General features: G+C 60.2%; 3 protein-coding genes and 3 long non-coding RNA genes across 12 annotated transcripts; 4 read left to right on the plus strand and 2 right to left on the minus strand.

Moving 5' to 3' along the window:
- Positions 1-41,640: 41,640 nt before the first annotated feature.
- On the plus strand, positions 41,641-44,366 carry LOC138920538 (uncharacterized). The gene is made up of 4 exons (XR_011431905.1): positions 41,641-41,806; positions 42,769-43,031; positions 43,212-43,359; positions 43,468-44,366. It is a non-coding gene; the product is annotated as an uncharacterized lncRNA (long non-coding RNA).
- A 2,603-nt stretch (positions 44,367-46,969) lies between these two features.
- On the plus strand, positions 46,970-77,511 carry INF2 (inverted formin 2). 6 transcript variants are annotated; one of them, XM_070249358.1, is made up of 23 exons: positions 46,970-47,634; positions 60,219-60,618; positions 62,012-62,127; positions 62,198-62,357; positions 62,860-62,893; positions 63,940-64,081; positions 64,843-64,984; positions 65,167-66,081; positions 66,560-66,705; positions 66,792-66,853; positions 67,516-67,618; positions 67,853-67,938; positions 68,512-68,612; positions 69,422-69,492; positions 69,563-69,670; positions 70,029-70,099; positions 70,750-70,870; positions 71,212-71,376; positions 71,501-71,603; positions 71,803-71,964; positions 72,544-73,215; positions 73,668-73,724; positions 76,729-77,511. In XM_070249358.1, exons 1-22 carry the CDS (start codon positions 47,269-47,271, stop codon positions 73,721-73,723), a joined length of 4,302 nt encoding a protein of 1,433 aa, XP_070105459.1. In that variant the 5' UTR covers positions 46,970-47,268; the 3' UTR covers position 73,724; positions 76,729-77,511. The 6 variants fall into 6 exon arrangements, with proteins under 6 accessions (XP_070105459.1, XP_070105460.1, XP_070105463.1 ...); XM_070249362.1 differs by lacking the exon at positions 46,970-47,634 and adding an exon at positions 48,735-48,872; XM_070249360.1 differs by lacking the exon at positions 46,970-47,634 and adding an exon at positions 58,114-58,343.
- Positions 77,311-82,761, minus strand: LOC111770462 (uncharacterized). The gene is made up of 2 exons (XR_002803748.2): positions 82,539-82,761; positions 77,311-78,549 (listed from the first exon to the last, which is right to left on the minus strand). It is a non-coding gene; the product is annotated as an uncharacterized lncRNA (long non-coding RNA).
- Positions 80,845-99,155, plus strand: ADSS1 (adenylosuccinate synthase 1). 2 transcript variants are annotated; one of them, XM_023628570.2, is made up of 13 exons: positions 80,845-81,142; positions 87,373-87,475; positions 90,313-90,375; positions 91,265-91,315; positions 91,651-91,717; positions 92,598-92,705; positions 92,804-92,885; positions 94,264-94,390; positions 94,907-95,061; positions 95,925-96,049; positions 97,187-97,284; positions 98,543-98,692; positions 98,770-99,155. In XM_023628570.2, the coding sequence occupies exons 1-13, from the start codon at positions 80,885-80,887 to the stop codon at positions 98,820-98,822; spliced, it is 1,440 nt and encodes a 479-aa protein (XP_023484338.2). In that variant the 5' UTR covers positions 80,845-80,884; the 3' UTR covers positions 98,823-99,155. The 2 variants fall into 2 exon arrangements, with proteins under 2 accessions (XP_023484338.2, XP_070105465.1); XM_070249364.1 differs by having other exon boundaries at positions 80,869-81,142; positions 98,490-98,692.
- A 3,109-nt stretch (positions 99,156-102,264) lies between these two features.
- LOC138920539 (uncharacterized) lies at positions 102,265-105,808 on the minus strand. Its single transcript, XR_011431906.1, has 3 exons — positions 105,306-105,808; positions 103,235-103,327; positions 102,265-102,967 (listed from the first exon to the last, which is right to left on the minus strand). It is a non-coding gene; the product is annotated as an uncharacterized lncRNA (long non-coding RNA).
- Positions 105,809-106,494: 686 nt separating this feature from the next.
- On the plus strand, positions 106,495-111,939 carry SIVA1 (SIVA1 apoptosis inducing factor). Its single transcript, XM_023628592.2, has 4 exons — positions 106,495-106,848; positions 108,864-109,058; positions 109,848-110,004; positions 111,746-111,939. Exons 1-4 carry the CDS (start codon positions 106,731-106,733, stop codon positions 111,801-111,803), a joined length of 528 nt encoding a protein of 175 aa, XP_023484360.1. The 5' UTR covers positions 106,495-106,730; the 3' UTR covers positions 111,804-111,939.
- The last annotated feature ends 4,174 nt before the right edge of the window (positions 111,940-116,113 follow it).

The raw sequence follows: 116,113 nt of genomic DNA on the forward strand, positions 1-116,113 counted from the left end.
CGTCTTCCCTCTCTGGTCAGAGGTGCTGGGAAACTGGCGCTGATTAAGCACCTGTAACAGAGAGCATCCATCTGTCCGCCAGGTGAAAGGTCACTGTTGTGTATTGTCCCCATCAGGCTCTGCGGGTAGCAGAGGGTAGCAGACCGGGATGTCCGCCTGACTAGCCAAGACCCAAAACCCCCGGCCGCCCCTGGTCTGAGGTCTCCACAACAGGCCAGGAGGTGGGGACGAAGGAGCAGGGCCACCTCTGAGCCGGGCCAGTGAGGACCGGGGCTAAGTCCACACAGGGCCGCACTGAGGCTCGTGGCTGGGCCCTGCGGGTGCGTGGGGACCCTCCCTTCATCTCCTCCCCATGTCTCACCCCACACAATCCTCAAGACCTGGGCCAGGACTGGGGCCTGCCCCGTTCTCAGAGCAGCTGACCAGCGCCCTGCTGTGAGGGGACCTCCTTTAACCCTAATTACTTCCTGTCTCCAAATACAGCGGCAGCTTGGGCTTCAGCATATGAAGTGGAGGGACATGATTCAGTCCACAGCATCATCCCAGCCGCCTGGCCCCAGTGGTGCTCAGCCACCCAGCACCCTATGGCAGGGGAGTAGGGTGGGCGCACGGCCTATGCCATGATCAGGCCCCCCAGGGGCAGCTCGCAGTCCCAGAGCCGGTGGCAGGGAGGAAAGCGACGCACACAGGTCTACAGCACCCCAGGATTCTTGCACGAGATCAGCTGGGTAGAAGCAGCAGGGGCAGCATGGCAGAGGCAGCCTGATGCTTCAGGGCTTCTCCCCCTGGGGCACTGAGGGAGGAGGTGGCAGGTTCTAGGTGGTGCCTGCCAGGGTTGGGGAGCCCCTGCTGGCATGAGCCACTGGGTCCCCACATAGGGGACGCCCAGCACCACAGCAGGAAACAGCCCTGTGTGGGGTTAAGCCACCATGACACAGGGATGCCTGTCACTGCAGCATAACTCTGCCCACCCCGACCAAGACAGGAGGCCTGGCCGGTGGCTTCTCTTGCTCACTCACCTCCCCCGCTGCAGGGAAATGCTGGGAGCGGTATGACATTGGGGCCCCTTGGAGCGGATGGTAACTCCTGGCACTTCTCTCGTGGGGCATGTCTGTGGGTTCCCAGAGACCCCCACTAGGGACCTCTAGCTGTGCTCCCACGGCAGCCACATGGAGCCTCCCTCCCACATGGCACGCCCCCAGGCCCCCTCCTGAGGTTGCCCCACCACACGCAACAGGAGCTCTCTTTGGGGGTCCTTCCCCACCCAACTCACAGCTGCCACTTTCTGGGGTGCACGGCCTCCTGAGCCAGGTCCAAGTCAGCTCGCCGGGCCCAGAGCCCGTGGTCCAGATGCACGGGATGGGAGAACTGAGGACACGTGTGATGTTCAACCCTTGCTTCGGGGGGGCCGCCCCGGTGCCTCCTTCTCACCCACCGCCAGGCCCGCCAATGCGTCCCACGGCACTTTGAATTTAACGGTTCACATGGCTCCTCTCTGAGCTACTGCTTTTTATTTTATGGCCAAATTAATATTATATACACAAGAGCACTTTTAAGACACCCACCAGAGGAGCCACAGTGATGGAGTTCGGGAAAGCGCAGGTTTTACGCACACACCCACTCTGGCGGCCGCAGTTGCAGGCAGCACAGCATGGCCATCCGTCTCCGCCGACCTCCGCTCCCAGCCTTGCGCTCTCGGACTGTTGCCAGCTGCTCCAGCTTTTATGGCCACTAATGTGCCCGTGCTCAGGACAGATTGGGCTTCGCAACTTTTGTATGCAAATCAATAAAAAGCCTTTTGCTAGTTCATTTAAATCATTGAATAACTAAGCAGGCTGGGCCCCAATTCTCAGCAAAGCCCTGGAATGGAGGGGGCAGGGGCTGGGGGGGACCCGCGGCGTGGACCCAGACTGGCCGGCCCTGCTGCCTGGGGCCCGCCCGGGTGGGGAAGCGCTCTGCTGGGCCCACCCAGTGACCCAGAAGATTCCGTCTCCTCGCCCAGCAACCCGGGACCACTCTCGTCTGGAATGTGGTCTAAATAATGACCTGAGCCAGCCCCATTATGACCCCTGACCCTGACCCCAGAGTGCCCTCCCCTTGGTCTCAGAATGAACAGCACAGGAGGCGGTTCACAGGGGACAGGCTCCCAGGAAAGGAGGAGGTGGGGGCAGAGAGCCTGTCTGGTGAGGCGGGAACCCCGAAGGACCATTGAAGCGCCACCTCTCCACCCCTCCACCCCACCGCCCAGCACCCCTCCTAACTCCACTCTCCACCCCACCTCCCTCCATCTTTCTATGCCTCTGTCCTTCCATGCCTTCATCCTCCATCCATCCCTGAATCCCTCCACCCACCTCCCTGCACCCTCCACCCCCACCCCTCCACCCTCCATCCCCCACCCCTCCACCCTCCACCTCCCACTCCTCCACCCTCCACCTCCCACCCCTCCACCCTCCACCTCCCACCCCTCCACCCTCCATCCCCCAGCCCTCCACCCTCCACCCCCAGCCCTCCACCCTGCATCCCCCAGCCCTCCACCCCCAGCCCTCCACCCTCCACCCCCACCCCTCCACCCTCCACCCCCAGCCCTCCACCCTCCACCTCCCACCCCTCCACCCTCCACCTCCCACCCCTCCACCCTCCACCCCAGCCCTCCATCCCTCCACCTCCCACCCCTCCATCCGTCTATGCCTCTGTCCTCCCACCCCTCCACCCTCCATCCCCCACCCCTCCACCCTCCACCCCCCACCCCTCCACCCTCCACCCCCAGCCCTCCATCCCTCTATGCCTCTGTCCTTCCATCCCTCCATCCTCCATCGCCCATCCCTCCGTCCGTCCCTCCATCCGTTCACTCACCCAGCCATTCCTGATGCCCACCGTGTGCCAGGCCCATTGCACAACAGGGGAGACGTGCAGGCAGCCCCAGACAGCACGCGTCCAGCTGAGGGAGCCAGTTGCTCCACAGGCATCTGCCTCCACGCGCACTTCCCGCCATCCCCCATGAGGCCGTCAGGGTGACTGGGATGCAGAGTGGCTCCGTCATGACCCCAGCTCCACTCCGGAGGGCAGCAGCACCTTCCTGGTCAGGCATCTTCCGAGCCCTTCTGGGACTTTTCACATTCCCTCCCCTCTCAGCCTGGGCAGAGGTTCTAGCATCTTCCTGCTTTGCACATGAGGCTTGAAGTAGCAAGCGGATGAGCAAACTGCAAGAGGCCTCGGGGCCTCAGCTCAGAGCCCGCTCTGCACAGGCACCCGCGAAGGAGGGAGGCCAGGGGCGAGGGCTGTGGCCCGGGTGTGACCAGCTTCCCCAGGCAGAGGGACAGCAGAAGCAGCAGCAGAGGCACGGATCACACGGCCTGTCCCATGTGTGGCAGAGAGGGACCCGGAGGCTGATCCACGGTGTTGGGGGGTCTGGGGAGAGGAGGACGGAAGGGCGTCAGGGACCAGAAGGGTCTTGTCTGAGCGCAGGCGCCATGAGGAACCCCCGGACCAGGGCTCAAACAGACATTCGCATCTCACAGGCCTGGGGCTGGAAGAGCAAGGTCAAGGTGCAGGCAGATCCCTGGCTTCCTCTTCTGATAGGGCACCAACCCCATCACGGGGCCCCACCCTCATGACCTCACCTAACGGTAATCACCCCCAAAGACCCCTCCTAACACCGTCACATGGGGGTAGGGCCTCAACATCTGAATCTGGGGGACACAAACCCTCACCTATGACAGGCCTTGAATGCCAGCTAAGGGATCACCCCGACTGTCGGCTCTCCACGCAGAGACGAGGGCCAGGCCCCTCAGAAATCCCCTCTCCAGAAAAGACAAGGGGTGCCGCGGGCTCTGGTCAAGCCCCTCAGGCCGCTCAGCACCCCCTTCCTGCCGCCTCCCCACCACGACCAGCTTCGGGGACACAGCCTGACGGTGTACCTGGGGGGACCTGGCACCTCCCACCTCCCACCCCCTCCCGGCACGGGGCCTGGGCACGAGGCTGCGCACATGGTTCCCTCTCGCCCCACAGACGTGACTCTGGGCCTCGTGCAGCGACCTGCAGGGCGGGGCCCCCCCGAAGGTCCCTGGACCACCTCCCGGCTCAACGCACCTCCCCAGGCCCCTCCGGCCTCCCCGCTGGCCCTGGATCGCGCCCCCAGGAAAGCGATGGCACGGAACTCGGCTTTCAGGGCTCGCTCATGAGGCCGTATAAACCTGTCCAAAACCAAAGAGCAGGAAAACGCAGCCATCAGCTCATCTGACTGAACAGAGACGGGGAATCCTGAGTAAAGGGGAAGCGGCTGAACCCCGAGCTGCGGCCGTGGGGGGCCGTGAAGGAGTCCTCTGCTCTCAGTCCTGGCCCGTCCCCCACAGGGAGCTTCTAAACCCCCAGAACCCCCTGGGGGCCACACCTCAGTTTATGCTAACAAGGCGGCTGGGGCGGGGCAGGCCACTGAGGCTCTGCCGCACCACGGAGGGAGGGGGCTGGGGACCGAGTTCCACCTCGCAGCCAACAATCCCATCCATCACGCCCACAAAATAAAACCCACGGAGAGCTAGACACTGGGGCTCGGATGAACACAAGGATGTGCCCGGAGGGAAATGTCCCTGAGTGCACAGGGACACAGCGTGGACGCCCTGGCCTTGCCCACATGGCCCCTCGCCTGGCTGATCCCGGTCTGTCCCCTTCATCAGGAACCTGCCATCACAGGGCCAGCGCCTCCTGGGCTCTGTGGGTCGGTCTAGTGAGTTACCGACTGGGGGGCCGTGGGGACCCCTGGGTTTGCAGCGGTTGGTCAGAAGTGCAGCAGCGTGGGGCCCCCTAACTCGTGGCAGGCGTCTGAGGCAGGGGCAGTGTTGTTGGGGGTCGCACCCCTTCACCCCTCGGGGTCTGTGCCCCTGCAGCTGGTCCCTGAAGGACTGAGCTCAGTGCCCCGGCTGGGGTGGGACAGACACAGGACAGTCTGCACCCCCAACAGGGCGGCTCCCCGTCCCAGGCGCTCGGCAGCAGCGTGGTGCGGCCATGTCACCTGCACGCACAGCCCGCACATTCCCCAGGGACAGCCTGGGCGGTCTGTGAACAAAACACCGAGGGGCCGTGTGAGGAAGGAGGAGACCCCAGTCACCGGTCGCCTCCCCTGACGAACTCTGGAAAGATCAAGGAAGCCCCAGCGTCAAACTTCCAGACGGCCAGCCGTCAGCAGCTGGAAGGGAACGCCCGTGCAATGGTGGCGTATCTTCCCAGAAGTGCAACGTTGTGCACCATCCTGGTGGCACAGGGGACAATTCCATGCGGAAAACAAGGACGTCGATGACTCTGAGTCTGAGGGATTCAGAGAAGTCCTGGCTGAGCATGAGGGCGTCTCAGGGCCACCCGAACTCGCTGTCTTGCTCTCGTCGTCCTCGTCACGTGCGCGTGGAGGCAGCGAGACAAACCCCAGGACGACAGAGTCCAGAGAGCTCCTGGGTGAATGGACGGTGGGGCTGACACAGGACGAGCTCCATGCCACCCTTCACAGGCAGGTTTCCTCTCTTAGAGGAACATAAGCAACAGCGCCCTAATGATCAATGACATCTGACAAAATGTGCTTAAAAACAATCCTTGCACACGGTCCAGCGGAGTCTGCCCACCGGGCGGGAGCGGCTGGGCGCCAGACCAGCCCATCGCTGTGGCTCACTGAGGGCCCTAAAAGGACTAAACACACACGAAAAACCCACACGAATTATCTCAACAGGCGCAGAGGAGGACCTGCACGCAGTTCAACACCCACCTACAAGTCCTAAAAACTGTCGGAAGGCTGCAAATACCAGAGAACATCCTTAACTTAACTTTAAAAAAAGACAGGAAATATCAGCGTTAGAGAAATCTAAAACACAATCTCCTCAAGATCAGACATCAGTCAAAGATGTCCCCTGACACCACAGTTTAACATCATCCTGAAAGTCCCAGGACACAGGAGGGGAGCAGTGTGGGGAACAGAGGGAAGAGAACGCTGTCACCGCTGCTGGGCACGGGACCGTCCTCACGGAAAATGTAACTGAATCCACAAACCACTAGAACTAATAGGAGTCACAAGATACACCTTCGGAAGCCAGTAAAACGACACTGTGCCAGCAAGACCGGCTCACACCGTCCCCCACCCCCAGCCTCCCCACAGGGTGCGAACCTGCGGGAGGACTGGCAGGTGGAGCTCAGGGCAGGGCCAAGAAGGAGACGGAGCGGAGGGGGAGTGCTGCATGGACAGGCGGGCGGAGCGCGGGTCTGAGGGTCACCAGCTACCACCCCTCCCCACAGACACTCAAAACCAACAAAGGAGGACGCCCCGGCCACAGAGCGGAGGACGACAGAGGGCAGCCTGGAGACCCCTGAGGCTGTCCCCTGGAGTCCTCGGCAAGCCGGCTGGAGGGCGTTGCCAGCCTGGGCCTGAGAAGGCAGCCCGCGTGACCCCTTCTGACAGACCCTCACCCCTCCCCTCTGCCAACTAAATCTTACTGAAGTGTGCATGACTGATACGTCTCATGGGTCAATCACTCAAGACATTGACTTTGCAGCCAGACACAGGAGCCCTGACCACCAGGACTTTGCCGTGTCATGGCCGGTCAGCAGAGGCCACTCTGTGTACCTTGGTGGTGGAGAGCAGGGACAGGCCACGTGCCGGCTGGGGCCCAGGCCGCAGAGGGGAGTCCCTCCAATGCAAGCCCAGAGGACTGCCTCCAGCCCCCCAGTCCTTCCCTGGACACCCACTCCAGGCGGGGATGCTGCCTGCCCAGCTTGAAACGGTCCTTTGAGGGGGAGGAGAAGCAAACGCCTTTGTATAAACGTTTAATTGGGAATTAATATTTATGAGGCCCTTGAGTGACGGGGCAGGGCGTTAATAAATATTAACAAGGACTGAGTCTCCCCCACCGCGAGCCCCGCGTGAACACCGTTTGTGCAGTGTCCATTACACACGGTGCCCCGCAACTCCAGCCCCGGGGAAGCAGGCGGGACCTGCCCCCCATTCCTGGGGCTTCTGGGAGGAGGCGGCTGAGGATTCCACCAGATGGACCACCTCCCTGCGGTGGGGGTGCGCTCTGAACACAAGGCCGCCCACGCGCCGCCCCTCATGAGCACGGACCACCCGCGGCCCACGGAGACCCACATTCCAGCCCCGTCCCAGCCCCATGCGGCTCCTGCCAGAGATGCCGCCTCTCCCAGGAAGCCCTCCCGTCCTGCGCGAGGGAGCAGCGCCCGTCCTCTCCCTCGGGCCGTCTGCGCTCCTCCCTGCTCATCATCCACGAGCTGGGGGCGCCAGGCCCCCTGACCACCGACCCTGCCCAGCTAGGCGACCCGGTCCAAACTCTGCGACCCCGGCCTGGCCCGGCGTGGGCAGGCCGCTCCGGGACCGAGGGGCGGCGGCCCCAGCAGGTCGGAGCCCCCACCCCACCATGCCCCCACCCCCGAGAGGCCCCGGGTCTCCTGCTGAAGCCCCACGGGGAGGGGTCCCGGCGCCTCAGAGCCGCGGGTGGAGCTCGGGCGCCCTCGCGTGGCCGGCGCGGGCATGACCTGCAGCGAGGACGCGATCCGGGATTAGGGGCTGGGGGGGCGCCGGTGCCTCCGCCCCCACGCCCCAGAGGCAGCCCCAGCCCGCCCCGGGCCGGCAGGGTCCCCGGGCTCCTGTGCCCACCCACCCCTCCACCTGCCCCCTCTTCCCCTGGGCGCCCCCAGCGCCCCCAGGGGTCTCTGAGCCGGGCGCCAGCAGACCACCCGCAGCCCTCCTTTCCAGGCGGGGTCAGCGCTCCCCCGGGGTCGGTACCACGTGCTGCGCTCTCTGCCCGGCGCTGCCGCCTCCCTGGTCCACCCCGTCCTCTCTCCCCGGGGTGCTCCGTCCACATCTGCCTTCCCACTACACAGGTAGCCAGAGGGATCCTCTTGCATGCCAGCTAGAGCCTGGCGCCCCCCTGCTAAAAACTCTGGAGAGACCAAGGCCCACCCTGCCCTGCCCAGCCTGACCCCGCTGACCCCTCCGCCGCCCTGGCAGCTCCTCAAGGCAAGCTCTGCTCTGGCCTCAGAGCATCCTGACTCGCTGTTCCCCACCCGGAACAGTCTTCTTCCTCCCTTTGCCTAGGTTTCACTTGCTGTGACTCGAGGGTGGAGTCATTTCCTCCAGGAGGGCTTCCCGGAGGTCCCAGGCGAGAGCCCTTTGTCCTCCGCGTGCTCATCAGCTGAGCCCAGTGAGACCTGGACATCTGGCCGCAAAACCGAAGGAGGAGGGGGCTGTGGACCACCGGGCGGCCGCTCTGCTCCGGGCGTGGAGCCAGGCACCGGCGTGCGAGGCCCACAGGCCCCCGCTGTGCGAATGGGGACGGGACCACCAGCACACAACGAGCCATCGGCGGCCATCCCAGCCCCACAGGCAGCCAAGGGCCGGCTCGCGGTCCAGGGGGGACAGAAGAGACCCCACGTGGCAGCACACTCGGCTCGCGGCGGTCGCACTGTGCGGGGTAACTCTGATCCATCTGGTCCTTCATTTGCAAATGTAAACGCACAGCCGAGACCTGCAGACAGCGAGGAAAAGCGACCGGGAACAGAAACACCCAGATGACAGAGCGACGGGCTCGTGGGACAGAGGGAAGTTCAGGACGGGCCTTGGGCTCCCGAGAAGCAGAGGCGGCCGGGGGGCAAGGAAGGAAGGAAGGACGGCGGCCAGCTCCTGGAAGTCAGAGACAAGGGCAGGAGAAGGGCCTTGAAGGACCGGCCAGCCTAACAGACGAGTCGTCTGGGAACACAGTCACTGAAGTCTCCCTGGGACCTAATTGTGAAGACGAAGACACAGAGAGCAGGAGGCGTGGCCGGCATCGTCAGTCACAGTCACCAGTTCTCCTCTCCTTGCCCGACTCCCGCTCCAGGACCTGAAAAAGTCAATTCATTTTTCCAGTCTCCCTCGAAGTGAGGGTTGCCACACGACATGCAACTGGAGATCTGCTGAGAGGCTTCTGGGCAACGACTTTCCTCTCGTACAGAAGAAGAAAGGCTTGTGAGGAAACTCTCTCATGCCACACTGGTGTCCCCGCTTCTTGCCTTCATACAGTGCTTGTGAACCTGATGCCTGGAGCTCTGGCAGCCAACTTGTGACCAAGAGGCAACAAGTCTACACACTGAGGATGGCAGAGCAGGAGGATACAAAAGCCTCGGTCCCAGCAGAGGTTGTCCAGCCACTGAGCACCCTGGGACCGCCACCCTTCAGCTCCTTGATAAGTTAAGTGGTAAATGCCCATGAGGTAATACGGCAAATGTGCATATGGCTTAAACCACTTATACTTGGTGCTTGTTACTTGCAGCTGAACAGACCTTTCTAGAAAAAGGTAACAGAAGACATAGTAAGAAAATTCCAGTAACTGATAATAGATGCCTAGGAGGATAAAATGGGGGGGATGAGAAGATGAAGAAATGGGGAAAAATATTTTGAAAGAAGATTTTCCCTGTAGGATGAATAGTCGAGAGATGAAGCTACAGCCTGGCGGTTAGCGTTGATGATGCTGTGCCGACGCTGGAAACTGGTGGAGAGAGTGGACACCAGGTGCTCTCAATGGGGCCTGTGTGAGAGACGGGTGCTAACCAGCCCAACTGTCGGAATCATTTCACTGCGTGTACAAGTCCGCGTGTTGGACGCCTTAAACACGTACAACCTTTATTTTAAAGATAAAATACATTTAAAAATTTAAAAATAAAAACTTTTTTAATTAAAAAAAAATAAAGATAGTTTTTCTGATCTAGACCAAGACTTGAGGTCTTGCTTGGCCAACGGAACACCAGGCAGAAGTGATAATTTTTTAAAAGGACACACGCCCAGCACAGGCAGCTGGAGACTCGCAAGTCCAGGGCTGGACAAGAGGGGCGGGCAGCGTGGAGAAGCGGCTAACCCGGGAGCGGCGCCCCAGGGGGCACGACGACCCCAAAGGCTGACGGGCAACGAAGCACCATCGCCTGGCGGAGGACGGCTCAGAGGAGGACACGGGACCCAGAGCCCTGCACCCAGGGGACTGCATCCCGACGGTGCTGTCAGACGCGCACGGACTGTCAGAGTAACTCCTGTGTCCCCTCCCCGGGAAGACAGAGCACACGCACCAGCAAAATTAAAGCATTCAAGAAAGAGGGAAAAATGAAAATCGAGGAATTATGAAGGACAAAGAAACTATAAAACATAGTTATTCTTAATAATGATCAACGGAGTCATAAAGTTTGACGTGATTATTAAGAAAGGATTCCTGGGCTGGCCCAGTGGCACAGCGGTTAAGTGCACACGTTCCGCTTCGGCGGCCCGGGGTTCGCCGGTTCGGATCTCGGGTGCGGACATGGCACCGCTTGGCAGCCATGCTGTGGTAGGCGTCTCACATATAAAGTAGAGGAAGATGGGCACGGATGTTCACTCAGGGCCAATCTTCCTCAGCAAAAAGAGGATTGGCAGCAGATGTTAGCTCAGGGCTAATCTTCCTCAAAAAAAAAAAAAAAGAAAGAAAGGATTCCTCAGGGGCTGGCCCAGTGGTGTAGTGGTTAAATTGATGTGCTCCACTTCGGCGTCCCAGGTTCCCCAATCCACAGCGCTCATAAGCGACGCTGTGGTGATGTCCCAGGTACACAAGAGAGGAAGACTGGCACAGATGTTAGCTCACAGACAGTCTTCCTCACCGAAAAAAAAAAAAAGAAAAGAAAGAAAGGATTCCTCAAATGGTTAGTATTTAAGGTAAAAAGTATTAATAACAGCTAGAAACTAAAATTCTGAAAGAAATCAACCAAACCAAAGAGATGAGGATGAAAAACTACAGGATTAGATGGGTGCCGACTACCGTGTCTTGTTCACAGGGAGGAGTAGACCCGACTAACGGGCAGTGTGGATGGAGAACACACTTCAGTGCTTTCATTTTAAAATGTTCAGGCTAACCAGTGATAAATGCAAACAGAATGTGAAACCTCAAACAGGCCTGGTGTCCGTCCCTCCAGCCCTGCCACCCACCGGCTCGGTGACCGGGGACGTTGCCTCATTTCTCTGAGGCTGGATGACAACCGTCATCTGAAAGACGGTCACGAGGACTAGACGGCTCCCAGCGGGCCGTCTCTGAAGAGCGCCTGAAGCACGGTGGCTGATGGCCACGGGCACAGAAGACAGGCCGGGCCGGTGCACGGTCAGCACAGTAAGCAGAAACGCGGTCAACTCTCCAGGAAAGGCCAAAGGCTGTCTCGTTGGTTTTCCTTTAAATCCAGTCGTGCTGTTTACAAGAGCTGCACCAAAAACGGCACAGCACGGGTCGACCGTCTAAGGATGAGCAAAGATGCAGCTGGTGAGTATTGGAAAAGAAGGAAGGACTGGTGGCAATATTCGTATCCGACACAGTCGATCCCAAGGCAGGTGTTCAGTGGGAGACGGGGGGCGATCGACTGAGACAAAGGGTGCCGCCCACCCTGGTGTCAGCCCTGGAGCTGGTGGCCTGTAAGGAAGGAAGCAGCCCTGGGACCCTTCCAACTGAGCGCAGTGCCCCACACATGCACACCCACCTCCTGCACGGACCCCGACGCTCCTTCGTCCCCCAGTGCCACTGAGGAGGGAGGGGTCTGCACGCAGGAATGCCAGTCCAGCATCTCGGGACATACGGACAAGCCAAGGGGGTCCAGAATGTAAGCAAGACATTCGTCAGGGCTCTCCAGAGAGACAGAACCAACAACCGATAGGGTGTGAGTGAGTGTGTCTTCATAAAGAGATTAATTACGTACGAGGAGCTGGCTCATGCAATTCTGGAAGCTGACAAGTCCCCACATTTGCAGTCTGCAAGCTGGAGACCCAGGAGTGCCGATGCTGTAAGCTCCAGTCCGAGTCTGGGTCCAAAGGGAGGAGGAGACTGCTGTCCCAGCTCCAACAGTCAGGCAGGAGGAGCCCCCTCTTACTCAGCCTTTGTGTTCTAGTCAGGTCTTCAACTGATTGGGTGAGGCCCACCTGCATTGGGGAGGGCAGTCTGCTCAGTCTACCAATCCAAATGTGTATCTCATCCAGACACACCCTCACAGACACACCCAGAATACTGTTTGGCCAAATATCTGGGCACCACACGCCCAGTCAAGTTCACACATAAAATGAATCATCACACGTAGCCAGCCTGCCATCCATCCCAGGACACAAATGAGGGCAGGTCCTGAGTTCGGGGTATCTCGTCCCTGTGGCTGTGACCTCTCTGAGTGATGAGGAGGCAGAGCTGCCCATCACAGCCGTGGTCGACTGCTCTGCCGGCCATGACGTCAGAGCCACTGATGGCAAACACTGCCCAGCCTGTGAGCCCCCAGGACCCAGCCAACCTGGGGCCACGGTAGGTCCCCTCAGGGACGCCCCCCAGCCACCCGTGCAGTCTCAGTGGGGACACATGCAACCTGGACTTGGCAGCAACAAGCACTGGGGTCATCAAACCAAAAGTCCCAGCCCCCAGGGGCTTTGGGACCCGAGCCCCAGAAGCAGTCCTGGCTGATTATTTTTGAGACCTGAGCCCTCCTCCCTGCCAGTCCCGGCTCCCGGGCAGGGCCGAGGACAGCAGGCCTCGGAGCCAGAGGACGCCCAGCCCAGCTCAGGCATCGCTCTGTGCTTTATGGCTTCCTGGGGTTCAAATTTCCTGTTACTGATATGAGAGGCTGGGATGGTGGGTTTTGTTTTCTGAAATCCTTAAGGAGGAAAATCCCACACAGTCTTTCAGGAAATTAAATTTGGAAATCAGACGCGAGACTTGGCAGGAACCACAGTGGAGCTCCCACCGGGGCCGGACTGACACATCCACCGAGACCACATCACAGTTATTAACCTTTTGCTCCAAAACAGATGGAGAAAATCTGCTCGAAACCCAGGGAGCATTTGCCTAAATAACAGTCGCGGTGGGAGAGCCACGCACCTCGAGCAGCAAGAGCCAGATCAGAAAATGAGTGAAGGAAGAGAGAATATTAATAGAACCACTAACCACCACCCAGGCCTTTACAGTCCACAAAGCAAGAAAGCGCATTCCTTTCTTTCAAACACAGAAAACACACAGAAAAAGAGCATTTGTGAGAATCCCAGAAAATCTCAGTGGGTTCCTAAGAGGGGAAACTGTGCAGGCAGCGAGCGGCCCCTGAACACATGCGGTGAAACCCGGAACTAACGACGGATAATATTTGTCAAAGTGCGAGCCTCCTGCCGGCTCATCAGAGCAGGGGACGTACGACTCGCTCTGCCACTCAAGGGCTGGATGATTCCGCTTCCTCGTCTGCAGGAGGAGGGCCGCGCTGCTGCCTGCACATCTGGATTCTGAAGATTAAACACAAGGAAGCACTTGATAAATGCAGCACACAGGTGGCGCTCAATAAATGTCAGCTGCCATCGCTGGTGTAAGAGGATATGTGTACAGTCTTCTGAGCTAAAGAGAAAATGAAACATCAAATTGCAGACTCTATAAATGTGATGATGGGGGCACTGCCTGCGTGTCAAAACCACAGATGCAGCCAAAGCAGCTCTCTAAGGACAATGGATAGCTGTAAGTAATTGTGATAGGAGGTAAGAAAGAAACTGTGCTTTCCTTTAAGAAGCTGGAGTAGAAAGAAAACTAGGTCCAGAACCAGGCCTGCTCCCTCCCTCTCACCCCCACCCCCACCCCTTGACTGACATCTGAGAGATGCACGTGTTACCGTATTGTCTGGGTCTCTATGAGGAACACGTGTTACTTCTAAACTATAAAAGAGCAGAGGTGTGCATGGAGTTGACCCAGGGCCCCGCGGCCTGTGTTCAACCACTTTGCTGCCACCTTCACGTGAGCAGGGGCCTTGGGCCTCAAGGTCAGGGGTGTGGGAGGGGCAGCCAGCCTGGGGCCAGGTCCTGGGACCATGCCAGCGCCCGCAGCCCAAGGCTCCTTCCACAGGACTCTTCAAACACTTCCTCATCCTCGTGTGATGAAAAACTTCAAACACACAGCAAAGTGGAGGGAATTGCCCAGTGTACCCCTCCAGGGTCCACCGCTCACACGGTGCCCCAGATCACCCCCTCTCCCCGCCTGCTATCCATCCCTCGGCCGCCTTATTTTTTAACACATGGCAAAATAAGTGGCAGACACCTGCCCACTCCCCTCGGGCTCTTCAGCAGGCAGGCCATCAACTACCCAGAGCTCCATATTTGTTTACCATTCTCTTTTTTCTTTCGAGGAAAAATTTGCATATAGTGAATAGCATTTGACCATAAAAGGGAATGAGGTACCGATACACACTGCACGAATAAACCTCAAAAACAAACTGCGAAGTGAAGCAAGCGGGTCACAAAAGGCCTCCTGCCGTGTGACCCCATCCACATGAGTGTCTGGAACGGGACGGAGGTCTGCAGAGACCCTGGGGGCACAGCCAGTAGGGAGGGAACATTTATCTAAGGGTACCCACCAATGAGTTCTGACAAAAGCACACACCTGGGGAAGCCACCCCCTACCAAGGTTCAGAACATCCCCATCACTCCAGAACATTCCTCATGCCCCCTCCTGGTAAATCCCTGCCACCACCTCACCCCCAGGGGCAACTGCTAATGGGGTCGTTTGCCCCCAAGGGCTGGTTTCCCCAGGCCGGAACGCCGCGTGGACGGAACTACGCGGCATCCACTCGAGTGTAAGCTTTCTCCTACTCAGCACAGTGTTTTTGAGATCCATCCACGTAGTTGGACACATCAGTAGTTAATACTGACGTTTTGAAAATAAGTGTTGGATCAGTCTTTTAAATATATCCAACAAAATCTAAATATTATGGCGATTTAAAACCCACTGTCAACAATTTAAAAAAGACATTTCTTTAACAGGCATAAATTTTTTCTCCTTTACCTGTATTTTCATTCCACGTTGCCCAAAGGGTTTTATCCTAATGTAGTATATTTTGTACTTAAAAGACTTTCATTGATCACCCACCACACTTTCCTGCAATTAAAATATGTGTATAAAGTGAAATGTCACGTTTTATTCTTCAGAAGACTTTTAATCATCTTCAAATTTTTTTCCTGGATTTAGTTATTTTTACAGTTATTAGTTCACCACTCATCAAAAGCCAGATTGAGATATAAATAACATACATTTTGATTAAAAGTTGTTAGACAGAAAAAGTAAATTTTCATTGAAAATGCATCTCTTGATGAAATAGATGGGGCTTTTTTCCTTTTGTTTCCACGGATGAGTATCACTTACTGTTAAAAAGACAGCGTCAAGCATCAAACTTACCCCTAGTTTGGGGGGTTTTAAAGATGTTAGCAGGAAGTAGCTCTGCTCACCTACTGAGTACATGGGGACAAAAGCTTTGTGACAGCGATTCCCAAACTCACATACGGGCATTACCAAAAAGGACCGTGGTGGTCGGCTGACCTTCAGAGCCTTCTGCCGCGCCCCCTCCCCCTGCTGGCGCCCCTCGCGTGGGCAAAGGCGGGCGGGGTCGATGCTGCGGGTGGGGGAGGCCTCCCCTCCATCACTGGCATCACTGGAAGTCGAGGTGCTGGACCTCACGCCCCCAAAACTGCGTGCGTCCGCCCAGCCCTGGGAGGTCTTCCTGGGCATCCCCGATGCGGAGACCCCGGCCCACCCAGCCTGATTCCGGTCCACCCGTCGGCGCCGACGGGCAGGGTTTTGCCTCCTCTCGCCACCAGAGGGCGCGCCTGGCCCCCAGAAGGACCTGCACCTGCCGGGACCACCCAGCCAACGCCCGGCCCCCACATCTTAGTTGAGGGGCTCGGCTGGAGATGCTGGCCAGCCCCCTCCTCTCACGGGCCCCCACCCTGGGGCAGGGCCGCCGGGTCTGGGAGGACTGGGGACATCACGAAGTCTTGGAGCTATGGCCCACAATGGGGGCTCCCCAGAGCTGGGTGGGCCCCAACCCCCACAAAGGCAGGAGCACTCCTGCTGGAACCTAGGCTTGACCAAGAAGGCCCTGGGGGTGGCCGAGGGTCACGGACACCTGTGCTCCCTTCGGGCATTCTGCAAAGCACCCACCCCAAGCTCCAGGGAAGGGCTCCTGTGCCCCTTCAGGGAACGGCCTGGCTGCCCAGAGTGGTGGACAGAGGGAGGGCTGAGACCTGGGGGTCACCTGGAGCAAGCCCCGATGCGGCCAGCTAGGAGCTGTGTGACCCGGCCGTGGTCACCGCCCAGCCTCTGATGGCCTGTCACAGCTGCCTGTGGATCATAGAAGCTGGGCAGGGGTCAAGGGTGGCCCGAGGCCTGCCAGCCAGCACTAACCCACTCCTCGGCTGGGGCAGGTAGGGGAGTACTTGGAACGTCCTGAGTCCCCTCTGGTCCCCACCCCTTCCACCCCAGTTGACAGATGAGGCTTCAGCCACGAAGTCCGGAAAGAGGAGGGCACTGGTGGGCATCTTGGAGCCCATGGCCAAGGCCCAGTCCCCCTCTCAGGCCAGGGCAGGGCACCCCCACCCAGAGGGCCTGGGCGCCGGCCTCCCCGAGGCACAGTAGGTCTGGCCTCCACAACCCTCACTACCAAGGCCCTCTCCATCACAGCCCAGCTCCTCCTGGAACCACCTCACCTCCCCAGGCCTCAGTTTCCCCCTCTGCAGAGGGAGGGTGTTGATGGCTTCTGGTTGGAAGACCGATGAGCCCATGTGCTCAGAGTGTCCTTGGGCTGCCAGCACGCAGGAGGTACCTGGGACAGGGTGTTTCTCCTGCATCGCCTCGCCCAGCCCAGGACGCCGTCCAGGGAGGGCCACCAGCACCGTTGGTTGCCCTTGTCAGTAACGTCACTCCCAGAGGCTGCTGACCACCTTTTGACCAGACCAACTCCACACACCAGGCCAGTTTGGAGTGCCCCCAGCCCTGGGAGCAAGGGGCTCGCTCAGGGGTCTGCCGGGCCCACCCTGAGGACACTCTCCAGCCCCTGAGCTTGTTCTGTGCAAAATGGGCCGAGTCCTCTCCATCCCAGTCAGTGGGGGACCTGGCAAAGCAGCGTTTCTACCAGGACCGCGGGCCCCTCGGAAAAGGCCCAGGATGGAAATGTTGACTCCCACCAGCGACCTGATCTGCTGTCAGCAGCCCCAGGCCCACCCCTCCTCTGGAAGTACGCTGAGGCACGCAGAGCCCCGGAAAGAGCCAGCCAAGGCCTCGGGGACTGATTGGCCGGGGCAAGTCGAGCTTTCGCAAGTGTCCCCCACCCTACTGTTTGTGGCAGAAGATCCCGGAGGCCCTTGGAGAGAGGCCCAGCTGTGGGCCTGGCCCGGCCAGGGAGGGCCAGGTCTGGGGGAGCCGATGGATGCAGGAAGGGCAGGGCCCCCAGCCCTCCCGGCCCGTCATTCTCACTGAGCCCCCCCAGGTGAGAAGGGAGGCCCCCGGCTGGGAGGCGGAAGGCCAGGGTTCCCATCCAGCCCTTCCTAGCCTCGTGCACCTGTCTGTAAGATGGAAAGGAAGGCAGCCTTGCTGCCGTCGGAAAGCTTCCAGAAGGTTCCAGGAGCCCAGCACGTAGGAGACGCTCATCCAGATTCACTGCTCCCAGGACGATGGTGCTAGCTAAAGGCGGGGCCCCGGACACCAGACTCCCAGGTTCCAAAACACCGTCCTCCGAACGATGCTCAGCTCCGTGCAAATGCACGTGCTCTTCACACACCTGTGCAAAGATTCACACATGGTCTCCACATTTCTGCCTGTAGATACTTGGTGTTTCAGCCAATCTTGTCACTACAGTGAGGATGCTTGTGCCTTGCAGGGGGTGCCCATCTGCTCTCCAGGGCGGTCAGCGAGGGATGCTCGCCTCCCCAACCGTTGCCCTCCCCCACTCCCCCCACCATGTGAACTGCCACACCCAGCCCGGTGGGGGGGGGGGGGTAGCGGGGGGGGGGCGGTACGTTTGGGTCGTGGAAGCTGAGGTCATTTAAGGGTCAGCACCACTCCCTGCCCCGCCCTGGGCAGTCAGGGCTGCCACCTCGGGCTCCTTGTCGGGGGCCCCTTTTCTCCCACATGCCCACCTTGCACGGCCAATGTTTCCAGGTCCACCTGCCTCCCACTCCACCTCCTGGGAGCCCGTCCTCAGAGGGGCCCAGCCCTTGAGGGGTCAGAAGCTCTGGCGTCAGTGTCCCTTGCCAGTGGCTTTAGGTGACTCGGAGACCCAGGAGCCAGGAAGTTGGCTGGAAGCTCTCCACCTCCAGCCGAGGGAGACCGTTGTGCCGTGCTGTGCTGTGCTGTGTTGTGTTGCACTGTGCTGTGCTGGGCTGTGCTGTGTTGGGCTGGGCTGGGCTGGGCTGGGCTGTGCTGGGCTGGGCTGGGCTGTGCTGGGCTGGGCTGGGCTGGGCTGGGCTGGGCTCTGCTGCACTGGGCTGTGTTGCACTGGGCTGTGTTGCACTGGGCTGTGTTGCACTGTGCTCGCTGGGCAGACCGGTGGTCAGGGGCAGCCATGAGGCCGCCTCTCGGGTCGCCCCAGCAGCTCCACTCGCTCTGCGGCGTGTGGGGCCCCCGTGTGGTGGGCGCCGTCTCCCGCAGGCACTGCAGCTCCAACGGCCGGGCCGGGCGCCTTCCAGGATTTCCCTTCAATGTGTTTGGGCCTCCAGGGACCAGGATCCCCCAGGGGAGGCCACCGTTTGGGCAATTTGGAGCAGGCCTTGCAGACAGGGGACCCTAACGGTCCAGAGTCAGGGAGCAGGGGAGGAGGCCCGCGCCTGGAACGGGGCGCCCCTGTGGCAGGTCATTCCAGGCTGGAGGCTTGGCGGGAAAGACTCAGGAGGTGGGGAGGGCAAGCTGGAGGTGACAGACAGGCTCAGGGCCAGGCCAGCTGAGACCTCAAAGCTATCTCAGGGGACAGCGGCTCGGGCGACCCGAGGGCAAGGGGGAGGAGAATGGGTGACAAGGGACCGAGGCCCAGAGGCTCATGTCCTTATGTCCTGGCCTTTCCCCACCCCCTGCACTGTGCTCTGGATCCTGCTGACTGCGCCGGATTATCTGGAAATAAAGGCCACAGACCCTGAAACGAAAGGGAAAAGGCAGCCACCTTGCGCGGCTAGCATGCAGGAAGGAGAGAAGAAAGCGTAGGTCGTCCTACACGCGGGCAGAAGCCAGGCAGCCGCGGCCTCCTCCTGCGGTGGGGCACCCCCTGCCGTGAGAACAAGTTTTTCCTTCATTTTCCCAGGTAAGGAGCTTGGAAAGAGGGCAGGGGACTCTGAATGCTTCTGATGATCCGGGCCTCCCCAGACGATAGGAGGGAAAGGAGGCCTGGAGCCCACAGTCCTTCGTTACCCCATCTCTTTACAGCCGCGCCGTGTCCCCACTGCCGGAGCACGACGGGCCCCCGCCACGCTGTCCTCACACTGCTTCTTCCGTCTTCGTTCCACAGGGAGGCCCCTGTTTACGTCCCCGCCTCCCCCCAGCAGCTGTCTGGAGGGTCCCCCGTGGAGTCCCGTGGAGAGATGGCGGGAACAGCAGCCCAAGCTCTCGCATGCTGATGCCGGAGAAAAGTGAGCCTGAGTGTCGGTCATTCCGGGTCAGTTTCCCCAGGTGTGGGCTGCGTGCGTCCTTTGCACACGTGAGCCTCAGATCTCTTCTGGCCAGGTAGGCTGTCTTGGCGTCTTACCTTCGGTATCTGTTCTGTTCCAATGCTTTCTTTTGTTTTTCCAGGAACTCCTATTAGAGGTATGGCGGTTCCTTTTCTTTCTTTTTTAAACACCTTGATTGAAATATAGTTCACCTGTCATAAAATTCACCCATTTCAAATGTACAGTTCAATGGTTTTTAGTGTATTTACAAGGTTGTGCAACCAAAGCATCACCGTCATCTTCTCTTAGAACATTGTCATCACCCCTAAAAGGAACCCATTAGCGCCCCCCGCCCCTGGCAAACACCTGTCTACTCTCTGTGTCTGTGGATTTCCCTGTTCTGGACACCTCATGTTGTTAACCGAAATGAGCAGCTTTCTGAGACAAAGATGAGTTTTAAAGAAAAGAGAGGCTTTATTAAAAGTTTGCAAACCGGGAAAGTACACCTCAGCCCACAAGTTGAAAGGTGAGCCCCTCCCCCGGCCTAGGGGTGGCTGGGTTTTATGTGCAAAAAGGGCAGAGTGTGCAAGGTCCAGGCTGAGTCCTGTTCTGACGAGTCACCCCTCGCAGCTACGGCGTGTCGTGTGCCCGGGGCTTTCCAAACGACATCCCTGCAGGGAGAGACTGCCGCGTTGTTCTCCGGCTGTCTGGTGACGGTCAAGGTTAAAATGGAATTCTTTATTTCCACCCACAGTTCAGCCTTGAGGCGGTCACAGTAACTGTCACGTCGACTCTGGCCTTGTTCTTATCTCTTTCTCTTATCGATATAAATAGAATCATACAGTATGCGGCCTTCTGTGACTGGCTTCTGTCACTTAGCCTCGTGTCTTCAAGGCTCTTTCGTGTTATGCTTCACTCCTTTATACAGCTGAATAATATGCCATTGTGTGACTACACCACATTTTGTTGATCAGTTGAGAACATTTGGGTTGTTTCCACTTCTGGGCTATTATGAATAATGCTGCTGGGAGCGTTCCTGTATGGGTTTTGTGTGGACGTGTCTTCACTCCCCTTGGGCAGGTCCCTGGGAGTGGAAAGCCTGGGTCATACAGGAACTGTGTTCAACCTCTGAGGAACTGCCAAGCTGCCTTCCAGACCGGCTGCCCCCTCCTACATTCCCACCAGGAGTGTACGAGGGGTCCGCCTTCCCCGCCTCCTCGCCAACACTCGTTACCGCAGCCGTTTTTATCAGCACCATCCTGGTGCGTGTGAAGTGCGCCTCCCATAGCAGCTCTGATTTGCGCTCTGCTGAGCGTGTTTTCATGTGCATGTCGGCGTTCAGACCTCTTGTTTTGGAGAAATTTCCTCCGGATCTTCATTGCCTGTTTTCTGTACTTGCCCTTTTCTCTTGAATTCTTTTCATGTCTTTCTCACAAGGTTTTCTTTTGTGTTTATCCGTTCTCATATTCCCTCTGGTTTAATCTCAATTCTGAAATAATTTTCGTTTCATTGCTAATTCTTTTCTAAGTTCCATCACTTCTCTGAGTCTTTCTAATGCTGATGCACACTATTTTTTCATATACTGTATCGTTTTCTTACTGTCTTTAAGCTCCTTTTGAAGCATTAGGTTGTGTCTTCGTCTGGGTGACAGCCAGCCTCCAACAGGCCCGTGAGTCCTGGCTCCCAGCATTCCTGCTCTGTGCGGTCCCACCCACGTTAAAATCAGCCTGACTGGTGTGTTCAGTAGCAAAGGGGGGACGACACACTGGCGACTGCTGGCGCCAGGTCATCGAAGGCCCTGGGGCTTCCCACGGCGTCTGGGGGCACTCCCACTGGGGAAAGCGGCCGCCACATTGTGCAAGGACACTCAAGCAGCGTCACAGAGAAGCCCACCCAGACCAGACCCAGCGCGCCCACCGTGTCATCAGTCCCCTCGGACAGAGGCCCTTGAGCCCCAGTCAAGCCTTCAGATGACAGCAAACCTCTGCTCACCCGAGAGCCAAGGCCGAGCTCCTCGAATGAGCCGCCCCAACGCCAGCCCCCCGCAGCTCGTCACTGGTCGTAGCTGTTCTAACCCTCAGCATTGGGGGCTGTCACGCAGCAGCAGGTAACCACACAAGCGAGTTTGTGGGCTTCTCTCCCAGCATGCCGTCGTCTGCAGGGGTGTGGTCCTCCTCAGTGTCCTGTTTGTCTCTGACAGCGTCTCTGTGCAGGATCTGCCTATGATTCACTTCCACTGCTCATTTTCACACAAAATCGCGTTTCCTGGGCTTTGGAAGGGAGGCGTGGTCCAGCGGACTCTCTAGTCCCCGGCCTGGAGCTCCCTCTTGTGCTGCTCTCAGGAAGCGCTCCCCGACCCTGGGGCTCCCCATTCCCTTCCTGCCCCCTCCTGGCCTGGACCCCTTTCTCCTCCGTCTGTGTCATCTCTCTGCTGCCCACTTTGGGCCTATTCCCGGCACTTTCTCCTCTGAGGGCCCACGGGGCCGGGCCTGACCCTGCTGATGCTCCCACGCACCCCTGAGTGTATCCACACCCCGCGTCAGCTGCTGCGGCTCAGATTAGCTCCTGAGCGTTTGAGGAAGTCCTTGCCGTGACTTTGGAGCCCTCTGGCCCACTAGATGCCCCCTGCTTCCTTCAGGTTCCTCCTACTCAAAGGTCACAGACGTCACAGCTGTCAGTGGTGTCCTCCTGCCCGCCCAGCCTTGGTTTCCCGCGTAGAGCTGGACTGTGGGACCTGGCATTCTGAGGCCTGTCCCTGACCTTGCTGGGCCCCCCGCAGACATTGACACATCCACAACCCACGTGGAGACCAGCAGGCCCGGCACGCCCTGAGCATTGTTAGCTGAGGTCACGTGTGTTAGAAACGGCAGGATCTGCTCGTTTCCTTCAGGACGAGACAAGAACTTCTGCTTTTATGGGCTGCCGTCTGGGAAGCCAGGGCGGAACCCGAGGCCCGGGGCTTCCTGCCCAGCTGTGGCTTTGATGGCTCACGGGCAGACCCGCCAGTCCCCCGGCCCCCACTCTGAAGTCAGCTGACCCGGGGACCTCCCCCCCCCACCTCCCCCAGACGCACAGGGGCGCCATCCTGGCCACTGCTAAGTTCCATCACCTCCACATCACCCCATGGCCACAGCACCCACTCCATCACCAGCCAGGGAGGCCCCCCACTCCCAGTGACCCTCAGCTGTCCCCTGTCTCATGTCATGAACTTTGAGGGCCTGCCCTACCTCCCACCAAACCGGGCGTCCCTGGAGGACACCTCGCAGGGAGGGCAACGAGCACAGGCTCCAGGTTCGCAGGGCCCTGGGTTCAAACCCTGGCCTATGTGCCCTCAGAAAGCTGCCACCCTCCCAGCACCTGCGCCCCTCTGTGAAGTAGGAGGAATGCCCCCCTCGGGGGGCCCTCCAGGACCAGTTCAACGGACCCCATCTCTTGTCAAAGAAAATGTGCAAAGTCACATAGCCAGAGCATGTGCAGAACAGGAAATCTTGACCTGAAGTGACCATGGAACCACAGATCCTCCTGCCCACGGAACCCGACACGACCGGAACTTGAAAGTCGGACTCTCATCCGAAGCAGGGGGTCCCTCGTTCAGAAGATCCGGTGTTAAAACTCCTTCCCCAGCTCATCAAAAATGTTTAGAACCCTGTCGTAAATGTTAAAACCTTACCATAAAAGTTTAGAACCTTACCATAAAAGCCTGAAGCCCAGCAATCAAAGCCGGCCCGCCAGCATTTCCGCGTCCAGCCTGTCCTCGCCGATCTCTTCAGCTTCACCCCAAATCCTGAAGTGGGGAGACAGACCTGAGGACACACACCCCCTGTCCCCCTGCAGATCCATCTCGCAGCATAAAGCTGATCTCTTTTCCCAAAGGCTGATGCTGTGATTAACTGGCTGTTTATCGGCATCGGGCAGAGAACCCCAATTTTGTGCAGTAACCTTGTGACTGACGTGAGCGCAGAGGCCCCTGCAGAACAGAGAGAACTCCAGAAGGCGGCCATCCGTGCCGAGCTTCCCACGGTGCCAGGAACACGACCGCAGCGGGAAGCATCCTGGTGGCACTGGAAGGGCCCTCCCGATCAAATGGGGGACACTGAGGCCCGCCGGGCCACGACAGGACTTGCCGTGTGGGTTCTGCAGTCCCAGCAGATGGTGGCAGTGGCCCCTTGTGGCCTCTCACCCTCCACTCTGGCATCCTCCCAAAGGTGGGTATCAGCTAGTCAACCTCAGCACCCCAGCACCCGGGAGGAAGGGCCTGTGGGGGCCTCGGTCCCCGCCCCACTCCGCCCAATGCCCTGGGTCTTCCTCTGGCACCCTGACCTCTCCCACTGCCTGCTCTCCAGCTAAGGACCTGCTCCTCCAACGCCTGGTGTTTATGTACCTTAAAATCTGGGAGGAGCAAGCCCCCTTCACTTTTCTTTCCCAAAGCCGTCCTAGCTGGCTGCAAATAATGACAGCTGACCATGTGGGTCACCTTGGGAACGTCCTGGCTCCTCTCCAGGTGTCCCTCTGTCCACAACACCCTCCTTTCAGTTCAGAAAGCTCTCTCCCCCATCTCGCTGCCAGCCCCGGGGGGGCACTACCCCGTGGGGGTCCCCTGCACTCTGCCCACACCTTTATAAAGCACCCCTTTATTGAGCCCCTCTGTGAGTCACCCAATCTGAGTGTGAATCGCTTTCCTGCAGGACCCAGATAGATCTCAGGGTTTCTCCCAGGGCTTCACATCCGAAACCAATCAGCGCAAATCCCATATGAAGAGATTACAGGACAAAAGGCATATAATTTTCCCAGGTGATGCAGAGAGAGCATTTCATGCAACTTAACACCTATTTGCGACTTTTTAAAAAAAATCTCTCAGTGGGGGCCGACCCGGTGGCATAGTGTTTAAGTTTGCGTGCTCCATTTTGTGGGCCCAAGGTTCCTGGGTTCAGATCCTGGGCACAGACCTGCACACCGCTCATCAAACCACGCTGCGGTGGCATCCCACGTACATAATAGAGAAAGATTGGCAACAGATGTTAGCTCAGGGCTAATCTTCCTCACCAAAAAAAAAAAAAGAGCCATCAATGCCTTTAAAAAAATAAATAAGTAAACAAAAACCATTTAAGAGGTCAGAGCATGGACGGAATGCAGACTATGCGGAGAGAATCTGACCATATCGCTGACGTATGAAACCACCTCACGGAAGCGGGTGGAGGGGAGGGATGCTGACCTCAATAACTTTGGAGACGAGTGGAAACCAGACTATCAACCAAAGACTGAAGACTGCAAAACTAAAAGAAAAAGAGTCCACAGCACGGTGGTTTCCCGCGGGGACACAGGTTCACGGCTCTGAAGCCACGATCCACGTACACTGGAGTTTGACCACTGAGTGAGGACGGGGTCGGGTGGAGCCAGGTTTCCACTGCTGGAGACTAGAATGGCCGTGCGGCGAGGGGTTCGAGTGGAGACATCAGCGTGAACTCGTGTTCAGCTAAACATAGACAGATGGTCACGTATAGAAATACGCATAGCGGTGTGTCTGCACGAGTTAGTCCACACACACACACACACACTTCCTTCTCTGCCAGCTGAGGAGAGTGGAAGCAACAACACCGCAGCAGCAACAGGCACGGCTAGTGCCCAGATTTCGGTTCTAGAGGATTTTCCAATAAAAGGAACCAGGGATCCCCGGAGAAATGGCTGATCCAGAGCTGGGGCAGGAAATACACAGGAGGAGCCCGGAGCTTCTTGTAGGGCCAGAAAGTAACAAAGCGCTCAACAAACACCCACAACGATGGGGCACATCAGAGGACATGGGGGCGAAGGGAAGGGGCTCCCCTTGGCCAAGGCTGGGACAACCTGAACAACAAAATAACATGGTATTGGGTTATAACTCAAAGTGTAAAATAATTAGCCATGGTCCATAAGGATATAAATAAACGATTGAATAAATAAATAATGGGGGCAGAGAGACAAATCTCCCTGAAGAAGAAACCAAATAAGTTATGCTGATGCTCCGCCCTCGCTCGAGGAGGTGGGCACAACTCCCGACTCCTTAGGTGTGGGCTGGGCAGCGACTTCCCTCCAAAGGGACAGTGTGGAAATGAGTCCCTTTACAGAGGGGGAACTTGACAGCACAAGGCAGCCAGGTGATCCAGGGCAACGTCCACAGTGATAGGTCAAGAGGATACGACGAGCAGGTGATGAAATGGCACGTCACCTCTGTGGTCTTCCTCCCCAAAACCTGTGACCCCAGTGTAATCACGAGGAAAACAAGGACAAACCCCAACTGTGGGACATTCTCCCAACACCTGAGCCGTCCTCCTCGGAACCATCGAGGTCGAGCCAGGTCTGAGAAAGAGTGTCCGCGTGAGAACCCTAGGGTGGCGTGGCATACTGGACGGGTCCTGACTCAGGCTCCCGGCCGGGGGACAGGGCAGAGGGGCGCAGAGAAGGACAGGGAAGCCGGCAGCCTGGCCCCGCTCACCTAATAGGGTCTCTAGGGTTTAGTCTAAGCTCACAAAGGAAACGGACGCTTCATTCCAGGTCACACTTGCCTGGTTTCAGAGTCCAGATTCATTCTGGCCTCAGGAAATGAGCTGGGCAAACTGTTGGCGGCTGTTTTGCCTTCCATGTTCAGAAACAATTTGTGTAAGAAAAGACTTCACTATTCCTTTAAAGTTTGGCAGCGTCACCAGTGAACGCGGCCGGGCCTGGCTGGGTCTTTTGGGCGGGGTCTGACTGCCTTTTCCATTTCTTCACTACTTGTTGGTCTATTCAAGGTCCCTGTTTGTTCTTGAGCCAATTTTAGTATTTTATATTTTGCAAGGAATTTACCCATTTCATCTAGGTTTTCAGGTTTATCCCATGAAATAGTAGTATTGTGCATTGTCCTCCCATGATTTTTAATCTAGTGTATTTGCAAAGGGGTTCCTGGACCCAACTCCAGCATGTGTGTGTGAAGGTTTCTCCACACCAGCAAGCTCTTCTCAGGTGACAACAGAGTGGCCGAGGCTTCAGCTCAGTTCTGACACTCTCAGTCCCACAAGACCGCCCTCCACTTTAGATACCAGTCCAGGTGGTTTCCTGTGCTTCTGACCTCCTGGGGACAAACTGAGGTTCTGATGACTCCCTCTGACTCAGGGAGCCGTTCGCAAGTCCAGGCTGCTGCCTGTCCTTCTGACCAACTGCCCGTAAATCAGAAGTTCCCAGGACCCCCTCCTCGGGTTGTGTTGATTGGCTCACAAAACTCAAGAAAACCCGTCTACTCACTAGATTACCTATTTATTACAAAGGATATTAAAGGATAGGGATCAACAGCCGGATGGAGAGACACATAGGGCAAGGTCCAGAACAAAGGAGCGTCTGCCTCGTGGAGCCTGGGGCCTGGCATGGTGGCACCTGGAAGCTTTCTGGTTCCTCTGAAAAGAAGGACCAACGGAGGTTTTTATGGAGGCTTCCAGATTGACGAAGTCGTTGGACATTGGCAGTTGACTCAGCCTCGAGTCCCCCTCCTTCTCTGGAAATCAGGGAGTAGGACTGAAAGTTCCGATCCTCTGATCACATGGCTGGTTCTGCTGGCAACTGGCCCCCACCCTTGGATGGAGTCCGAAAGTCACCTTCATTAACGAAAACAAGAAATTTCAAGGATTTTGGGAGCTGTGAGGCAGGAACTGTGGATGAAGACCACACTTATGTGAGAAATATATTTTAGTCACCTAAATGACTAAATATATGTATTTCTTTTTTTTTAATAAATGACTCTTATTTATTTATTTATTTATTTATTTTGGTGAGGAAGATTGGCTCTGAGCTAACATCTACTGCCAATCTTCCTCTATTTTGTATGTGAGATGCTGCTACGGCATGGCTTGATGAGCGGTGTGTAGGTCCACACCCAGGATCCGAACCTGCGAACTCCAGGTTGCCAAAGCAGAGCGCTAACTTAACCACTGTGCCACTCGGCCGGTCCCTATATTTCCTATAAATCATAATATCACAGTATTTTATAAATTTCTCTCTAAGTTCCACACAAGCTGGATCTTACAAATCTTGGCACTTGGTGTGTCCATTACCTAATTCAAAGAACGTCTTATTTCCCCGTCTGGCTTCCTGTTGAAGCCAGTGGTCACGCAGCGGCAGTCAGTCCTGCTGTGTGCGGAGGGCTTACCACACGGCGGGCACTTCCCCAAACTCGGGGTGTGCAGGCACTAAGCTCCCCCAACCAACTCTAGGAAGGGAGGTCTAATGTCACCCACGGTGTCGAAGCAGCAACGAAAGTCTTGCTCAAGATGCCACGGCGGGAGTCACGGGTCCCGCCCATGCTGCCCGGCTCCTCGGCTGCATTCACAACTGGGGAACTAACCTTAGGGCAGGGGGTAGTGAAAATAACGATGTGACTTTTTTCCATCCAAGTTCACAGACGCCCTGGATTCCGTCATCAGTCCGTCTGGGTGTAGAGTTGACACCTGAGCGGATGAGTCCTCGCCTCCTTTCCCTTTGGTCCTCGACTTTCTCAGACCCCTGACACCTGAAGGAGGCATCTGATCGCCTCCCGCCCACCCGCCCCGTGAGCGCGCCTCCTGGATGCATTTCTCCCGGCCGAGTCTTTCCTCCCGGCAGGTTTTCCGCGGGCCCGTGGAGCCGACTTCCCGGGCTCTGAGGACATTTCTGCTGCTCCCTCGGATGTGAGTGGGGACGGAGCAGACACGCACCTCTAGGTCACGGCGCTTCTCCTCAACACTGTGAAAATACTGCTCCCCTCTCTCTCACATCCAGCATTGCTGTTGGGACACTGGGCATCAACCTGTTTTTGTCCTTTTGTAAGGAGTCCTCTCTCTCTTTTTGGAAGCCTTTAGAATTTTCCTTTAGTCTTCAATATTCGGCAACAAAAACATGCCTGGCTGTCCTCGCTTCTCCCACCGCACAGGCTGAGCCCTGTGGGCTCTCCCGACACCGATCCTGGAAGACATGTCTTCCTGATTTTCTCAAACGCTTCCTCCCTCCCCTCTGGGACCCGATGTCCAGCCACCGGCACCTGCACTTTCGTCCCCTGTCCTTCAGCTGTCCTTCCACCTGTCAGTCTCACCCCACATGGCTTCCTGCTGTCCTTACCACTGCCCAAGTGCTCGCCAGCACCCATCCTGCTCTTTAATTCACCCACTGGGCTCTTTATGTCAACAGTTAAGGTTGTCAATCTTCACATATCCACTAGATTCTTTCTTTCATGAATTTCTTCTTGCTTCTTCTTCTTTTTTTTTTTTTTGAGGAAGATTAGCCCTGAGCTAACTACTGTCAATCCTCCTCTTTTTGCTGAGGAAGACTGGCCCTGAGCTAACATCTGTGCCCATCTTCCTCTGCTTTATACGTGGGACGCCTACCACAGCATGGCTTGACAAGCGGTGCCATGTCCACACCCGGGATCCGAACCGGCGAACCCTGGGCCACAGAGAAGCAGAACGTGCAAACTTAACCACTGCGCCACTGGGCTGGCCCCTCTTCTTGCTTCTTATTGATCACATCCTCCTTTGTCTGCTTCCATAGATCCACCCCATTCGCTTCATTTTGGTTGATGTCTCCATGCTTATTTATATTCTTGGTCCACCCATCCCAGTGGTAGTGGGGGTCCTTCAGGAGTTGTCTTTCTTTCTTCCCTGGTGTCGTGCACCTGGCCTGAGAACCCGTGTTCTGGTCCTGGTTCTGGTTCTTGTGGGGCTGCCCTGCCTCCTCAGAGCCCAAGCAAGACGAGTGATGTGCCCCCTGGGAGCCGGTGACTTACAATAATACATATTTGGTCTTTGTCCCCTTTCTGGAGCAGAGCCCCTTAAACCCTTGGAATGTTTTAAGTGAGGAGAGGGACAAAGGTGTGTTTTGTTATGCTAACAAGGTGACTCCTGGAAAGCCCCTAAGTCCCCACGGGATGGGGCTGGTTGCCTTGTGATCAGAGGGTTGGACAGTTCAGTCCCATCCTCTGACTTCAGGGAGGAGAGAGCCTGGAGGTTGCATCCATCACCAACCGCCAGTGACTTCATCAATCACGCCTATGAAGCCTCCTGAAAACCCCCAGGACTGTTCCGAGAACTTGCGGGCTGGGGCCACGTGGGGATTTGGGGGAGTGGTGCCCCGGGATGGGGCATGGAAGCTCGTTCCCCACACCTGGCCCTGTGCAGCTTTTCATCTGGCTGTTCCTGAGTAATAGTGTTTTATAGTAAACCTGTGATCTAGTAAGAAACATGTTCTCCAAGTTCCGTGCGCAGCTCTCGCAAATTAATCGAACCCAGGGAGGGGGTCGTGGGAACCTCGGAACTATAGCCGGCTGGTCAGAAGCACAGGGGACGACCTGGACTTGGGACTGGCATCTGAATTGGAGGGGGCAGTCTTGTGCGACTGAGCCCTTAGCCTGTGGGGTCTGACGCCGCCTCCAGATGCATGGTGTCAACACTGAGTTGACTTGTACAAGGACACCCAGTGCAGGGGAATTGCTCGGCGTGGGAGAAACCCCACATGGGAACTGGTGTCAGAATCACCCTTCCCCTGTACCCGCCATTCCAGCAAGCCCTCGGGTCAGGGCCTCACCTCTAACCTCCGCCCCCGACCCCACCGGAGGGCTCGCCCACCCCCCACAGCAGCAGGGTCAGTGCAGCCGCCACACGCACCCCTGCAGCCTGGCTGTGGCACCCGCGTCCCGGGAAGAGTGGGAGCAGGGCATCACAGCACCCTCCCTCCTCTCCCTGTGCCCACCCCGTGGGGGCGCCCTCCACCCCAGGGGTCTCCCCAGGGTCTCGCTTGTTTTCACGGTCCCCTGAATCCCTCCTCGCCTGCCTTCCGCGGTTTCTCCGGGTTGATCGGGGAGCAGCCCTATCAGCCACGAATCCGGACAGGACAGGAGGACAGGCCCTGGGCCTGCCCCCGAGGGGGAAGCCTGCAGCCCCCCAGGAGCTTTGCTCTCCCTCTTCTGACGTCTCAAATGTCACCTTGTAGTGGTGTCTTGGCCTCAGCAGAGTAGGCACCTGTGTCTGGTTATGGGGGGACCTGCCCGGATATGTGGTTGGGGTTATCCCCCCATCCCAAGGCAGGGCGTGGGGAGAGAGAGAAGGTGGCGAGGGCGGCCTGCTGAGGGGGCCTGATGCCACCCCCTCTCGACACACACACACATGCACGCACAACCTTCCCCACTTTCCCGGCACCACCACGCACCACCCCCCCCCCAGTGGCATTTTTCCAAGGCAGGATTCAGGCCCGGAGATCTGGGCTGGAATCCAGGGCAGGGAGAGGCAGACACTCGCCCTGAGGCTTTCGTAGCCCAGATGAATAAATGAGAGTGTGAGAGCGGGAGGTGCTTACAGAAGGCGTTTTCAGGGTTCACTTGGAGCAGAGAAGTCATCCTCCTGCGGCCGGCGTATTTGCTCTCAGGGTCTCTAGCGGGGCACACGTCCCAGTGCCAGTGGACACTCCGCTTCCGGCCAGCTTGGGCCCTCCCCTCTCCTCAGGCGCGCACCCCCCCCCAGGCCAGCCCGTCCGTCCTGGGCTGAGTCATGTCCCCCTACGTTCACCTGTGGAGGGCCTAACCTCCAACATGACTGCACCTGGAGATGGGGCCTATGGGGGTGATAACGGTTCACTGAGGCCGTCCGGGTGGGCCCTGATGCCACAGACTGGTGTCCTTCTAAGAAGAGGAGCAAAACTAATTCGGGCTGACCTTGTTTTTCCAAAAGGGCCTGACGTGATGTGGCCTGTGGAGCATGCATTGTACATCCGCAAACACTGAGAATGCCTCAAAGGCAAGAACGAGGCCCTGAAAGACACGGATGGACCTCCCCCCCATCAGAATTCCCTTAGGATGCGCATCTCTCCCTAAAAACTAAGGATTAATTACCAACCTGCTGTGCCCACCTTGTGGCCACTGACCTGCTGACCGCTGACCTGCTGTACCAGCAAAGCATCCCATGACCGTTGTAACACAGACATTCCTGTCATACGTGATGTACGCTCTCTGAGGGTACAGAACCACTCTGCACACCCCACTTCTTTGGTGCCCTTCCTGCCTTAGGGAAGGAAGGCCCCGGGCTAGTCCCCAGACCTGGCTCGTAATAAACTCACCCCAATTTTGATTTATAGACCGATTATGAATTACTTGCATCAACAGTTGTTTCAGTCGCTGGGTCTGTGGGATTTTGTCACAGCTGCCCAAGCAGACTGAGACACGGTCCCTGAGGCCAACGGCAGGCCCAGGGGCCCGGGCACTGCGCTTTCCCCAGACTGAGCTCCTCTCTCTGGCCCTGCAGCCAGAGTCGGCCCCACCCTCACTGGCCACTGCCCATGAGGCTGGTTACAAGTGCTCCCGGAGGCCACTGAGGCCCTAGCCGGGTCCTGAGAACTGGCTGACACGCCACCAGCAGCTCAGAAAGAAAGGCTTTGTGTCCTGGTGCCCCTCCCCCGCAGAAATGCAGACCGTTCTCCCCTCCCACCCATTACAGGGCAGATGACGACCCAGCACAAAGAAAGGCCTTCTGTCCCTCTGGCCAGGTGGCCCAGAGCTGACACGAGAGCTGGAGGAGTGGCAGCCTCGAGCTGCCACGTGGCTCCCTACACCCCTCCCGCTGCAGGGCCCTGCCCCCACCCTCGCTGGAGGGCACCTGGTGCAGGGAGGGGATCTGCGTGCTTTCCCACACCCACCCGGCCGCAGGGCCTCGCTGAGGAGAACCATCCAGGCACGCCTCTCGGAGGCCCCAGGCTGTCCACACAGCTTCTCTCTTCTAGCCTCGACGGACGTTTCCCTGATTCATTTGCTGTCCACAGTACCCTGTAGAGCAGAAGGAGGCACGGAGGGACCTCCTGAGGCGGCGGAAATGCTCCCCATCCTGCTCCGGAGGTGGGTTACACGGGTCCATTTATTCGTCAAACTGCACACTTTAGGTCTATGCATTCTGTTTATAAATCATACCTCAAAGAGACAAAGTCAAAAATAGTCCCTGTTAAAAATCAGAAAATACAGCAGCGATCACCCCCCGAGTCAACGGCTGTAGGATCAAGGACACCTCTCGGCGCAGACGCCCCGCCCCGCCCGCCATGTGCCCACAAAGGTGGCCACACAACATGTCTGCTCCAGATCCTGCCACCTTCTGTCAACAACAAAACACAGCCGTGTTTCCATTCACGCCCCCGCAATATTTTTAATGCGTACATGACTTTATATGGTGCGAATAAACCAAATTTTTTTTTTAACAAATTACCTGTTATTGGAAATTCACTCCTTCTCGGGTTTTCCTTTCAATGTTCTAAATAGCACTGCCATCAACGTCCTGGCAGCCTGAGCTTCGAGCACATTCTAAATTCTCGTCTCAAGATGAAGTCTCAGGATTGGTATTGCTGGGGCAAAAGGCAATTGCATTTTAAAGGTTTGGGTTTTTCTTTTCTTTTGCTTTTTCTTAGTTCCAGCTGTAAAGCAGAGATTTCAACAGCTTCCCGTCTGGTCTCTCATTTGTTCTTTAAAACCCCAAGGAGGCTGGCGGATGCTAAGCCTGGAGGGCAGCATCAGCACCATTCTACTTTGGAAATAAGGCCGAACGACGGGGTGCAGACCAGAATGCAAAGAGCAATCAGTGCAGTGATACTTCTACGACCCACGAGGGAAGAGGGATCCCACACAGAGGCCATCACTCCTGCTGACAACAACTGGAGGGACCGGGTGCATTACGAAAATCTGACTGCTGAGGATCAGAGAGCCCCAGGCGGCCGTGGGGCCATGAGGACTTAATGGCTGAAATTCCAGAAAGAGGAGAACCATCCAGGTGGCTGGTGATTCACAGCCGTCTGTTCCCTGGGGCTATTTCTCAGTTCTGGGTGCTGGGCTGGGATTGGGCTTGGCCCCGGCAGGGAGCAGCTGAGGGGCAGAGCCCTTTCCACAGTCACGGGGACAAAAGCGGCAAAACAGGAGACTTCAGGTGTACCCTGGGTCCCAGAACGCTTGTAAAATCTCGGTGCTGTGTGTGGCAGGAGACTATGGCCGGCCAGCCTCTCAGTCAGATCTCCGAAGAGACCAGGCCCCACACCGAGGCAAGCCAGAGCAAGACAGTCTCCCCAACTCCGCCCTGTCCTGCCCCGGGTCAGTCCAGGCCGGCTGGCCGGCTGAGGCACCTGCCCCTCCTCCTTCCCTAATTGCCTGAGGGTTTGCTCCCAGGAACGGCCAAGTGGCTCCAGTTGGACCAACTCTTGTGCAGATAACAACTAGGTTGCTGGACTTGAAGACAACTGTCCAATGGCACTGGAGAGCAGCCCACAGCAGAGACCGCAGAGGATGAACACTGGGGACAAGGGGAGGACCGGGGCGGGTTCCCATGTCTGTGGTTTTCCGTCTGAGGACAGGCCCCACCTGGGCCCTGCAGGGCGGCTAAAACCCTAATGGAACCCCCAGTATTGCTGACTTGAAAGACCAGAGGGTAGAATTTGGAGAGGCCACAGCAGCTGGAAAGTGAGGGGGAAGTCCCAGAACAGAGAGAGTCACAGAGAGGGAGCCCCTAACCCTGCTCAAACCTCTGGCTGATGTGTGAGCTGTGATTGCCCAGGACGGATTCCAAGAAGCTCAGCTAAGAGAACAGAGATTTCACCTGCCAGCCACCACAGAGAAGACAGCGCCTACAGTGTGAGTTCAGTAATCACTTAACAAAACGAAAAACAAACAGAAAACAAATTAATACTCTTAAACATGGGGCCAGCCCCGTGACCAAGTGGTTATGTTGGTGCACTCTACTTCAGCGTCCCAGGGTTTCGCCAGTTCAGATCCTGGGCGCGGACCTGGTACCTCTCATCAGGCCACGCTGAGGTGGCGTCCTACATGCCACAACTAGAAGGACCCCCAACTAGAATATACAACTATGTACTGGGGGGCTTCAGGGAGATAGAAAAAAAAAATTGGCAACAGGTGTTAGCTCAGGTGCCAATCTTTAAAAAAAAATCTTAAAGAGAACATAACAGAATCCTGCCTGCCTACAACATACCACCACAATGTACAGAGTACAACCCAAAATTGGTAGACATGCAAAGAAGCAGGAAAGGGTGACCAACACTCAAGAAAAGAAATGGATGGAAGCCAGAAGACAAAGGAACATATCTTTAATGTGCTGGAAGAAAAACACAGACAAACTAAAATCCCATACCCAGCAAAAATATCCTTCTGAGATGACAGTGAAATAAAGACTTCAGGAAAACACATGCTGCGGTCCCCTTTGAGGAAGGCTAAAACCAAACCAACAAACAACGGGGGCAAATAACACACGGCTGTGTTTGGGTAGGGCTGTTGATGTGAGGGGTGTTTGGGGCAGGGCTGGGGATGGTTTTCTTGACCTGCGTGTTGGTTACAGGGTGGGTTCAGTTTACCAAAAGCCATCGAGCCCTCTGCGTACATCAGAGGCACTTTTCTTTATGTCTATTACACCTCAATAAAAGTGTGCTAAGCATAAGCATTTAACCAGCACATTTGGAGACAGGAGGAGGGGAGGGGAGGAAGCCTGGGAGGGTGCCCCTCCTCGTATTTGCACAGGACTCGGTGGACCTCAACCACTGTAACATATGTGATTACATAAGCATCATGACCCCGAGAGTTTTTAAAACGACTATGGAAAACATACAGATCTTTAGGAATCAGTATCTTTTGTTGTGATAAACATATTTATCTGAAATTCAGCACTTCCTCCCATTTAAATCCAAATGAAATAAAACTTTATATTTTAGAGTAAAGCATTACAGTGTCATCCCATTCTGTTGTTCAATTATTTCCAGCCCCCTTCTCTCTACATAGCTGCAAAGCAAGACGTCTGGAATAAGGTCGAGAAATTTAACAACGGTTTTCTCTTAGTGGTTGGGTTTACAGTGACTTTTACAGACTTTCTTTTCTGAAATTTTTAGCATTAATTGATTAATAACAAGTATTTTTCAAAAATATTAAAACTATTCTTTTGTGCTCCTGGTTTAGCCATCACTAGCTGGGTAAACTTGAGCAAGTTTCTTAAACTCTCTGAGCCTCAGTATTTACAACTTTAAAATGGAGAAAATATTACCAAGTTCATAGATTTTTACAGGATTGAATTAAATCATTTTCCAAAGTATAAATGGGTTCCCCATCATTCCCAAGATGGGTTGAATCAAAGGATGCGGAGCCTGCGGGTACAGAGGGCCACCTGGGGACTGGAGCATCCATTGATCTTTCATCCTCCAGGGGTCCTGAAACCAATCCCCCACAGATACGAGGGACGACTGTGCAAGTCCCAAAAAACACAGTAGCTGTTATCATTGTGGCCAGGCACGAATGGTATAAAACAACGAGAAGACAAGAAGACGTCGCCCTACTCTTGGGAGATTACGCTCCAGCAGAAGGAGATGCGGCCAAACCCCAAACACAGTCCGACAAACCGCCTGTGCCCCAGGGGGGTGGCCACAAGGGGTGGAGGGCAGGGATAGCAGGGCCAGGAGGCCACGGAGGGATGGGCCAGAGGAAGTGGCTGCCCCAGACCTCCTGAGGACCCTGTGACCACTCAGGCTTAGTGGGATCTGAGTTGGTGTCTTGTCCTGGGGGCGTGGAGGGCTCAGGGCTGGGCAGGACCCAAAGACCAGAAAGTCAGGAACTCCTGGACCCAGATTCCCCCAGCCTTAAAGAGAGGTGACAGGACCCCAGGCTGGCTTGATCAGCGGAGTGTCCTCGGTGGGCCTGGCTGAAGGAGGGTGAAGGATTGGAAGGCTCCCGTGTCCCCAGAGACTTGAATATTGCAAATGAGTGCCTTTGACCTGTGGCCACGCTCTGGTGCCATAGACAACATTCCAGAGAGACTTGAATTCATTTCCTTGCTATTGGAAGAGATTCTATTGGGGAAAGATATGGAAGGTGCAGACAAGAGGTGGCAGGATCGATGGATTAAGACCTGTGAGAAGACAGAAGATGTTCAGTGCACAGGTGGTTCCCTCAGCCAGGTGTGCCCCAACTCTCAGAGGCAGGAAGGGCTGCACCCTCAGAGCGACTGCGGAAGCGAATAGCACCCAGCATCATTTTACCAGCTGACAGTCAGCGCCTCAGGGTGCAGCTACCACAGAAAACACAGAACGCCCAGTTAAATCTGAATTTCAGATAAACAACAAAGTTTCAGTGTAAGTGTGTCCCATGCAATATTTGGGACATACTTATACCAAATATTGCACAGGACATACTCATCTAAAACAGTAGTCATTGTTTACCTGAAATTCAGATTTAACTGGGTGTCCTGTATTTTTATTTACTAAAGCCGGCACCCCTACTCAAAGGTGAGGCTGGGCCTTTGCTTCCCGGGTATAACCAGTGCCAACCCTATGCCCAGCACATGACAGGCTTTCAATAAATGTTGGATGGACAGTTGAATGGAGGGATGGATGGACAGTTAGATGGATGGATGGATGGATGGATGGACAGCTGGATGGATAGAGGAACGGAAAGATGGACAGTTGGATGGATGGATGGATGGATGAATGGATAGACAGCCAAATGGATGGATGGATGGATGGCTAGATGTTGGAGTCTGTAAGGGTTTTAACACTAAGTAGCCTTAAGAATCCCATGATAGACCCAGGATGGGAGTAAAGGAAGTGCCTGCTGATGGGAAGGCCCCCAGCTCTAACACATCTCACCATCTCTGAGACTATCCTGCTCAGATTCTGTATCTGTAAAAGGGAATGCTCTGTTGTACCCAGGACACAAGGAAGCCCAGTGTGCTGGGGCATGGGTTATGCGTCCCTGACGTGGGAAGGGGGGACTTGCCTGCAGGCTTCAAAGCCCTGCTGGGGTCCAACTTCCCGGCCCCCACCCAACTTCATACAAAAGGTGACCTCTCCATTCCCAGCCCCAAGGAGCCGTTCCCAGACAGCTGACCACCCCCATGGCCAAGGCCAAGCTGGCCAGCACGCCCTCAGCAGCCCTTCAGAGGCCTCCTCAGTCCTAGTGTCCAGTTGGATATACCTCTCCCACCTGGGGGCTGGGAGCCACGGGAACCGCGCCTTTCCAGCGAGGCCCACCTCTACCTGCAGGGAAGGGCCTCGTCCCAGGGAGGCCCAGCTCTACCTGCAGGGAAGGGCCATGTCCCAGGGAGGCCCAGCTCTACCTGCAGGGAAGGGCCACGTCCCAGGGAGGCCCACCTCTACCTGCAGGGAAGGGCCACGTCCCAGGGAGGCCCAGCTCTACCTGCAGGGAAGGGCCACGTCCCAGGGAGGCCCACCTCTACCTGCAGGGAAGGGCCACGTCCCAGGGAGGCCCACCTCTACCTGCAGGGAAGGGCCACGTCCCAGCGAGGCCCACCTCTACCCGCAGGGAAGGGCCACGTCCCAGCGAGGCCTACCTCTACCTGCAGGGAAGGGCCACGTCCCAGGGAGGCCCAGCTCTACCTGCAGGGAAGGGCCACGTCCCAGGGAGGCCCAGCTCTACCTGCAGGGAAGGCCAACAGCACCTGTGGACGTCCTGCTAACCCGCTCCCGCCTGGCCCCTTTCGGGGAACCGCCCCGTTTGTTGAACCGAGGCATTGTGGAGAAGGTCTTCTGTTCACAGCACCTCTCTCCTAGCCCTCCCACCACAGACACTGGCCAAGCTGGGGTGTGGGGCCCAGACTGTCCGCGAGAGTCGGTCCCCAGGATCCTTCCCAGGTGGGGCGTCTTATCATCACCATCGCCCCTCCTCTGAGGGCCCCCAGGCCAGGAGCAGGGAGCGGCAGCTGTGGGTAGACATGGCGCCAGCCTTGGGGAAGACACGCTGACTGCGCAGAGCTGCGACAGGAGACCTGAAGGGGCTGTCCTGACGCTGGCCGCCTCCTGGTGACCTCAGCCATTCAATTCCTCTTTCTCTCCTTGCCTCCACCAGATGGGGTTTCGGATCCTCAGAGCCAAAGGCTCCTGAATGCTTCCCGGTCCCTGCAAGGAAGACCCCACGCTGCCCTCGCCAGGACTGGGCCCAGCCCTGGCGCATCGCCACGGCCCGCAGGGGCGCCATCCCCTGACGTCTGGCAGCTGCCTGCTGGTTCTGACATGTGTCAGGCATGGCACAGGGTCACCTTGCACACCCTCTGCCCCTCCAGTCCTATTTTACAATAGGAGCCCAAAGCCCAGAGAGATGGATACACCAAGGAACAGAGGGGACCCCGCCACAAGTCCGCTCCAGGGAGGTGGGCCAGGGAGGGCAGCCGAAAGCTCAGCTCCCAGGGGTTTGCATCTGCATGAGCTTTCACCTGAACAGAAGTTTCCACCACTGACAGGCCTATCATCCACCCCCTGGAACCCACTGATCCAGCCCGGCCCCTGTTTTCACTGCTGGGATGCGTTTTCACTGCTGGGATGCGACTTGAGGCAAGACATGGGGGTCCGGGAGGCCCTTCCCCTCTCAGGCCTCAGAGCCCCATTCGCACTAACGTGATGGGGGAGACTGTCATGATTCCAGAAGGGCAGGAAGGCAGTGCAGCCTAGGGGGTTGCCCCAGCTACAGAGGGCATCCCCTCCACCCTCCACCCAGCCCCGTGGAGGGGGAAGGGCTGACACAGAGGCAAGAGGAGGGGCACCCTGCAGAGTCACCCCACGCACACGGGGCCCCCACCTCCACAGCTGCCCAGAGGGGCAGTTCTCAGGAATGTGGGAACTCAAGGCTCAAGGCTGCTCAAAGGGGCTCTGAGCTGAGGTTCCCACAACCCCAGGGGACAGGGACATCGTCACTACAACATATCAGGGGAGAGGGGGACCTGGTACTTGGTGCCCTGCATTGTGCTGAACTCAGGAGACCCTGCAGGTTCTGGGGTCTCTGCCCTTGGGCGAGGGAGTCCCCAGGGGGGTCCCCAAAAAGCCCCTTAGCTGGAGCCCCTGGTGTGGCCCAGCTTTGCTATGCAGAGCATTGCACACCCTCCCTGCTGATTCGTGGGACCCCTCTGGGGCCTGAGGCCTCCCACCCCCACCCCAGTTAAGCCCAGGGACGGGCAGGAAGAACCAGCCTGAGGTGTCCCCCTCAACCCCCCCCAGCCCTGCCCTCCTCCCCCTCCCCCAGCTCCTCCTTCTCCTCCTCTCTCTTCCCAAGGAGACAGATGGTGGTGGAAACGGCCTCCTCCATTTTCCGGAGCATGACTCAGACAGCAGCTGCCTCCTCAGCCCCACACAGCAGCCCGCAGCCTGCCCTCCCCCACCCGGGGCCCCCCCGAAACTCCACCCCGGGGAGCTGGAAAATCTCGGCCAGGACCCCCACCAGGCCTGGCTGACCCTGAGGGGGCCCAGCTAGACTCGTTCGGCCCACTGCCCTCCCCCAGCTCCACTTGACAGCTCCAGAAACTGAAGCTTGAGGAGGTCAAGTCCCGTTGCCCAGGGCACAGAGCCAGGGATGGTCTGGGACCCTAGACCCCAGACCTCAGCATAGTTCCCTCCATGGGAACAACCACTCCTGTCGGGCCTGTGCAGGTGCCCAGGACCCAGGATGGGCCAGGCAAGGCCAGGCCTCCTGGTGGGAGGGCTGAGGCTGACCTGAGGGCGACGTTCCAGCCGGGAACACCAATGCTCACATGTCCAGGTAGGTCCCTGGTCCTCCTGTGCCCCCAAGAAGTCCCCATGACAGCTGCACAGAGCCCTGTCTCCCCCCAGCTGGCACGCAGACTCCAGCATCAGCCCACAGCTCCTTCCAGGTTCCCCTGGCCAAGCACGGCTCCCACTCTGAGCCTCAGTTTCTGCAACTGTAGGGTGGGGATAACCAGACCAACCAACCCCAGCCCTCCAGGCCCCCCACCCCCCACAGCTGGTTTTCTCCAAGATGGGAAACGCTTGGCCCTGCCCCATCCCTGCTCACACCCTTTCCATGCCTTGCCCCATCTCGAGTGAAACGCACTCTTCTGGCCCAGCAGGACCTCCTCTGCTCTTCTGCCTCTCTCTCCCCATGGCGTGTCCTGACACCACCCCTCCGTCTAAAGTGGTTGCCCCCATCCCTGGACTTCAGCCAGTGACTGAAGGGCTGCTTTCCGGCTGCCCCACCTCCTGCCCACACCTGGACGCCACTGCGCTCATTTTTACAGACAACGCGGGCACCGCTCAGAGGGCCTCATACACCTCACCCCATCACCCCTCCAGGAGCACTAGGTGGGACCACCATCTCCATGCCCACTTTATGGGGCCCCGGCTCAGAGCAGCCAAGGCGCCTGCCCCAGGCCAGGCAGCACATCAGCACAGAACCAGGCTCTGGGCCCAGGCTGTCCAGCTACGGTGCCCCTGGGCTGGACCCTGGGGCCACACTGCCCACTGTCCACGGGGCATAACCCGCCTGCAGTGGGGCCTCCCCAGGCAAGCCAGGCCCTGCCAGGTCCACAGCTGTGGAATGAGGCCTGTGGGCGGCACTCCCTGTCTGCACAGGGCCCTGAGGGGAGTGGTCAGACCGCATCCATTCCCCGCACCTCCCATCCCCGAGCCTGCCCATCCCCCCACTAGCCACTCCCCCCTCAGCCGGGCTCCAGGGAGGTGGAGGATGACTCAGGCCTGAGTCGGCAGCTTGGGGAGGACGAGCCCACCTCTAAGCCAACTCAAGAGGGGTGTTTGCCAGAAGGGCCCCCTGGCCAGGACTGACCCAGCCACCCCCATGCCGGGTACTGGAGCCCTCCTTTGGGGAAAATTTACACACACACACCCCGCCCTCCAGGGGGTGGGTCTGGACCAACCCAGCCCATGGGAGAGGAACCAGACAGTGAGGTGGGGTCTCCTGGCTGGAGGAGCTTCCCTCAGCTCAAACAGCAGCCCACCCAGCACCGCCCCCCCCACCGGAAACTGAGCAACCGCTGACTCACTCGCTCACTCACTCACTCAGCAAACATCACTCTTTCCCTCCGCAGCCAGGCCGGGATAACAAACAGCTTGAGGGGTGTGGGGGGCGGGGCACAGCCGGCGCATCCACAGACTGGAGCGCGCCAAGAAATAGCAGACGCACGCTCTGGAGAAGCTAAAGCAGGGAGGGACGTCTCGCTCCCCGCGCCCCTCTGCACAGGCCTTGAATCCGGATCTCAGGAATGCATTCTGTGTTCAATAAATACATGCATCCAAGTTAGACTGCACCAAAGAGAAAAGAACGTCCTCTTGATAGCCATCGACAGAAAGCCTGGCGCCGCGCGCCTCCCTCCCCTCCGTGGCTCCAGCCATGGCGTTGGTTACAGCCCAGCTGGGCTCACGTGGGCAGGAGATGCGTCCGGGAAGGACGCAGTGTAGAGGACTCAGTTCAGCACCCCTCGCGGCCTCCCTAACTTGGCGAGAGGCCCAGCCGGGCGCGAGCGCGCGGTCCAGTTAGCACGAGCTAGCGGTCGCGCTCCGGCGCCGCTCGGCTCATCGGACCAGAACCTGATTTCTAGTTAATTACAAACTACGGCCAAGGTAATAAGGAATAGATGGATGAAAGGAAACAGTGAAAAGGAAATGGAGCGCCTCTCTGGGGAGGGGACAGACGCATAGCGGCTAGGAGAGTCCCAGGGTCCTAACTGAGCGTAGAGGGGGACAGTCTGGGGTTCATTCCGAGGCACCCCCTTGGAGGTTGGGTGGGCCGAGCAGGGGGTGGGGTGGGGGCTGGCGCTCACTGGTGCCCCCGCCTGCAACCTCCACACCCCCACACCCCTGCGGTGGCTCCCACACTGACCCTTGGCCACACCCGTGGGGAACTCAGTCTGATCAGGGAGACTAAGCATACACAGGCCTGGGCAAGGTCAACGTTCAGCGGGAGAGAGGGGAGCACATGTCCCAGAGCCAGGAAGGGCTCTGTGAAGGGGGGGACTTGGGGGAGAGAGAGTCCCTGGGGTGGATGGACACCCAGGCAGAGCCAACAGACCGTGCAAAGGCGTACGAAAGATGCTGAGGTCTTAGGCCAGGAATCAACAGGGCCAGTGTATGTAGAACCATATTTGGGTTTTGGTTTTTTGGTTATTTTTAACCCTCAAACCTCCTGGCTGCTCTACAATAGAAAAGGAGAACTGTGAAGGGCGAGCAGGAAGATGCTGGGGAGACAGCTGGAGGGGGCGCAGGTGACGCTGGGGACAGAGACCTGTCCCAGGGGCTTTGGGAGCCGAGGGTGCCCATGGGAGCTCAAGGAACCCCCTCCTCCGCCTCTGAGTGAGCTGAGGTGCGAGTGGAGTCTTTTCCACGAGGGTGATGAGGCTCAGAGCCTCCTTCAGGGATGGCTGGGGCAAAACGGAGCCAGACAGGAACACGGGTTATCCTGGGAGGAGCAGGTGGCTGCAGCGTGGGGGGGTCTGGAGTCGGGGCTGGAGGCCGGAGACAGGAGGAGTGGAAGGATTGAATGAGGCAGGGGGCAGCCACCAGCAGCATCCTCATTCCATTCACAGATGCTCCTGTGACCCACTCAGACCTACGCCGCATCCCTAAGAAACAGGCCAGTGGCCAAAACCCCCAGCGACGGATTGCAGCCCTGATTGCCTAAGAACACCAGGGAGGGCCCAATTCTTCAGGCTAAAGGCGCCCCCCCGCCCTGCAATTGCATCTCTGCCCCTCAGCCCCCAGGTCCTTCTCCCCTGCCCCCAGCTGTGCCTCTCCAGAGGGGAGAGGGAGACCCACCCTCACAGTCTGCGGCTTCAAGGCCAAGGGCAGGGTGAGTATGGTGCTGCTGCAGGAGTGCGGACACCAGGTTGGGGCACGGGGGGCTCAGCACCTCCTCACTCCCAGAACTCTAAGGAGCCCCCGAGGGTTCCATCTGGTGTGCCCCCCACACACAGTCCGCCCACATTCCCAAAGCCAGGCCGCAAGGCCCAGTGTTTTCTTGCCTCTTCAGCTACAGAAACTTTCTTCGAGCAAACGATGCGCAGCGCCCAATATATGAAACCCTCACAGCTGAGCTGCTCTCCACCCCAGCGTGCCTAGTCTGTGCAGAACCAAGCAGAAAACCACCCATCCGTCTAGAACTTCACTGGGCAACAGAGGTAACAGGGGAGGCTGAGAAGGCGAGGGACAGCCCAAGCCTCTCTATGGGTCAGCAGAGGCCCCAGGCCACTGGCTCCCACCTAGCCAGGCTCCTCTCTGCTCTGCAGGCTGCATCTCCACCTGTGGTCCCCGGCACTCCCCAGGGCCGGGCGCTAACTGCCTGCAAGAACGCTGGCCCAGCCGGCTCAGAGACGTGCCAGAGGGGAGGCAGGCCACAGACACGGGGACCCAGAGCCTGCACAGCAGCCAGCTTTGCCACCACCCCAGCCTCTGTGCAGTGCAGTTTCCTGAGCTGGCCAGGCCATACTGCCCACAGGAAGGCCATGGCTGGACTGGCCTGCAGACACAGGGAGAACAGAAGGAGCAGGTGCCCGTGTGCCGTGCACCCAGCTGCGGGATCCACCTCCGACCTCAGCCAGCCCCAGGGCACGATGGTTATGGTCTGTAGTCACTGCTAACACTGAATTAGTGAGTATAGAGCCATCCATCACTCCTGGGGAAACAGGGTCAGGTCCTGCCAGCCTCTGGGCACGACACTTCCATCAGCCCATCAAGACTGCCTCATTCAGTGCTTCTGTTCAGACACCTTAGTCAGTACAGATGCATCCACATCCAATTCACAGCCAGCAGCCTCCAACTCACGCTGAGGGAGGCTCGCCCGACACAGGTGTTTTCCCATGAGGCCCAGCCTGGACTTCCTGGGCTCGAGAACGCTGGCCGGCATTGCAGCACCAGGCCTGGGGCCATTTTAAACAGCGAAATCTCCAACAGAAAGCACCAAAGTGCAGAAAATATGGTACTAAATAGACCAGGAGGACACGTTTATAGTGTGAGATGAAACAAGAAGGCAGAGTGTCCCCTCGTTCCCCTCAGCTGGGGACTCAAAGTTTGTGCTGCTCTGCTCGTGTTGGCAAATCACTGTACAAGCAAGGAGTGACTTCAGGGTTACAAACACATTTTCAAGAGAAGGCTAGTTTCCAAATAAAGAATCTGCACATGATGAGAATCTTCTGTGAGTGTGTGTGGTATGCAAATGAAGAGGGTAGAGATTACTGCCTGATACTGCCTGACTGATTGAGCTGCCCACTGTCCCTTCTCAGAGCATTTATCTGGTTCTGGCTCCTGCCTCCCTGACCCCAGACCAGGGATGGGCCCTCACTGAGGTCCACCTCCCACAGCCAGGCAGGCACACATAGGCTGGCACTCAGATGCTCTCTGGAGTTTCAACTGAGAAATGCAGGAGAAATTTGGGGAACTCTGAGAGGCTGCCTGTAGGGTGTTGAGAACACAGTGGCCAAAGCTGCAGGCTACAGAGCAAGGGTGCTGAGGGAGAGGCAGGTGTGTCATGAGGCCCAGAGTGGATGGGTGGATGGATGGATGGTGGATGGGTGAATGGAGGATGGATGAGTGGGTGGCTGGGTGGATAGGTAGATGGGTGGATGGTGGATGGGTGGGTGGGTGCGTGGACGGATGGTGGATGGGAGAATGGAGGATGGATGAGTGGGTGGCTGGGTGGATAGGTAGATGGGTGGATGATGGATGGGTGGATGGGTAGGTGGGTGCGTGGGTGGATGGATAGATGGTGGATGGATGGATGGTGGATTGGCAGATAGGTGGATGGGTGGATGGATGATGGATGGTGGATAGGTGGGTGGGTAGATATGTGGGTGAGTAGGTAGATGGATGGTGGACGAGTGGATGGATGGATGATGGTAGATAGGTGGATAGGTGGGCAGGTGGATGAATGGATGAATGGGTGGGTGGGTAGATGTGTGGGTGAGCAGGTGGGTAGATGGATGGTGGATAGGTGGGTGAGTGGGTGGATAGATGGCGGAGAGGTGGATGGGTTGGTGGGTGGGTGGATAGGTAGATGGGTGGATGATGGATGGGTGGATGGGTAGGTGGGTGTGTGGATAGATAGATAGATGGTGGAGAGGTGGATGGGTGGGTGGATGAATGGAAGGAGTGTGAATGGATGGGAGGGTGGATTCACTGACTTCATTCTGTAGCAGCATCACAGGTCATCTCAGGGCACCCCAGTAGGATACAAAAGAAAGAACACTTCAGAAGCAAAAAGATGAAAAGCATCCTGGGCGCTGAACTGACAGAGGAAATGAAACCCAGGGCCAGGCTGCTGCTGGCTGGGACCTGAGTGGCCCCTCCCGCCCAGAAAGTGCCGGCCCACCCACTCAGGCTGTCCGGGCTTTGACCTCTGCATCAGACGCTGGGCTGGGAAGGCTTCTCTCTGAGAAGTGCGCACACCTGCCTGCCTGCTGCTAGCCAAGCTCACGCTGGTGGCACCGAAGCCTGCTCCCCCTCATCCCAGTCCCCATTGTCTGCTTCCCAGCAGGAGGCAGGGGGCTCTCCCAGGCTCACCAAGTCTCGAGCCTGTCGAGGTGGGGGCACACTCTCTGCGGGTCAGTCTCAGGCCAGCACGTGGGCTTCTGCCGGAGTGTTGGAGGTGGCTGGGGGTGGCCATGTGTTGGACCTCCAGCATGTACCTTGTCCTCGCACATCTGGGCGTCCAGAGCTGTGGTGGGTATGTGTGCACCCCCAGCTCCAAGGACAGACCCAGGCCCCTGGATGGGACCCGCCAGGTGGGCGATGGCTTCCTGAAAGAACTTCCGGAAGCCAGATGGGGCCCCATGTGCTGGGCAGTGGCTGCAGGAGGCATTTCTGAGGCCGAATGGGTCCTCCCCTCACCCTCAGGGACAGGAAACCCGCTCAGAATGGGGCTGGGATGGTGGGCTGCCTGGCAGTGCAGAGGGTCAGCAGTAGAGCTCATAAAAGAAATGGGGCCAGGAAGGCAGGTGGCTCTGTAGGTCTCAGAAATGAGTGGTTAGAGTAGGATGAGCTGCGCAAAGCTGAGACCCTGGGCATGGTGGGTCGGAGCCAGAGGCCTGAGGGAAAGCCCCTCTGAGACCAGTGTCCATGCCCACAGCCTGCCAGACCTCTGACTCCAGCCGCCCTCCACACGTGGACACACCCCACACAGACACACACACAGACATACATACACACACATCCTCACACACACACATGCACCTGCCCAGTCACACACACTGACGAACACACGCCCTATCAGAGGCCCCCTGCCGTCTTCGCCCTGCTCCAGCCTGTCACCTATTGGCCTGTGGTGACCTCACTCACCCTCGGGGTCCAGCGTAGGTGTGCCTCCTCCCTGGCACCTTCCCAGGGCACCAGTCGGACCTAGAGAGCCTGGACTGGGGCCTCTGTCCCTGAGCCCCCACACACACCTAGCAGGTGCACAGGGAAGAAAACCCTGGGCAGGAGCCTGCCGAGGGGGCACTGGCCTCCCTCCAGCCTCCCTCTCCTCCAGCCGGGCAGGGGTCCTCATGCCCGAGTGGGCCCCAGAAGGCTGGCAAGATGCCTGAGACACAGACCCTGGCCCACACCAGGCCCGGCTGATGGCTGGAAGGTCACTCCTCACCCTCATCCCTTGCATTTCTCCATCACCGGCTCAAAAACACACCCACTGACCATAGCCAGCTGCAACCAGGCGCCAGCTCGGGACAGTGATGAGTCAGCCACCCGTGCCTCCCACCCCCACCCCAGGTGGTGCCAGCACAGAGAGGCCTGAACCCCAGCTCTGGGGGGAGGGCAGGAAGGCTTCCAGGAGGAGCCAGGTGGGGAAGGCCTGGCCAGCCTTCCAGGCCGAGGCACGCCCCGCCCTTCAAGGACTCGGCGCATTCCAAGAATGGCGGGCAAGTCCTTGCGCAGGAGCAGCCGCCACACTCACACATCCCCAGGCTGCCCAGGCTGGAGGGTGCCCAAGAGTCAGCAGGCACCCTCCTCGGCCGTGCTCTGGGGCACGCCCGGCACTCAGGGGCCCTCACTGGGCACTGGCCTGTTACCAGAAGCCGCTCCCAAACTGGGGCTGAGCCAAGATGATTTCCGAGGGCTGCTGGGCTGGGCAGGGGCTGCACTCGCTGGGAGTGGACATTTACAGGCCAAGAGTTCCGGGCCTCACCCCCACCCGACAGAGTGGCACACTGAGCAGCAAGATTGGCCACAGGACTGAAGCTGGAGCGAGCCTGGGAAGCCACCTGGACCCTGGTCTGAAGCATCTGCATCCCGAGTCCTTCCCTCTGCCCAAGGCCCTCCCACCCTCCCCAGCCAGAGCCCTACCCACCCACCAGCCTGCCTGCAATCTGCATGCCGCAGGTCTCCGGAGAGATCCATCCAGACAGAACCAACCAACGGCCACACTGCATCCACATCGGCTCATCTCACCCTCCTTACAACCCTCAGAGGTACTTGTCATCCTTTCACAGATGGGGAAACTGAGGCTTAGCAGTTCACGTCACGACTGAGCCCAAGGTCACACACTCAGAGGGCCGGGCCAGGGCCCTCGGGGCAGAGGTTTGTCCCCTTCATCCGCCTGGGGCTGGACCCACCCCCTCACGCACCCATGGCCCCCTGGCCCCCAGGCCTGCTCCCTCTGAGCTCCAAGGGAGGGTTAGATGTCAGAAGGGACTTCCAGAGCTGAGGGCCTGGCTCTCTCCAGCCAGCCAGCCCGGCTTCCAGAGCCAGCTACAGGCAGACCCCACGCTGGGCAGTGTGGAAGTCACGGGTGGGTGGGGCCCTGGCCTGGCAGGATCGTCAAGGCAGGCAGTGAGAGGGGGCGGCCAAGAACTGGTCACAGCATTCAGGCCTCCTGGGGCACGAGCAGCTTCCTCAGGCCTCTCAGGCCTGCTGCCTGCACTGGCCGGCCGCCCAGAGACCCCCAGACCCCATCGGGGGGAGGGTGTCAAGGAGGGCTGCAGGGAGGGGGCGTCCAGGGACGCTCCCCATCCCACAAGCCCAGGAAGAGCAATCTCCCACAACCAAACCTCGAACCCCAAGGTGGGACGGTGGAATCAGCTGGTCCCTGCAGGGGTCCCATGCAGGTGGCAGAGGGAGAGGAGTTACCACGCCTGGGAAGCCGGTCCCACCCGCCGGACTTTGTCCGGGAGCCTCCGTGGGCGAGCCGGTCAGAAGGCTCATTGCCAGTGGGCGGTGGACGCGGAGGAGGTAGGGTGGGGAGAGCAGTGTAGACCAGAGATGGAGGCAGCAGTTAGGTCAGAGGTGAGGAGACGGCTTCCAAATGTTTCCCAGGCCCCCGCTCCATGTGTGCCACCCCCAGCGCCACCCCGCCCACCAGGAGCCAGGCCGCCAAGGCGGGGAGGGGCGGACCTCCGGAGGAGGCGGCGGGGGGGTTTACAGGCGTGGGGAGAGCCCCCAAAGGCGCCCTGCGGCCCCAGCCGGAGTGGGCGGGGCCTCCCCAGCAACCCCCCCCCCAACTCCGCCCCCGGCCCGCTCCCCACGTGGCCGCCGGCGGGCGGGCGGGCGGGGCGGGGCCGGGCGGCGCCTCCCCTTCCTCCCGCGTGCCCCGCCCGAGCCCGAGCCGAGCGGGAGCCGTGCGGAGCCCGCGGTGGCCGGCTGCCCGCGGCCCTGACCCACAGCACGGAGTGCTGGCCGCGCCCCCGCCCTCGGCCGCCGCCCCCGCCCGGTAAGTCCGCGCCCTCTGGACTCTCCAGGAGCCCCTGGGGAAACTGAGTCCAGGCGGGGGGGGAGGGCGTCTGAGGCTGGGGAGCGGGGAGGAGCAGCGGCGTATGCGCCCCGGTGGCGGCGAGCAGCCCCGCGGCGCAGGGCGGCGGGCTCCCGGCTCCCGGGCGGGGACTCGCGGTGGTCGGCCCGGCTTCCGCCCCACCCGGCAGAATTTCCCCGCCTCGCGGCTGCCACATCCTAACCGCGCATCAGCCACAGTTGAGAAAATAAACTTCAACTTCGGGTCTGCTGCCCAGGTGACACCGCAAGGCGCGCGCCGGCCTGGGGTTCTACCTGTGCTATTGGGTCTGTAGCTGCCCACGCGCAGGTGGGTGCACACCGGGTCCTGCCACCCTCCACAGGCAGGGCTTGCCGGAGCAAACTTCCACCCTGCTCTCTGTCCCTCCTAGGTGGGGCTGGTCGGCCTGGGAGTGGGAGAGGCTGGCCCTGTGCTCCTCCACTCCCACCTCCGGACCCCATTTTAGGGAGGGACCCGAAGAGTGACCATGACCTCAGGAGGGAAGCTCCTGGGGAGCACAGGCAGGGAGATCTGTCTGCCTGGCCTCCTGAGGTCCGGCCACCCAGGGCCCCAGGCTGCATAGTGGCTGGCCTCAGTGGTGACCACAGCATTAGTGCCCCGCCCTAGCTGGACACAGGAAGAGTTGGAGGGAAGATGGCCAGCCCTGCCCCACAGGCACATCCCGCAGGAGCTGGAGGTGGGAAGTTCCCTCCAGCCTGGCCTGCTGCTCCCTCTGGCCCTGCGACTAGACAGGACATTTGCCTTCTCTGGCTTCACTTTCCCCATCTGCACTCCGAAGGGTGGGGACAGTCACCTAGGCTTGGGCCTCCCACTAGTCACCCTGCAGCAGAGAAGGCAGAGACCCAGGGCAAACGCCCCAAACCCCTTCACGGTGCTGCCCACGGCAGGGGCCCTTGGTGGGGGGGAATGCTGCAGCCCTAGTGAGCCCATATCCGCATTTGGGTTTGGGTCTGGGGTCTGAGACCCCCACACTGTTCCCAGGTGTCACTAGGTCAGTGTCACCTGTCTGTTAAAGAAGCCAAGTTGACGCGGCAGGCCCCTCCTGACCACTGCCCAGACGCTGCGCCCCCATCCCTTCCTCAAGTGCTCGTGGCTCTGGGTCGATGAACAGGTCATCACGGGCTGGCCAGCAGACAAGGGGACGCCACCGGGGAGAGTGGACTGAGGTGGTCAAGGGGGGCTGCCCTCCCATGACCCACCCAGGCGGCCTGTCTGTCAAGAGTTCTGCTCGTTCACAGCAAATGGTTAACCGCAGGTGAGGCCCCCCACTTTGTGGAGGTGCTGACGGGCTGTCGGAGCTAATTGCTCCCCCTCACGTTCCGGGACCTGGCAGCTCCTGCCTTAAATAGACTGTGCTCCCCTTCCATCAGACTGCGGTGGTTTTCCCGTTCGGAAGAGTCAGTGGGTCCGTGAGGGCTGCGGCAGGGAGGGATAGCAACTGGATGGTGACGGGGTGCTGCCTGTGGGTGCAGGGCCTGCCGCAGCTGATGTGGGCCAGCGGGCCTGGCTCTGGATGGGGCAGTGGGCAATCTCAGAGGAGAGCTCAGGCCCCTGGCTTTTGAGGGTGCCCAGAGGAGGACCAGGAGCCAAGTTCCTTCTCACCTGAGGGGCAAGGCCTGACTCAGCCGCTTCCCTCCGGGCTTGCACACAGCAGGTATCTAATGGTTGCGTGGTTCACAGCCCAGTAGACACAGTGGATTGGGGAAGGCATGCCTATCTGTTTCAGGAAAGTGGACAGGAGTGTGTCTAGGGGAGACAGGCCAGGGGGGCTGGGAGGTCGAGGCCAGGCAGGAGCCAGTCTCTGCAGGGCTGTCCTCAGGGGACAGAGCCAGACCTGGGGGACCCCGGATGTCTAAGGTGAAGAGGCTGGTTTCAACCCGTTATGAAGACGTGAATGCATGGGAGAGGGTGAACTCCCTGTCACTGGAGGTGTGAGAGCAGGGTCTGACGGTGTGGCCTCCTGTTAGGGAGGCCCCCACCCCTGCCGGCCTCACCCTAGTAAGGGGGTGTCGTGCCCAGTCCCCCTCTGAACCCCAGAAGGCCTCAGTCCCCGGGCACTGTGGAGTCGGTTCACACAGCTGTCCCACCTGCCCAGCACAGGGAGGCCTCCGTGGTGACTGCGCGCAGCCTCCAGAGCCAGGCAGGCTGGGCCTCTCCTCCCGGGAGAGCCTCTCCTCGTCCTCTCTCAGCACCCTCCCGAAGTGTGATTCAATAGGAGCCGGGGTGGGGAGCTGCCCAGGGCCCCCTCTGCCAGGTGCCCGTCAGCTTCCCGGTGCCCTGCGCAGGGTCTGTGTGCTGAGTGAGTGAAGGAATGAGTGAGCCAGCCTGCCGCGGTCCACCCCATGGAACTCACCCAGTGAGGTGTGGGTACCGCCGTTATCCTTGGCTTCACAGACAGGAAACTGAGGCACCGGGTGGTCGGGTTGTAGAATCAGTGCCGCCGTTCTGGCCAGAGGTGTTTATAAAGCCCCTGCTGCGTCAGCCTTTGTGCCCACCTGGCTGCTCCTGGGGGCCAGAGCCTGGAGCCTGCTGTACCTGTACCATGCTGGCCGTACACAAGCGCTTCCCTGCGGTCAGATGAGGACTGGCCGGGCCTGGGGCAGCACCTGGAGGCCCACGCCGTCCCCCTGCCCCTCGTCACCACCACACTGCCTGCGGGAGCGGCAAACACGGGGGCGCAGCGGCCTCGGGGTCCTGGCATGGCTGCTCTGGGAGGAGAACTTTGTCCTGGCCAAGTAGCCGCCCACCCTACCCCGGCCTCCAAATAGGGGAGGGGTTAGGCGCCCACCTGTGTGGCTCCTGAGGAACCCACGCAGACATACAGACACACAGGCAGCTGCCACGGGCCTGCTGCCCTGGATCTCTGGACCCCTGGAGCCGCTGGTCCATTGACAGTGGGCTCTCTTAGCCGGGGTGGGGGGTCACAGGCAGGTGGGATGCGTGACGCAAAGGCCCCCCTCCCAGAGCTGTCTGAGGACAGAATGGCCCAGGACGAGGGCCCAGTCGGGGGGGGGGGAGGGGCCCGGTGCCCGTGCCACCCATATGCACAGCCCTGGGTGGTGGTTTCTCTTTATTGCCTCTGAGCTCCCACTTGGCTGCTGTGGGCAGAGGCCAGCCCAGTCGCTCGCTGTGCCCAGTGTACCCGCCCCCTGCACACACATACAGGGAGTCTCAGCAGACCCGGCTGATGGGGCAGAGTCTCTCCCTCCGTGAGCCCCCCTTGGCCCTTGCCGAGCACTGGTGGACGTAGACGTGGATGCCAGCGTGGACCCTGGCCAGCTGTGTGAGAGGCGCTCAGTCTGCCCGCCTGTGCCTGGTCCCCTCAGGCCCTGGGATGTGGCCTTGGTGTGCAGCCTGCCTCCCCTGCCATCCATGTCCCCATGTCCCCGTTCCTGCTCTGAGTACAGCTTGGCACTGCCACCTGCGCACGTCAGCAGGGAGGCAGGGTCTGGCTCTCCACCCGCCCGGGGTGGAGTGGGGGTGCAGCCTGCCCCCACCTGGCTCTGTCTCCTCACATGCACAGACATGAGTGGCCTGAGAATGGGAGCCCTGGCTGCCCAGATCAGATCCTGCCCACTTTGGGGGCCCCTAAGGCCCCCACTGGGTGCTTCCAGGCTGTCTCCCCGCAGGTACTGGGCCAGGTCGTGGAGGTGGGGGCAGCAGAGTGAGGGGGCTGCCTGCAGGATGTGGCAGAGCAACGGAGGGACAGCCAAGACCAAGGCCCAGGGGTGGGACCCAGGTGGTCACCTTTGAGAGGAGACGAGGGGGCAGCCGGAGAGTGGTTTTGTGGACCAGGCAGGCCCAGTGGCCATGCGAGTGGTACGGGCTCAGCCAACCCAGGGTCCCCGGGGAACATCCTGGCCATTTTATAGATGAGAAAATCAGGTTTGAATGGGCCCCGGCCCCTTGGCACCCAGCAGAAAATGCTACACAGCATCTTGCGCCAGACGCTGAGGATCTCGCTCGCCCGGTCAGGCCGGGCTCTTGGCCCTGCCTGTCTGGGGCCAGTGGCCCCGGGATGCTGAGCGGGGGCTGGGGAGGCGTGTCTGCGTCCCAGCTCCATGCTGGCCCCGGCTCGGGGAGACAGTGGCGTGGACAGGCGTGGTAGTCAGGCACAGCACTTTCCTGCCCTTCTGGGGCCTGCTTGACAGATCTGTCAGAAGGCTGGGCGGGTGGCATTGCAGGCTTCTCTCCATTTGAGGATGGGAACCGGGGCCTGGGTGGTGTTGTCCAGGGGACATGGCCAGTCAGATGCAAGGGCTGGTCTCACCCAGCACCTGAGCTGTCCCCTGCCCTTTGGGCCCTGGCCACAGCCCGTGGCTGTGCCGGGTTGTGCAAGCTGTGGCCCCTCCTCCCCCCTCAATCTGCCGCTTTGTTCTCCCTCTCCCAGCAGGCAGCCTTGAGCTAGGCCATGGGATGCAGGCCGGGGGTGAGGACCGCCTGGACAGGCAGTGGGCAGCCTCATGTCCTGCCTGGACGCCCAAGGCCTGAAGCCAGAGCCTGTCTCCAGCCTCCCTTTCCCCTCCCAGGCTGGGAGAGGCCTCTCCTGAGGGCAGCAGGGGGACAGGGGAAGGACACGTGGCCTCCTGAATTGCTTCTGGCCAACAGGGAGAGACTCAGGCACAGGGGATTCTGGTGGCCAGCCCAGTGGAGCCCCACATGTGGAAGCTGTGGCCAGGTGCAAGGGCCTGCGGTAGAGCAGTGCCAGGTTCAGAGGCCGCCCTGCCGCCTGCGGGACCCACCACGGTCCTTGCCCTCCCTCACCCTCTAACCACAGGTCTACGCACGTCACACCCCTCAAGCATTTGCTGTCGGAACTAACCCAGCCACAGAAGGCAGAGGTGGCTGCTGTCATCCTTAACCCCCCAGGTCGCTCCCCTGTGCTGCCCTCCCAGCCTTGGGCCCCCAGACTCTGGACCCGAACCCCAAGAATGTCAGAGGTAGCCAGGCTCTCCAGGAACTCCACACTGGCCCTGCTGTTTGTGCAGCTGGGAGACCGAGGCCCAGAGACGGGCCCCTGGGGTGGCCGGGGCCCAGTGCACATCCTCTCCCTGTGAGCCCTCAGTGCAGGTGGAAGCGAAAGCCTGGCTTCCTGGTACAGGCACCTCCACCCTTCCTGTCCTCCCCTCACAGAGCCTGCCAGTCCACGGGGGAGAGGCCCACGCCACCCCAGCACATTCCCAGAAACCCAAACACACGCAGAGCCTGGCTCAGGGCTGCCCTGCGCGGACGCTCCTCCCAGGGGGCTCAGGGCAGGGGCAGCACCGTCCCCCTTCTGGCAGGCATTTCCTGTGTGCGAGTCTGTCCTCGCAACCAGGGCCGCCCTCTCTGTGGCTTCCTCAGCTTCTATTCCTAACCCAGGGGGCGGGGTCTGGAGGATGCTGTTGTGCTGGGCCTGGGCATGGCACATCTGACATCATCCGACCTGCCCCCAGATCCTGGGAACACAGTGGGCCGAGCCTGGCTCCCTGACCAGTGGTGCCCCAGCTCTTGGCACTGACCAGCCGAGCCCGGCCCCTCTCCCCTGTTGGGGCCTCCACCATCACTTTGCTGCAGAGCCTCCGAGGAGTCCTGCACCCCGCTCTGCCCTTCCCTCCCTGGGGACCCGAGCAGGGACGGCTGCTCTGGGCCCAGACTCCCTCTGCGAGAAGCTGTGGGTCCTTCTTCATTCATTTGGCTCTCTCTCTTTTTCATGTTAGTATTGGGGTGTGTGTCCTGTGTGACACGTCACGTCTTAGGTGGTTGAAACCCACACCAGTGCAACTTGGTGTCCTGCTTCTCGCCTGTCCTTTAGCTTGACGCTGCCATCAGGGGCTTGGTGCCCACCCTCCTCCGAAGGTCCCTCTGTCCTGCTGTCGGATGCCACGTGGCCCGCCGACCCCGTCCACACAGCAGGAACAAATTCAGGCGAGGGTGTGCGGGGCAGGGGCCTTGCACTGCATGCTGGGACTGAGGGCTGCAGGAGGCGGGAGTGCTCCTTGGACCTGAGACAGCCGGGGGACAGTGAGGACACTGCCTACCCAAGGTCTGTGCCTGTGGGCGGGGCGATGGGGGGACACTCAGTTCTGCCTCCTTCCCTGAGGCCTGCTGGGCACGGGGCACCGTACCTGGGATGAGCCCGTGCTAGGCAACCCACAGAGGTCCGTCAGGGTCCCTCGAGGACTCGAGGCCTGGAGGGGAAGATGACACATGTACTGGAGGTTCAGGAGGAGCTGAGATTCTGGGCGGGAGGTCATGGGGCATCACAGTTGAGCAGCCCCGGCTCCAGACCTCCCCACTCTGCGGGGCCTGGGCTGCCCCTGAGCTCCAGGATCTGCCAGGAATGCCGTGCAAGGGCTGCCAGGCAGTGGAAAAATTTGGTTTCTTGGAGGAGCTAAAAATACAGTGTGGCAGCCCCTGCCTCCGGGTTCCGGAATCCCGCTCCTGCCATCTCGCCCGCCCACCCCGTGGAAGGCGAGCTCACTCTGCACCCCGCCTGCGCCCTCGCTGGCTCTGGGCCCAGAAGCACCCCAGCCCTGAGCTGATGCTGGCAGGGCCCCCTGCAGCTGTCTCCCCCTGGCCCCCCCCAGGCAGCTGCCCTTCTCACAGGTACCCACACCTTCCCTAACCTTCGCCCCCACCCCTGGGTGCCCCTGCAAGGGTCGAGGAACAGAAGGCAATGCCAGCTCCCCAACGGGCACCAAGCCCTAGCACCCAGCCTGGGCTCCTCACCCCCCAACACTGCTCAAAGCCCCTGGCAGCCACACCCGGGACACCACTCAGTGCCCAGTGTCCACCTCGAGAGGCTCACCCTCTGACCCAGTTTCTCCACCTGGACAGCAGGGCCTGAGTAGCTGGTCTCTGAGGTCTGGGGGCCAGCCTTGACCCTGCCCACCCCCACCCCCCACCCACACAGCTTGACAGATGACTGTCAGGCAGGGGCAGTGGCATTTCGCAAGTCAGCATAGCTGCCCCGGGCGTGTGGGCGCCCAGGTGGAGGTGCTGGCATCGCCATGCCAGGCTGGCCAGGCACAGGCAGGGAGGCAGATGGGTGTCTGAGGAGGTGCCAAGAGTCCTGGACCAATGTCCCCGTTGCCTCCAGGTCCTCGAGGCAGCCCCTGTGTGGGCTGGGTGAGCACCCATGAGCAGGACACCCCGATCGGTGGGTGGACCCCGGGAAAGCCCCGAGGGAGACACCCCCTTCAGGAGTCCCAGTCTGCCCGGGAGGCGTGACCCCGATCTAGTGGAAACCCCCACATTATGGATAGAAAAAAGTGACACTGAAGAACCGTGGGTGACATCCCACTAATGTCAGAGCCTCAGGGTCTTCCATTGATGCAGGGGGAGGGTCGGGCTGCCTGGGGGACATACGGGGGTTCCGAAGCACCCCTGACCCTTCAGTTGCCCGAGGGATGGGGTCTGGCCTGAGCCAGCTGTTGCTTGGACCCTAGGAACCGCAGATGGTCTTGCTTTTCTCCAGCCAGTCGTGCTGGCTGCAAAAAAGCTCTGTAAATGCAGATTCCTGTGCAGGCCCCACCCGGGGATGGGAGCACCGAGCCTGGGAAGGTCTCTGCAGTCCCCGCCCGGTCTAGGCGCCAGGCCTAGCTGCCAGCCGGACGCTCAGCCTGTGGGCTGGGCGGGGCTGGGCAAGGGCAGAGGGCCAGGCGTCCTTGGACAGGATTAAAACAGCCATGAGCATTCCTGAGCGCACGCTCCCTGCCCACAAGGTCCAGTTTATCCACGGGGAGCCCCACTGCAGCCTCTAAGACATGTGCTATCACTTTGCAGATGGGGAACAGAGGGGCAGAGTAACTTCCCCCGGGGGCACACAGCCAGTAAGCCCAGGAATGAGGCTCCCACCTCCCACACGGGTCCGTGTCCTCAGGAAGGGGCGTTCCCTGCGCTCCTGAGAGCAGTAAGCACACGATCCCCTCCGGTGCTTCCTGCAGAAATACTCAACCACTGCCCAGATGGGAACAAGCAAAGGCTGAGTGTTTGGGGCTGCTGCAGCCAGGGAGTCACCAGCACACTTGTGTTTGGCAGAGACTCAGGGCAGGCGGGAGCGTGGGCGCCTTTGTAGTCTTATTACATGTACACATGTGAGTCCTTACTGTGTGCATGTATCATATATCCCTAGACGTGTCTATATGTATACGTGATACAAGTTATGTGATGTATATATTGATATGTTAAAATGTTTCCTATGTATAGAAAGCTTCTTTATAGGGAAAAGGGGGCTCAGGGGCACCTGATGGGGAAGCGGGGTGTCCATGATTGCTGGGAGAGCATAGGGCTCTTGCCAGTCCATCCTAAATCCGTAGTGGGAATGAAATCAGTGAAGCCGGCAGTCACTGACCAGGCCCGGAGGTTTGGGGCGATGCACGGGTGGCTGTTCACTCCTGGACTGTCCTGGAGACCGAGGCCTGACGTCCTGCAGGTCTGAGCACAGAGAGCAGGCTGCTGCCCCCTGGTTCGCGTGGCGATGGCTTGGCTGCCTGGGCGGCGGCTGCAGGTGGTGGTCATGGCTCTGTGCTCGTGAGCGGTCTGGCCACTGTCCATTCGAGTGTTCAGTCTCATCCCAAGAAGAAATTGAAACATTCCTCAGGAGGCGTCCTTGGCCCCGGACCTGACCGGGTGGGCCTCCCAGAGGGAGAAAAGCTGCCCGCCCCCCCTCAGCCTCTGGGTCCCCAGCTGAGCTCGCCATCCTGGCCAGATGCCCCATCCACACTGGGCCACAGCCAGCTGAGCCCTGCACACACCCGCTGCCCCACACGGCGCTGGTGGGCACGGCCGGCTTGTGCCGCTCAGCTCCAGAGAGCATGGCGCCGGGGCACCCAGCACAGGATCCTTCATGGACGCATGGAGGCGGGCAGATGGCCCGTCACCTCCTGCTGGGGTCCCACCCCATAGCCCAGGGGCACCCTGCAGGTGGGGTCTTTCGGGGGATTGAGCCCATGACCCCGGGGACGGAAGATGCACAGGGAGGCCTGGGCTGTGCTGGGCGATGCTGGTTGTCATCTCTAAGGGGTGGTTGGTCTGCGTTTAGGGCTCCCCGGGGCTCTTGGCTGGAGACAACACTTGGGATGCTAGCGGCGGCCTGGGAGAGTTCACGCTCTCTCCACTCAGCCTGTGCCAGGAAACAGGGACTCGGGCCAGTGGAGGCGGGGCCGGGACGTGAGGGTCAGTTCTGGGCGCCGCTTCAAGCAGCAGCTCCCAGGTGGGCGGCAGAGGGTGCGGAGCCAGCTGCCTGCTCTTGGGGGTGGTGTGAGCAACCCCCTGCCAGCCACGGCGAGGCTGCAGCAGCAGGCAGCTCGGTGTGCAGCAGCCATGAGGAGCCAGGAGACTGTGAGGGGCAGCCCGAGGCAGGGCCTGGAATGGGTGGGCAGAGGCGGCCGGAAGGTCTTGCGCATCTGGGTGAGTGGACGGTGGGGGGCCGAGAGGCTGGGCCTGGGAGGGTGGGGGAAACCATGGGGTCGAACGGAGGGCTCCGGGCTCTCCACCGACGAGGGCTGCACAGGACCTGGGCTGCGGGGCCCCCAAGGGAGGGCTGATGAGCACCCCGACACACCCCCCACCCACTGCTCTCAGGATGCTCCCGGCAGGCTCATGCTGGAGGTCCAGGTGGCAACGCTGAGGCTCAGGCAGGTGCGTGACTTGACCAGAGTCTGCTGGGGCAGACCAGAGCTGGGTGTTCATGCAGGTCGGAGCCTCTTCCCCTCAACCAGGCTCTTCCCAGGAGGACCCCCCAGCCCCGCAGGGCAGTTGACTAGGCAGGAGGATGGGGGCTGGGTGGGGGCCGGGCTCCTGGCATGGACTCACTGCAGGCAGAGGAGGCAACCAAGGCTGTTGTCTGTGCTCCCAGCAGGCTAGGGGGTGGGCCCAGGGGAGGGAGGGTGCCCAAGACCCTGACCAAGGCAAAGCGGGAACAGGCGCTCCAGGAGTGAGGACAGCAAGGGGACCCAAATCCAGGCCAGGGACAGGCAGCAGGGCTGTTGCCCCCACTCAGTCTGTGTCTCCTGCATGACCTCGAGTGGCCCCTGGGGTCCCCCTCCCAACTGACCAGGCCTGGCCCTTAGAGTGAAGCTGAGCTGGACACCCAGCATCTCGTGGGCTCAAGGCCACCCTCTGGGGTCCAGTCTCGCTCGGCTCTGCCGTTTCTAACTCTGGGGCTGTGGGCTCGTGACCTGGCTTCCCTGGTGCCACCTCTGCTTCCTTTCCCGGAGAGTGGGGCTATTCAGGGCCTGCGTTGGGTGGTGGGGGGCTGAGGGTCAGGGGTGGGCAATGCCAGGCACAGGCCCTGGGGGTGAGGCACAGTGGTGTCACCATGCCCTGCCTCTCAGGCCTCCCAGCAGCTCCACGCTGCCTTCTCAGACGCTAAATAAAGACCCGAGCCATACATGGTTGCAGGAGAGCCTGGGCTGCCCCAGGCCTTTGAGGCCAGTCCCCAGGGGCTGTAGTTAGGGACACTGTCACAGCTGAGGGCCCCAGGGAGCTGTGGCCATGATACAGGCCCAGCCATCCTGTCCAGCTGTTCTGTTTTGGGGAAAGGAACGTGTTGGGGGGACGTTCTGGGTGGGGTCACTCCTGTTGCAGCTGAATCTGGGTAGATCTCCATATCCCGAGGGTCTGGGGGGGACACCCGGTCCTCCGCCCACACACAGATTGACAAAACTGAGGTCCAGGGAAGTGGGGGCCCAGCAGGGCTGCTCCCCCATGCAGCCCTGGTCTTGCTGGAATTGGGCGGATGTCGGGCATGACCCTCAAGTTGGCCGCCTTCCCCAGCCACGCTCCTGATGCTGTGGGCAGCCTGGAGGGCCCGGGGCCTGGAATTGCCCCCACTCTATGTCCCTATCTGACCCTGTCTGCTGGGCAGGGGAAATGCCCTGGGGGCAAGATAAGGGAGCCTCAGAGATGCTGTTTTTGTTGCATCATTGCCACTGGGTCAGTGGTGTTCCTGCCAGTGTAGCCGCCTCGAGGTCTTGGTGCTGCTGCCTCCTCGGTTGCTATGGTGATTTGGTCAAGGGCGGTTACGAGGAGCGCCTGGCAGGGGGAAGCTGTGGGCAGCGGCAGCCCTGGTGGGACAGGGTTTGCCAGCACAGTGTGTCTTCCAGGCAGGCCCAGGTGTCATCAGGAAGCACCTGTTTGGCAGGTGGAGAAACTGAGGCAGAGAACACTGCCTCCACTCACCAACTGGGGCCCGAGCTGGGCGCTGGCCTTGCAGCCCGAGGGCCCCCTCCGTCCCGGGGGTCAGGCTCTGGGCTGACACTCCGTCTCCCTCCGGCCCCACAGTTTGGCAAGATGTCAGTGAAGGAGGGAGCTCAGCGCAAGTGGGCAGCGCTCAAGGAGAAGCTGGGGCCGCAGGACTCGGACCCCACGGAGGCCAACCTGGAGAACGCCGACCCCGAGCTGTGCATCCGGCTGCTCCAGATGCCCTCCGTGGTCAACTACTCCGGCCTGCGCAAGCGCCTGGAGAGCAGCGACGGCAGCTGGATGGTGCAGTTCCTGGAGCAGAATGGCCTGGACCTGCTGCTGGAGGCGCTGGCGCGGCTATCAGGCCGCGGCGTGGCCCGCATCGCCGACGCCCTGCTGCAGCTCACCTGCGTCAGCTGCGTGCGCGCCGTCATGAACTCGCAGCAGGGTATCCAGTACATCCTCAGCACCCAGGCCTACGTGCGCCAGCTCTCCCTGGGTGAGCCGTGGCTGCAGGCTGGCCCGCCCACCCCCACCCCCACCTCCACCTCCACCTTAGCAACTCAGTAGGAGGCTCCCGGCCATGGGAGGCCGTGGGCAGGCTGGGGGCACAGGAAGAGAGAGCTCCGCCGGGCGGCCAGGGAGGGCTTCCTGGAGGAGGGACCAGTTTCCCAGAGTTAGGGAGGGCACCACTGTCTGCCCCAGGTCTGAGATCTCCGAGTCTCCTTGGAGCCACCAGCTGCACCTGGTTGTCCCCTCTGTTCTGTGACTTTGCTCTGCCTTTCCACCCACCCCTGTGCTGGTTCTGGTCCTGCCCCAACCACGGCCTCTAGACCCCATCCCCACCTGGGCAGCTAGAGTCACCTGGGTCAAAAACACAAGTCAACCTGAGTGGCCCCACTCACACTTGGCCTGGCTCCAAGCCCCTCCCCCTTAGCCCAGAGCCAGCCCTCTGGTCTGACCCGCCTTGCTGATGGCATCCTCCACCTGCCCCCCATTGCCCTGTCCCCTGCTCCACCAGCTGGGGACTTCTCCTTCCCGAGCTCCTGGCCCCCACCTCCTGCTCTGGCTGCTCTCTACATTTGTGTGCCGGCAAAGTTCTGCTCACCCTTTAAGTTCCGCTTCAATCACCCCCTCCAGGAAGTCTCCCCAGGCTGTACCCAGAGTTAGTCTTCAACCCTCAGGAGAGACCCTAGGTGGCCTTTGGTCACCGTGTGTCCCTTGCCCTCCAGGCTGTGCTGCTCCATGGCAGCGACCAGTCCCACCAATACTTGGGGCCCTGGGGGTGGGCAGTGACGGGTGGGCTGGCCCATGGGGGCGGGCGAGGGCAGCCTCATTCCTCTCCAGCCCAGCCCAGGCCTGGCTGTGCCCCCCATAGAGTCCCTTGTGACTTGCTCTCAGCAGGGCCAGCCAAGGGACACCCCAGAACTTCCCCAGCTCAGGGAATGAGGTGGGAGGCCGGGGTTCATGGGGACAAGGAGGCATTGTGGCTGTCTGTCATAAACACAGTTGGTGCCAAGTTTGGTGAAAACATGGGCTCAGCCCAGGGAGGTGTGCCGAGGTGGGCCAAGGGCCCAGAGCCAGCGGGGACCCCCTCAGAACTAAGAGGCAGCCCAAGCAGACCTGGGTGACTGGGCTGCCCCTGCCTCCATGGCCCTCCGTGCAGGGTCTGCCCCTGTGGTCCGGAGACCAGTCAGCACCCTGGAGAGGCCGGCACCTAATGTGGGTGGTGGCCAGTGCACAGTGCCCCCTGGCGTCGGCCCACTTTTCCAGCCAAAGTGTGGGAGTTCAGGCCATAGGCAGGCACAGGTCGGGGAGCAGCTGGTGGGGAGGAGAGGGAGCCCCATTCTGGGGACGCTGGGCCCCACTGAGACACCCTTGGCCCTTGGCAGCTCTGGACACATCCAACGTGATGGTCAAGAAGCAAGTGTTTGAGCTGCTGGCTGCCCTGTGCATCTACTCGCCCGAGGGCCACGCCCTGGCCCTGGACGCCCTGGACCATTACAAGGTGAGTGGCGGGGTGGCCGGGGCCCCTGGCCATGGCCTGGGGCGCACGCTGACCCCTGGCCTCCCCACAGATGGTGTGCAGCCGCCAGTACCGCTTCAGCGTCATCATGAGTGAGCTCTCCGACAGCAGCAACGTGCCGTATGTGGTCACTCTGCTCAGCGTGATTAACGCCATCATCCTGGGCCCCGAGGACCTCCGCGCCCGCACCCAGCTGCGGAGCGAGTTCATCGGTAACTGCGCCCCTGGCCTCTGCTGTGGGGCCCCTCGGCCAGCTTGGCCCACACTGCCCTCTCTGGGGGGGTGCCCCATGCCCCCAGCCCCCCAAGACCCCAGAGAAAGGCTCTGCCATGGGCCTGGGAAGCCTCCTGCCTTCACCTCTCCATTCCGTGGACTCGGGGCCTTCAGGACCTCTGGACCTCAGGCCTGGAGGGCTCTCAGTGTGAGGCTAGCCGAACAGTGGAGGGAGGTGGGCGACCTGACCCCCGGTTCCAGCAGCGACCGCCTAATGAGCACCACTGTGTGTCCAGTGTGATGTCTCTCCTCTGGAGCCTCGTGTCCCTGGTGTCCCCTGGGAATGGCAGGTTCCCATCCCACTCCACGGCCCGGTGCTCCAGGTGGTGAGAGTGAGCCCAGGGAGAGGGCAGAGGGGTCGGCGTCAGAAGATGTAGGAGACCCAGGGGTCTTGGCCAGAGCGGCCTCCGAGGCCCGCTGACCCCGTCTGTCCATTCCCAGGGCTGCAGCTGCTGGACGTTTTGACGCGGCTGCGGTGAGTTCCCACTGGCTGCTGCCCAGAGCCAGGCCCGCCTTCCCCTTGGGTCCCAAGCAGCGCCCCCCGATGGGCAGGGAGGTAGCCCCAGCAGGTCACCCCTCCTGGGGCCAGGTCCCAGCAAGGACCCAGCTGGCTGTCCCCAGCAGTGCTGGACAGGCTGCTCCGTGGAATTTCCCTGCCCAGGGTCTTGGCAGCTGCCCCTGGAAACGGGGATGGCCAGATACAGTACGGGACACCCACTTAATCAGGTTGTAGATAGACAAGGGGTCACTTTTGTAGTGTAAGTATATCCCAGATACTGTGTGGGGTATACTTAGACTAAAAGTCACTCATGGATTATCTGAAATTCAGATTTTCTTGGGTACCTGGGAACCCATGTGGCTGAGATGCCCCATCTCCGGCCTCATCAGGACCACTCTTAGGGTGGGGAAATCACCCCCTGCGTGTCAGGGAAGTCAGCTTGAGCAGTTGCACCCCAGGAGGAGGAGCCGAGGCTGGTGGGACTGGGGCTGAAGTGGTCTAGGACAAAGGTCTGCTGGGTGCTGAGGGGCCCACCCTGCCGCTGAGGGCGCGGCTCATTGGCCAGGCTGAGATGACTGGCAGGTCCTGGGCCCAGTGAACCTCCAAGCTGCTGACGCTCAGACCAGATGCCCTGCCCTCCTGGTGGAAGCCATGCAGACCCCCTCAGGTGTGGTCTTGGTGCCGTCCTCGCAGCACCCAGAGGAGGGCCTTCCCCCCATCCTGTGCCACTTCTAGCACGTCCTCCCCATCTCTGGGCCACATCTCTCCCTGTGCGTGTGAGAGCTTGCTCTTCTCCTTCCCAAGGGGCGTGGAGCTGCCAGGTGACCTGGGGCAGCCCAGCAGGGTACCAGGCTCAGAACTGTGAGCCCGCCACCCCCAGCCAGAGAGGCCAGCCCCAACAGACCATGGCGGCCCCTGGCTGCAGCAGCCACTGGCCCAGCTCAGGGTGTCTGTATCTGCCCGGGGTGGGGGAGCCTGGTGGGAGCAGCAGGCTCAGCCCGCCTGGGGCCCCCACTCCTCAGAGATCTGGAAGATGCCGACCTGCTGATCCAGCTTGAGGCCTTCGAGGAGGCCAAGGCCGAGGATGAGGAGGAGCTGTTGCGTGTCTGTGGCGGCATTGACATGAACAGCCACCAGGAGGTCTTTGCCTCCCTGTTCCACAAGGTGGGCTGGGGGCAGGGGAGCCCCTCTAGGGACTGTCTCTGGGAGGAGGGGCTGTGTGGGCTGTGGCCCAAGTCCAGGGCTCGGAAACAGCCACTTTCCCTGCCCTGGTCAGACCACCCCATGACCTGGGCAGTAGGGCCAGATCTGGAGCTGCACTCGGGGAGCCGTGAGGGCTCAGGGCGCTGGAGCAGGCAGCCTGGGGCTGGTCTGGGCTATCCCAGGGAGAGAGCCAGGGCCACAGGGCCCGGAAGGACAGGATTCCAAAGGCCTGGCTGTCCAGAGGGGGCTGTGCCATCCTGGGCCCCAGCGGAGTGGCCACCATCAGGTAGACTGAGAGGGGCTTCGGGACCAATGAGAGTCCAGGAGGCCAAGTTCAGTCCAGTTCAGACCCTCCATGGGTGGACCTCCCATCCTTCATTGAACCCAGTGGCTCTTAGCCCAGGCGAGTGTCCCCAGGGGCATCCAGAAATGTCTGGAGACGTTGTGTTGAGCAAGGGTGCTACTGGCTTCAAGTGGTTGGAGACCAGGGATGTTGCTAAACATCTCACAGTGCACAGGGCAGCCCCCAGCACCAAGAGTGACCCGGCCCTGGATGTCACCAGTGCGGCTGTCAGGGTACCCTGACTCAGGACCTCCTAGGACCCCTTTGAGGCGTAGAATGGTGATGAGTGGACGCTCCTGGCAAACTGAGGCTGGTGGTTGTCAGCCCGCCCCAGGGAGGGGGTGGCTGCTGACTGGCGCTCCTCGTCCGCCTCACCCAGGTGAGCTGCTCCCCGGCATCCGCCCATCTGCTGTCGGTGCTGCAGGGCCTCCTGCACCTGGAGCCCACCCTCCGCTCCAGCCAGCTGCTCTGGGAGGCCCTGGAGAGCCTGGTGAACCGGGCTGTGCTCCTGGCCAGTGACGGTGAGCAGGCAGGACGGGGCAGGGGAGGGGGCACCCCGCCCACATCCCCCTCCTTGACCTCAGCCTGGTGGGCAGACACTGGGGTCTCGAACCATGGGGGGAGAATGCCTGTCCTTGGCCCCAACCCTCCCCTGCCTGCCTCCTCTGGCTCTCTGTCCTGACCCTGGACACCCCCACCACAGCCCAGGAATGCTCCCTGGAGGAGATGGTCGAGCGGCTCCTGTCCGTCAAGGGGCGGCCCCGCCCGAGCTCGCTGGACAAGGCCCACAAGGGCATCCAGGCCGACCTAGGCCAGAGTCGGAGGGGCAGCTTTCCCCAGAACACGGGTGCCCCAAAGGCGTGGGTGGAGGACCAGCAGCCGGCAGGGGCCCTCAGCAGCCTGCTCGCTGTCAGCACGCAGGACACCGGCCACATCATGGCTTCACAGCTGACAGCCTTAGAGCAGCGGGTGCCCACCCCACTCCCGCCTGCACCGCCCCTCCCCGGCGCCACCACTGGGCCTCCTCCCCCTCCTCTTCCCCCCCCACCCCCACCACCGCCACTGCTAGGACCAGCCGTGTGCCCCCCACCCCCTCCACCACCCCCATTGCCAGGACCAACCGTGTGCCTCCCACCCCCTCCACCACCCCCATTGCCAGGACCAACCGTGTGCCTCCCACCCCCTCCACCACCCCCATTGCCAGGACCAACCGTGTGCCTCCCACCCCCTCCACCACCCCCATTGCCAGGACCAACCGTGTGTCCCCCACCCCCTCCACCACCCCCACTGCCAGGACCAACCGTGTGCCTCCTACCCCCTCCACCACCCCCATTGCCTAACTCTAGTGGGACCGCACCTCCCCCACCCCCTCCACTGCCAAGCGTGGGATGCCCACCCCCACCCCCACCGCTGCCCGGCACGGGATGCCCCCCTCCACCCCCACCCCTGCCCGGCACCTCTGGGCCCCCTGCGGCGGGTGGCATGGAGGAGGTCATCGTGGCTCAGGTGGACCACCGCCTGGGCTCCGCCTGGGTGCCAAGCCACCGACGGGTGAACCCGCCCACGCTGCGCATGAAGAAGCTGAACTGGCAGAAGCTGCCATCCAACGTGGCACGAGGTGAGGACACCCAGGTCCCCGCAGGTGGCTTCTCTGCAGGTGGCTTCCCCTGGGGGGCAGGGTTGGACCCTGTTGAGGAGAGTGGCAGGCGGTTCCTGAAGTGTGTGTACTCACATCTGAGCCCAGGGCCCCCAGGCATGAGCCCCCCGAGCTCAGCTCTCGCGTGGTCTGGGGCAGGGACGCTCAGAGGTCACCTCTGAGGGCTCTCTCCTCCTGCACGCAACCCTGCAGGCTGGTGTGTTTCTCTGATGCCGCAGCCCCTGTGCTGCCCAGGCCCCTGGGGGCTGGGGGTGCTGATGCTGAGGTCAAGGGCAAGGCTGGCTGGAGGCCGGATCGCCAGCCAGCCTGGACACGTGCGTGCATGCATCCCCGTGCATGCACCCGGCATGACAGCAGCTGGAGGGCTTCCTTTGTGAGGCCCACCTGCTCCTCGGGCCCCTAGGTGGGCATGAGCCTCACAGGGGCGCCTCGTCCACAGAGGGCAACTCCATGTGGGCCTCGCTGAGCAGCCTGGGCGCTGAGGTGGTGGAGCCAGACTTCTCCAGCATCGAGCAGCTCTTCTCCTTCCCTGTGGCCAAGCCCAAGGAGCCAGCTGCAGCCCCGGCCAGGAAGGAGCCCAAGGAGGTGGGGAAGGGGCTGAGGCTTGGACCATGGAGGGGCTCTGTGCCCACCCTCCAGGTAGCAGCCCAATGGACGGGGGTGTTTTCCAGATCACTTTTCTGGACTCCAAGAAGAGCCTGAACCTCAACATCTTCCTGAAGCAGTTTAAATGGTGAGCAGCTAGGATGGGTGAGGCGACCCTGTCTCAGGGCCAGCCCCTCCCACCAACGGCCCCCCATCTTGGGCTCGGCAGTGCCCTCTGCAGGCCGTCCCTGGGAAGTGCACATCCTGTCCCTCGGACCGGAGACAAGTGGTGGGTGTACCATCCACAGACAGCCCCAACCTGGGGCCCCGGAGACCGCCAGTGCAGACTCTCTGGGGAAACTGAGACCCAAAGAGCACCTGGGAGCCCCCTAAGGCCACAGAGAGGTGGCGGACAAGCCACAGTGAGGACCTGGCTCTGCCTCTCAGCCCCGGAGGCCTTCCCTGCAGGTGTTGGGCACTGGCCCCAGCCAGGGAGCTCACTTGGTGTCACCGAGCCATCCTGCCAGTGTCCTGAGCAGCCCCCTCAAATGGGGAGGCAGAGGGTGCTCTGGCAGATGCCGAGTGTGTTATTCACCCCCAGCCTCATTACTGTGTGACCCTAAGCAGGCGGCTTGCCTTTTCTGTGCTTCTGGCAACCTCATGGGTGTGGGAGGGGACCCTGATTTGACCAGCAGAAGTGTCCTGGGCCGAGGGCCCTCCCTGGTGGGCAGGGTCCCGAGGAGGCCAAGGGGGTCAGCTCATGCCTCCGTCTACCACTCCTTCCCACCCGTCCGTCCTCTCACCCTCCAGCTCCAACGAGGAGGTCACCGCTATGATCCAGGCGGGAGACACCACCAAGTTCGACGTGGAGGTGCTCAAACAGCTCCTCAAGCTCCTTCCTGAGAAGCACGAGGTGAGCGGGGATGGGAGACTGAGGTTGCGGGCTGCCCTGAGGGCTACCAGCAGGGAGAGGGGAGTGGCGGGGTCCCAACTCTGCCCCCCGCCCCTCCCTGGGGCCTCACGGGCTCTGCCCGGATGTGAGGTGCTGGAGTGAGCAGTGGAGGCCGCTGGGCATCTGGGTCTTCCTGTGGGGCTTCTTGGGGGGGGCCAGAAGCTGGAATCCCACGTGTGGGCCTCCCCTCCACAGATCGAGAACCTGCGCTCCTTCACCGAGGATCGAACCAAGCTGGCCAGTGCCGACCAGTTTTACCTCCTCCTGTTGGGCATTCCCTGGTGAGCTCGGCTGCCCTTGGACCCCAGGGCCCGCCCGTGGGGAGGGGGCAGGGGGTGATGGTGGGATCTGGTCCAGACCTGGAGGGGCGAGCGGGGCTGTGCAGACAGTTCCCCCACGGCTCTGTGAGGAAGGTGGCAAAATCACTGGTGCATCTGCACCCGTGGGGCCTCTTGAGGGGACCGTGTGGGGCTAGGGTCTTCATCCAGGCCAGCGGTGGTGAGGGTGGGGCTGGCCAGGGCCCCTGTGGCCTCCTGAGGCTGCCCCAGGCCCTCCTGGGAGACCCCAGCCCAGACTCCCACCTGTTCTAAGAGGGAAGGTGCCCCCCAGGGAGCCTCTGCACGTCCATGGCCACTAGGGGCTTGTCTGAAACACCCCGTCCTGGGCCCCACCCCAGTCCTGCCAAAACCACTTCTGGGGTCCGGCCAGGGATGTGCATGTTGAACAGGGAGAGGCCATGGGATCCCCCACCCCCCAGCTCTGTGCTAAGTCGACCCTCGGCCTCGCCCCTGAGCTGCAGGCCCAGGGCTGGTGTGTGTGGAGGGCCCAGCCCCTGACCTGCTGTGCTGTCCCAGCTACCAGCTGCGGGTCGAGTGCATGCTGCTGTGTGAGGGCACGGCCGTCGTGCTGGACATGGTGCAGCCCAAGGCCCAGCTGGTGCTCGCCGCCTGCGAGAGTGAGTGAGGCTGCAAAGCCCTGGGGTGGGGGGGTGCCAGGAGGGGCGCCCATTGGCCCCTGCTCACCCAGCATCAGAACAGCCACCGAGAATGCCCCTGGGTGCTGACCTTCCCCACCTCACTGTGGACTGCCGCCCCTGGCTCTGAGGCACACACCATGCATGCACACTCATGCATGCACATGCAGACACACTGCACGCACATGGTATACTCATGCCTACAGACACACTGCACACACATGCACATTCATGCATGCACACACACAAACTGAACACACACGTGCCCACATAGGACACACATATACACAGATCTTTTTCTCCGAGCAGGGAGTCAGCAGGGTCTTACCGCAGCCATGGGGCAGGGACACAGACAGGCCTGACCGCCGAGGCGCAGCTCATTTCTCCTGGGGGCACACACAGTGGACGTCTCCTCCTGCCTTGGCCACAGAGCCAGGAGGACCGCCCTCCCCAAAGCCCCAGGGATGGTTAGCTGAGAACCAGGGTGGCCACAGCTTCTGGAAGGTTCCTCTCAGCATCCTCAGCCACAGAACAGGGCGGCAGTCGTCTGCCCCAGGGCTGGGAGGGTTCGGTGAACGCTGATGTTGGGGAGACCTGCTGCCGGGGCACCTGCTTCCGGGGCTTCAAGCTTGTGGCAGGGGGTTCCAGCCGCCCTGCCCACCTCTAGGCTGAGCCTGGGAGGGATCCTGGGGGAGGGGTGTGACGACCGCTGGAGGTGGGCCCAGACCCCACGCCAGGCCCTGCAGGCCCCGTGCCGCCAGCCCTGCCCTCAGCCCTGGCGCCCTCCGCAGGCCTGCTCACCGGCCACCAGCTGCCCATCTTCTGCCAGCTGATCCTGAAAATCGGAAACTTCCTCAACTACGTAAGTGGGCTGTGCCCGAGCCCACCCCCACCCTCCGGGAGGCAGGGACACTCACCCCTGTCCCTCTCAGGGCAGCCACACCGGTGATGCCGACGGCTTCAAGATCAGCACGCTGCTGAAGCTCACAGAGACCAAGTCCCAGCAGAGCCGCGTGACGCTGCTGCACCACGTGCTGGAGGTGGGCGCGGAGGGGCCCGGGGCAGCCTGGGGGGCCCCGCTGCTCCAGTCCTCCTCGGGCCTCCGTGGAGTCCATGCCCTTCTCGTCCCACAGACCCCTCGTGGCCCCACCCCCTCCTCACCCTGCCTTCCCCCTGTAGAGCTCACTTGCTCCCCCCGCTTCTGTTCCCCCCCACCACCAGTCCCCCCAAAAAGCCAAATGTCCCAGAATCACACCAGGCCCAAGGGAGGGATTGAGGGGCCCAGAGCACTGAGGCCATCCGAGGGGCGTGGACCTGAACTGCCGAGGTGGGGCAGGCTCGGGCATGCCCGGGGCCAGGGTGTGGCCGCAGCCGCTCACTGGACACGTGCCTGTGCAGGAGGTGGAGAAGAGCCACCCGGACCTCCTGCAGCTGCCCCAGGACCTGGAGAAGCCCTCCCAGGCAGCCGGGTAGGCGCCCCTGCCCCCCGCCAACACCCCCCCACCCCGCCTCACCTGCAGGTGGCAGAACCAGGCTGGGTCTCACAGCTGCAGCGCAACCCGGGCCCCCAGGAACTGCTTGAAAGAACTCCGACTTTCACTCTGGGACGGGACCTCGTGTCCACCGTGGTCTGTCCCTGTGTGATTCAAAGGAAGCCTAGAAGGGGCAGCGAGTGACCTGGCCACAGTCATGCCAGGGGCGGGTCTAACATAGCCTCTCTGCAAGGTTGACCCCTGAGCAAGGCTGTGCCACCCCGTGGTACAGATGGGGAAACTGAGGCCTAGGGAAGCAGGGCCACATCCCTAGGCTCACACAGACTGGAGAGGGCAGCTCCGGGAGGTCTGACTCCAGGGTCCACACCGCCACGGAAGGTGCTCTGGTCCCAGAGCTGCTGCACCTCAAGGGTCAGGCGCAGACGGGCTGAGCCGCTGGGTCGCAGTCTTCACCCTGCAGACCCAGCATCGGCCGTGGCGGGCCCTTCTCCCTGACACCGCTCGGCCTGCCCCACAGCTCTGATAGGATTCTGGCAACCTGCAGTGTGCAGTCCAGGGCCCCCACTGTCCTAGCAGTCTGGATGCTAGCTGTCACCTGATCCCACCCAGCCCTCTGCGCCTTTCAGGATCAACCTTGAGATCATCCACTCGGAGTCCAGCACCAACCTGCAGAAGCTTCTGGAGATGGAGCGGAAGGTGTCCTCTTCCATCCCAGAGGTGCAGGAGCAGTATGCCCAGCGCCTCCAGGCAAGTGCCCGGCAGGCTGGCCCTGGGCAAGGGCAGCACTGCCCAGGGTCTCTAGGGGGGCAGGCCCCTGCAGGGTCCAGGGGTCTGCCAGGGGTCGGAAGGGAGGAGTGAGCCAGGCGGGGGCAGGCAAGCGTGAGGAAGGAGAGAGCCCGAGTGAGGGGCCCCTGCAGGAGAGCGGCTCGTCGTTCCTGCCCCAAGTTGATTCCTGCGGGTGAGGGGCCTCCTCTGCTCCTGGGGGCCGAGGTGCCCAGACTCCTGGTCCTGCACAGACACCACTGCTGCAGGGCCTGTGCCGGCGGCTGTGGGCCCTCACAGGGCTGTGACTGCCCCTGTGTTCCCAGGCCAGCATCGCAGCCTCCCGGGCACTGGAGGAGGTGTTCCAGGCGATTGAGCAGAAGAAGCTGGAGCTGGCCAGCTACCTGTGTGAGGACGCCCAGCAGCTGTCCCTGGAGGACACCTTCAGCACCATGAAGACCTTCCGCGACCTCTTCATCCGTGCCCTGAAGGTGGGCCGGCAGGATGGGGCTGGTCCCATGGCCTCTCGCAGGGCAGGTGGAATCTCCTCTTAGGGCCAGGCCTGCACAGTCATTCGAGGACCCAGGCTCACGGGGCTGTGTCTGCCCTCTGCAGGAGAACAAGGACAGGAAGGAGCAGGCGGCAAAGGCCGAGAGGAGGAAGCAGCAGCTGGCAGAGGAGGAGGCACGGAGGCCACGGGACGAGGACGGGAAGCCTGGTGAGGCTGGGCCCCGGGACGGGGTGGGCAGGGGCCGGCTGTGGTGGGGCTGCCACATCCGTGCTTTGGCCATTCTCCTCTCTTCTCAAAAGTCTTGGAGCATCACCCACCCTCTCTGGGTCGTCTCCTCTCGAGGCCCCCCGGGTGGGCTCCAGGAACCCCATGAGCACCGTCTCTGAGGGTCTCTGGGGCTTCTCAGTCAGGAAGGGAGGCAGGAAGCAGGAGGAAGTGTGTGTCATCGATGCCCTGCTGGCCGACATCAGGAAAGGCTTCCAGCTGCGGAAGACAGCCCGAGGCCGAGGGGACGCAGAGGGGGGCGGCAGGGCGGCCGCTGCTGAGCCCCGGAGGGACAGGGCGCCTGGTGAGACCCTCTTGCTTCATTTCCTGCCCACCATCCCCGCCCTTGGGCCTTCCTTTCGGTCCAGTGCCTCCCTTCCTCCAGGAAGCCCTCCCTGATGGTCTCCCTGCTGCCCTGAGATGTGGGACAGCTCTGAGACGGGGCCAGACGGTGCTCCTGCGTGTCTGCTGCAACAGAGGGCTCCTCACTGGAGTTACAGCTGCATCCAGCCTCCAGGCTGATAGGAGAGTTGGGCCAGTGGGCCCACTGACAGATGCGCTGGGGCTCAGAGGGGGCCTGAGGTGGTGGGAGAGGCAGGCCTTGGGGCACTGGGGACAGGATGGCCTTGGGGCTCAGCGTCCCCTGCTCTTCCACACTGTGGACAGACTGTGGATGCTGAGGCCCAGGCCTGCCCTGTGGGAACGCATGCTTGGAGGCCACCTGGGGAGGGTCCTGAGGGTGGGAGGCTTTCCAGGGCTGGTGGCATTCGGGTAGAAGCTGAGGCGGCGGGAGGGCACCCGTTGGGGTGTGTGCTGAGCAGGGTGCTATGGGGACAGCTCCAGGCGGGCCCCTGCCCTCCGCTGACACGTCCTCCATCCACAGTGACTACCAGTGACCCCATGGGAGGTCCCAGGGCAGGCACCAGCTGCCCACCCTCTGAGCCTGGTCTTGACACTGCGGTGGCCACAGAGCCCCGTGGCTGGGACCTTGTGGATGCCACTGTGCCCAGCCCGCAGCCCACGGTAGACCCACCGGAGGAGGGCGGCCCCAGGCCCCTGGAGAGGCGTTCTTCCTGGTACGTCGATGCCAGCGACTTCCTGACCCTGGAGGAGCCCGCAGGCTCCGAGCCCCCGGGCTCCGAGCCCTCTGCGGGGGCCTGGCCAGTAGGACTGGGAGACGCTCAAGCCCTGAAGCCCCTCCAGTTCGCCAGTGACAAGCCCCCCGGGGCCATGGGTTCAAGCCAAGACACTGAGGACCCCACAGTTTCGCGGGGCACCGACCAGGCCGAGGCTGACAGCACAGGCGAAGGGCCAGAGGACGCGGCTGCCCATGGCCACAGTGCTGGCCTCCCCGCGATTGTCCCCGGGGGGGATGGGGACGAGGACGAGGAGGACACAGCCCCAGATTCCGCGCTGGACACATCCCTGGACAAGTCCTTCTCAGAGGATGTGGTGACTGACTCCTCAGGGTCTGGCACCCTCCCCAGGGCCCGGGGCCGGGCCTCAAAGGGGCCAGGCAAGAGGAGGAAGAAGCGGCCCACCAGGGGCCAGGACGGTAAGTCTGGGCTCTGCAGCCTCCTCGGCCCCAAAGCAGAGGGCCCAGTGGGCAACCCATGTAAGGCTTGGGGACATCAGGGTGTGGTCAAAGCTTGTCCTTCCTATGCCAGAGCCCTGGACCCCTCCCTGCAGTCGGCCAATCCCCACCCCCCCAAGAGTGGGTGGTTCCCAGGGCATCCCTGTGTCCCGCAGGAGAGGAGGCACCCAGGAGGGGCAGCTTTGGGGGGCCACCACCTGGATCACTGTGCCCCTAACCTGCTAACTCCTGCCCATGCTGGCTGCCTCCAGCAGGGACTGGCAGGTGGCCGCTGCAGTGTTGGGAGTGGCGCATGGCTGTGCTTTTGGCGCAGCTGCCTTTTGGTTCAGCATCCTCCTCGCGGCGCCGGCTCTGAGTTCAGGGTTGCTCACTAGCGATCAGCTGTTGAGTGCATTTCTTTTATTTGAAAGCAGAGGTTGCCCCTGACTCTGACGATAATAAAACAAAAAGGCTGTGTGCGATCCAGTAAGGTACGTACACGGCCTGGCTCGGCACTAACGGGGCGCGGAGGTGCGCCTGCACCCAGCCTCTCCTGGACACTAACCCAGCTTCCCACCAGCCCGCCCTGGCGCAGCAGCAGGCGTGCCCTCCCCCGTACCTCTGGTGGTGGGTTCTCCTGGCGCCCTCTCCTCGCTCTGTCCCCCGGAAGGGCGGCCCTGCCTCGCTTCTCTTGCTCTCCGCTCTCCTCGCTGTGGCAAGGTGCAACCTCAGAGCTGCCCGCCAGGCAGGCAGGCCTGGAGAGCTCAGGGAGGGCAAGCTGCCCTCCAGGAGTGCGGCTCCGGGGCTTCTGAGGATGAGGGTGCTCTGGCCTCTGGGGTCTGGCAGGACAGGCTGAGCTTGCCTGGCTCTAATCCAGGCCAACCCTGGGCTTCTGTGACACCCGGCAGCCCCCGGGGCATACACCTTTACTCTGCATCTGTCCACAGGGCACACTCCAGCCCCTCACCAGCCCTGGTGCTGGCCACATGTGTCCCCAGAGAGGCAGTGAGGGACAGGGATGGTCCCAAGGGCCACTACCAGGAGCAGGCAGGCCACCATCCCCTGCAGTGGGGTGCACACGCCGCCTCTTCCTGGAGGCCAGGTCCTGGAGACAGTGGGGGTCTGTTCAGATGCAGGCGCCTCCCAGGGAGCGGCACCGGGCCATGCGAGGGACTATCAGGGTCTTTGATGTGGCCCCAAGAGGCCAACAGATGCACCAGACAGACAGGCCTGGGTCCCTGCCGCACTCCAGCCTGTGCTGGGTGGAAGGGGCTCCAGGGCAGGGATCCACCGCCCCACCCTGCCCAAAGGTGAGCCCCGTGGGCACAGGCTGTCTGGGTCTCCATGCACCTGCAGCCTGGCCCAGGGTGGGCCCGGCCTCTGCCTTGGGCTGCAGCGCTGTGCTGACCGACTGGGCCTGGGGCCTAGGACCAAAGGTGCAGAGGGGAGTTCTGGCCGGTGCCCAGACGGGGCCGGAGTGGCAGTGAAGTCAAAGGTGCCCTCTCTTCATGGTTTAGCTTCACTGTGGGCTCAGCTTTCCCTTCGGGTCCGGGGTGTCCTCGTGGAGTTACTTTCTGCGTTTGGTTGTGTCTGTTAGAATGATGCTGGCACGTCCCTTAGGGGCTGCGATTTGGCCTTGCGGCCCCGGCCCCAACTGCTGGCCCAGGTGTGGGAGACAATGTGCCGTGTGGTCTTTGGGTTTGGGGGGCTGGCAGCCACCTGTGGCCACTGTCCCGTGAAAGATCAATGTGCCCAGTGCGGTTCTGTGCCCCCAGGTCACTCCCCACCAGGCGTGTCCCTCCTGATCTGCAGCCAACGGGTCTGCTGGGCTCGCTCGCTCCGCCCTCCCTGGGCCCCACCATCCTGGTAGCTGAGGGCAGGAGGACCGAATCGCACCCTCCTAGTCTCCTCAACTTTTTATTTCTAAAAACTTCAGCCCAGCAGGACATTTGCAGAGAGATCATGATGAGCGCCACCTACCCTTCACCCCAAAATGGCAGGCACTTGCAAAACAGAGCAAAATGGTTAACATTGTTACATTGCCCGCCCCCCCCCTCCCCACGACTTTACTGAATGATTTGAAAGTGACCCACAGACATCAGGGCACTTGGTCCCTGAATCTGTGCCCAGGAGTCTCCTGAGAGTAGGCCGTTCCCCCCGACACCCAGCATGTTTCACGGTTCCCCACGCAGCCCGGCAGACGTGCCCAGCTGTCCCCACCACATTGTGTCACAGTCATTGCTTTGGGTTTTTACAAACGAGACCCTGCCCAGGACCACACCAGTGTGTGACACTGACATCAGGGGAGACACCTTCACCTGGAGTGTGTCCCGCTGCTCCCCGGCTTGGTCCAGGCTGCATTTGGGGCAGGAATTCCACACCCGTGATGCGTCCTCCCAGAGCATCGTGGGAGGGCTTCAGGGGCCCATTTGCCCTGTGGTGGTGGCCTTGATGATAGCGTGGTTGAGGTGTGGTTGCGAAGACCCCAGCTGCACGGTTCTGGTCGGCTCAGTGGGTAGTGAGCGGCCTGCGGGATGCCCAGGAGCTACCCCAGTTTCCGTGGCAGTTGCCACATGGAGATTTCTGTTCTGTTCCCTGCACTAACTTCCCTTCTTCCCCCTTTTTGACCTGTGTCTTGAGTGTGTGGTGACCCATTATCCTTGTCCGTCGTGATGTCCCTGTGGCCAGTGGGACGAGTGGGGCCGCCACTCTGGCTCCTCTTGTCCCCTTCTGTTCCTGAGGCTTCTTTTCTCTGGCTCAGCCCACCGTCCCGGCTCCCCCGGCCGTTCCCCCCAGCCCTACGGTGGGAGGGGCACTGAAGCCCTGCCATGAGGGTCCTAGTGACCACCCTTTTCTGCCCCACTTGTTTTCATGCCCAAGACTCACAGGGCCTGGGTCAGTGCCTGGCTCTGGGGTGGTTGGGGGCCGGGGTATTTGGGGGCACCAGCCGAGCGAGGGCCTGTGGACTGGTGAGCACAGAGGGCGTTGGGTGGGCATGGGCCTACAGGGCCAGCCGGGGGCTGTGCAGGTGGCAGGAGCCATTGGGGCAGGACCCTGGTGCCCTCAGGACCAAGCTGGAGAGAAGACAAGGCAGGAGGGTCAGCATGGGGGGCGTGGGAAGCGATTGAGGGAGCTCCAGGGAGAGGCAGTGACAGGGGGATGGGAGACAAAGAGCAGCCAGGTCTGAGACGGGGGAGAGTGAGCTGCAGAGACCCCGCCTGTCTCAGAGATGGTGAAACACGCCCTGCCGGACCTAGCCTGGACAGGTGGACCAGGGCCAGCTTGCTGGGGTCACCCCAGCACCTTCTGCCTGGATGAGCTTTGCTGTTCCGGAGGAAGGGCCTGGGGTCAGAGTGGGCTCAGGGGCACCTGGTACAGCCCACTGGGCACTGGTGACAGGGGATACCAGGAGCCTGGGGACCCAGATGCGGGCACCCTGGCACTGCACGCAGCAAAGCTGCTCCTGACCATGTCATTTCATCTCCCTCCCCACAGGCCTCAGGCCCAAGCCCAAAGCCAAGTGAGAGAGCCTGCAGGCCGCCAGCCTCCGCGCCACCATGGGCCGCTGGATATGCTGCTGAGCGGGGCTTCTCTGGGGCCAGGCTGGGACGGGGCCCCTGGGAACCCAAAACTCCGTGCCTTACCCAGCCAGGGGCGGGGCCTCCCAGCCTTCCTGGGGTGTTGTGGCTGGGACCCCAACAGGCACTGGGGCCTGGCCAGCCTGGCACCCTCCTAGACCACCTGCACGCCCCCGGCCCCTCATGGTCTACTTCCTAAATGCCGATGCCCGAGCCGACCCCGCATGCACCGAGGCACCCGCCCACGCAGGGAGGGGTCGGGTAGCTGCATCCCCTGGGGGTCCCTCTGAGCTTGCACCCCACTCTCCAGTGACCCGGCATCCAGGTTCTTCTGGGGACATCCCCTTGCAGACCCCTCCCCATGAAGCCATGGGAGCCAGGCAGAGCTGAAACCCCCACTGCCCCGTGAACAGGCCCCAGCTCTGCCCCCCAACCTGCTCAGCTGGGCAGGTGCCAAGCGTGGTTTTTAACCAAAATATGATTACTTATGCATTTCTCCTGTTCTGTGGTGGCTGGTTGGGGGTAGGAGGGTGGGTCAGAGAACCCTAGGGCCTTGGGTAGAGGCCGACTGGCCAGCAGTGCCATGGGCAGGCCAGGGTCCTCCTACTCAGCATGTGGGTGCCCACCCACCCCCAGGTGTGTGCTCCCAAGCCTGGAGCTGGAGAGACTTGAACTAATAAAGAACAAAGCTGGCCCAGCACGTGGCTGTGTGGTGTTCAGAAGCTGTGGGTGGACGTGGGGGCTGGACGGTGCCTTGAGGGGTCTGACCCTCACAACAGCTGTGATGATGTGGGTGGATGGATGGATGGATGGCGGAGGGAGGGAGAGGTGGGTGGATGAATGTACAGGTGGATGGATGGAAAGGTGGATGGATGGCTGGATGAGCGAGCTGGTGGGTGGGTGGAGAGAGGGAGGGGTGGGCCTGACAAGATGGTGGTGTGAAGATAGGCCCCGCCACACAGAGCACGCAGAACAGGGCCAGAGCAGATGATGAACAGCCCCCAGAACAGTGTTGAGGTGAGCTCCGCTCTATGGGATGTAATTTAGATACATAAAACTCACCCATCCTAAGCATGTGACTCTGATTTTTTTCTTCTCCCCAAAGCCCCTCAGTACACAGTTGTACATTCTAATTGTGGGTCCTTCTAGTTGTGCTATGTGAGACGCCGCCTCAGCATGGCCTGATGAGCGGTGCTAGGTCCACAGCCAGGATTCGAACTGGTGAAACCCTGGGCCATCAAAGCGGAATGTGTGAAGTTAACTACTCAGCCATGGGGCCGGCCCCAGTGACTCAGTGATTTTTTTCAGATTTACAAAGTTGTGCAATTATCACCATGAGCTGGTTTTAGAATATTTCCATCATCCCAACAGCCGTCTCGTACCCAGTAGCACTCACGCCCCATTCCTCCTTTCCCAGCCCTGGCAGCCACTACTCTGCTTTCTGTCTGTGGATTCACTTTTTGTGGACATTTCATATAAATGGAATCATACAGTATGTGACCCTTTGTGACGGGCTTATTTCATTTAGCATGCTTTCAAGATTCATCCGGGCTGGAGCATGTGTCGGTCCTCCATTCCCTTTCATTCTGTGTGTGGACAGGCCACATTTTGTCATCCATTCATCTGTTGACAGACACTTGGGTCATTTCCAGCGGGAGGCCTTTGTGACTAGTGCCGCTGTGAACACCTGCATGCTGGTCTGTGTGGATGTCTGTTTTCATTTCTCAGGAACAGATTCCTAGGAGGGAAATGGCCAGGTCATATGCTAAGTGTATGTTTAACTTTTTAAGAAACTGCCAAAGTGTTTTCCAAAGCAGCTGCACCATTTTTCATTCCTGCCATGCAGTCTTTCATGTTCAATGATGTGAGGGTATGTGCAGCCTGTGTGGTGTCTGTATCCTGGGTCACTGTGCACGATGTGGCCCCAAAGGGAAGTGCGACCCCCAGAGAGTGGAAACCCCAGGTGGCTGAGCCCATCCCTCCCTGAGTGCTTGCCCGAGGTCATACAGAGGGCCCCCAAACTTGGTGACTTGTATTGCCATGGCCCTGGTGACAGGCCCACTGCACAGGGCCACTGCAGGGGGCAGGGGTGTTCTAATTCGGGCTGGGCGTGTGACTGGCAGGGCCCCAGCTGTTGGGCCTGGACAGGCTGTTTATAGAAAAGCCCGGCTCCCCCAGGCCTGCCGGCTATTTATAGGCTCAGGCCTGGGGGAGGTGGTGCCCCGGCCAGCATTTGGCCTTGCAGAGTTTGTCAATCTCCATGGCGTCCCTCAGGTCCCCTTGTGTCCCCACCGCACACCTGCTGGCCCAGAGCCCCGGGTTTCCCCCAGGAAGGGCTCAGAGCCAGCGCCCCCTCTTTGGGTCTTCAGCACTGCCCCAGGGGTGGACAGAGGGAAGCACCCACTCATCGGAGCTGACTGCAGCAAACTCTCTGTGGCTCCTGGGGGGCATTCAAAAGACTCGATTTCTTTTACCCGGAATCGAGCAAAGAAAGAAACCTCCATAACCCTCTTGGTGCCTCCCACTACAATCTCGCCTTTTCTTCATCTACAGTCAGCTGCTGTGCCCCACATTCCCTCCCTGAGACCCCCAGGACCCCTAGCCACCACCCCCTCCTGGCTGCCAGCTCACGGTGCGCCCCATCCTCAGCCTGCTCAGCCTTGATGGCATTCAGAGCCCAGAGTCGGCCCGCTTTCCCCTGCTCCAGCCACTTCCCAGGGGCTGGTAGCTGGGGGGCTCCTCCCTCTCCCCCCGCCCCACTGGCTGTCACCACCACGCTTTCCAGCTGAGGATGTTAGCTTACACAGGACACCTGCATCTCCTTCCTAGGGACAATGACGGACAACTTGAGATGTCCCGTGACTGCTGGTAACTCACATTATGGCGTTTATCCCACAACAATGCTGATGCTGATGTCCCGGTGTGAGAGAAGACGGACTGGGACACAGAGGGGCCAAGCGATCTGCCGAGGGCACAGCCAGGGCTCCCATCGGGGGGTGCTGGGGCCAGGAGGGTGGCTGGGAGAGGGAGAGGAGAGTCCAAGGGGGAAGATGGGCCAGTGCAGTAGTCCTCTGTGGCTGCTTGAATTGTTAACTCTCCATGAGTGACCCTTGGGTGACAATCCCTCCTGCCCCCAGGGCACCATCCCTGGCTCCTTATCCTAGCCATGGTGCTAGCCATGCCCAAGCCCAGTCCACTTGGTGGGTGGTGGGCAGGCAGTGCACCCAGCTGGGAACACAGGAGCCCGGCAGACAGACCATCATGCACCCTCTCAGCACCCAGTCCCTCCACGGGCTGGGGCAGGAAGGAGGTCTGGTGTGGGGCTTCTTGGAGCCCCTGGTCCTGGGCTGCTGAGCATCCCTGGCTGCTCCCCTGCCTGGGCCAGGTGACCCAGACAACACGAGTCCGTCCGCCCTGGACTTAGGGCCCTGGGGACTGAGGGCAGCCCAGCTCCCGGATGGAGCCCACCTGCTGGTACCAGCAGGCAAGGCTCCACAGCGTGCCCTGCGCTGGACACCAGGCCCCTGCGCATGTGGGAGGTTGGGGGTCCGGGTGCCGAGTGTGGGGGAGCGGGGGAGGGGGGACACAACACGCTGTCTTCTCTCTGCGGCCACCAGAGGGCGCGCACGCCCGTCCAGGTGGCGGGGCTTCACCGCAGGGCAGGTGCGCACCCCGAGGGTGCGGACCCTCCAGGTGGGGCGCAGAGACGCAGCTCCCCTTTTGCAAACCGCACTCCCGCCCCGGAGGGGACCCCCCGCAGTTTCTGGAACCCCGTGGTCCTGGACCTGGCGGGGCCGGGGCAGGGTGGGTGCGCAGCACCCAGGCCCTGCTTCGGGGCAATCGAGAGCAAAAGCCCCGCACTAGCATTCATGGGGCGCACCCGGCCAGGTCCGCTGGAGGCACCCCGGAGCGCGCCGTCTGTCCGCGCGCCCCCCAGAAGTGCCCGCGGCCCAACTCGGCTTCCAGGGGGCGGCGCGGGGCGGGGACCGGGCGCCCGGAGGTCACCGAGGCGCGTCACGGCGCCCGCCGGGCCCGCCCCCGGCCCGCCCCCCGCCCCCCGCCGGCTCCTTTTAATGGCGCGGGCGCGCGGGCCGCGGCGGGCTCTCGGGCGGCCCGGCGCAGCGGACGAGCGAGCCAGCATGTCGGGGACCCGAGCCTCCAACGACCGGCCCCCCGGCGCGGGCGGCGTCAAGCGGGGGCGGCTGCAGCAGGAGGCGGCGGCGACCGGCTCCCGGGTGACCGTGGTGCTGGGCGCTCAGTGGGGGGACGAGGGCAAAGGCAAGGTGGTGGACCTGCTGGCCACGGACGCCGACATCATCAGCCGCTGCCAGGTGCGGGCCAGGGCTCCGGGTCCCCCCCTCCCCTTCGACCCAGACAGACCCTGTTCCTGCTCTCCCGCGTCCCGACCCAGACATGCCTCTTGGATACCTTCCTTCCTGGGGACACCTTTCCCAGGGGCCACCCCCACCCACTCACACACGCACGCACCACCCACGCACACAACCCCCCTGCCACTCAGACCCGCACACCCTTCCCTCCCGGCACCTGACACCCCTCGCCCACTCCCTCCCCCAGGGACCGCCTTCCCCACCCAGCCCCACCCTCCAGGGCTGTGGGCCAGCGGCAGAGCTATAAATACAAGTCGCTGAGTTGGGGACACCCGATCCTCATGGGGTGGAGTGTGCCATGAGTGTGACGCTGGCTCTCCAGCGTGTTGGGGTGGGGTGGGGCAAGGACCACCCAGACATCCCCCTTCCTCATTCTGTTTGGGTCTGGGTCAGGGCTGGCTGACTCCACATGGGGATCGGTGCACACTGGTGAGGGGCTGGAGGGTGAGCTGGGGAGTCAGCCAGGAGGAGGCAGAGGCCAGGGCAGGACAGGGGCCAGGACCTGAAGGAAGGCAGGGCAGGGACAAGGAGGGTCCTGGCCAGACACAGGGAGAGGGAGGAGCCACAGACTTCTGGCCAGAGTGACCCGGTGGCTGGCAGTGGCACTGAGGAGGCCGGACACAGACTTTGTCCCCTGAGGGCCCAGGGTGGGGCCCTGTCTGTTCTGACCGACACAGGGCACTCCCTCCTGCCAGGGCCAGGGAGCCACGCTTGCTGCTGTGGGCTGACTTACAGCTCGGGGGGCAAAGGGGTCAGCTTTGGGGTGCACGCTTTGGCGCTGCTGGGGTTTGGAGCCATGCCCCGAGATGCTGCGAAAAATGGGGAAGGGGCATCTGTGAGCCCCTTCTCCCATATTCTGTGACCTCCTTCCTGACCTGCAGCCAGGACGGACGGCTGGGGCTCGGCGCATGCCCCCAAGAAGGGCATGGTCCCAAGGCGTTTGGCTCGGGAACATGAGCCTCAACAGCTGTCTGGACCACTCCTGCCTGATGCGGACAGTGATTCCTGGAAGGTGCTTCCTGGGATCGCGGGAAGTCTCCCACCCTCTCTCTGCCCTGAGCCACAGCACCCAAGCCCACTCCTCTCCTAGGGCCCCCAGGTGCCAGAGGTAGCCTCCAGAGCCCTGCTGCATGAGCAAGGGCCCTCGTCCCCCTGCAGCTGGGCGCCTGGCCGGGGGGCTGCCACTCCTCTCCCCCACAGCACGAGGCATCCCCTCCTCGGGCCCGTCTGCTGCAGTGCTGCCCAGGGCCCTCCATGTAAACGGCTGGCTCTGCTCAGCCTTGCACGCCCATCTTGGCTCGTCTCCCCTCCTGAAGTGACCGGGGGACTTTGCACTTACCCTTAGCCCTCATCTTGAGGCTGCCCAGCCCTCCTTCCAGCTGTGGAGATGGTTCTGGAACCGGGCCCTCCCTGTTCTGCCGCCCGAGTCAGCAGGCCAGGCCCTGCCCACTCTCTGTGCGCTCTGTGCATAGCCATTCGGCTGGGAGCTCTGCCCACCCCTCCTAGAAGTCCCCACATGTCCACCGGGCTCCCTCTTTCTGTGTCTGCCCAGTGTCCTTCCTGCTGCTTGACCCCCACCCCCTCCCGATAGGAGCCTCTGGGCTGCTTGCCTGGACTGGCCGTTGTGGCCTTGGTCTCCCCTGCAGCGCCCTGCCCCAGGCCCCAGGTCACCAGCCCTTCACTCCCAACCCTCCCTCCGCTTCCCAATCACCTTCGTCAGAGGTGCTGGGCCCCCCGACCGGGCCGGCCAGGTCTCAGCGCTCGCTGGCTGGGATTGAAAATTCCCCTCCTTCCAACGGCAGAGCAGGCAGTGCTGGGCTCTGGGTGCTGACCACTCTCAGCACAAGGGTACCGGGGTGGGTTTCTCTTGGTTTCCACTGTGAGCTCACATGCCACCACCTCGTCTAGCCAGGGCTGTCTCCCACCAGGGTGGCCCCCCAGGAAGGGCCAGCCAGCCTCAAGCTGCTGCTGGAGAGCTGTGGCGATGCACACAGTGGCCTCACTCATTGGGGGCCTCATCTTGCAGCTTGTCAGTGCTCTGGGACCTCCCTCCACGGGGGTATTAGGAAATGCCCCACTGCAGACCCCGGGCCGGTCCAGGGGCCTCCTGGGGGAAGCGGGGCGGCTGCCTTGGGCTGGAAATGCCGGGTGTTGCTTCTAGAAGCAGCCTCCCCTCCACGTCTGTGCCCTCTGATGGCTCTGGTCACCCAGCGGTGGCTGCAGGGGAGGCCGGCTCCAGGGCTGCACAGCGGCTCCTGGCTGCAGGGACATCTGCCAGGGCAGACCACCAGGGGCCCAGGACCCCTGCCTCCCAGGCCGTGCCCCACCGCCTCACGGGGCAGAGAGCAGCTCTGTTTGGGTTGGATGAATGAATGAATGAGTGATAGGAGCCTGCCAGCAGGTACCAAAAGAAGGTGAGGCACTGCATGGGTGGGTGAACTTTGGGGTCCCACTCAGACGAGTGAGTCATAAGTGTTTCCCCACCCTGAGAGCAGCCCCTTGCTGTGTGATGTGCATGGTCCTGATAAACATGCAGCAGCTGCTGCCAAGAGGCCTCCTCCCCCAACCCGGCCACAGCCACAGCCCCCGAGCAGCCTGCCCCACCCCCAGTTCACCTCTCTGCTCCCTCAGTCACGTTGTCCGGCCCACAGACCAGGGCTGGAGATGGACACAGAGGCAGAGGAGGTGGTCCCTCTCCCAAGTGAGCTGGCCGGGGGAGGCGGGCAGGCTCTGTGCTCTGGGGGAGACACGGGAACAGCCCAGGAGTGTGGGGTGCAGCGCTGTCAGAGACAGTCAGGGAACGTGAGGGAGAGGGGTCTGGGGCTCAGAGGCCTGGGGCTCTGCCAAGGAGATAACTCTCCTCGGCCCCCCAGTGCCGCCGATGGCAGAGGCAGGGAGGGTTGTGTCACAGGGATGAAAGGCCAGGCTAGGTGCCTCCCTGGGAACCCAAGGCCAAAGGAGCTGTTCAGAGCAGAGTGGGGACCGTGTGGTGGGGGTCAGAGGAGGAACAGAGGGGGTGGTGGCTGAGCGGGTCGTGAGGGACGGGGGCCCGGGCAGATCAGAGGAGGTCAGCGGAAGGCCTCCCAAGCAGATGGCAGGGTACACGGGCCAGGGGTGGTGGAAGGGGCAGGAATGGGCAGATGCAGGAGATTGAGGCAGGGGACATGCATGGGGATGAGGCTTGCAGAATGTGCTCCATCGGGAGCAACACGGAGCCCTGTCGGAGTCCCACATGGAGGCGAGGAGGGTGTGATGAGGCCTTTGGTGGAGAGAGGCCCTTACAGATGCTGCAGAGCAGGCTGGGCTGGGGGCGACAGTGGCATCCGCATCCCTGGGAGGCTCAGAGCTGTGCCTGAGCGCAGGCTCCATCAGAGGGGAGACCCTGGAGGCAGGCAGAGCTCCGAGGGGCCGATGCATGGCCTGCCTCTGTGCCCAGCTCCCAGCCTGACTCAGCCTGTCCTCCAGGGCAATGGAAGGGATGAGCAAGTGTGGAGCAGACGGTGAGACAGCCCAGGAATCCCCCAGCCACCCTGGGTTCAGGACGATCCTCACTTACTCTTGCAGGGCACCAGGCACGTGGGCCAGGGAGGCTGAGAGCAGCCCAGAGGCAGAGGCCCCACGGGGGCAGCCAGACTGGGCTGCGGACAGGCATTCTCCCCCATGCTCCCATGGGGACCCTGGACAAGCTCCCCCCTCCAAGTGGCTTTCCAAACCAGGCCTCAGCCCCGAGCAGACTGCGGGCAGAGCTGCAAGTCTAAGGAGGGCAGCTGGGGTGCTTCTGCCCCGACCCCACTGCCTGCTGGCATGTACCTGGGGGAGGACATGGGGTCTCTGGGACAGGCAAGCTGGACCTCTGCAGAGCGGCTGGGAGGTGTGTCTGCAGGTCAGCAGGCCCTGGGCTAGGCCTCCAGGGCTGGCTCCTGTCCCTGGGAGTGGCCTGTGGCCTGACGCCTGGTCCCTGCAACTGGAGGGGTCATCTGACACCCACTGGCCCATGACACCTGCCCCTGTCCCCAGGCGCCCGTGTTTACCCCAAACAAAGGGGGGATGTGCTGGGCGGCGCTCCTCGTCTGTGTGTGTGTCCTCGGCCAGCTGACGCTGGCACTGGGCACTCGGAGCGCAGGGGGTGGGAGGCGGGTGTCTGGGCTCATCTGGCGGCCAGCCGTGCCGGCCATGGCAGACAGGATGCGGCCTTGGGGGGGCTGTCTGGCACATAGGAGAGAGCGTCTGCAGGGAGGCAGTCAGCCTGCCATCAGGTCTAGCCTGGGTTCTGCTACAGACCCCTTCTCCCAGGGCCTCAGTTTCCCTATCTGTCATGGAGCCACACCCCCCGGGTGCAAATGTGGTTGTGGGTGTGAATGTGCGCAGAGAACCTCGAGTGGGGGGATCCCCTCAGGTGTGCTGAGGCGAGGGCAGAGCAAGCACAGGGTGTGGGAGGGTGCCATGACCCCAAGCCCGGGGCCTGTCAGTCACCGTGGGCATTTCTGAATTACTGGCCGTCCCACCCTGACCGTCAGATGGGCTGAAGCAGCATCCAGGGGCAGACTTGGGGTCTGCAGGAAGCGCCCAGCCCTTCTGACGGTCAGGGCTGGGGTCAGCTGCTGCCCCTCCTCCCCCACCTCATCAGCATCAGCTCCCTTCATCGCCCTTCCCACCCGAAGCCCCTGTGGTCCCCTCCTGTCTAGTGTGCTGTGGGGCACCCCTCCTTGGCTCCCAGACCCACGCCGCCTTGTCCTTCCTGCCTCCCCCATCATTTGCTCAGAGCCTGCCGTCAGCTCCCGCAGCCAACCACCCGGAAGTCCCAGGGCCGGCTGGGCCCCGCCGGGGAGGGGGCAGGACCGCCTGCCGGACACAGTCGAGCTGTGTGGCAGGGCGAGGAATGCAGACCTGGATCACGGAGACCCCAGGAGTCTGTTAGAGACGGCAGACCTGCCGCGAAGTCCTCCAGCTGACCTCTGAATGACCATGTGTCAGAGGCGTGGGGAGCAGACCCAGACGGCCTCGCACACCCATTCCCCAAGCAGACGGCTCGGATGTCTAGGGACCTCGTGGAGCTGGTTTCTGGCAAGGCCATCTCGGGAAGCTGGTGCCCATCGTAGGGCCTGAGCCCGGGTGACGGGCGCACCGGAGAGGTTGCAGAATGTACTAGGGCTCCAGCCCCACCTCTTAATTTACTGATGCATGAAGTGGGGTCCAGGAGGGGGAGCCCCTGGCCTGGGGTCTCCTGGCATCTGCACCTCGCTGCCCCCAGCACCCCACCTGCCCCCACCTGGGGCTGGGAGACTTGTAAATCTCCCCCAGACCATTGAACAGGTGGAGGGGAGGGGAGGGACCAACAGCCTGGGGGGCCACAGCACCCTCTCGTGGCGGGAACCTTCCCAGGCTCCCCCACCAGGGAGCTCCCCCCACCCCCCAGCCCACCTCAGCCATGGTCAGCAGGAGTTCCAAAAAGAAGCGAGCCTGTTGCCCAGGTGTCCTCAGATCCCAGCTGGCGTCAGAATTGTTTTTTCGTTTTTGTTCTTAGTGGGAGGCGTGGGCCCAAAGGGAGGGGTCCCTCCTAGGGGGGTGAGGGGCGCTGGCCCTGCTGGCCTGGGATGGCACCTGTTCCCCTCACCCGGCCCCAGAGGGGCGGTGCTGCCTCGCCCGCCTTGGCCACCGCAGAGTTCGGGCTGTGTGGCACATGGCAGCTCAGGCCATGGGCACCTGAGTTTGTACCTCCCAAAAGGGCGGCCCCCTCATTCCTGCATCAGGGGGCCTCATGGGCGGGCGGGGCTCCGAGTGTGTCCCGGCTTCAGAACCTGTGCTGAGCCAGCCTCCTTGGGGCATCAGCACATGCCTGCGAGATGGTCCCGGATGTTGGGACCAGCCTGGGCCAGCCCCTCTCCTGCCAGTCCCCTGGCCAGGCCCTGTACCCCATCCAAGGGGCAGGGCACTAACCCAGCACGGCCCAGACACACATCAGAGCCGACCACTTAACCAGACTTCCCGAGTTCAAGCATGGACGGTATCTCACGCACCCTGGGGGACAGAACCGCCACCCCAGGCAGCACAGAGGCGGCTCCTGAGTGCCTGCATTTAGAGCTGGCCTGGAGAGGCTGGGCGCCCTGCAGGCCCATCCAGGGTGGGTCCAAGTTCCGGGGCTCCTGGACACTCAGCCGGGTTTCTATCCCCAGGGGGGCAACAATGCTGGCCACACCGTGGTGGTGGATGGCAAGGAGTACGACTTCCACCTGCTGCCCAGCGGCATCATCAACACCAAGGCTGTGTCCTTCATTGGTGAGTGCCCCGCCCACCCACACTGGGACTGGGCACAGACACCCAGATTCCAAGCATGTGAGCGGGAAGGCCTGGGACGTTGTCCAGGTCAGGGGCCCCATGTGCAGGGCTGCACGCAGGGGGAGAGCTGGGCTGGACCTCAGCCTGCCTGGCCTGCCCAGAAGCTTGTGCAGGAATAACCTGCTCGGCCTGGGGGTGGGGGTGGGGAGGGATTTGAGGTCTCAGCTCCTATGTGGGAGCCCTCGCAGAGGCATCTGATCTGGGGGCCTCTCCTCAGAGCCCAGAGCCCAGGATGCCTGCCCAGCCTGGGCAAAAGGGAGAGAGGACGCAGGAGCCTCCCCTGAACTCTCAGACCTCAAGTGTGTGCACGTGCCTGTGTGCACGTGCGTGAGTGAGTGTGGTGTGTAGGGGGCTGTGTACACACGTGTGTGTGTGCACAAGTGTGAGCACATGAGTGCGTTGCATGAGTGGGTGAGTGTGCGTGTGTTTAAGTTTCTATGCATGTGTGTATGCAGGCATTGTGTGAGTGTGCTTGTGTGTAAATGTGTGTGCTTAGGGGACTGATTGTGTGCGTGTGCATGCCTGTGAGTGAGCATGCCTGTGCACGTGTGAGCAAGTGTGCATGTCTGTGTGTGTGTGTGCAGGCGACAGGCCCGGCTTCCTGCTGCGTGGATGGAGGCCGAGCCTGGGTGGGGGAGCTGAGCGCTTCCTGGCCGCTCCCAGGGCCGGCTTCCCACAGGCCTCCCTCAGCCAGGCCAGGCCCACTCTGCAGAGGGGCCACCTCACTCCCTGCTCCCAGCCCTTCCCCATTGCCCTCACGGCAGCCACCCTCTCTCTCTCTCTCTCTCTCTCTCTCTCTCTCTCTCTCTCTCTCGCTCTCTCGCTCTCTCGCTCTCTCTCTCTCTCTCTCTGTCTCTTTGTCTCTCTCTCTTTCTGTCTCTCTCTCTCTCAGTCACAAGGCCCGAATGATTGTCCTGGCCTCAGCTCATGGCCTCCTTGCTCAGGAGCCTTTCCTGGTCCCCTAGGCCAGGCCAGGCCCAGGGTTGCCCTCTCAAAGCTTCCAGTACTTCTCCTTCCAGCTCTTTCCACAACTTAGCAAGACCTCCCTGAGACGTATCTATGCCCACCCCTCCCAGGTCGGGACGCAGGGGCTGCAGCTGCTGGGGTGCGCCCAGCGATACACAGTGTCCGGCCCACTCCCTGGGAGCACAGGAAGGACAATGTCGGCGAGGGCTGCGGGCTGCGTGCAGTCAGGCTGAGCAGGAGGAGGGCCGCCCAGGGCCTTCTCCACGGGGTGCAGACTCGGCCCGGCAGTGGCTGAGGACAGTGCACGACGACCCTGGTTCATGTGAGGGGCCCTAGCCTGCACCCCCGGCCTGGAGCCCAGGAAGGCTTCTCCAGCATCAGCCCCATCGGCTGGGCCCTGGGCCCACTTGGCAGGAAATGAGGCCAGGGAGGCACCGCTGGCCCAGGAGGGCACTCTGCCCAGCCTCCAAGGAGCTGGGGATGGGTCAGGGCTGGTGGCTGGAGCCCCCGCTGGGTGGTCCCCAGGGAGCATCAGCAGAGGGTCGGCTCAGCCGTCCGTGCGACAGACAGCACCCTGAGGGGCTGGCTTAGCAAGAGCAGGACGTGCCCAAGCGCACGCAGCTCCCTCAGCCTGGGGCACTCCCCGGGTCCCTGCCACATGGCATTTCAGGACGCCATGGCATTTAGGTGACCTTTTGTGCTCAGTGTGGCTTGCATAGTCTCTGAGTCACTCCCAACTGGACTGATGTCCAGTCTCCCTCGGCCGAGCCTGTGACACCACCAACCCTGGCCAGGATGCACAGGAGCAGAGTTCGCCCCAGGCAGGCAGCAGGCAGCCTGGCCCAGCTGCTTTTGGTCTTAGAGGAAAGGGCCAGCGCCCGGCTCTAAGCTGGACCGCGCGCTATGGTGCTATGTGACCGCAGGCGAGTCTCTGCCGTGCAGAACATCCGCACAGACCCTGCGTCTGCTTTATGTGTAGGGGACGCCCGGCTCCCTGGAGGCCAGCTGGGTCCTGGGCTGCATTTCTCCATGCCTCCTGCTTTCCCATTTTCATTCCTTTTAAATAAAATGTCACAGTTTTATCAAGGTTTAATCTCTGTGCCCTGAAACGTACCCACGGTTGTGCAGCTGTCACAATTCCGTTCTAGAACTTTGTCATCACCCCGAGAACTGCCCTCGTGCCCATGTGCTGGTGATCCCCTCCCGCCCAGCCCCAGCCACCGCCAGGCTGCTCTCCGACTCTGTAAATGCTTCATGCTGGCTTTTGTTTTGTTTGGGTCATTTCTGTTATGCGACGAAATACATAAATTTATCATCCTAGCCATTTTTAAGTGTCCACTTCAGTGGCATTAAGTACATTCACATGTGCTGCCATCCCCAGCGTCCATCTCCAGCACTTTTCATCTTCTCAACCTGAAACTCTGTCCCCGTTAAACACTGACTCCCTGTCCCCTCCCCCAGCCCCTGGCACCCACCATTCTGCTCTCTGTCTCTATGACTCTGACGACTCCAGGGATCCATGAGTGGAATCATACGGGATTTATCCTCCTGTGACTGCCTTATTTCACTCCGCATGATGTCCTTAGCGCGTGTCAGGATTTCCTTCCTTATTGAGGTGGAATAATACTCCATCATGTGGATAGACCACATTTTCTTTATCCGTGCGTCCCTCGATGGACCTTGGGTTGCTTCCACGTCTTAGCTCTTGTGAATAACCCTGCTATGAACACGGGGGTGCAACTTTCATGCTGTTTTGAATGTATGTCCCCAGTGTCTGCGATACGATGCGGTCTCGTGTCTATGTGTTGCAGGGAACGGGGTGGTCGTCCACTTACCAGGCTTGTTTGAAGAGGCAGAGAAGAATGAGAAGAAAGGTAGGTCTGAGTCCCTGCAGACTCGCCCTGCCCTGGGCAGGTGAGTGTTCCTAGCGGCGGTGCTGGCTGGCGCCTCGCTGCATGGTTTCTCTCGAGGGCAGGCGGGCGGGCAGACACGGGGGCGGCTTCCACGGCTGCGCCCCTGCCCGCCACCTGCTGGCTCTGCCTGTGCAGAAAGCCAGGTTACCGCTCAGAAAGCAGAGAGTGGGGCAGCCCCGCGGCCCCAAATTCTGGCTGCGGGTCGTGGCCTTGGCATCTCAGGGGAGCTTTCGTGACACTAGGGACAGGTGGCACCTGGAAATGTGGATTCAGGAAGTCCAGGAAGGGGCCCCAAGACCTGGAATTTGACAAAGCTCCTCAGGGAACGCTGATGTCCAGCTAGGATTGGGGACCGTGGGGCTGACTATGCCTACAGGAAAGGATGTGGTTACTGGGCGCTCCTTGGGAGCAGGAGGCAGTGACCGGGGCCACCGGCCAGGGTGTCTGGGCCAGTCAGACCCTGTAAAGGTTGTCTAGAGGCGGGCCGATGACACAGAAACCCTGAGACCCCGATAGGGTCCATGGAGGAAGCAGAGCCTTGGCCTCAGGCTCAAGTTCAGGGCAGGCATGAACAGAAAGAGTGGGAACCTGACCCTCCCTGGGACATAGGCCCCAGGAGGTGCCAGGACGGAGGCCCCACAGGGAGATGGGCCAGCCCACAGGGATGTGGGTGGGCGTCTCCTGGGAGTGAGGGTCCTGGACACCCAGCCGAGGGAGAAGCCACCAGGGGTGGGCCCCTCGCTTGCCACGCACCAGAGGTGACTATTGTGGCCTCTTGCCTGGTAGGATCTGGGCCAGCTGGCTGGCCCTCCCCCTGTGAACACTGACCACGTGTGCCATGTCCCCACAGGTCTGAAAGACTGGGAGAAGAGGCTCGTCATCTCTGACCGAGCTCACCTCGGTGAGTTTCTCCCCCGGGGCCTGGCATGGGGCTTGCCCCTACCCCCGGCCCCTGAGCAGCTGACCCCACCATGGCCCCCTCCACGGCCACCCAGCCCACACGGCTCCACGAGCCCGTCTCAGAGAGCTTCTGGGTGGGTGCTAGGTGGGGATCCCGGTCCCCATGGCAGATGGGGAAACAGGCCCAGGGGGATTCGGGGTCACAGTGAGTGGGTGCCGAGTGGATGCCGATGCCAGCGTGTCCCCTTTCAAACTGGACCAGCCCTCTGGGAGGCCGGGCGCGCACGGCGAGGCCCTGACCCCGTCTGTCTCCCCTGCACCCTCGCCTGCCCGCAGTGTTTGATTTTCACCAGGCCGTCGACGGGCTGCAGGAGGTGCAGCGGCAGGCCCAGGAGGGGAAGAAGTGAGTGTCCGAAGAGCCGCTGGCTGGTGACTGGGCGTCTGGTCCAGCAGGATGGGGGGGAACATGGATCCATGGAAGCCCCTCAAGAACAGCATCGGTTCACCCGAGGCCACCCCAGTCCCAAAACCCCAACAAGCCCACCCCTCCCCGGGGTCACGCCACTGCCACCCCCGAGGAGTACACAGGCCCTCCCGGCCACGCCCACCATGACTGCTGGAGTCCTGGGCCGGCCTTGACCCCACACATGGGCAGCAGCTCCCACCACAGCACCTGGACCCCGCTGGCACCCAGTGGTCGTGTGTTTGTCCTTCAAAGACAGTTGTCAGAATATGCCAGGACTGTGGTTCTCAAAGCCAGGACAGGGGTGAAGCAGAGAAGCACCCTGCCTCATGGAGTCATGCACTTGCACATGCAACACACATGTGCATGCGTGGTCACACATATGTGCACACACGGCACACATTCACACACCCGCGTGCACACTCGTGCTGACACACGTACATGCACTCATGTGTTTGTGCACACGTGTGTGTGCGCGCACACGGCCCAGCCAGATGCAGGTGGCAATACTGAGCATGCTGATTTGCTGAGGGGGGTGTGCCCAGGGGAGGGTTAGGACTGGGACCTGGACCACCTGCCACTGCCTGGCCGCTGGGTCCCTGAGAGCTGGCCGTCCGGGGGTCCCGGCGGTTCTCCCAGACTCCAGGGTGCCGCTACTAGGACAGCACCTTAGATGCCGCCAGCTAACCCTTCACCCATAGGGGCGGAAACTGAGGCCTGGGGCGCCTGGCGGGGCCCCAAGTTTCCAGGCTCCTCCCCGGGGTGCCCGAGGCTCGTCCCCCACCCCGCCCCCATGCTCACTGCTGCCCCCATCTCTCAGCATCGGCACCACGAGGAAGGGGATCGGGCCAGCCTACTCCTCCAAGGCGGCCCGCACGGGCCTCCGCGTCTGCGACCTCCTGGCGGACTTCGACGAATTTTCCACCAGGTACCCGAGCTGTCTGCAGCCCAGGGGGACTCCGGCTAGTGGGGGGCACTCGGGGATCCAGGCAGGGTGAGGAGTCACGGTCCTTGTCACTTCCGCAGATTCAAGAACCTGGCCCACCAGCACCAGTCCATGTTCCCCACTTTGGAAATAGACGTTGAGGGTCAACTCAAAAAGCTCAAGGTAGAGCTGTGGGGGCGGTGTCGGGGGTGGGGGCGGTGTCGGGGGGCCGGTGTCAGGGTGGGGGTGGTGTCGGGGGGATGGTGTTTGGGCACAGTGTCAGGGAGCGGGGAAGCACAGCAGTGGGACCCACCGAGGTGTGACATCTCACCTGGCATTCATGGAATGCTCGTGGAGTACACCCATCATGGGGCATTACTCTGGGATGGCTGGCCTTCTGGGGACCGTGGACCTCCTGTGTGAGCCTCCGGCCAGCTGAGGTCAGGGCAGTCCTCTCCAGGAGCAGGGGGCTCAGCTGCTCCACCTGGCTCCTTGCCTCCTTTCTTGGGAAATTGCCCAGGACAGGCTGGGGGAAGGAGGCGGACCCTGTCCTGTCTGGAGCAGGAGGTAAGGGGTCCCAGCTCGCTCTCAGAGGGGCGGAGCAGGGCAGGGGACAGGATGATGTCAGTGCAAAGTCCTTTCAGAAGTTTCCAAGGCTGGGATCCCAGCCCATCCAGCCCTGGTCTGGGGCTGTAAATGAGGACAGAGATGGGCCGATGCTGCCACAGGGGCAAGACAGCAGCTGGGGAGCTCCGTGCACCGCCACACGGAGTCCATGGGGCACACACAGATGCCTTGTCCTCAAACAGCAGGGCTCGGGGGCGGCACCTCCGCTCCAGGGGAGGTGGGTCAGCAGGCCCACCTGGGGAGTCTGCCCCGGACACAGGCCCTGACGCCTGTAGGAAACGTCACTGAATTGTCAGGCTGTCCGGCTCGTCCCCCCGCCTTCAAGTGAGGTCAGCACCCCAAGTTTCCCATGGACACGTTCACACTGTCTCAGCTCAGGCTGCTATAAGGAAGAACCACGGACGGGGAGGATGAATCAGGGGCGCATGGTCCTGGAGGCCGGACGTCCGAGAGCAGGGTGTCAGCAGGGTGGTTCCTCCTGAGGGTTCACTCGTGGGCGTGTGGACGCCGTCTTCTCCCCGTGTCCTCACGTGGTCGTCCCTGTATGTGTGTCTGTGTCCTGATCTCCTCTTCTTATGAGGACACAAGTCGTACTGGATTAGGGTCCCCCTTAATGTCCACATTTTAACTTGATCACCTCTTTACAGACCCCATCTCCAAACACAGTCCCATTCTGAGGTCCTGGGGGTAAGGGTGTCGACAGATGAAGTTGGGGGATACAATTCATCCCGTAACAGCCAGCGAGAGGCTGGTGCTGAATCTCATGGACGCGACCCAGCCGGCGCCTCAGTGCTTGCTCCCGTCTCAGGACAGCTTTGCCGACCAGGCCTCTCGCTGGGAAGGAATGTGCTGGAAGAGTGAGGCCGTGGGGTGGAGGCCGGGGCTGGCTGGACGCAGCCCTGCCCCGCCGCAGCCCCATTCCTCCTTCTCGCAGGGCTTTGCCGAGCGGATCCGACCCATGGTCCGGGACGGCGTTTACTTCATGTACGAGGCGCTCCACGGCCCCCCCAAGAAAATCCTCGTGGAAGGCGCCAACGCGGCCCTCCTCGACATTGACTTCGGTGTGTCCCAGCCGGGCTGATCCCAAGGAACCCCCATTTTCTTATCTGCTGGGAGACTGGGCTGGCTGCTGGCGGGGCGTGGCAGGGCCACCAACCACGGTCACGCTGCTGTCCCTGCCCATGAAAATGATCAGGCTGCCCCAGGTCTTCCTAACTTCAGCCAGGAGGGGAGAGAAGAGAGGGCTGAGCTGGACAGGAGGGAACAGGGCTGTCAGAGAAGCACCTCACCAGTCCTAGGGACACACCAGCACCAGGCAGCCTGGTGCAGCCAGGGGAGGCACCCGCCTTCTCCCTCCCCTCACTCCCCACACTCACACATGAGCCGCAGAGGGCCAGCACACAGCACCCCAGGCCAGCCACTCCCCCAGGGTGGTCCTTCAGACCGCCAGCCCTGGAGACCCCACTGAGGGGACATGCAGGGGCTGAACCACCCACTGCCTTTTGCGGCGAGGGACCCCTGGGCCAGGGCGATCTGCGGGATTGGCAGGTGGCCCCCCGACTGGCTCTGTCTTGCAGGGACCTACCCCTTCGTGACGTCATCCAACTGCACGGTGGGCGGCGTGTGCACGGGCCTGGGCATCCCCCCCCAGAACGTGGGCGACGTCTATGGCGTGGTGAAGGCCTACACCACCCGCGTGGGCATCGGCGCCTTCCCCACCGAGCAGATCAACGTGAGTCCCTGGCCCCGAGAGCCATATAAGGGCATGGAGGCAGGTGGGGTGCCCAGTGGTGGGGCGAGCAGTGGTGCACAAGGTGGGCAGGGGTGACAAGATGCTCCCCCTGCATCACACCACGAAAGCTTATGCTAAGGACATGCTGTGCACACACATACCCATGACCCAACTTCCCTGGGAAGTGCCGCAGGTGAGCGGGTACCGGGCTGAGGGGGCTGCAGCTCAGGGCCCCATTGACTCAGGAAGGAACCCTCAGGATGCCACCAGCCTTCCTTCTCAGCCTGGCCTTGTGCCCTCGTGGCCAGTGAGGACATGAGGCTCTGGTCCCGAGCAGGTATGTGTGAGGGCCGGAGTGGGAAGGGAAGCGTGCTGTGTCCAGAAGTGTCTGGTGGCTTTAACAGGGCAGGGGGCGCAGGGATTGGACCCCCTGAGAAATAAACACACGCCTTGTCCCAAAGCTAAGCTACAGACCAGGTTCAGCCTTCACCTCCTGGCACGTAAGCGAGGGGTAAGGGGGGAGGCGAGCAAGGCTGTTCCCCACCCCCATGAGGCCGCATGTTCAGGAGGCAGCTCTCGACAGGCGGCACCCCAACCTGCCATCAGCAAGACCCTACCGGTGGGAGCCTCAGCTGGGGCCGTTAGCCAGGAACACGGGATGGGGGAAGCCAGGCATGAGGAGGGGATTCGTAGGGGCTGCAGCCTCAAGCTTTCCCCTGAGCCCAGGCTGGGGGGAGGGGGTGGTGGAGGGGAGGAGGGGAGGGGAGGACGAACGGGGAGGGGTGAGGTGGCTGCGGCAGGGCAGGCAGAGGCAGGGCCGGCTGGCTTTCCTGCCACACGTGGTCCTGCTCTGTTCTCACTAGGAGATCGGGGACCTGCTGCAGAGCCGCGGCCACGAGTGGGGGGTGACCACGGGCAGGAAGAGGCGCTGCGGCTGGCTGGACCTGATGATCCTGAGATACGCCCACATGCTCAATGGATTTACCGCGTAAGCAGCACGCTTGTTACTGCACGGCCATCCGGTGCCCGTCCACACCCGGGACATCCCTGACTCTCTGACAGCACGGGAACACGTGGAGTTGGGCATCAGGGCTCAGGGCCACAGTCTTCCCGTGCGGGCTGTGCACCCCATCTAGAACCTTACGCACGGCGGGGCCACAACGGGGGTGACGTGGAGACCCATCCAGGGCACGTCGGAGCCGGCCCTCCCGTCTGCTCCTGCACATGTGCAGGGAAGGCGACAGGCTGAAGGCCAGAGGGCGCCCGGTGCCTGTAGGAGGTTAACGTGGTTCGTCCAGGGATGAGGAGTAAGGCCAGACATTGGTCCTCACAGACCCGACACTCTACTAAATGGGAACTGGGCTCGGCTTGGCTGAGCCAGACTGTCAGGATCCCTGTCAGGTCTGTTAGGGTTCGGGGCCGGGCCGTGGGAGGGACATGCCATCCCAACACAGCATATGACCACGTGCTTCTGCGCTTGGAGCACTGACACCCCAGTGAGGCCCTTGGAGCTGGGGAGCAGGCTTCCTGCAGGGTCGGGGGGCCAGCAGACAACTTGCAGCCCCACGATGCGCCGAGGGCCACGGCAAAGCACAGGACGGGCATCACCATGCACTCTGGCCACCACGGGCTCCCGGAGCACAGCCCCCGGGAGGTCTCGAGGCCTTGCCCACAGAGGGCGCATCAAAGGAAAAGGGAAGACACTGCGGGAAAGCCCTGCGCTCAGGGCCTGCTGCCCCGTTGTTGGCGTCGGTGGTCTCGGCACTGTTGCTGGTCTCTGAGGGGCGGCTGGGGGTGGGCGGGCCACAGGAGCATGAACGAGCCACAGGCACGAGGCTCATGCACTGGCCGCTTGGGAGTGCTAAGACCCTGAAGGCGGCCGTGACGGAGGGCAGGTGTGGCAGGAGCCACTGACCAGTCCTGAGAGGTATTCGAGGTGAGGAGAGCTTGCTCCGGCAGAAGTTGCACTCCTGGCCCGCCAGTTGACTGCATCTTTGTGAGACTACCTAAGCTTTATTTTCTCTCCACTGTAAATGGCGGAGGAGAGGCGAGGGGTGGAACCCAAACCAAAGGGTGAGCAATCACCGAAGGCGTCTCCCATCTGTCTCTGTTGGTTTTTGCACAGGCTGGCCTTAACAAAGCTGGACATCCTGGATGCCCTGGACGAGATTAAAGTCGGCGTCTCGTACAAGCTGAATGGGAAAAGGATCCCCTACTTCCCAGGTACGTGGGCATGGCGGCTCTCCTGTCCATTGGGCGGTCTCCACTGGGCAGCTACACGGGATGGAGTCACTGTGGTTCCTGGAGACAAGGGGATAAGGGTTTGCACTTAAAATATGCTAAGAGTGCATGCTCATCTCGGAAGACTCGCCCCACCTCGCAGGTTCGCACCCCCGCGGGGAGGCCTGGCTAGTCTCCAGGTGGCTGCAGGCGTGTCCCATGGTTTTCGAGCTGCTCAGAGGGACGGGCCTAGGTTTGCAGGAGGGAACCAACTCTGCGACAACCCCGGGAGCCTGGGGGACCCTCAGGCACCTTGGTGTCAAGGCCCACCTCCTGGGAGCACTGGCAGCCCGCCTGAGTTAGCAGACATGGACTGCTCTGGATAACGGAAGTTCTGTGCAAGTGTGAAGATGACGTTTTACTAAGAAAGCACACTTTCGGTTAGACTATTTAACCCTAACTGGGGTTTCTGGTCCCACATGTCCCTTCTTTTAAAAAGTGTGAGGGCGATGCTGCGTCCCTGGATTTCACAGTTCCTGATGCGTCTGGACTGGGGCACGGGTTCCAGCCCACGCCCACGGGCAGCTTCCTCCCCCCGACCGTGCAGAGCTTCCCTCACTCCCCTCCCAGCACACGAGTGTAGACCCAGCAGCGCCGCTTGGCTACAAGAGCCGCATGTGCCCTCTTGGCAGTGTCCCCCAGCCCTGCTGACCCCTGAGCTTTGAGAGGGCACAGCAGAAGTGTGGCGTGACCCCAGGGGATCCAGGGCCCAAGGGAATGTGCAAACTCAGAGCACACGGAGGCTCTAGGGCCCTCGCAGTGGACAGCTTGTTCCAGCATCTTCAGTCGGCATCTGCTGTCAGCTTCCAAGTCCAGCCGAAGAGGGGGGGTCCCTGCCCTGGTGGGAGAGCGGGGACAGGTCCTTCAGCATCCTTTAACACTTCAGGATCCTTGGGCCCCTTGGAATTTCCCATGGGGTCCTTGGAGTTCCTCCACCGAGTCACCATGGATATTCCAGCAGAATGCATAGTGAATCCATGTCCAGGGTGGACGTGTCCGCCTGGTCTGGAAGGGGGACAGCCTGTGTCAGAGAACCACTCCCCAACCCCGAGAACACCAGTCAGGGCGACTCACCTTCCTCGCCGCTGAGCCCCCGGGGCAAGCAGGCCCTGGGCTGGGGGTCCTGAGCCACCCAGCGTCTGCTCCAGGGCTGGAGTGCACGTCTGTGGGCCACCATCCGTCCTGCCGTGTGTCCCCCCAGCTAACCAGGAGATGCTGCAGAAGGTTGAGGTCGAATACGAAACGCTGCCTGGGTGGAAAGTGGACACCACGGGGGCCAGGAAGTGGGAGGACCTCCCCCCGCAGGCCCAGAACTACATTCGCTTCGTGGAGAATCACATCGGAGTGGCAGGTGAGTGCCCTGCGGCGGCCCGCCGTCCCTCTCCTGGCCGCGCGCGCCCCCCGATGACAGACCCTTTGCCTTTTCAGTGAAATGGGTTGGTGTCGGCAAGTCCAGAGATTCGATGATCCAGCTGTTTTAGACAAAGATGGAGCCGATCCCAGTGGGCCGCAGCGGGTCCCCGTCCCACTCAAACAGCGGCCGTCGTGGTCCTCGCCGACAAAACCGGCGCCGTGAACAAAGAAATATGAAAATTCGTTCCTGTATTTGGTATTTCTCTCTAAGCCTTCAGCCCAACCCGTTGATTTCTGCAATGATTTTAAACATCTGAAAGCCAGCGTTGTGTACATTTTTAAAATCCTGCTATTTAAAATGAGCTGGAGCGCTTAAAACACAGACCTCCTAGGGCACGTTCATTGTCCCGTGGTCGTGCGTCCGGTTGGAGCAGTTTGGTAATAAACACATCCAACAGCCACTGAGCGGTGTGGTTAGCACGTGTTTTGTTCTGACGTTGTCATTTTGTTTTGACTTTTAAACACCAAAAGGTGCCACTGACGCTCAAACAGTCCGGGCGACGCACGTGTTTGGTGGCCCAGGGCCAAGGCGTTCATTTGTTCAGATGACAAAACAGAACCAGCCCGTGTAAGAGACACGGGTCCTAAATATGTTTTCCCAAATTACATGTTTAAGTCAATGTCACCTAGATCCCTGAGCCCCCTGCCCCGGGGAGATGGAGTCATGCCAGCAGCCTCTTTTCGCTTCGATTGGGTACCCTCTGCCGTCACCCTCCGAATGTCACCAAAGAGCTGCCGAGAGCTTATGGTGTCTCAACCAGAAGCTGTGTAGCTTCCCTCAACACCTCCTCATGGTTTGGGGCAAACTTAGAAAAACTGCCCTTTCAACATTTCAGAGAGGGAAGGAATTATATGGAGAGACGCAGAGTCCGCCAGGGTTAAATCCTGGCTTTTTAGAGCTGAGAACGTCAGCTGGCGTCACTGAAATCGGTCAAGTGCCTGCTCGGCTGGCTTCCTGTGGACCCACTGGTCCAGGAAGGTCTGGCTGGCTCACACCGTGGGGACGCTAACTCATGTGACAGCATCTCAGGGGAGTGGGCCAAATTCGGAAACTCCTGTGACTTCACGCTCGCTAGCAAACTTGTCCAAACAGTGCCCAGCACAGCCTCCAGCGACTTGAAGGAAGGCAGGAAAACGAGTTCGCTATGCACCAGCTTCCTCCTCCTTCCCGGCACGCAGCGGCGTGGCTGCTTGGGGGCACAGGGCAGAAGCACAAGCAGAAACCGTTCTTGGAGTTTTCTGAGAATTCTTTCTTTCCGTGATCCAGCAAGAGGGACGACAGGAGAGAGCCCCGCGGCAGGGTAAGTTCTCAGGGAAGGAGGCGCCCCCTCAGCAGCACGGGACCCCACGCTCCTCCTCACCGCCTGGGGACGGGCTTCTTCTTGCGAGATGACTGTCTGGTAGCATGTTGTACAACAGACTGATGCACGCTCCTGACAATCAACCAGAGCAGGCATTTTTTTCAAAAGAAAGAGAAGTCATTTCATTCTACATAAAAAGCTCCACACCTGAGTTCACCTGCAGTTCAAAGCAGAGAGCTGCAAAGAAGGGCGAGGTTTACACACTGCCCTGGGGTGTGTGTAGATGGTTCACGGGTGGAAGACGTGAGCTTCGAGCGGAAATAGTTCTTCCCCGGTGCCTCTTCCTCACCCGCACACAGCCAGGCGCAGGACGCTCTGCTCTCGGAGGGAAGGGTCCGTGGAGGAAGCCTCCTTCTTTCCGGTACCAGATGTTTTGAGGGTCTGAGTAATTACAATAAGGTGCTCTCTACATTGCACCAATAACACAACCTCAGTGTAGACGAGCTCGTAGTGGTAAAGACAAATGATTGGATAATGTTGTTTGATAAAATGTGTTTCCAAGAACTTTGGAAAGCTGCCAGTTTCCTTAGAAGTTAAACCCCGTCTACCCCACCACCCAGCCCTCCACTCCAGGTGCCTCCCGCAATGAATGAACAGGAATGTCCAGAAAAAGCCTTAAACAGGGATCTGCAGAGCAGCCGTCTTCATCACAGCCCAGACTGGCACCAGCCCAGGTGTCTGTCGACAGGCAGACAAGCTGAGGTCCATCCACACATGGAATACACTCAGCCCCAGAGGAACGGACCACCCAGGGCTGCGAGAAGGTGGAGAGTCTCAAAGCCGGCATGTTGAGAGAAGAAGCCAGACACAAGAGCGCGTGGAAGTGCAGGATGGGCCTGCACATGTGAGGCTCCAGGACAGCAACGCTGCCCTGCAGGGACAGAAAGCAGAGCAATGGTGGCTTCTGCCAGGGTGGGGAGGGTGACTGGGGCACCCAGGAGTGTGCATTCATCCTAACGGATGGAACTGTACACTTACCCTCTGGGCATCCCACTGGGTGTAAATACAGTTTCACTATAAGGAAATGATGCCCCAGTTTAAAAGTTACTGCAAGTAATACAACCACATTACACAACCTTGGAACAGTTGAGACCCTGTCACTCAAAATTCTAGGACTCTGAGGCTACTTTGACTGAACCCTTTAATGATGCTCTTCCTGCTGGCCTCATCCTCTATGCCTCTGTTGCAGGGGAAAGTGCACTGCACTTCTCGTGGGAAAAGAGAAAGCGTGTTCCTTCCTCAACCTGATAAATAGTCACTTCCAGAATGTCCAATTTCTGAGGTCAAATCATGCCATTCAAATGGCAGATGCTTCGCATGAGCCCAGTTCCTTGCCAGCCAGCTCCCCTGGGCTATCCCCCCCCTCGGCAGGGCAGGTCTCCTCCCTCTGTGCTTCCACAGCCTCTTGCACTTCCCCTTTTGTGACATTTGTCCCACCAGAGGGCAGGGACCCAGGCTCTGTCAACCTAAAACACAGACTCGCCTGTTATTTTATCTCAAAATGAGCTTATGTGGGATAGCCAAAGTAATTGCAATTTGGGATGTGCACACTACGGCAAACCATAGGCAAATCCAGAGAACAAGGCAGGGAGCTGCTTTTATGGAGAAAAAAGGGGAGCAGGGAGGGGCTGTTCTGATGGAAAGGCCATTGGGGGAAAGTAGCAGTTTGGGGCAGCAACTGCTTCTCATTGGCTGAGCTGAAGTGTTTCTCGTTGGCTGAGCTGAGGCGTTTCTCATTGGCTGAGCTGAGGCGTTTCTCATTGGCTGAGCTGAGGCGTTTCTCATTGGCTGAGCTGAGGCGTTTCTCATTGGCTAGGTTATTACCACGAAAGGAGAAAAATCTTCCTCCAGTAGTAAAGTGGTTGTACTTCCAGTGGGAGATGCGAGCATCAGTCTCTTTCTGTTGGGTGTAATTGATGATGTGATAGGGTAGGGGAGTTCCACCTACACCCCGTCTTGACTCCAATTTAGTTAAGGTTTCTTTTAGTAATTTCCACAGCTCTACACAAGGCCACCCCCAAAGGCTTAGCACAGAGTTTGGCACTTGTTATGGGCTGAATTGTTTCCCCCTAAAACTCAAATGTTGAAGTCCCAACTCCCAGGACCTCAAAACAGGACTGTGTTTGAAGACAGGGCCTTAAGGACATAATTAATTTCCCCCCCAGCTTTATTGAGATATAATTGACATATAACATATTGAGATATAATTTTCATATAACATATAATTGACATATAATGTGTACCTTAGTTGTACATTAAGGTGTATAATGTGATGATTTGATACACATATATTGGGAAATGTGTTTTTTTTTAAAGATTGGCACCTGAGCTAACATCTGTTGCAAATCTCTTTTTTTTCCTTCTTCTTCTTCTTCTCCCCAGAGCTCCCCAGGACACAGTTGTATATTCTATTGCAGGTCCTTCCACTTGTGCTATGTGGGACACTGCCTCAGCATGGCCTGATGAGCAGTGCTAGGTCTGTACCCAGGATCTGAAGCTGTGAAACCCTGGGCCAGCCTTGTGAAATGTTTACCACAGTAAGGTTAGTTAATACTTCCTTCTCACATAATTACCCTTTTGGTGTTGCTGTTGTTATGGTGAGAACACTTAAGATCTACTCTCTGGGGCTGGCCCGGTGGCACAGTGGTTAAGTTCGCACTTTCTGCTTCGGTAGCCTGGGGTTCACTGGTTTGGATCCCTGGTGTGGACATGGCACCACTTGGCACGCCATGCTGTGGTAGGCATCCCACATATAAAGTAGAGGAAGATGGGCACAGATGTCAGCTCAGGGCCAGTCTTCCTCAGCAAAAAGAGGAGGATTGGCAGCAGATGTTAGCTCAGGGCTAATCTTCCTAAAAAAAAAAACAAAAATCTATCTCTTAGCAACTTTCAAGTACACAATGTGATATTGTTAACTATAGTCACCATGCTGTACATTAAATCCCTGAAAATTATCCATCTTATAAGTGGAAGTTTATACCCCTTGACCAACATCCCCATTTCCTCCACCCCCCAGCCCCTGGCAACTACCCTTCTACTCCGTTTCTATGAGTTCCATGATTTTAGATTCCACATATAAGTGAAGTCATACAGTATTTGTCTTTCTCTGTCTGACTTACATCACTTAGTATAGTGTCCTCCAGGCTCATTGCAAATGGCAGGATGTCTTTTTTTATGGCTGAATAATATTCCATTGTATACATATTGTCAACCTGAAAAACAAAGCAGCCAGCTATTTTATCAGTAAAATGAGTTTATTCAGGAATAGCCAAAGAATTGCAATTTGGGATATGCATGCTATGGCAGACCATGGGCAAATCCAACAATCAAAGGAGAGGAACATTATCTTATAGGGAAAAAGGAGGAAATTGGGAGGGGTTGTTTTGAAGGAAAGTCCATTGGAGAAAAGCAAGAGTTCAGGATGGTGATGGTTACTCGTTGGCTGAGTTGCTGGGGTCACTGATTTCTGCTTGTGACGCAATGTACATTTCTTCCAGTAATTGATGATTCTTTCCTCTAGAGGACTTCTGTTGGGGCCTGTAATTGATCATTTTCCTTTCCTATAATTGACCAAGAGTGGTACTGCATAGGAGATCCCTCTTCTGGCTTCCTGACTCCATTTTAAATGAGGTTTACCTTTTCACAATATATATATGATAACGAATTCTTAATCTCAGGTCTGTGTGCTGGATGCCCAGTAAGCCAATCAGTGAGACACCAGTGCTTGGAGATGGAGAAAGGTTTATCAGAATTGGCCAAAACGAGAAAGCAGGAGAACAGGTTCTCTCAGATTCAGTTTAACAAAAGAAGGAAGCAGGGCTCCTTTTAGGGCTGAGGAGCTTGGGAGGTGGAGTTTTTGGGAAACAAAGGGGAAGTCCTTGTTTCTTTCACTTCACATAAGACCTTAAGCTACTAAACTTCTTGGCACCAGTGGCAGCTGGGGTCAGGTCATCTGGTGCTCATAACTTCCTTAAAGGCATTCCTTTTCTTCTTCAAAACGAGCTGATAAATCTTTGTGCCCACTGAGTCACCCCTCAGGTTAAACAAGAAAACAGCAAATTAACAAGCTGTAACAATGTGTGGGCTGCGAAGAAAGCATTTGGGCTCAACAAATACATCTAACAGGGATTGAGGTTATTTATCTAGGATTTTCATGAGAACGAACTTCTTTTCATCTGTGGCTGTGTTGGGAACAAGGTCAAAGGGTAACCATGTTCTTATGGAATATTTACAGTAACCCTCAGGTACCCAGCTTCATATACACCACATCTTCTTTACCCATTCATCTGTCAATGGACACTTAGGTTGTTCCCATGTCTTGGCTATTGTGAATAGTGCTGCACTGAAGAAGGGGTGCAGATATTGCTTCTAGACCCTTATTTCACTCCCTTCATAAACTCAGAGGTGGGAGTGCTGGATCACATGGTAGTTCTATTTTCAATTTTTTGAGTAACCAGGAGATAAGTTTTAAAGAGGTCGTATGGGTGGGCTTTAATCCAATCTGATGGTGTCCTTATAAGAAGAGGATATGAGGACACAGACACGCACAGAGGTACGACCATGTGAGGACACAGGGAGAAGACGGTGTCTGCACGCCCAGGAAGAGAGGCCTCGGGAGGAATCAGCCCTGCCAACACCCTGACCTCGGACCTCCAGCCTCCAGGACAAGGAGAGAAGGTGGATGTAAGCCGTCCTGTCCGGGCGCTTTGTTGTGGCGGCCCTCGAAAACTCCTACAACACTTAGTGGACCCGCCACACCTATTTCTTAAACTGAAATTAGATCGGAATGAGAGAGCTGACAAGATTCTCTTTTAATGTTTTGCATCTATTTGCTGTGTCTTAAAAGATCCTAAGGCATTCTCAAATCTGAACACAAATCTTAAATAATTCCCAGACCTGTAAGACTAAAAGACTCCCAGGCATTCATCGATTTCTGGGACAAAACCAACAAGTGTGTGTTTCGGCACAACTGACTCTAGAACCGCACACCCTTCCAGTCGTTTTCTAACAGCTAGATCTTAAGTCAGCACGAGGGAGGCCATCTTAGGGAAAGGAAGCAACATTGTAACTGTACAAGACCCTGACTCACTTGTCTCTGTGGATACATTCTAGCCTGCGCGGAGCCTAGATGATCAAGCACCTCTCACTTTTACAAAATACGTGATCTCTAGTTCTACGACTCTTGCTTACCTATATCTGCCAGCTGTGATAAGACGACAACTTTGTCCCCTGAGTTCCCCAGGAACGTGACGCCCTCCAGAAATAAAATTCTGCGTTGGTACCCGTCACGAATGACAGAAGGAAGAGATCCCTAAACCCCTCCTTCCCCGCCCCTCTCCCCTGTGTAACCGCCTCAAGATGCTGTACGCTTTTAAGATGGTTGTTTAGGACACTAGTCCAGCATCTTGCGATTATGCTAGCTAATCCTATAAACTTTTCCTTTCTGAACCACTGGCTTGTTTGCAATTGATTGGCACCTGATTGCAGCGAGCACAACCAGCCCCTATTTGCTCCGTTACAGTTCGCCTAGAACAGAACAAGCACGATCGTGCGGGCGACGCGGCAACGAGACCCTGCGGAGCCCCTGGCGGCCTGGCCCCCGGGAGGAGGGCGGGGCGCGCGGGGCAAAGGGCGGCCCTGCCCGCGCGCGGGGCCACCGAGCACGTCCCCGGCCGGGACGAGGCGTCATGTGTGACGTGGACTCCGTGTGCGACGCGGTGTCGTGACGTGGACGTCACGTGTGACGTGGTGTGTAAGAGCGAGGCATCCAGCCTTCGTCTCGGGAAGCGCAGGGGACAGAGGAGCAGGCTGAACGGCAGCGGCGGGCTGGGGCCGCGTCCGCCTGGTCGGCGGGAGCCCGGGGTGGGACGCGGGACGGCGGCCGGACCGCAGGAACCGGCTGTAAAGAGCACTTCCGGGCCACCGAGGCAGCGCTCATACGTCACCCTCCACTTCCGGGAGGGCTGGGAATCCCTCCCAATTAAAAGTTAGGAAAAAGTGAATCATCCTCGAACTTTGGTGACTTAAACGAGGAGATATAACCAGTTTCTATACTTGTTTAGGGGCCGAAAAAACCAGGGGAGACACCCCGCGTCCCCCTGCGCCGCCGCGCCGACTTCCTAATCGACGTCGCCCTCGGCCTTTCCCTCCCCGCCAAGCTCCGCCCCCGTCTTCGCCTCTGGCCAATCTCGCACCGCGCCACGCGCGAATCCCGCCCCCGCCCGCGGCCTTTCCCGCGCCTCCGAGTCCCGCCCCCCAGTGCACAAGCCCCGCCCTTTCCCTCACCGTCGACCTATCCCGCGCCGCCCGCGAGTCCCGACCTCCCACTCGCCCCGCCCCCGACGCGCCGCCTCCGACCCTCGACCTCGCCCCCGGCCTTTCCCGCGCCGCCGAGTCCCGCCCCCGGCGCACGAGCCCCGCCCGCGCTCTCGCCCCCGGCCTATCCTGCGCCACGCCGGCCTCAAGACCCGCCCCCTCCCCTGCTCCCGGCCTACCCCCGCCGCGCGCCGCGCACGAGCCCGCCCCCGACCCCCCGCGGGGCTTGGCGCGCGGCTGTGGCGTCACCAGTGGCGGCGAGGCGCGGCCGCCGAGCTGCGCCGCTCCGGCCCCGCGGCCATGCCCAAGCGGGGCTGCCCCTTCGCGGACGCGGCCCCGCTGCAGCTCAAAGTCCGCGTGGGCCAGAGGGAGCTGAGCCGCGGCGTGTGCGCCGAGCGCTATTCGCGGGAGATCTTCGGTGAGTGCGGCGTTGGGCGTACTCGCCGCGGCGCGGGGCCTGGGCGGGCGGTCTCTGCAGGCCGCGCCCCCGGGAGCCGGGAGGCCTCGGGGCCGGCCGTCCGGCCGGGACTTGGGAGCAGTGAGTGGGGCGTGAATGCGTCCGCACCCACCCGTTCTGGCCACAGGAAGTGCTCCTGCTCCTGGCTCCCCTGGCCCCTTAAACGTGCTGTCTCAGGGCTCTGTCCCGCGGGAGATGCTCGACCTGGTCTAGCCCTGGTCTCATCGGCACTAGGGTCCCTCAGGCCCAGCGAGAGGTCGTGGGGCGGGATGTCCTGGATGGAGTAAGCCGGCAGAAGTACCGGTTCCAAACCTCAGAAGTGTTTGTGGAGCGCGCCCTCCCTGCCAGGCACTGTGGCCGCGCATACACCCTGCCTGGCGGGAGCTCCCCGGTCCAGTGGGGGATCAGCAGGAGAAGGAAGTTTCGGTGGCCATCAGGGCACAACCCCCTGGAGGGCTGTCAGAGGTGTCATGGAGGAACAGAGACTAGCCGAATCCTGCAGTGAGTAGGAGTTAGGCAGAGAGGGAGAGGAAGGGAATTCCAAGCAGAGGGAAGAGAGTATGCAAAGGCCGGGAAGCAGGAGAGTGCGGCAGGACTCAGTGTGGCTGGAACGTCCAGTTCAAGGTGAGATGTGAGGGCACTGAGCTATCGGAGGCCTTCTCATTGGGCTTTCTCATGCATATTTTTAGGGGCGTTGATATTATTGATGATCATTTGGGGGTGATTAATACCCTGGGGCAGGTACAAAGGGGAGTTTACTTACCTAGTGCTTGGGGGCATTAGTTTCGTACCCACAGAGCACTTAGAAAAGGACCTGGGTGTTTGTAATTGAGTGGGGCTGCTGTGCTTTAGGCATGTGGGGAAGAACCCAGCCTCTGGAGGCCCCGGTTCTCTTTCTCCTGCTGCTCCCCCCATCAGATAAAAAAGAGTGGAGCCGTGGGGACTGTGGCCTGACTGCAAGTGTGTGCCCTGTCAGGATGTGCAAAGCGTGTAAACACGGAGCAGGCAGAAAGAAGAGTTACAAACAAGCGGGGACTCAGTCAGTCTAGCTTTTCACCCTCTCCGTTAACCACACCATCCTGGGGTGTTTGCAGAGGGTTGTCACTCCAAGCCCTAACCCTGACCTCTTTACTTTGAATGGACCACAGGCCCTTAAAGACAAGCATTAGCCTCACCATGTGACGCTCCCCCCATTCCCATCCCATCATAATTGGGGGGGGGGGGCGGAAGGAGCTGGGTGTGGCAGGGCTGTCGTCAGCCACTCGGTTTGAGTTACCTGATAACTATCATGTAGAGCCAGCAGCTTCTAAGATGTGCACCCGGGCTCTGTTGGGACAAGGCAGAAAACCACGAACAAAGCATTTCTGGGGCTGGCACCCGGCTTTGGATCTTGTGAAAGCCCCTGCATGACTGACATGTAGTCCGGTGGAAAGCCACCGCTCCTGATGCTGAGCAGCCACTTCAGCTCCAGGGGTTGGGGGTGTCCAAGGCCCACAGAGGTCTGGAAAGTTCTGGGATACCTTTATCAGGAGCTGGGTGCTGCCTTGTCTTTTGCCAGTAGCTCTGCAGGAGAGGAAGGGGGTGCACATGGCCTGGAGTCACAGACCCAGCTCTAAGCTGCCTCCGGCTGTGAAGTAGTGCCAGCTTGCCGGGTGCTGGGGAGGAGACGAACAACAGTGAGGTGAGGCCACTCGTCCACAGAGCCGTGTGGAAAAGGAGCAGAGTGACAGGAGAGGGAGCCCAGGTGGGGCTGCAGGGTCCAGGAGCTTCCTGCAGGAGGTGGCAGCTGAGCTCGGGTAAGGAAGGGTGGGAGGGCAGAGTGGGATTCAGCTGGCCAAGGAGCAGCCTAGGCCGGGGTGACAGAATCACAGAGCACAAAAGAGGCCTCACCATGCCCGGCTTGCAGGATGAGCTGGCTGCGCAAGGGCTTCCACTCTGCAAAAGTGTAAACGGGAGGAATGATTTGTCTTCCCCAGAGAAGACCAAGCAACTCCTTTTTCGAGGGGCCCAGGCCTACATGGACCACGCGTGGGAGGAAGACTGCGCTATCGTTGACCTGCCAGAGTCCCCAAAGCCCAGCCCCACGGAGGCCTCTCGGGCAGCACGTGGACAGATGCTAATCGGCCCGGATGGCCGGCTGACCAGGAGCCGGGCCCAGGCCGCCGAAGCCGGTGAGTGAGGTCCGCAGCAGACCTTGGAGCTGTGTGCCCAGGATGTGGCAGCAAGTACGGTTCCCTCCATCTGTGACACTGTCTGCCCAGGGGCTTTTCCTCCCCTGGCAAGCGGGAGCCAGGCCAACACCAGAAGGCTCCTGACAGTGGGAGGCTCTGCCCCTACCACCATCCAAGTCTGGGAGTTGTGAAACAGCTTCTATCTGTTGGGTCAGAAAAGGAAAACAAACCCACCTGGGGCTCCCGCCTGCTCACCACCTGCAGCTCCCCCCCCAGAGTCCCGTCCAGGTGGGATCAACCCGATTAGGTCCCTATGCAGTGTAGTCAGCTCTGTTGCTGGTTAAAAACCACAGTCTCCGGGCCAGCCCCCTGGTCTGGGCAGGGCCCAGGAACCTCGTTAACTGGTGATGCAGGGGCCACAGTTTGAGACACAGATGCTAGACACACAGGGGAAGGCCATGAGGGCTCTGGTGCAAGCCGTCGGGGGCCGAGCTGATCCTTCCAGTCCGACAGCTCGGTGGCGGGAGGTGTAGGTAGCAGTGATGGAGGAGCGCTCAACTGGAGTGAGTCACAGAAACCCTGGTCATGTACTCCGTGGGCACCTGGGACCTCTCCCGACTCAGGTCTGTTTGCTATCCTTGCTCACAGGCTGTTCTGAGGACCCAGTGGTCCATCAGGTGGGGGAGGTGGCTCAGCCCTCTGTCCTCAGGTCAGGGAGGCGGTGGTCCTGCAGCACCCAGCATTTCGAGTCCCCTTCCGGGCCTGACAGGTGGCGTTTCTTCCTGCCAGACCCGTCTGGGGCAGCATCCGGAGCCTGCTCCTCGTGCGTGCGAGCCGTGGACGGGAAGGCGGCATGTGGCCAGTGTGAGCGTGCCCTCTGCAGGCTGTGCGTGCGCAGTTGCGGCGGCTGTGGGGCCGTGGTCTGCGCCGTGTGTGGCCTCGTGGAGTAAGTACTGGGCTGCTGGGGCTGGGTTGGGGGCCAGGCAGTTGGGAGAGTGGGCCCATTCTGGCATGGCCTATGGGGCGTGGTGATGGCGGTGAATGCCTCACCCAACTTGAAGCTCTTTTGAAGTCTGTCATCCTTTCTAAAGGAGATCTGGATCTCGCAGGTTGCCAGCTCTGTGCCGGATTGTGGTCTTCTATCTTAAGCCATTCGTGGTATGGTCCTTTAGGCCCTCACATTAGGACCGTCTCCCGTGGGTTTCCTCCGTTGGTGCCCGTGGCAGCCGCACCCCATCTCTGGGAGTCTGGCAGGGTACGGGCTGTCTAGAGCAGGAAAGCCAGTGTTTGTCAGCCTGTCCTGTGAGTGTGTGCCTGGATCCCGTCCCTACTCGTGAGGTGTCGGGCAGCGGCCGCAGCCAGTGGCCAGTCTTGGCTGACAGGTGGGACAGGCAGTGCCCTGTAAGAAAGGCGAGTGCCCCAGACAGACTCGGAGCTGGTTCCGTAGACCCCAAACTACCTGAGTCCCCGCGGTCTTTCAAACCGAGCACAGGAAGTTGAGAAGGCCCGTTAGGTGGGCGGTGGCAGGGCCTGGCAGGGGGACACGGGCCTGGGGAAGTCTCGCGCCACCCAGCTCGGGGCTCATGTGTTGGCGGGTTATGAATGTGGAATTCTTCTTTCGTCTTCACCAGCTTCATCCTTCTCTTCCTGTTTCTGTGTGAGCTGAATAGGGCAGGGGCTTCCCAGTGCCCACGGCCTTCTTGCGTGGGGGCGGGACGGAGGGGGTGAGAGGCGGCACCCTCCTCCCGCTGGCCCCACGCTGGAAGCTTGGAACCTTCCTCCTGCCCCACACAGGTCTTCACAGGACTTTCCACACGGTTTTCTCCTACCTCTGCTGCTTGCTTCCTTCTCCCCAGCTACCCACAGAATTCACACTGATGTGGCTGCACCCAGGGCCCGGGGCTCTCCGCCCGTTGTGCAAACCCACGGCCTACTCCACTGTAGTGGTCACAGGCCTCCTGCCCTCTCCTGGTGCGCTCGGGGCTGTGTGCTGAGCCGCGGTCGAGAGCTGGGCTTGTCACGGGGCCTGCAGGCAGGTGCCACAGCTGCAACCCGCTGCGGACGCAGCTCAGACGGAACGTCCCGCCTCATGTCTCCTGTAGCATCACCAGTTTCCGGTCCTTTCAGGATCTCTGACAGGTTTCCCTGCGACTTGTTGAATTTCCTCGTCCTTATCTATGTGACATGCTTCCACTGGAACCATCGTGATCCAGTAAATCCTAACTGGACACCTGGGAGGGTTCTAGGGGCTTCCGTCTGATTTAAAACCTGGGTTGGGCCCCAGACGAGCTCTTCAGCTGTCGCTGTCAGCCCAGGCTGCTCTGACACACCCACCGCTTGGCGGCTTCAGCCATAGACAGTTCTCAGCTCCCAGACCGCGGCGTCTTGGGGCTGGCTCCTCTTTGCCATGAGGCGGGACCTCCTGTGGGCCTTCTCCCCATGGCCTCACCACCTTCCCTCTGTGGGCTTTTCCTCCTCCTGTGGCCTTCTTCTTCTGAGGACCTGGCCCTGTGGGGTCAGGGCCCACCCTGCTACAGTGTGACCTTGTCCTGACTCGTTAGACATGTAGCCAGTGGCCCTGCTGCCACATGAGGTCCTTACGTCAGGGTAGCACCTCAGCATAGACACTGGGGGCACACTCCTCAGCCTAACAGCAGCTCTTCTCTGTCCTCCCTGTGATGTCGCAGCTGTGGTGCCGTTCACGAGAAGGTGCTGTGTGCCAGCTGTGCCATGTTCGAAGCCTGAGCCTGCGCGTGCGTGAATGGCAGCCCCGCCTGGACGGCTGCGCCTGTGTCAACGTGGAGAAGCCGGGGAGCGGCCTTTCGTTTTATATTTTGTACTCCTGAGGACAGAAGTGAATAAACCCTTTATATTTGGACAAGAGGACTCGCTTGGTAACAGGTCCAAGGGTGTCGCCTCCTGGAGCGCGTGACCGCCGGGTGCGGTGGTGTGCGGGCCTCTGTGCCGGCTCTCACACGTGGCGGCTCAGTTAGTGCCCACCAAGCTCCATGTGAGGTTCATGCCCATCACCCCATCTCACAGACGGGAAAGCTGCAGCCAGGTGGGCTGCTTACCGTGACCAGCCAGTGATGGTAGGACGGATGTGAAGCCAGGTCCTCTGAGCCCACAGTGCAGAACCATTGTGCCAGCACACCTCGGGAAAAGGGCTGATGTCCCCAAGGTGCCACTGTAACACCCCCATGTGGGTGTCCGCTCGCTTTTCTGGATGTATGTGTGAAGGGGGACCTGGGTGACCTGACAGTCCCTGTCCTCCAGGAGCATTGCCCATGGGGGTCATGTCCTCTCTCGTTTTGGGACAGTGCAGTTTGTGAGGCCTGAAGGGAGAGGAGTTGAGAGAGGTGGTGGGGTGGCCAGGAGGATGAGGAGGAGGCACAGACAGAATCTTGGACAAGCAGGCTGCAGGTCCTCCTTGGCTGGCACTTGGGTTCTGGTTCCCACACACAAGGGTCCCCTGCAGGGTCACCTCAGCGCTGTGGGCCCTGTGCCCCGCAGGGACGAGTCAGAGGGTAGATGCTGATTCTGAGAGGCAGCCAGGTGATGGGTTGAAGCCGGGCCCGGGGTGGGCTTTGCTGTTGTGGGCGGAGCGTAGAGCCACTGAAGTGGGGACGGGGACCCACAGCGAGGCATCGGGACAGCAGGTTGCTGGTGGCGGTCAGGCTGTGGAGTGGGATTGCAGATGGCTGCCTGGGGGCTTCCTGAACTGAGAGCATTCTGAGGCTGCTCCTGCCCAGCTGGCCTGAGGGCTGTGGCTGACAGGAGGTCTGGGCCAGGAGCACCAGAAACAGTGAGCTGTCCAAACAGTGAGCCATCCAGTGGCCACCTCATGGGCTTGCCCACCTCCTATCCCCTGGCTTCCTCTAGGGACCCTGGGCCTCCCTCCAGGTGTCCACCTGCAGCCCACAGCCCCAGTAAGCACCTAGAAAGATGCTCCCCATCACTAATCCTTAGGGAAATGCAAGTCAAAACCACGAGGACATGCCACCTCACGCCCATCAGGATGGCCCCTGTGAAAAAATAGCAGCCAACGAGTGTTCGCGAGGATGAGGAAAGACGGGAGCCCTGTGCACTGTTGGTGGGAAGGTAACACGGTGCAGCCACTGTGGGACAGGATAGTGGTTCCTCCAAACATGAAAAATAGAATTTCCATGGGTCCTAGCACCCCCCTTCTGGTCTGCACACAAGAGGACTGACAGCGCAGACCAGGACAGTGATCTGCACAGCCACGTTCACAGCGGCATTACTCACAGCAGCCAAAAGGTGGCAGCACCTAAGTGTCCATTGACGGAAGAATGGCTAGACGAAATGTGGTCCATCCACAGTGGAATATTACTCAGCCCTAAAAAGGTGGGAAATTCTGACACACGCTTCAACACAGATGAACCTTGAGGACCTTAGGTTCAGTGAAATAAGCCAGTCGGAAAAAGATAAGTTCTGTGTGATTCCACTCATGAGGTCCCGCGAGGAGTCAGCTTCATAGAGACAGAGGGTAGAATGGTGGGTGCCAGGGGCTGGGGAAAGGCAGGGGGTGTTAGTGTTTAATGGGGACAGAGTTTCAGTTTGAGAAAATGAAAAGTTCTGGAGATGGATGGTGGGGATGGCCGCACAACAGTGTGAATGTGCCTAATGCCACTGAACTGCACTCTTAACAATGGTTAAGATGGTAAAATTTACGTATACTTCACCAATAAAAAATATTTGAAATGTTAAAAAGACAATCGACTATTGAAAGTAAAAGTAACAACGGTGTATTTTGGGGGTTTTGACGTGGAAATAAAATTTCTGACGACAGCACAAAGACGGAAACGGAAGGTACTGTTTGAAGGGTCTCACCTGTGAAGGGCTGAACTGTCGCTGGAAGGGAACAGTTCCTGAGAAATAAGACAGATCCCAAAGCAGCCAGGCTGGGGCTGCGCTCCTGCAGTCATTCTACATGCAACGCAGCGTCCTTGATTGGATCCTGGGGCAGAGAAGGAACAGTGGTGGGGAAAAGTGGTGAAATGAGCGAATAAAGGAGATAAAATGGGATGTTTAAAAAAATACTCATTTAATCCAAAATAAGGCAGAAAAAGAGGAAAGAAGGAACGAAGAACAAATGGGCCACAGATGGCAAGGTGGTGGTGAAGCTTTGCCATGTATGTTGGGAGCGTCTGAACAGCTCAGGGCACACTATTCGATTGTCTGAAACACAACAAAAAGGCAAGACCCAACTCTGTGTTGTTTACGAGAAATGCACCTTAGGTATAAAGACACAAATGAAAGCCAGAGGCTGGAATAAGCGTCTGGAACAACGAACTGCTGCTTTGAGCAACACTCCCTGGGGTGGCGTCCACCGGAGGGTGGGCCCGGCCATGCTCCCTCGGCAGTGGGACCCCACGCCCGACCTGGACACCGGCCTGGGCTTGTCAGCCCCTCACTGGGATCTGCCCATCCAGCCCACAGCCCCAGCTCAGGGCCTCCTTTACTCACACCTGCCCACATGTGGGCAGACCAAGTGCTAAGGTCACTTCTGTGTCTATTTCCCTGTCCCCCGCCCCATGTGCTGGGAGGAGCCGATGTGGGTCTGTGGGACACAGGTGTGGGCCCTGGTTACAGGACCCTGGCCCCGCTGACCCTCACTGTGCCAATCTGCGACTCACCAGGCCCTGGCCATGGCCGCAGGGCCTGGCGCTCCCAGTCTGCTCTGGCTTTCCTGGCCCGGACAGATGGCCCTCAGTTTTCTGTCTGAGGTGCCTGTCTCCCGCACCCCGGGGCGCTCTTCCCAGGCTGCTGCAGGACGTGCCTGCGCAGCCCCCATCGTGGCCTCCTGGAAGGTGAGGGCTTTTCTGCCCCTTGCTCATCCCCTCGTGGCCCTCCCACCTGGGATGGGGGTGCAAGATAGGTCCATGCTTGTGTCCATGCCCAAGACCTTGAAGCGTCTCCACAGCCACAGGAATGTCCCCAGCGCATCTCCCATCACCCAAGGGGGTCCCGTGGGAAGGAACAACTCCACCCCTCGGCCTGACAGCCCAGCTCCAGCTTCAAAGGCACCGCCCCATTCTCCACATCACATCTGCCACTTTTTTTGATAGCCATATGCTCAAAATTTGAGGAAGGGGATTGCTGTATTTTCTGGTTTCTATGATGTACATTTTTTCCCTTTTATTGTGTTAAAATACACAAAGCATAGACTTCACCATCTTGACCATTTTTAAATGTACAGTTCAGTGACATTAAGTACATTCACATTGTTGCAGAGCTACCAGCACCATCACCCCCAGAACTGTTTTCATCTTGCAAATCTGAAACTGTCCCCATTAAACACTAACTCCCCAGCCCCTCCCCCAGCCCCTGGCACCCTCCGTTCTGCTTCCTGTCTCTCTGAATTTGATGACTAGGGACCTCCTACGAGTGGAATCACACAGTATTTGTCCTTTTATGACTGGCTTATTTCACTCAGCATGATGTCCTCAGGGTTCATCCACGTTGTAGTGTTAGGATTTCCTCCTTAAGGCTGGCTAGGATTCCAGTGTCTGGGTGTACTGCGTTTTATCTGTTCGTCAGTTGATAGACACGTGTTGCTTCCACCTCTTGGCTGTTGTGAATAATGCTGCTATGAACATGGGTGTAGAAATATTTCTTCGAGACCCTGCTTACCCAGAAGCGGGATGGCTGGATCACATGGTAATTATATTTTTAATTTCTTGAGGAATCTTCATACTGTTTTTCTCAGTGGCTGTACCATTTTACATTCCCACCAGCAGTACACAAGGCTTCCAATCTGATGTGCATTTTCATGTGTCTGAAATCTGGGTGTCTCTTACCTCCAGAGCATCATTTCGTTTGTAACATTTGTTGTATGTTTGTAATTTCCAAAATAGCTTTGTAGTGGTGACATCCTTCACAGCCTGTCAAAACTGAGGCAATAGGGACCAGCCAGAGGAGAACTGGGGGCCCCTCCAGAAGTGCCCCCAGGCCCAGACTGTCCCCCACCCCGTGCTCCTCGCAGGCGCCCCCTCCAGCAGAAGGGGGGCAGCCACCCCACCCTACCCCAGGGA

This window comes from Equus caballus, chromosome 24 (assembly GCF_041296265.1).
Source record: "Equus caballus isolate H_3958 breed thoroughbred chromosome 24, TB-T2T, whole genome shotgun sequence".
Taxonomy (NCBI): domain Eukaryota; kingdom Metazoa; phylum Chordata; class Mammalia; order Perissodactyla; family Equidae; genus Equus; species Equus caballus.

What these genes read in the sequence shown, in the direction of transcription:
- ADSS1 (XM_070249364.1), top strand. Translation starts at nt 80,885, where the DNA reads ATGGCGCGGGCGCGCGGGCCGCGGCGGGCTCTCGGGCGGCCCGGCGCA. An exon ending in AGAGAAGAATGAGAAGAAAG is followed by an intron (nt 90,376 to 91,264) that starts GTAGGTCTGAGT and finishes ATGTCCCCACAG; the next exon opens with GTCTGAAAGACTGGGAGAAG. An exon ending in ATGCTCAATGGATTTACCGC is followed by an intron (nt 96,050 to 97,186) that starts GTAAGCAGCACG and finishes GTTTTTGCACAG; the next exon opens with GCTGGCCTTAACAAAGCTGG.
- INF2 (XM_070249358.1), top strand. Translation starts at nt 47,269, where the DNA reads ATGATTTCCGAGGGCTGCTGGGCTGGGCAGGGGCTGCACTCGCTGGGA. An exon ending in TTGCCTCCCTGTTCCACAAG is followed by an intron (nt 64,082 to 64,842) that starts GTGGGCTGGGGG and finishes CGCCTCACCCAG; the next exon opens with GTGAGCTGCTCCCCGGCATC. An exon ending in AGTATGCCCAGCGCCTCCAG is followed by an intron (nt 70,871 to 71,211) that starts GCAAGTGCCCGG and finishes CTGTGTTCCCAG; the next exon opens with GCCAGCATCGCAGCCTCCCG.
- SIVA1 (XM_023628592.2), top strand. Translation starts at nt 106,731, where the DNA reads ATGCCCAAGCGGGGCTGCCCCTTCGCGGACGCGGCCCCGCTGCAGCTC. An exon ending in GGCCCAGGCCGCCGAAGCCG is followed by an intron (nt 109,059 to 109,847) that starts GTGAGTGAGGTC and finishes TCTTCCTGCCAG; the next exon opens with ACCCGTCTGGGGCAGCATCC. An exon ending in GCCGTGTGTGGCCTCGTGGA is followed by an intron (nt 110,005 to 111,745) that starts GTAAGTACTGGG and finishes GTGATGTCGCAG; the next exon opens with CTGTGGTGCCGTTCACGAGA.